The following is a 116,448-nucleotide window of genomic DNA, read 5'->3' as shown; positions in this document are numbered from 1 at the left end:
ACGCGGGCCAATCGAGGCACCGGAGCGACTCTCCTCCGCCCCTTCCTTTGACTTGCAATCCATTCATCCCCTAGCCCCTCTTTCCCTCTCCCTTCGGGTGGCATGTGAGTCATCACAGGATCTCTCGAGGACAGATGCATACAGCTCAGTCCTTTAAGCTCCATCCAACACCCACCTCTCCAAACCGAATTCAGTGGGTTTTCTAAGGCAGGGCGGGGAGGGGGGCGGGGGAGGGTGGAAGAGGAAGGGAAGTTGGAAGCCTGGGGCAGGTTTTTGGCTCCTTTTAGCAGTGAAGGCATCCCAGTTAGGGGGTGTGCAGGGTGAGACAGGACTTGGGGTGGATTGCAGCTGGCTGGTCCCACGGACTGACATCTAGTTTGCTGAGGAGGATCATATAGACAACATGGCTGGAAGGAGTTGTTTGCTGGGTGTTTTCTGGAGCATCTGTGGCAGGTTGGGAATAGGGCACAGGGGCAGAACTAGCGTGTTCCTCTATTCCCCTGGGAAGTCCCACACAGTGTCTCCCCATTGCCTGGCCATCTGCAGGACCTAATGGCTTCTTCCCTTTGTACATCCCTTTCCCAGCTTCTCTCAGCCTTCCTCTCTAGGACTGGACAGTCCCTGAGGTTTCTGGGACTATTGGGTCCCATGAGGCTTATTGAGCCAACCTTAAAAGAGCAGTTCAGTGAGAGAATGCTTCTCTGACACATAGGAAGCCCAGGGATATATTCCCATTACTAAACCAAACCAAACCAGAATTGAGCAGGGGCCTGTGGGCTCAGTCGTATAAAAACGAAGAAGAGGAGGAGGAGGAGGGAAGGAGAGAAAGGGCTGGAGTGATGGCTCATTGGTTAAGAGCACCTGCTGGTCTCGCAGAGGACTGGGGTTCGGTTCTGAGCACCCACATAATGGCTCATAACTGTTCACTGGGATCCTTTTCTGACCTCCGTGGGTACCAGGCTTCCATATGGTGCAATACACTCACATGAAGCACACATACAAAGTAAAAATATCTAAAAAAACAAAACAAAATAGAGCGGGTAATATTATGTGCAGTGCAATACAATTTTATTTGGGAAAAAAAGTAGTAGAGGAGAAAGACTAGAAAGGTGCTTGCCTAATTAACAATTATTCTTTTCTTTTTCTTTTTCTTTTTTTTTTTTTTTTTTTTTCAGAGCTGGGAACTGAACCCAGGGCCTTGAGCTTGCTAGGCAAGTGCTCTACCACTGAGCTAAATCCCCAACCAACAATTATTCTTTTACATTATGGGTTTAAGAATATGTTTATTGGGCTGTAGAGATGGCTCAGTGGTTAAGAGCACTGGCTGCTCTTCCAGAAGTCCTGAGTTCAGTTCCCAGCAACCACATGGTGGCTCACAACCATCTATAATGGGATCTGATGCCCTCTTCTGGTGTGTCTGAAGACAGCTACAGTGTACTTATATAATAAATAAATAAATCTTTTTGAGAGAGAGAGAGAGAGAGAGAGAGAGAGAGAGAGAGAGAGAGAACAAGCAAAACCAAAGGGAATGTTTTAGGGAGAAAATGTTTACATTGTACTTTTAAAAATTAAATAACTAAAACTTTTTTAAAAAGGGGGTTTGTTTCCCTGTGTTTCTTTCTTGGCTCCCCTTCCCCAGGAGTTTTCTACAACCAGAGTTCATGACTTTTAATAGAAAAAAAATTAAGCATTAGGAAGCCATCTGTGGGGGTGGTAGTGAGGATTAACTGTAAAAAGACATTCTCTGTGGTGATGAGACTGCTCTAAGACTGGATTGTGACAGTTCAGTAAACTTACTGAAAGCTCTTCAATCGCACACTTAAAACTGGTAAGTGACGTGCTTGAAGTTTGGTGAATGCATGTGCACTGTGCATAAAGTTTAATTTTTAATTTTTACTCTATTTTTCATAAATACCTCCTGAATTTTTTTCTTTAACTATGTGCACGTATGTGCATGCGTGTGAGAGCGTGTGCACGGGTTTCCTTGGAGGATAGGGGTGTTGGCCCCTCTGAAGCTGCAGGCGGTTGTGAGCCACCGAACGTGAGTGTTGAGCACTGGTAACAACCCAGCGGAAAGCCAGTTGCCTTTGAAAGGCTCCGCTGCAATTCGCAAGCACTTCGGACTCCCCAAACAAAAGTCCTTCACTCATAGAATCTGGAACATGTTCCTTCACCCTCAAGCAACAGGACCCTGGCACATGTATGAACACACGTAGCCAGTTTACCTGCACCCTTGTGTTTAATCTTCCCAGAAGCCCTCAGGGTGGGTAGAGTTACTATAGCTATTTTTTTTTTTTTTGAGACGGGGGTCTCATGCAACTCAAGCTCGCCTCAAACTCTCGATTTTCCTTCCTCTCCACGTCTTGGGATTCAAGCATATGCTATCACACCTGGTTTTCCACTTTAAAACCATTTAACGCCTGGAGGTGTCAGTACACTTCTTTAATCTCAGCACTCAGGAGGCAGAGGCAGGGGAATCTCAATGAGTTCGAGGCCAGCCTGGCCTACAGAGCATCGGGACAGCCATAGCTACACAGAGAAACCCTGTCTCACCAGGAAAAAAAAATCATCCCCACAACCATTTAAAATTTTTATATGAAATGTGTTTTATTTTGCCTGCTTGTATGTATGTGCGCTATATACATGCAGGGCTGCTGGAGACCAGAAGAGGGCGCTAGTCCCCTAGAACTGGAATTACGGACCGTGGTGCGCTGCAATGTTTGTGCTGGGAATACAGTCAAGTTCCTCTGGAAGGACAGCAAATGCTCTTAGCCCCTGAGTCATCTCTCCAGCTGTATCCCCCCCTTTTAAAATAATGCCAGGGATCGAACCCAGGCCCTTTACAAAGACTAGGCTCTACTACTGAGCGGCACCTTCAGGCTCACTCCCTTTAGAATGGGTTTAAAGCTATGGAGATCTCAGGTACTTTCCAGAAACCCCAAACCCAGGGAATAAAGATCGGACTCCTAGTTATTGGAATCCAGAAGCGGGCTTAAGCACTGGTTTAGTTGGTGGACTCCATCCCCTCTGTGGAAAACAAAAAGACAGTGGTCTTAGCACTGGGCACGAGCACACGTGGAAGGTGGAGGCAGGAGAATTAGACCCCGAGGCCGGCCTCTGATACATACTGTGTTTGAGGGCACTTATATTAGACTTTTAAACATCTCTTTCCTGATCTGTGAAAGTGGACCCCATACCTTCCTGGGTGGGCTGTTGAGAATGGCATGGAGTGGCTGTGCGGAGAGCTGGCTTTGGACAAGGTCAAAGGTGAACCACAGCCCTCTTTTCCCGGCCTTCTTGTTTCTGGCTTTCAGCCACACTCACTCACTGATCTGGTTTTAGCCACACTTGATCGTTCACTGACCCGGCGTTTACCTGCCATCCCGGAAGTGATCTTTGCCTCCTAGATGTCTACAGCATCTGGGTTCCCCATCCATGCTTCCTGCTTTGTAGAATCAACCTCGGGGAGAGGTTAGGTTGAAGGACAGATAGCAGCCCGCAAGTCTCTTTCCGTGTTCCGAGGATCCTGCAGGAATAAGGACCCCATGTCAGAGCCTCCTGGGTCCCCTGCAATGTTTCACCCACCCCCTTGTCAGACCCCGGTGGCGCACGCCTGTAGTCCCAGCTACTCGGGAGGCTGAGACAGGAGGATCGCTTGAATCCGGGAGTTCTGGGCTGTAGTGCGCTATGCCGATCGGGTGTCCGCACTAAGTTCGGCATCAATATGGTGACCTCCCGGGAGCGGGGGACCACCAGGTTGCCTAAGGAGGGGTGAAACATTGCAGGGAACCCAGGAGGCTCTGACAAGCCCGGACTCACTGGGCTTGCTGGGATTAGCAAGTCATTAATTTAATCAATTTACTTATTTTGATACCTTTAGACCTTAGGTTTGATTTGGGAACCTAGCAGCACATCAGGCTGGAAGACCACCGATCTCAACGGCAGACTGCCTGGCAAATGTCTTTTGGGGTTGGGGGGTTTGCTTTCATTTTTAAGACAGAATCTCTGGGGTTGGGGATTTAGCTCAGTGGTAGAGCGCTGGCCTAGCAAGCGCAAGGCCCTGGGTTCGGTCCTCAGCTCCGAAAAAAAAGAAAGAAAGAAAAAAAAAAAAAAGACAGAGTCATAGACTGGCCTCCAGCTTTCAGCTCTCTTGCCTCAGTCCCTGCAATGCTCGGGTTGCAATAAAGTTGGCAAATCGCTTTTGTTTTACGTTTATCTCAAGGAATTTTTAAAATTTTAAATCCTTTCTATGTGTGCGTGCATGCTCGGGCACATGAAGAGGTGGACAGCCAGATGGCAGGCCTCAGTTCTCTCCTTTCCACCTGTGGGTCCTGAGGTCATCAGACGTGGTGGTTGGGGGTCCCTTTACCCAATAGGCCATCTCACTGGAACTGGGTTGTTTTGTTTTTCGAGACAGGGTTTCTCTGTGTAGCCCCAGCCATCCTGTAACTCACTCTGGACACCAGGGTGGCCTTCAACTCGGATATTTGCTTCCTCTGACTCCTGATCTCACCTGAACTGTTTAAACATTTTTTTTTTTTTTTTTTTTTTTTTTTGCTTTTGTTTTTGGAGACTGTCCTGGAACTTGTAGACCAGGCTGACCTAGAACCTAGAGAGATCCACCTGCTTCTGCCTCTCGAGTGCTGGGATTAAAGGCATGTGCCATCATGCCTAGCTCTTCTGTTTGCTTATTTTGATGTTTGTTAGTTTTTATTTTATTTTAAAATCATTCAATTTTTTTTTTTTTTTTGGTTCTTTTTTTCGGAGCTGGGGACCGAACCCAGGGCCTTGCGCTTCCTAGGTAAGCGCTCTACCACTGAGCTAAATCCCCAGCCCCGTTTGTTTGTTTTTTAAAGACAGGGTCTCTCTACATAGTCCTGGCTATCCTGAAACTTCCTGGGTAGACCAGGCTAGCCTTGAACTCACAGAGATCCACCTGCCTCTGCACCCCCACCCCCACCCCTAAGTGCTGGGATTAAGGACCACTCTTGCCTGGCTTTGTTTTCATCTTTTTAAAACTTTCATGGGAATGGGTTCTCTGTTTTTATTTTAAATAAACTCTTTAAATTATTTTTGTTGTATTTCATGTGCATGGGTGTTTTGCCAGGGCTGCCGGAATTGGGCATCAGATCCTCTGGGATCAGAGTTATAGGTTGCTATGAGCTGCCACACGGGTGCTGAGAATCAAACCCATGTCCTCTGGAAGAGCATTTAATGCTCTAACCATTGGGTAGCCTCTCCAGCCTCAGAGGACTACAGTGTAAGGCTAACCTGGGCAGCTCACCAATGCCCTTTCTTCAGTGAAGAGGTGTGGGAACACAGCTCAGAGGTAAAGCAACTGACTATCAGGTAGGAGACCCTGGGCTCAACCTTAGTAGAGATTTATGAAATGCGGTTGCAAAACGTATGTCAAGATTACTTCTTGGACAGAGCATTCAGTAAGTGTTTTCTTTGATTGTTTTGAGACAATATTCTTTTTTTTTTTTTCTTTTTTGTTCTTTTTTTTCGGAGCTGGGGACCGAACCCAGGGCCTTGCGCTTCCTAGGCAAGCGCTCTACCACTGAGCTAAATCCCCAACCCCTTGAGACAATATTCTTAATGACAACCCAAGGTAGCCTTGATGCTACCATTTTCCTGCCTCAGATCCCCAACTTCTAAGATTACAGTTGTGGGCCACTACACCTGACTTTGGGCCAGGACCACATAGAGAGACCACGCAGCCACCCCTCACACACACAAAATAGTGCATTCATCTCCATGTAGGATGTTCAGTCCGCTGGCTCTAATTTCCCATTATTTTATGATGTCAAAATTCCAAAATGTCAGAGTCTGGCTCTATTCAATCAGGGGAAACTGAGGCTCAGAGAGGGAAAGAGATTTGCCTGAATTTCTACAGTCAGAGGTGAGCTGTGTCACCTCGCAGGGGACGTGCCATCTTGTTTCCGTCAAGATGGCAGGTTTCTCTAGAGCAGGCCCTTTTACATCCTCTGCCCTCTCCCAGAAGGCTTGGGGCACGCTCGGCCCAGAGAAGGTTGTCTGGAAGGAACTCCAGACATGTGGCACACATCTGACAAGAGCTGATACTTGCAGTGTCTAATCCATGTAGCCCAGACTCCCAAGCAGTTAGGGAGAAACCCCAGATACTCCAGGAACATCTTGGTCCCAGCTCCAGATATGAGGTGCCAGGGGGGTGAGGGCAAACAGGCTTTCTTCTAGGCCAGCTGCTCTTCCGATCTTCTCATTGCTGGAGGAGTAAGAAGGCTCCCGTGGGCTCCTCTGGTCCCTAGAGAGCACTGTATACTGAAGCCTCATCCTAGGGTCCTGGGTGTGCATCAGGCCTCTGATCACTTGTTCTCCTTTAGTCCCGATCTAGTAGCTGGCAGCCAAGCATCTCCATCACAGTGATGTCTGCAGAGGAGGGGGTCGTCAGCCGTTCTTTTCCCTTTTTCCCGTCTGTACGTTTAAAAAAACACATCATTATGTTCCCGAGACCATGGCCAATGGCAGCCACGGCGCCAGGCATGATCTTGATTCTTTTTTTTTTTTTTTTTTTGGTTCTTTTTTTCGCAGCTGGGGACCGAACCCAGGGCCTTGCGCTTCCTAGGTAAGCGCTCTACCACTGAGCTAAATCCCCAGCCCCATGATCTTGATTCTTAAACATACTCCCAGCTTGTCGTAGGACCTACCTACCGAGTGTAGCAACCGTGACCTGCCTGCCCCCAGCCTCCAGAACAGGAAGGTAGGAGGCAGCGGGCCTGGGGAAGTTCACAGGTGCAAGAGTCAGCTAATGCTGTCAGCACAGAGTGACTCAGGAACACACCTCGAGTCAGCCCTTCCCAATTTGTTGCTGTTGTTTATTTTCATCTACAGCTCCCAGACAAGAGCTAGTGGGAGGAGCTGGGACCTTAGACACCATCAACATCTATCCAACCAGCACTCCCCTTCCTCTCAGCTTCATCTCTGAGTCTTATCTTTAGTCCTGACTGGACTCAAACTCATGATACTCCTGCCTCAGCTGGGGACCATGCCCTTTTACAGACGAAGAGACCGAGGCCTAGCGGGCTGTTGTTAACAGCTCTGGTCTGTTACTATTCTTCCGAACATTGGAGAGTCGAGCATGACTTCTGTCGGATGTTGAGCTTCTCTCTGCCTCCAACCCAGAGGTAAGGCCCCTAAAGGATGGGGGGAAAGGAAGGGAAAGGCCTTGAGTTCCATCTTGACGCCTTGTATTTCTATAATCCCAGCACTAGGGAGTAGGAGCCGGAGGATCAGAAGTTCAAGGTCATTCCCGGCTATATAACACGTTCAAGGGCCACATGGGGTAGATGAGACATATCTCAAGCTAATGGGAGGAAGAGACAGGTGAAACACCTGGAATATCCGTGGGCTAGCTAGCCTGGAGTATGGGACTCCATGTCAGAAAGGATTAAGATCCTGCTGCAAAAACAGGATGAAAAGCAAAAACCAGCTCCCAGAAATTGTCCAATGATCACCAAACAGGCACGATGGCACATAGGTACCTGCCGGTATGCATACATGCATGCATAGGCAGGCCCCCCAACCCCACTCCTGCCCATACTGTCTAACTTTTTTTTAATCAAATAGAGAGCCAGATGAACAGATAGTCCCACTCATATCCCATTGCTGTCACAAAAAGAGAAGAAATGAAAAGTGAGAGAAAAGGGGGAGAAAGGAAACTTCCTCACTGTCCTGGGACAGAACATTTTCTGAGGAGAGACAACATATTCATCGACTTGTCCCAAATAGGGAACCTAGGACAGGTTAAAGTACAGATGTCACCAAAGTCCAACATGGCCAGCCAATGATCTTTATTGGGGTTCCTTACAGGGATAGGGGTGAGGGATAGAGGGGTTCTTACAGGAGCTGTACCACCAGAGCCCAGAGCCCCAGACAGCTCTTCTTGTCCGAGTCTTCCCTGCAACTGGGGCTTTGCTTTCTCTGACAGGGAGGCACCTATGGAGTCTGGTCAGTTTCTGGGAGTTTTTTAAGCTCCCAGGTAAGATAGAATGTTTTGATCTCCTAGGAAACTGCTACGCAATACTAACCTTCCCAAGAAAGAAACCAAGGGGGAGAGGAGGAGGGAGGAAGGGAGGGAAAGAGGGAGGAAAGGAGGGTTGGAAGGGGGGAGGGAGGGTAGGCTTACGGAAGGTCACACAGGAGACCTATGCCAAACCTTGGCTTCCTAGGGACAATTTTCATTATAGAGTTTTCGTGTAGCGCTCGGTCATGAATAACATGGAGTCTACATACGGTGTTATTCTTTAAACGTTCCTGTCTTTCCCCTTTGAATAGGGTCTCGTATAGGCCACGCTGGCGATATGAAGGCAAGAGAATGACCTAGAATTTCTAATCCCCCTGCTCCCACCTCCCATGCTGAGGATCAAACCTAGGGCTTTGTGCATGTCAGGCAAACACGTCACCAACTGAGCCACATCCTGGCCCCTGACTTAAACTTTCTTCCAGCGCTGGAGTTTATTGTAAATAGTCCTGGGGCAAGACTGGCCTTAAGCAACCTGAGATGGAGGTATGCCATAAATTTCAAAGCCTGGGACTGTGCTGGACACCGTCGTATCTGCCAACACATCTAATTTTGTACTCTCTGAGTGTTGGGACTGAAAGAGACCTCAGAAAACAGAAGTCCTGTTTCCCGGTTAAGGAGACCAAGACCCTGAGGGGAAGTGAGTTCTGACATCTTATCTCTGTGTGATTCTAAGGATCTAGGCGCCCTTACCTCCTGACCTGTCCTTTGATCTTCTCTCTAGTTTCCACAGTGTTTAGCACCGTGCGGGCCTTGGGACTTTCAGTGTGCTCAGTGAAGTCTTGCTGGACGGAATGTGTACAAGTCGCCTTTGTGTGCAAGCCGCTTTTAGCTTTGGGTTGTCTTTGATAAATGTCTCATACGTGACCATTGGTTGGGCCAGGCAGCCCCGTTCTTCCTCAGCCTGTATTACTTTCTGCCTATGGCTGTATTGACTGCAGTCACTCAGAATACAATTATTCCTTGGAGAGGCACAGGGGCCACTTAAAGATGGCCCCTCTGAGGACCAGAAGCAGAGGCTAGAGCTCTTTGTCCTCTGGAATCCTGCTGAGGAAGCTAAAGATTTTCCACTGGGTGAGAGGTTAAAGGTGAGGGCACATCAAGCTGGGGTACCCTGTTTATTTCCAGGTATTGTTGACTTCCAGGGCACAGACCTGGGATATCCGAAGGGTTTGAAGGAGGTGGGTGCTGCTAGCCTCTTAACCGGGGAATAAGCTGACTTTATTTCCTGCCCCAAGTCATGGCCAGAACATCTTCATGATTCCAAACAGGAGAGTAGCAACTGCAGTATCCTCAGCTGTGACATTTAACTGCTCCCCACCCCTCTCCCAGCCCAGGTCCAAAGTCCTTTTGTGTCACCACCTGTCAGGCCCTATGGTAAGTGTGTGGCTCTCCACTGAGGCATATATTTCTACCAAAAAGCTAAAATCACAGGACTGGAAGTTCCCCAGCCAGCTGCTGGAATCCATTTGCAGGTTAACTCTACCTGGAGCAACTGACTGAGCAGGTAACAGAGATGCTCAGTTCCTGTGTCCATGGTAAACAGTCCTAGCAGGAGGTCCCGCCTACCCTAGGGGACTCGTGACACCAGACTGACATATTCTCTATAAGAACTGGGAGAGAAGCGTTCTGTCTCCCCAGAAAGGAGCATGTGCAGAAGGGTTGACAAATTACTCAGTGTTGACCTACTTGAGAAGGGGAGATCTGGAAACTACTCTTCAGTATGGTAAATCTTTTTTTTTTTTAAAGTTACTATTATTGTTATCTTTTAGACGGGCTCTGATCATTCAGACCAAGCTGGCCTCTAACTCACAGAGCTCGACTTGCCTCTGCCTCCAGAATGCTGGAACTGAAGCTGCATGCAACCATAACTAGTTTACAGTCTTCTTTTAAGACAGTTTCATGGGGGTTGGGGATTTAGCTCAGTGGTAGAGCACTTGCCTAGCAAGCACAAGACCCGAAAAAAAGAAAAAAAAAAAAAAAGACAGTTTCATAGAGCACAGACGGCCTTGACCATGTCCGAGAGACAGAGACTGACTTTGAACTTCTGACCTTCCTGTTATTACCTCTCAAGTGCTAGCACCATCATGAGATAATTCACATAATATATACATGAAACACACACACATATATACACATATATATTATAAATATATATATATATATGTATATATATATAATCATGGCATCGAAGATTGAACCTAGGGCTTTGGACTGACATTTTTGGACTGTCACTGAGTTGACCCCTTGACCTACCATTCAGAAAATCCTTGTGGGGTCTTTGGCCAGATGGGAGCCAGAGGTGATGATCTCAGAGAGCTCCAAAGGAGAGTTTTGGCCTTGAGAATCCTCCTTCCTCCTAGTCCTCCCTGTGAGTAGCGAATTGAGATCTGGCTTTGACTCCCAGGATTGCTTTTATGAACCTTTGCCAGCTACTTAACCTCTTTCGGTCTTTGTTCTTTCACGTGTAGAACGAGGTGTGACTGACTAAGGTGCTCCTGGAGAGAGTTATTAGCTGACGTCTGTCATACCATGTCCAAAACCTGTCCTGAATACCTAGGATTGTGTGAGGCGAGAGACTAGATGCTCGAAAGGCAAAGGGATGTGCCATCTTTCATCTCCCCTTTCTCCAAATAGCCCATGGTCAACTTAGGGAAGCAAAACATAAGCATCTGGGAAATTCCAAGCCCACTGCCGCATGGTATCTTTTTTTTTTTTTCCTATTTTTCTGAGCTGGGGACCGAACCCAGGGCCTTGAGCTTCCTAGGCAAGCGCTCTACCACTGAGCTAAATCCCCAACCCTCCCGCATGGTATCTTAAGGGAGCCAGAGCGCTGGCTCAGTGACTTAGAACAATTCCGGCTCTTGCAGAGGACCCAGGCTAAACTCCCAGCTCCCACATGGTGGATCACAGCCATCCAAGCTCTAGTTCCAAGAGGACCTAGACCTCCAAGGGTTACCAGACACACACACGGTACTCTCACCTACTTGCAAGTAAAACACCCACATACGAAAATACAATAAAATAAATCTAAAAAAGTTTAAAAAGAGGTATCTTAAAATTAGGTAATAGAGGCAGGTGGTGGTGGTGGTGATGGTGGTCCACCCCTTTAATATCAGTACTAGACAGGCAGAAGCAGATGGATCTCTGAGTTTGAGTCCAACCTGGTCTACAAAGTGAGTTCCAGGACAACCAGGGCTGCTCAGAGAAACCCTGTCTCAGAAAAACCAAACCAACCAAACAATAAACATTGTGTAACAGTAAAAACAGAATGGTCATGAGAGTAAACACTCGTAATTCCAGCACTTTGGAGGCTGAGGCAGGAGGATTATGAGGTCTTGGCCAGCTGATATACATAGTGAAGAGACAGAGAGAGAGAGAGAGAAGAGGAGAGGAGAGGAGAGGAGAGGAGAGGAGAGGAGAGGAGAGGAGAGGCAAGGAGAGGAGAGGAGTCAAGTTGACACAATGCTAGCCAGCACAATGGGTTTGTGTTACAGGAAGAAGGACAGGAGGACCCCTAACTCAGAGTGATGTGGGATGTCTGTGTTGTGTCCTTTCTGCCCAGAGTCTACTATCTAGTCAGAGGATGCTACCTTGGCTTGTCCTTATAACACTCCATCATCTCCTTAACAGAGTTCATCAAGCTTTCCAAGTACATTCTAGGAGATGCGCAGATTCTGAGTTCAAGACCCTTAGGGCTTAGAGGGTGTAGCTCAGTGCTTAGGACTTATGCTTGGTATGTGTAAGGCCCTAGTGGAATACCCAGCACCCTCCCCACAAAGAGCTGATATTAGGGCAGGAGAGAGATACTGAACCAACAATGCTATAAAGGGACAAATGTTGGGCTGGAGAGATGGCTCAGCGGTTAAGACCACTGACTGGTCTTCCAGAGGTCCTGAGTTCAATTCTCAGCAACCACATGGTGGCTCACAACCATCTGCAATGGGATCCGATGCCCTCTTCTGGGGTGTCTGAAGACAGTTACAGTGTACTCATATAGAATAAATAGATCTTAAAAAGAGAGAGAGAAATGTTTACAAGTTATTATTGGGGTCAGTGAAAGTATATATAACAAGGGGTCTCGTTTAATTAAAAGACAAAGAAAGGCCTCTTTCAGGAAGTAATATTAAATTGGACTCTGGGAGATGAGTTAGAAGTAAAGAGAAGGGAATGGAGCATTCTGGAAATGGGGCACAGGAAAAGGAGAGAAAGGTACAAGACTGGACTTCCAAAGGCTAAACTTAGGAGGGGAAGCTTAGATCATGTCATGCTCAAACTCTGGGCTGGTGTTCTCCCAAGATCCAGGAGAGGACTGGCTGCAGCAAAATCTATTAAAAATGATGGTTTCTGGGATTCTTTCCCACTCTGAACAGTAAGCGTTGCGGGTGGGCTCCAGGAGTGAACAATTCCGAACAAGCTGCTCTGGTGACTTGCTCTACACACTTCTGGACCACTGACAGGTGCTAGTGACAAAATCAGAATTGTTTTCCAAACTGTTCTTCAGTAGACTTGCATTCTAAACGATCATTCCGACTTTTGGAGGAGACCCAGAGGGAATCAGGGATGGTATTAGCTGCCGGGATCCAGCTGCTGTATTTAAGGAAGGTGTGATCTGGCTAGGACGGAGGTGTGAGGATACAGATGACGGCATGGACAGAGTCATGAGGTACTTTATAGGAGAAACCTTTACTGTTCATTTCAGCACCATTTACACATGTCCTTTTTTTTCATTTTTTAATTATTTTTTTACATGTGACTGTTTCAAATTTCAGGGGCCATAGAAGAAGTCAATAAAGAAAGTAAACATTGCTGGGCATGGTGGTATATGCCTTTAATCCCAGCACTTGGGAGGCCAACCTGGTCTACAATTGAAGTCCAGGACAGCCAGGGCTGGTTACACAGAGAAACTCTCTCCTGAAAGACAAAACAAAACAAAACAAAACAAAACAAAACAACAAAGCAAACAAACAAAGAGAAGAAGAAGAAAAGAAAAAAGAAAGAAAACATTTGGTTTATGTCTCCTAGGTTTTTTTATGCATACAGTGTCAGGCACATGAATTTTTGCATCTAGTACTGGAACAAATCAATATTCTGTTTTGTTTGTTTTGAGACAGGTTTCTTTGTGTAGCCCTGGCTGTCCTGGAACTCATTCTGTAGTTCAGGCTAGCCTTGAAGTCAGAGATCTGCCTGCCTCTGCCTCCCTCCCAAGTGGGATTAAAGGTGTGCACCACCACCGCCTGGCGTAAATCAATGTCCCTGTTGGGTATGGCTTTGGTTTTTTTTTTTTTTTTCTCATATGCTTTTTTTATTTTTGAAATAGGAGCTCATGACACTCAGGCTGACACTGGACTCTAACTCACTGGTGTGGAGGATGACCTTGCACACACTCTCTCTCTCTCTCTCTCTCTCTCTCTCTCTCTCTCTCTCTCTCTCCTCCTCCTCCTCCTCCTTCTCTCTCTCTCTCTCTCTCTCTCTCTCTCTCTCTCTCCTCCTCCTTCTTCTTCCTCTCTCTCTCTCTCTCTCTCTCTCTCTCTCTCTCTCTCTCTCTCTGAGACAATTTCTTTCTATGTAGCTCTGGCTTTCCTGGAACTTATTAAGTAGTTCATGCAGGCCTTGAACTCACAAAGATCTGCCTGCCTCTGCCTCCCAAGTGCAGAGACTACAGGCGTTCACCATCATCTTCTGCTTTAAAACAAGAGCGTGAAGTGAATATGTCATTATGTTGTTTTGTTTTGGATGCTAGGTATCGAACACAGGCCTCAGATGCTACCCACCTGGTCTACTTCCAAGCTATGCTCCAGGCTGTAGACCCGTATAATTATAACTTTTACAATATTGTAGCCATTTTCAGGGATTTTAAAAACAGTCACTTGTCTTTAAGGCTCACTACATGACAACACTATTACCAACATTTTCTAAATTATTGCAGAAACACATTCAGATAAGCAGATTAATTGGCTGGCTATAAATAAATATACACACATTTCTGTATAATTTTCTCTCTATATATTTCTATATAATTTTGTGTCTGCATGATAACTTACTGAATAGAGGTCCCCTAGTTTATTCGCAGATACCTACACAATGGATATTTAGGTTGTTTCCAACATCTCATATTATAAGCAATCTCCTTCTATGCTCATTTTGGAGCACAATATTTTCTTAGAATACATTTTCCCTAGGAGAATTGCTAGGTCATTGACAAAACTATGTAGGGTTAATAACACAGTTATGTTCAGTTCCACTGACATGGTGGTATGTGTGGTATCAAAGTTGGAGACCAGCGGTCTTTTAGGTTCTTGGTCGGTTCCTTTGAAGGCCAGGGACAGTGACAACCTACGCTGGCTTTCTCCAAGGAATTTCTTCATTAAGATGCAGCATTTTGCCTGATTAGGCACGATGGGTTAGAGATTGTCCAAGCTAATCTTTCAGCTTCGACGCTCCTGCAGAGGCTTCCACTTCCGAGGCAGCCCCTAGGATTCCACACCCCACCTCCACCCCATGCCCTCCTCCTAACAAGGGAAGGGCGTGTTAGGGAACAGCTCAGGCGGGCAAAGATTGCACCATCCACCGTTTGAAAAGGAAGTCGAAAAAGCACAGAGAACAAAATCGTAAATCCCACACATCCAGCCCCTGCAGCAGCCGGGATCCGGCTTCTACTCATTTCATTACTTGGCGAAGAGATCGAGACCCCTTCCCTGCCACTTCCACCCCAGCCTAACCTTGGGCTGGGTTTTGGCCCTTTAAGAAGCTGTCACGGTGGCGCTATTGGTCCCGCCCATCTGAGGGGAGGGCCGATTGGGAGGGGAGGGTTCTCGGCTGAAGCCCGAAAAAGGGGGGGTCTGAGCCTATTTTTAGCTCGGGGTCGGGTCACGTGACGGGAGTGACGTCTCCGAATGTTGTTGTTGGTGGCGGCGGCGAGCGGAGCCGGAGGAGCCGCCGCAAAGATGGAGGAGCCGTCGAGGAGGCGCTGCCGCTGCTGTTGCCGCCGCTGCTGCCGCCGCCGCCCGCGAAGCCGGAGCTCGAGCCTCAGCGGGTGAGCGCGCCGCACCCGCCAGGACCCCACCTCCCGCAGCCCCGGGACGCCCCGCAGTGTCTCGTCCTCCCGCCGTCGCTGCCCGCGGGCTCCCCACGACCCTGTCCTTCCTCCCGGCGCGCGCGCCGAGCCAGCCTGCACCCCCAGGGAGCGTCGCGGGGCCCGGGGAGTGTTGCCTCTGGCTCGCCGCGCGCGCCCCTCCTCATCCCTCCCTTGCAGGGCTCCTTCTCTGCAGGTAAGGGAGGGGCCGATCTTCCCGCACCCCGCGCCCCCAAATGGCCCGCAGACCAGTCGGGGATGTCTGATTTGTCTCCTCCCCAGCGGCTCCTAATCCGTTGCAACCGCGACTTGAGCCTTGCTACCCGGATTCTGGGCAGACCCTCTCTCTCTTCACTAGACACCCTTTCTTGTTACTCTGAGGTGAGGGGCACAGCCCACCCACAGTGCTTCTCCAAGTGGCGAAGAACATACCCTTGATTTTATGTCCTTGACGTCCCTGCAGGTGGAAAAGGACTGCGGGGCCCACCTTACTTGTCTGTGCTATTCACCCCCTCGCCTGTGAGGCGTTACTGCGTTTATTACCACCCTCTTCTGTCTGACACCCTGGAGCTCGAAAGAGCTGGGAGATGAATTGGTGATCTTTCTTGGCTAGGGCAGATCTCCCCACCCCACCCCTGCGCCCAGTTTTCATCTTGGGTTTGTTTCTCATGGGGCAGAGGTTCTAATAGTGCCTTGTTAACTTGGGGGTAGTCGGCTTCCCCCTCCCCACTCATCCCTGGGGCCCTCAGGAAGAAGAGAACTGGCTGGATGATAAGTAATTAATCTAAGAGCTGGGGGCGGGGAGTCGAGTGTGTTTCATTTCGGGGAGAAGGTGACCACTGGATGTCCCTGCGTTTGGCCTTCTGAGATGAGCTTTGTCCCTGAAGAGGAAGGGTAGCAACTGCAGTTGCTTTTGGTGTGTGTGTGTGTGTGTGTGTGTGTGTGTGTGTGTGTGTACGTGGATTCTCACTCTGGTAGTGACCACTATGCTTCTGGGTCCTGAAATTAGCTTTGGATCTTGGGGATGGAATGGAGAGGAGTTTAGGGTTCAATGGGAAGGAAGATAGAGTCAGATCCTAGGAACAAAAGGAGACGGGGAATGGGAGATTGATTTGGGCCAGAAGACCTCAGGCTAATCCTGTCATTGGGACCTGTTGGCCCTCCACTTGGGTTCTAAGGTTGCAGGCAGGGAGAATCCCCAGTCTCTTAAACCCTACACAGTGGGACCCAGGAGCCCAGGCTAGCTGTGGAGATGCGATGCGCTAAGGGTGAGCCCTGTTACCGGCTCCTGCCAGCTCGTTCCAGTCTTCCCTTTTCTTTCCCTCCCTAAACAAAGCTCGAGGAGAACTTGCTTTGCCTCCTCCTCCTTAAGTCTTTCCTTTTCTCTCTTGCCTCTTAGACTTGGATCTGGACTAGATCTTGTTAGAGACAGAGAGCCTGAATTAAAGGAGCAGGCTGCACCTCCTGACACACTAGGGGCAGGAGAGACAAGTCCCGGGTGCACGTGTAGCAAATGTTCCCCGTCTTCCTCAGTGTATCCTCCAAGGATCGTGGAATCTGGAGGTGGAGGGGTAACCGTGTCACACGCACCACCTACCCCCAAGTAGCTGCAGAGCTAAAAGCTCTGCTTTCTATTTCTTGGGGCTGGTATCTTAGCTGTGCGCTTAGGCACGGGGCTTGGGAAGGGGGGTCATTGTTGTTTTGTATGGGAGAGGAGGGGGGGACAGCCTTAGGAACTGGGGGGGTAAGGCAGTCGGTGCTGAAGTACCAGCTGCTCTTCAATAATTAATTCTTCCTACTCACGTCCCTCTGAGGAGGGGTGTCTGGAACACAGCATCGGGCTCAGCCAGCCTGCTAGAGGACTCACTCCTGTTGGGGGGGGGGTGAGAGAAAGACTCAGTGAGGGGGGGCGGCAGTTCTTGGCACTTTGGAGCACTGTCGCTTGCTCATGAATGAAAACGCGGTGCAGCCAGTGAGGGGGCCTATTGTAGCTGACTTTGGCTAATTAAACTTTCTCTCCCTTTCTTTTCCCCTACCCACCTCACCCCAGCCCCAACCTCAGCCCTTTCTTGAATGAGAGCCCTGTCTGGTAGTGCTGGGGAGGCGGGGGGGCTGAGGGGAGATCATCACTGTCTGAAGTTTTAGGGCAAACAGACCCAGTCTAATGCCCTCTGTCTCCACCTCCTCCCCTCCCCCCCTCCTTTTTTTTTTTTTTTTCTAGAAATAGCAGCCTCCTCCATCTGGTTTGTACAGATGTCTGGACCTGCGTCTGAGCAGACAAACAGAAATGGGCTGGTTGCAAAAATGAATTTGTCAGCCTGGTGCCTCCCCCCCCACTCCCCTGTTGTCTTCCCCCTTTCCCTAGTTTGGGGGCCTGTGTGGCTTCCATCCTCCTGGACTTCTGTTGGCTCAGCTGGAGGGTAGGCACAAGGCAGTGGAGGCTCCGGGAAGAGGCTGGGAACAGTTGTCTGCTGTGGCTGAAGCCGGGAGGGGTCGAGATGAGAAACTGCTGGTGTCTTTCGATGGGATGTCTGGGCTTTGGGCTTTGAGCTTTGCCAGGCGACGAGCGAAGCCCATCTTGGGTGCATAGGATTTGGTACAAACTGCTAGGCCTTGTTCTCTGATTTGGGGAGTAGCCCTTGACCTAAGAGTGGCCCTGGACTAGGGGCTCAAGACTTGGGCCTGCCTCTCTCAGGCTCCCTTGGCATGTCGGGAGTGGGAGGCTTGGTGATTCTGGAGGGGAATTTGGAGGGAGCTGTTGGAGGGACAAGATCTCTGTAGGAAGGCATAGTGATGTGGCCCTCGGGTCATGGTATGGCTCTGGTCACCTTTTCCTGTCTCCTTTTCCTCCCACCTTCTGCTAGAGTTTTTATTGCTGATGAGTGGTGAAGGACTGTGCTGCTGCCCTAGGGTTTCTGCCTTGCCTTCTTTAATAGAGCTTGTAGGTGGGGGCTCTGCCCTTCCCTCCTCCCTTCCTTGTCAGGATGCCTTGGATGGAGGTAGAAAGTAGGTTCAGACCCTGGAGTAGCCGACCCTGGAAGGATAGAGTTGACTATTGGGGGGAGGGGAACAGGACTTTGGGGGTGCTGAAGTTGGCACACTGAGTTGTCACCCACGTGGTGGCTAGCGTAGCAGCTGTACAGCTCTGGTCCCCAGCTACCCACCCATGTAACAATAGCAGGCCACTTCTCTGTTGAAGAGGCGTGCAGACGCCTCAGACTGCCTGCTCTTTCCTTGCCTGGCCCTAGACAAGAAGTTAGGTCTGTTTTGATGAGGCTGGGGAGGCTCTACTGTTTTTCAGGAAGCCCTGCTGGTGGGTCTCGTTCACTTGGAAGATCTGTGAACTGGGTCTTGGGGCTTGGTAGAAGCCATTATTTGCAGGTGGATGGTGTCTCTGGGTCCCACTCTGTGGGGGAGCAATAGCGCATGACTACATCCTGAGCCCACGGTGTGAGTTTGAGGAGATGTTTCTTCTTCTCCCCAGGGGAGGAGATCCAAAGAAATACTAGGTGAGGGTAAATGGGGGTTAAGGGGTGAGCTTCATCAATTTTGGGTCCCTTGGGATCTGGTCGTCTTGAGTGGCCCACTGTGGAGGTTTTCTTCATTAAGTAGATGGGTTGGGCTACTTAGACTTGCTGGCAGTCGTGGGAATTTCTGAACCTGTGTTCCTCAACCCACGGGAAAGGGTGTGAGCGGGACTGGGCGCCAGCTCTGGTGTGGGCATGGGCTGAGCTGGCCTGCCCACGCGGGCTCTGCCAGGACACCAACAGCCCCACCTGCTGCATTCCTGAACTTGGTCCCAGAGCTGTACAGGTTCTTTTGGTTTTAGTCTCGGTCTTTCAGTTCTGAACCCTGATCTGAAATATACCCTTCTATAGCCCCAGAGTCGAGAGCAGCAGGCTCGGGACTCCTGGGTCTTTGTGTGCGTCCCGTGGCCCTCCCAAGGAAGACTTGGGAGGCTTCTAGGCTCCAACTGGACCCCACCCCTGGGAATCTTTGATAAGAATGGAGGGTTTGCAAAAGTTTAATACTGCCAGGAGGTAGGGCTCCCTGGGAGAAAGTTTGGTATCAGAGTAAAGGGTGTTAGGTAATACCTGATACATGACGGGCTGCTTGAGTCCGGGGAGTAGAGTTAGGCCTTTAATGCTGGCAGTTCTGGTCACTCCCTGACTCTTGCTCTCATAGGGCTCTGGAGAGCCTGGCTTCTTTTGGAAGCAAATGAATGAGATCATGTCTGGGTGGATCGAGGGCGGTTTAGGGTCCAGGTGGGTGCTGCCTAGTATCTATGGCTTGAAGACTAACTGTAGGGCTAGGGTGGGGACTCTGGCAAAGCCCCGGCCCTTTACTCCATTCTCCGTTACTCCGTTGACTTTGTTTAGTGTTGGGCCTTTTGGTGCCTTTGTGTAAATGGGGACAAGGTGTTCCTTATTTTGGTAGACTCAGTATGTATCAGGCCATTGCTTGACCAGCAGTGCACAGTCTGGGTTTCACCGTTCTTTCCACAGGGCACAATCTGAACAACACACAAAGCCTTGGGCCAGGGCCCAGAAACCCCAGCACACTTATAGAGAGTGCTGGATCTGTTTGACTTTCCTAATCCACGAAACACACTCCTGTGCCCTGACTCACTGTGGTGCTGGGGAGACAAGAAAGCATGTTTCCAGAGATGGGTGGCGAAGGCTCGAAACTTAGGGAGAAGATCCTGGGCCTGCGAGCCCCAGGGTTATGGGGCTGAGTATTAGTTCCTCCCTGAACTTTAATAATTTTATTATTTTTTTAATGACATTTACTTGTGTGTGTGTGTGTGTGTGTGTGTGTGTGTGTGTGTGTACATGTATGTATATGAGTGTATATGAGTGTGTATATAACATAATGAATATGTGGAGGCCAAAGGACTACTTTTGTGAGTCGTTTCTTTCCTTCTATGATGTGGGTGGGATTTAACTCTGGTCATCAGGCTTGGCAGCAAGCACCTGCTGAGCCCTCTCATTGGCCCTGGTGGGTTTTTGGAGGCGTGATTTTGTGTATGGATAGCGTTAAGCTTATATAGCCACGGTCAGCCTTGAACCCCTGATCCTCCCAAGTTCTGTGATTAAATACACGTGCAGGCAAGGTACTCGGTAGCTTTCTCTGAACTTCTGCCAGGGACCCCAGGTCAGCTCAGCCTTTCCCATTGCCACAAATGTGGCCAGCCTGTAGGTGCACCTGGCACTGGGCACTGACGTCTGCAGAGACCACGATAGCCATTTCCTGTCCCTTGGGCACCAATTAGAAAGAGAAAAAAATGAGTCTGGTCCAATGCTGTTTCCTATGTGCCCTGGGCAGGTGGCCCTCCCTCTCCTCCCTGGTACAAGATAGTCGCTCCAAGGTCTCCCCTGGCTCTCAGAGTCCTGAGTTAGGGACCGCTAACCCTGCTCCGTCTCTCCCCAGGGATGCCGTTTTGAGTGCCTGACTGCCTCGCCCCGAAGGATGGCCTTGGATGGGCATTAGAGGCCCTGCGGCCCCGGGCTCCTGTCCCGTCCGTCTGTCTGTTATCGTCTGTCTCTCTTGACATCACAGCAGCTCCACCCCCTCCTGTCCCAGCCCCCAACGTCAGCTTCCTGCAGGCCCAGAGCCGGCATGAACTCTCCCAACGAGTCGGGTAAGAGCTGGGAGGTTGGAGAGGAGCCTCTTGGGGCAGTTTTGAATGCAGTGGGCTGTGTGGGTTTCCTGCCCAGGCCAGCTGATTGCCAGTGTCTGAGACGTCAGGGAATGGAGGGGTCAGGAGTGGAGAAAGTCACATTACAAAAAACAAAACAATACAAAACCCAACAAACAAAAACAAGAGGCCAACCGTGAGACAGACCTGGGAATCCATGGCTCTGGGAGGACCTGGGTCTCTCTCTGCCCCATGCCTGCCTTTGACATGAGAGCACTGGATACCTGGGATGGTGCTGTGAATCTCCCTGGGTAGCCCGGGGCAGTATTGGTAGCATTTTCCTAGATACAGCTCATGCTTCTTCGATGGTGAAGGTTTTTTCCTTGCTGGAGTACTGTGTTTCTGTATGTACCTTGTTCCTGGTGGAGGTTTAAAGGGCCCTAGGCCTTAGGCTCTATGGTGTGGGGATAGGAGTGGGGTTATGTTTTTGCTGAGTGTAAGTAGATGACCCTCTTTCTCTTGGTGGATTCCTTTGTTGGGGTCTTTGACTCTCAGTTCCCGTTCCTCTCTGCTGGGACCCTGCTCTGTGCTGCCAGAGATAGTCTGTGGGTGGGACTCAGGGTAGCTCTGTTTGGGTGTGTCCTGACACGTGCCTATGAGGATGTGTCCAAATGACTTGAGCTGGACCCTCAGGAGTTCCCCAGAAGGTCACGGGTCAGCATGTTCGGAGTAATAACTGCCTCTTGTCCCTAGCTGTCACCTTTCAGACAGTCTGAGATGGTCGGTGCCTGTCCTGCGGTGTCCCATCCAACTCTAACCCTTCCCAGCACAGCCTGTCCCTGTATCTTTTTCTGCAAGCATGGATAGATGGGTATTTTCCCTTTTAGAGAGAGAGAGAAGATGAGGGCATTGGATAAAAACTGAGCTGCAAGAAGCAGGGAGGAATTCAGCCTCCCTACTGGGGAATCCTATTCCCCAGCTACCTTCCCACTGGATCTTCCCGCCCTTGCCTTCATTCAAACCCCTAAGGGTTGATTGCACCAGGTGGGCTCTAGAGCTCTGGCTTCCGGTCTTATCCTCGTAGGTCATAAAAGGGACAGGAAGAGGCTTGATGACTATCCGTCATCCCTCAGTTCTGCTCCTTGCTCAGATGGGTAGACAGTGGCATTTGCTTGCTTTCTTGTAGCCATCTTTAGTCCCTGCTTCACATAGGGGTTGGGAGTTGACCCTTGATCAAGGGCACAGAGGCCACCCGGGGACACCCGTTGGTGGCTGTAGGGTTTCATTCTCTTGCAGCGAAAGGTGAGTTATTAGGGCTGTGTTCTAGTCACTGATGCTCCAGGTCCTCCTCACAACCATCCTGTCAGAGCTGGCAGGAGTGTGCTATAGCTGGAGATCCCCACCAGCTTGGCAGCTTCTGAGCTCTGGTAGGATAGGTCTTCTTGGTGACCTGCCTCCTGACTGGCTTTCCAGCTGCCCCCAGTAGGGGGAGATGCTGTCTTTCTGTGTATGGGAGGGAGAAAGAGGGGCACGGGATAAAGAACTATATTTTAAGACTGTTGAGAGGCTTAAAAACAGGGCTCTTTGCTTGTGCCAAGAGGTGAACTGCTGGGGCTAGTCCTTTGGTTTTTCCAACAGCTCCAGGGCTGGCTATTCTAGTGGGGTCCAGCTGCTCTGTGGCACAGAGACAACCTGTCTGCATTCGGCTTTTGCTCTTGAAGGGGGCTCAGCATCTGTTCTCCAAGTTCAGCTGGCATCTGGGTTGGGGCTTCCAATGCCCAGAGCCTGGAAGAAGCTGGGAACTATATGTCTTGGAATTCCACAAAAATAAAGTGACTTTGTTTTCAGAGACCGTAGGTGTCCACAGCGAAGTGGACAAGAGAAGCCCCCAAGAGAGAAAGATTTGGGGCCCCAGGATAGGCAACAGACAGGAGCGGGTGATGCCACCGATCTCTCCCTACATCCTGGCCCACTGGTCCTCTCTCCTTGGGGCATACAGGCTCAGGGCAGGCTCAGCAGGGCACTTTCTCTGTCCCTTGGTTCCTGCCAGCATAAGAACTTTTTGATTTGACACATCCTTGCCTGGCTTCACCAGTGAGGCTGGCCCATGGAGGAGCAGGACAGGAAATGGTCCATCGCTACTGTTCCAGCCGGAAAGTCAGCGTGCAAGTCCCTGCTGAGGGGCAGCAGGTGAAGACTGAGTGATTAGCTTCCGGGCCCACCACCTTGGCCAGTGGACACTCACTTTACATAGCTCCGGGCTGGGCCGCATGCCAGAACTTGACCCTGTCTACCTCTCTGGCCATTTGAGGAACCCTGCTTCCCAGAAGAAGCCAGTCTGTTTCCTTTTACCTTTTTCTTTAGGCAGAGGAGGACGCAAAGGGTAAGGCATTCTTTATTTTTCTGGAGTCAGTCCTGTCTGTACATTCCCTTCTGTGGGGCTGAAGACTTACAGAATTTGTAGCAGCTCTGGCTTGGAAGAGCCTCCCTGGGACCTAGGACCTCAACTGCCCTAGTTGTACCCTGTTCTCAGGGCCATTGCTTAGAGAGGGACAAGAATGTGGCTTGCCACATGATTCTGTCTAGATGTTTGTTGGTGGGGCCCTGGGGGAGGCATCTAGGTTCCTTATGCCCTGCGTGGGAGGAAGATGAGCTGGATGATAACACCTGTCTGCCCAGCACCTCCTAGCGCCCTCTATACTTTCTCTCCTTCCCTTTCCCAGGAGGGAGGGCAACTGCCCCCTCCCTTTGGGGTGACCAGAGAAACTGGGGCATGGGTGTGGGGTGGAGCCAGGAACCTTGGCGTCCTGTCTCCCTGCCTCAGGCTCTGCTGCTGAGCCCCTGGGAAGGCAGGCAGCCAGCCAAAGGAGGAGAAAGTGGGTCAGTGCTGGTTGGCATGGGCAGGGGTCTGGGGAGAAGACCCTTGGTCTCCTCTCCCTATAGGTGCCTTGGCAGATTGGAGTCTCCTTTCTCTTCCTCTGCTCGGCTTCCAGAGGGATTGAAGGCTTAGGACTGACTGGTGAGGAGAGGGGAAGTAGAAGATGACAAAGTGTGTGTCCACATTCTTCCTACAGTTGCTTTTAAATGAGGAGATTCAGCCAGTACCTAACTGTGGACCTGGCTGGGCCATACTGGCGGGTTCCAGCATGACTGGGCTCAAAGGAAGAACTACAGGGTACCAGGGTTGATGGTTCCCAGGCATCTCCCAGCCCAGGGGCTCTGGACCAGCTTTGGGCAGAAGACTTCTCTTCCCTTTTGGTCAGAGCCGCAGGCCAGTCTTTGGGCCCAGGAAATAAGATCAGGCAGAGCTGAAGGAGGCAGCAATGGGCTCTCCCTTCTGCTCCAGGATTGGAAGGGCAGAGCGTGGCCTTAGAGGTAGGGAGTAGAGGTGCTGCTGGGAGAACAGAGCTGGTTATGTAGCCCAAGCTGGGCTTGAACTTGCTGATGCTGGCTTAGGATGTGTCTCGTGGACTACACGCTTCGTGAGCACTCTGGGAGATTTGTGGGGTGGGTCTTGGGAGCGGTGGATGGATAGGAATGGAAAAGTAGGCAGGAGAGAGGGGTGCTGTAGCAGGAAAGCTTGAGGTTAAACATTAGGAAGACCTCGTTACATCATCTGCATCTCTGAAGAGGAGGGATGCTTGTCGTTCCTCCCCCTAGACCTGTCCCCGCACATTTCCTCAGAGGTTTCTGGAAATTGCGTTGAAGATGGGAGACCTCTTGCTAAAGTGTAGAAGTCATACCAGTGCTGGCTGTTCTCACTGAGCCTTTGAGTGCCCCTGTCCTCAAAGAGTTGTGAAGAATCCTCTTTACCAAGCTTAATAGTTTAAACCTATAGTCCCAGCAGTGGAAAGGTTGAATCAGGAGGCTCATTGTGAGTTCAAGGCTAGCCTTGGCTACAGAGTGGGACCCTGTCTCAAACTACAACAAAAGGGAGACCTCCTTTGACATCAGGCTAATCTAGGGTCCCAGGGGCTTTGCTTTCAATTTGTCATAGCTGCTGTCCTTCCCTGAGCAGGGCTCCCTTGTCTCTCTCCTGTGCCTGGGGCAGGTAAGAGTGTGCCAGGACAGGGCTAGCCAGCCCTTCTGGTTGTTCTCAGCGTGGGTGGGTGGAGCTCCGTCTGGGAGGGGCTGCTACCCCCGGCTTTCTGGGCTCCCTTGTGTCTGCCTCTGACTGTCCTTGGTAGAGCCTCTGGTCTTTCCTTCTCCTCTTGAGAGACCTCGTTGATCTGGATGCAGCTGGGGGAGGGGCAGTAGATAGGTGATGTTTTCCAGCACCAAGCCCCCGGATTGCACAGGTCTCCTGCCTTTCCTTCTAGAATCTGTCGTGACTCCTTGCTCTAGACTCCTCCCACTTCAGTTCCTAGTCTACCACTGGGAAACAAACCCCAAACCCCAGGGTCATCTGCATCTCACTAGGCTTGGAAAAGCTTGTTTCTACCACCACCCTGGTGTGTGTTTTCCCACCTGAGGGAGGAGGCAGAAGCTTGGAAGATGGGTTTCTGGAGTCACAGCCTCCATGTCCTTGGTTGGACTGCTTCTCCCAGGCTCCTGACAGGAGGGTGAGGTCATCCAGTCCAGAGAGAGGACAGGTGTCCCTGGCTCCGTGCCTGGAGTGGGGGGCAAGGAGGGGGCAGGAGGGGTCCAAAATAGTAACTGTGACGTCAGGAGAGGGGAGGAGGCTATAGACCCAGGAATAACCAGTCTATTAAAAGGCTCCAGTGAGGTCAGGGGGCCAAGTGGGATCTCTTTATCAGTGGGAGGCACAACTCGGGAAGAAGGGGGAGGTCAACAGTGCGTGGTGCTGGCAGTGGCATCAATTTTGATGGTTCGGTGGCCCCATGGCCCAGGAAGGTGGAGAGCTGGGGCTACTCCACCAGGCCAGGGTGCTAACAGCTTCATGACTAGCTGGAGGGCCTCCAACCCCAAGTCTTTCTACTTGGGCACTGGAGGTCCTGTCCCTGGGACAGATGTATATTCTGCCCATGAGTTATGGTGGTCAGTGCTTCAGACTTCTAGTCCCAACCAATCCCGTGAGCAGCTCTATGACAAGAGTAACTTTCGTCTTCCTGTAACTCAGCTTCCCCATCTTGGCCTCTTTCTGGTGGTCATTGTTAGCATAAAGGCAATGATGTTTGCGGTTTGTGGTGCTCTCAGCTGGGTACATTGCCAGGAAAGCGTTGATTGAGCTGAGAATGGGCTGGTGCTGACCAGTCCCCTGCCTGGGCTGGGCAAAGCCTACCCAGAAAAATCTCTCTGCTCCCTGAAAAGAGGCGGAGTGCCAGAGGTGGTACTAGAATGGGTGGGAGAGCTGCCACCCCACTGCTATTTAGGGTCTCCCTGATAGTAAGACTGTAGGGAGGCATCTCCCGGCTCTGTGGGAAGGCAGAAGTTACACAAACTCCACAGGCTGTAAGGAGGAGGTGTGAGGTTAGACCAGGTGGTTGGGTGTCTGTCACCTCTTCCTAGTCTTTCTGATTCCTTTCCTCTGCACAGAAAGGGGGAAGATAGAAGATCCAGGCTGGCTGCTTGCTGTCCAGTTCATTGTTTGCCCCCAGCAGCAGTGGCCAAAGCTGATCCCAGAAGCATGGGTCCTCTCCTGCACCTTTCTCTAGTTCAGCCACTGGCCACCCAGGTCTGTGGCCTTGGCCCTGAGTGCAGGCCTCCCTTGCCCCCCTCCCCCTTGACTGGCGCTTCCTCCTGGGGTGGAACGCGCCTCCCCCCATGGGGCCTCCGCCAGGCCTGGGCTCCTGGCAGCCAGCCGGCGGCTCCCTGAGCATGCTCCACCTATTTATAGACAGGGCCCTCCCCCAACTGCTATTTCAGTCTCCTGCCAGCTGCCGGCGGCTCATTCGGGGAGGAGGAGCAGGGAGCCAAGCCCAGAGCTGTCACCGGTGGCTCTGGGAGGGAACACTGAGAGAGTCTGCCTGCCCACTGAGCTCCCCTTCCTGTCCCTTGAGCACCCAGCCATAGCCCAACTCCTGGAACCTTTAGACGGACCTCGGTCCATGCTCCCGTAGTGGAGAACAGGCCTGCAGCCTCTTCAGCCTCCCTGCGCCTGCTGCCTCGGGAGCGCCCAGGCCGGATGAGGTGCCTCCTTGCCTTGTGGGTCCCAGCGGCAGTGGCCTGAGGGAGTCCTTGAGCAGCCGGCTGGCCCTGCTGACCACCTTTCCCTCACCGGCTTCCGCCTCGGGCGGCCCCTCCCTGGCATGCTGCTGGTGCCCAAGGCACAGGGGCTTGTGGAGATGCTGCAGACCATCTATGAGACCGAGTCCTGTTTCTCAGCAGATGGCATGTCAGGCCGGGAACCATCCTTGGAAATCTTGCCACGGACTCCTCTGCACAGCATCCCTGTGGCAGGTAAGTGGCTCTGTGTCCCCACCTGCCCTCAGCTCTTGGGCATCCTCGCACCTGGTTTGAGCACCCCACTGTGAGTGTTGCTCCCTCGGGGTTCTGCTTCAGCCTTTGAGGGTTTTGTTGAGCATCCATGGATTGGAAGAACTGAGCGGCTAGAGCAGTTTTCCTTCCCTCCTTGCCCAGGGCCATCCTCTCACGCTGCCTCCTAGCCACTGTCTCTCCAGTGCCTCTGCCTTCAGCAGGGTCAGCCTCAGCTGCTAGGGGCTAGGGCTTCCTAGAGAATTCTGGCCTAGTTGGACCATGGTCAGAGGGGAGGAAGTGGGTCAGTGACCGATCTCCAGGCTGCCTTGCTCTCCCCACCATTGAGCAGAGGAAGAAGTTGTACCTGGAGTACCTACAGGAATCAGAAGCCAAGCTTCTGTGGCTTGGTTTGACCTGGTCAGAGTGTAGTGACTTTGGCAAGTTTCTGGTCTGGAGGCTTCTTAAGAATGGACACTTAGGAAGAGGCTTGTTGGGATAGGGTTGAGCAGAGGCTAGCAGCTGGGGTGTTTGAGGGTTTTGGCTTAGTTCCTAGTCTAGTTCCCTCCTATCTCTTCCTTCCCGGGGCTGTGGCTTCTTCCCACTTTCTGAGGATAAGGAAGTGTTTCTTTGACCACAGGTGGGCTTGAGGACCTCCCTTGTAACCTAAGCATGAGGATTCCTTGCCCTGCCACCTTCTCTGGGGAAACTTTTTTGATCCTTGGTAGGGGGTGGGGTCCCCCCAAAGCTGGCCACTCCTTCGCTCACTCCCAGAAACCTGTTGCCACCAGGCGGGCAAGATGCTTCCTCCAGGGAGGGACTTGCTGGACCCATGCCTGCTTGGCCCCTCCTGGCAGTGGCTGGCTTGGTGAGAGAGAGAGAGAGAGAGAGAGAGAGAGAGAGAGAGAGAGAGAGAGAGAATGAGAATGAATATATATGTGTATGTGTGGATCTGAAGGTTTCAATTAGAAGGTGGGAGCTCTGTTTCTCTCTGGTGGGTACCTGTGATTTGGCTCTCAGCTGTCCAGGGATAAGACTTCAGTAGACTGGGCTGTGTCGGAAGGATGTTTTGGGAAGGTTTGGAAAATCCTTGGAATGTGATTTGCTGTCAGCTTGGACATAGATAGGGATGCCCGTCCATTCAGTGTCCTAGTATAGGGCATAGTCATGGAGACCAGCTCTGCAGTGTGCCTACCAAGTCCCCGGGATGGAGCCCAAGAGGCTGGTGCTTGTTCAGGACTAATGGAACTACAGCTCTGTCCTCAACCCCCAAACCTGGGCCTCTGCATGTTCATGGGAACTCCTGGGAGGTTAAGGGATGTAGAGCATCACCTAGGGTGGCTTCTAGCTGGTCACCCATTCTGCAGTGAGCTACCAGTTGGCCCCAAGTTCCTGCTGATTTCGTCTTCTTTGCTTTGGACACCAGAATCCCTGAAAGTTTGGGACCACATTCTTCTATCCCTGGATATATATACCCCAGCCAATCCCTCTCTCTAGATCTCCACCCCCCAGCCCCCCCTCCAACCTGGCCTTCAGAGTGTGGTGCAGTCCCTGCTGGCAGGAGGGAGGTGTGAGTCACCCCAGCAGCTCGGGGAGAGGGCTAAGAATGTTCCCCTGAGCAGTTCTGATGCTGTGTCTGTGACGCGGCTGGGGACAGATATAGGCCTGGAGCTTGGCTGCTTTTTTTTTTTTTTTTTTTTTGGACTCTGGAATGTAAATAGTCGTTTCAAATAGAAACACTTTAACCTTTGGGTTAAAAAAAAAATCCTCCCTAGATAAACATGGCCGTGAGGGCCCAGAAGCCTGGTGTTTCCCTTCAGTCCCTTTTCCCCTCATGCACCCTCTCCTTCCAATTTCTTGAGCAGTCTCGGGACAAGGCACAGAAGCCTACAGCCAAAAAAGCCCGTTTCCAGGGGTGTGTTCTCGGATGACGTTGCTGGTGTCCCCCACCCAAGGGATTGGAGAAGGGGCCTTCTGAGATGCTAGCTCTCTGTCCCTTAAAGCAGCAAGTGCTGGGAACTCTTATTTGGGGGCAGCTTTTGTTTCCTCTGCTGTGTTGTTGGGTGCTCATTACCCCCCCCCATACACACACACCTAGCGCAGTGGGTGGTACTTAGATGAATGAGTGTTGGATGAGGGGGTGGAGGCCCAGCCCTCTGGCAGGATGCCTGGGTGCTATTTTGGGGCTTGACCTGGTGGCTGGATAGAGACAGCTACAGTGGGCACCTAAGGGTAAGAGAGCTCAAGAGGGGCAGAAACACTCACTTAGCTCTTCTTGATTAAGGAAGGGGAAAGGGACCAATTTTCCTCCCATTGCGTGTGACTGGCTGTGTCTCTGTCTGGCTACCCCGTCACTGCCCAGTGTGCAGTGAGCACCTTCGTATACTAGGCTCGGTCCTAGCTTAAGGCTCCTGGGACCTTTGATTCCACTGTGAGATTCCCGATGACCCTGAGCGGGGCTCCGACTTCCCCTTGTCCATTTCTGCTTGAGCTGAGCCCTTGGATACTGTGAACTGTGAAAAGGAATGGCAGAAGAGGCTTCCCTACCAGCTGAGGGAGGTACGGATCTGGTTTGTGCCAGGAAGGAATGCTCTGGATGTTGGGAAGTCCCATGAGGTTCAGGTTTGCAACCGGGGCTTTCCCTGGCTGTTCCTATTTAGGTTCGTGAGGCCATTCCGAGCATGGCTGTGTGTCAGGAATGTGTAGGTGTGGGGATGCCAGGAAGGTAGGAAGGGCAGGACTTGAGTGGAACTAATATTGTAATCCACGAGGCGACAAGGATACTCGGGACTTTCCTTACTGGTCCCTTTTAGGAAGGATGTTACCCACATCCCATAGTGGAGAAGGGTTAGAGACATGAAAGACTTTACCCAGAGCACAGATTAAGTAGCAGCTAAGCTTTGAACTCAGGTTTGTCTGGGTGGGGCCGTTGTTAACCCATACAAAACCTTTCTCTTAGATTAAAAAAAAAAATAGTCCTTTGTCTGGGTGGGTGTGTCCTCGGACCTAGTGTCTATGGCTTAGTAACCAGAGCATGGGCTAGATTTTAACTGTTTGTCCCTTCAGTTGGGGACCCATCTGCAGTATCCAACATGTACAACCTTATGTCCTTCTAAAGTCTGAGCTCCTAGAGAATAGGGCTCATTCTGGCTCCACTCCTGGGGTGTCCAGGAGTAGCCCCTCCCCCTTACAAATACTTGGAACCTCTTGACCAATTAACTCTCCCTGCGTTGCTTTGACTCAAAGGAAGACGAGCGCCCAAGAACGGAGTAAAACTGCTCTCCCATGCAGACAGCGTCTTCTGCCCCCATGGCCTCCTACCTCATCTTGTTTTTGAGACCCTCAGCTGTCCCTTCCCCTCTGTACAGCTGCCAGACAGGAAGTCAGATTAACCGTGTCCACACACAGCTGTACCAGCTGTCAGACTGTCAACAGGAATGAGTGCAGGCAGTCCGGGGACTTTGCGAGACAGCGGTTCTCCAGCTTTGAATTGCAAGAGAATTGCCAAGGAGATGTGGTCAGAGGCAGGTTCTGAGTGTGCAGGACACCTCGGGAAGCAATGTCTAAACGCCTCCTCTGGCAGTTCTGATGTACAGCCTGTTAGATGTACAGTGTGTTAGCGTCTGGGCTGCCTCTCAGGTTTCGTGGAAGGCCCTGGTGGGAGAAGGGTCTATGCAGAGGGCAGGCGGGCGGCTGTTATCCTAGACAGGCAAATACAATTCCCAGCAGCCTGGCAGTCTGGAGAGAGGATGTTTTGAGATGCCAGGAGCAGGTGTCTAAACTCACTGGGGGATAATGGCATGCAGCCAGGCGGACAGGGTGCCTTGCTGGACACAGAAGCCGGGGCTGTGCATGGAGAATGCAAGCAAGATCTGTCCTGGGGCCCTTGCCACCCCCACTCCAACCCCCACCCCCACCCCCAACCCAACCCCCACCCCCAGGTAGGAGCAGTCACCGCAGGTTTTGCATGGTTACTGTGCCTTTTAATTGTCTGCAGCAGCTTTCAAGCCCAGATATTCTCAGGATGGTGGGGAGATGGGAATTTTCTCTTCTAGATAGCAACCTAAGGTCAGCGCTGACTCCAGGGACATCTTGTGGCCCCTACATGGATTCTGCATCCCTGTAAGGTCTTTCAGAGTCTCAGCCTGCCTCCAGCTCTTCCCCCCTGCCCCACTTGCCCCCCTCTCCCTTCTACCTTTGGGCTCTGGTATGCTGGTACCACTCAGGTGCCTTATTTAGGTTGTTTGACCCTCAGGGCTCCTTGTTGCATCTCTCTCTCTATTCGGTGCCAGCCTCTAGGCTTTCCCCTTTTGCTTTGTAGGGAGCGGGGCAGAGAGAGCCAGGAGAGTCTAGATTAAGCACTGGCTCCTCTGCCTCCTTTTCAGGTGACCTTGGACAAGCCTACTCCCTCTGTGGCCTCACTTTCTCCTCCTGCAGCTGGGGGCGTTGAGTTGCCGAGCTCCTGGGCCTTTTCCTTACTGACATTCTGAGGGTCTCTGAGGTCAGTCTCATGTTGCTTCTGTCTTGCTGGAGGAAGGGCTGAGGGTCGCCCAGCACCTTGCCCCAGGAGGATAGAGAGGGCAGAGGTGTCACCTAGAGTGGGGGACAGTAAGGTCAGGGATGGGAAAGTATTAGACTACTTAGAGCTGGGGGCCTGGAAAGCAGGGACCAAAGCTTGTGCTTATTTGTTTCAGGTGATTTGGGGGGGATGGAAGGGACCCCACTGCTGAGATTTGAGCACAGGCCGTGAAGCCAGGGAGATGGCCTTCAAGCTCTAGAGTCGAGAGGACGCCGCTCCCAGAACTTTTTCTCTTTCAGTGGCACCTAGCTGCTGGTCATGGTACAGTGTGTAGGAAAGGCTCTGATGGTTCAGGTTCACAGAGTGACCTTCAGACAACATGAATGACAGTTAAGGCCTCACTGTGGCAGGAGTCTGAGCCTAGCATCCACAGAGCTTAAGTGATCTGTGAAGTTGGCCTTACATAATTCTAAACATTTTAGTTTGTGTGCTTTTACTTTTGGTTAAACAAACAAGCACATTTTTTTTTTTTTGCTTCTTTTTTCTTTTTTTCGGAGCTGGGGACCGAACCCAGGGCCTTGCGCTTCCTAGGCAAGCACTCTACCACTGAGCTAAATCCCCAGCCCCAACAAGCACATTTTTATTTATTTATTTTAACTCCTTTATCTTTGTGATCGGTTTGCCTGTTTTATATGTCTGTGTACCATGTACCATGTGCGTAGTGCCTGGGTGCCCCAGGAGGCCAGGGGAGAGCATTGGATCTCCCAGGTGTGTGTGTGTGTGTGTGTGTGTGTGTGTGTGTGTGTGTGTGTGTGTGTGTGTGTGAGAGAGAGAGAGAGAGAGAGAGAGAGAGAGAGAGAGGTATGTAGTCCAAGCTGACCTTGAATTTACCAAACTTAAACTTGGGAATTATCTTGCCTCAGCTTTCCCGATGTTAGCATATGCCATCCTATTTGGCTGGTTTTTTGTTTGTTTGTTTGTCTGTTTTGTTTTACCACTTTATTTCCTAGACAGGGTCTGACTATGTAGTTCTGTCTAGCCTGGGACTTGCTATGTGGACAAGGCTGGCTTTGAACTCAGCAGAGGTGTTTTTGATCTTTTGAGACAGGATCTGGCTGTAAGCTCAGATTGACCTCAGTCCTACTCTGAGAACTAGGATTATAGGCATGTACCACCACACCTGGCTATTTTGTGAACTTTAGAAACATGGTTATTGTTACTATTATTACTATTGTTGTTGTTGTTATGGTGCTGGTGATCATACACAGAGCCTCACCCATTAGGCAAGCATTTTGCCACTGTGGTATATTCTGAGCCCTTGGAAACATTCTGAGTAGTAGTCTATAGATTTTGTTAGGTTGCCAAAACCAGAACACACACACACACACACACACACACACACACACACACACACTCACTCTCCAGGAGTCATTAATAGGAGCCCTGACAAGCTCCTCTGCTGTCTCCCCAGGCCCCGTGCCAAGCTCCCAGCATGAATTCTCTCAGGCTTGGCAACCTGGGAGGTAGGTGCTCTGCTTCCATTTTGCAGATGCTTGCATGAAGCATGGGGAGGTGCCTGGAGCCTTGACTAACAAGTGGTGCTGCCTTGAGCCTGTGCCATCCCTCCCAAAGCCCTCACTCATAACCATTACCTGATTGTGTCCGCTTGCTCGACGAGTCGTGCAAATTGCTAGGTGAGAGTCATGCCGAGCCTGCACATGTGGAAATGCCGTCTGAATTGCAGTAGAACCTGTTGAGCCTCAATCGGCCTCTCTAGTCACGTAAGAGCACAGAAATAGATCATGGGAAACCGTCCTCGGTGGGGAGGGGTCATCGGCGTCACGGGTAGAGGAGTAAGCGTGTTCCCCGCCTCCTTCCAAATTCTCTCAAAGCCAAGACAGGGACAAGAGCCTTTTTTCCATCCTCCTAAGGGACAGACAAGGTAATTAGACATTTAAAGAAGCTGCTGATTGCTGGCCAGGCAGGTCTAGGCTACCTGGGGTACTGGTGCGGTGCGCCGTCTTCTTGGGTGGGCTTTCCTCCACCTGTGCTGTCTGGAATGCCATCCCACAGTGGAGCCAGGCTGAGATGCTTTTGCCCGTGCCGGGAGCCAGGCCACCTGGGTTCAGCTCCCTGCTCTGCTGCTCCCTAGCCTGTGGGGTCCTCTGTGTAGCCCTCTCTCTGTGAGCATGGTTTCCAAAGCCGGTCACTGAGGGCTGTAACAGATATTCTCAAAGGACCCTTTCACCATGTGGTCCCTCCAGGCAAAACAGCTCCACACAGTCTCATATTGTCAGCATAGGCCTTGTTTTAGTCCTGAGTGTTATGTGATTTAATGCTCCCTTGTCTTAGATTCCTTCCCACCTTAGTGGCTCCTGGAGAAGCATCTTTCACAGATAGACACTAAGCACTCGGGTCTTCCAGGTGGGTTTAAACCCTGAACCGCTCCAGGGTTCCCTGGTAGAGTAAAAGGCATTCGCTGCTGGTCAGGGTTGGTTTTCCCTGACTTCTGACTTGTATTGTCTCCAAGAGAGGGAGGCGTGTGGCTTGCAGACTATTCAGAACAGGAGCAAGGCTTGTCCCTCCCTGTTCTAGGGTAGCTAGAGTTAGATCTGTTTACTTTGAACACTGGTTCCCAAAGGTACTGTCAAAACCTGTTCCTTGTGCACCCATAGCTCCTTATCTGCCTAGAGACCACATCCCTTTGTCTGGAATCTGCTGTTTTAACTGAATTTTATGATTTTTGTTGTTTGTTGAAAGGCTTTTATTCTGTAGCCCAGGCTAGGCTGGAGCTTACTGGGGTTTTGCTCTGTACTCCAGGCTGGCCTAGAACCTACTGTAGTCTTCCTGCCTCAGCTAGCTTGCTTGCTTTTCTCTTTCTTTCTTTCTTTCTTTCTTTCTTTCTTTCTTTCTTTCTTTCTTTCTCCTTCCTTCCTTTCTTTCTTTCTTTCTTTCTTTCTTTCTTTCTTTCTTTCTTTCTTTCTTTCTTTCTTTCTTTTTGAGACATCTCTATGTAGCCCTGGCTATCCTAGAACTCACTCTGTAGACCAGGCTGGCCTTAATCTCACAGAGATCTGCCTGCCTCTGCCTCCCGAGTGCTGAGATTAAAGTATCATTTTGTTTTTGAGGCAGGATCTCACTGAGCTACTCATTCTGATTTTTTAACTTACAGTCCTCTGGCCTCGGCCTCCTGAGTATCTAGGATTATAGTGTACAACCTCCAGTTCACCCCCTTATTCTTAGGCTAAGTCCAAACTGGCAGTGGGCATGGTTTCTCCATTAGTCCCTCCTTCTGAGGGGCCTGGGCATCTCTTGTGTTATAGAATCTCCTGGGCTGATGGGTTCCTGGAGAAAGAGGCCCACTGGGTGAGAGTGCCAGGAAGGTGTCAGCTCTGCCCAGTTATACCCACGAGATAGGCAGATCTGTTCCTTCTGAGTCAGAGCTTTGTATGGGCAGGGCCAGGCTGATGGCTGGGTATATAGCACAGCCCACCTGGATGCTTGGGCTGAGGCTTCTGCATGGAGGCAGCATGGGTCAGTTTGCTCCAAAGCCTGCCACTCCCTGGAGGGAGCAAGGGTCTGAGTCCTGAGGGAAGGTGGCCAGTGCCTGACCCTAAACCTTGGTACTCTCTCCACAGAGGAGAGAGTCCCTGGCATTGGCTCTGTCTGTTCTATGCAGGTCAGCAGGAGGCCTGTGTGGGGATGGAACAGGTGAAATAAGGACCCAGGGCCTTGCTGTCCTATGTGGTCTTGTCCCTTCGGGGACTCAGTCATCTCATTGAATGGAATATGCCCTTCTGCCCACCCTTTCCGCTTTCCCAAGCTCCACCAGGAGGCAGCCAAGAGCCTCTTCCTGCCCTGACACACCCATTTCCCTTTCCAAATGCTTCCTTTGGATGGCAGCTGCTGTTACCTGCTCTGTTCCTGCCAAGCTGGCAGAGGGCACAGATTCTAGAGGGGATGCCAGGCCAGTCAGGCTCTAGGTTTCGTGCCAGGCAGACTGCATTTTGGGGACCCCATTTCCTTTCTCCCCTGGCTTCCATCCTGAAAGGAGCCAGGTTGCTACCTGGCAGAGCCTGGCAAGATGAATGCTGGCCCAAATTAACACTCTCCGGATTCCTGCCTGCATGGCAACAAGGCTCTCCTGCCACCTGCATGCCAACAGGGCTGCGGTGCCCACAGCAGCACCCATAGCCAGCATCACAGCAGTGCTAGCAGTGGGAGGGTCTTCCTCACACAAGAGCCCCTCGTTTTTCTGTAGGGCTCCTTTCAGAAGATAGCCTTGCCCATCACCCTTCCAGTTTGGGGCAGAGTTGTCTGCTGGGATCCAGGATCTTTGAGACTCTTTCCGGGAGCAATGGGCTAGCCTGTAGCTCCAGCAGCCATAGTACTGCGGAGAGCCCTAGGTAGGAGCCAGCCCACTTTTTGCTGGAGTGATCAGTTTCAGGACGAAGCCAGCTCTGGCTGGGAACCGTTCACCCTCCAGACAGCTTTGGGCTTTGCTGAATGCTCGAGGGGCTGGGGAGGCTAGAGGCAGGCCACCATCTCCGGACTACTACCCTGCTTTTCCCCGTGGTGTAGAGCACCCTTCATGTGGTGCTGGGGCTGGGCGTGGACTAGAGGGAAAGTGAGACTGTGCTCCTGGGAATGGGGGTGGGGGCATTGTGTATGTCTGTGTGTTTGACTCCACCCTTTGGGTCACATCTGGCCACTCCTGCAGATGTGGCTGTGGCCTGGTGGCCACAGAGTCGTCAGTGTGGCTGACAGAGAAACCACAGAGGAATGTGCTCAGCTTGTGCTGGGGGAGGAGTGGGTACCGAGAGACATCTTGCTCCGGGCTCTCTCCACACACGCCTCAAGGGGGTCTCCCAGGCACATCAGGCATAAAGGTGGGATGACTTGCCCCTGGCCTGGTGACACCCTTCAGTGCTGTGTTCTCTGAGAACTCATTTAAGGGGAGGGGGCCATCTGTGTCTCTTCTTGTCCCTACCATTCCCTTCCCCTCCCACTCTCGATGTAGGGTCAGGTGTAGGGGATTGGGGTGGGAAGAACCCTGAGCACTGGCAACCATCAGGATATTAGGGTTCTGTCTTCTCACTTGGCCAGGGATGCAGTGGGCCACTTTGCTGGGGGACCATCTTCCCATCCCTGTGTAGCTTCCCCCGGCTAGAGTTAGGGACCGTAGGATTTTCTTTGGAGAAGTGGAGAAGAAAGATGAGTTGGTACTGCCTTTCTCACTTCCCTCTTCCCAGGCAGTGGTATCCTGCTTTCCCTTCCTGTTAGCTGCGGGTGCCTTTGTGGGGTGTGGGTTGGGCTTGGGGCTCCCTCCTGGTATAGTGTTTGCCTGGTTGCCCTGGCAACTATTGGGCAGTGATGTGGAATGACATTCAGTGGCCAGAGGACAGTGCACAGAGATCAACAGGTCAAGACCCAACCTTCCCATAAGCCAGTAGGAACCTTTCCCATTCTGCGGCCCAGTGTCCATGCGGACCTCAGAACCACCCTCTACCACGTTTCTCTTTTCAGGGGTTGGAGACTGAGGTCCTTGCCACAGCTCCAGGCCTCCCTATGTCCCCCCCACCCCCCCATTACTCTTCTTCCTGTCTGATTCCCTTTCCTTTCCTGTCTCCTCCTCCCACCTCCTCCCTGTACGCCCATTCTCTCCCCCTCCCCCCAGCACAGCTGCTGTTTGGCTTCCTCTATATATAGCGGCATTTTCAGGGTAATTACAATAAAACTATTGAAAGGAGATAATCCACCAGAGGAAGCGAGGCTGACTCCCAGTCCCATCTTGTCCCTGGCTTGGTGCAGCCCTGCACCCCCTTTCCCCGAACCTCCTGTTCCCATCCCGCCCCTCAGCCCCTCATGCCTGTCCCGCTCCCCCCCCCCTTCCCAGCATGCTGGGATGAGATTGAGAGAGCCACAGAGGACAAGCTGTCAGAAGGTCCCCACAGGTCCAATCTCTGTTTCTCTCTTAGGTGGGGACAAGGCAGGGGTCAGTGAGTGAAAGTGTATTAGATTCATATCGCGATTCTCCAGTCACTTGGCTGTGTCTGGTCAAGTTACTCAAAACTCTGCCTCAATTTCCTTATCTGTGAAATGGGTAATAATAATAATAATTGACTCGAACTCGTGTGCCACTGTGCAGTTTAATGAGTGAGCCATACATATAAAATGTCTAGTGTTGGGCTGGAGAGATGGCTCAGAGGTTAAGAGAACTGACTGTTCTTCCTGAGGTCCTGAGTTCAACTCCCAGGAACCACATGGTGGCTCACAACCATCTGTAATGAGATCTGATGCCCTCTTCTGGTGTGTCTTGAAGACAGCTACAGTGTACTTACATATAATAAATAAATCTTAAAAAAAAAAATGGGGGCTGGGGATTTAGCTCAGTGGTAGAGCGCTTACCTAGGAAGCGCAAGGCCCTGGGTTCGGTCCCCAGCTCCGAAAAAAAGAACCAAAAAAAAAAAAAAAATGTCTAGTGTTAACTGTCAGGGACAGTATCCGGTGTTGAGTCCTGACACTCGTCAGCAACCACTCTTCACACTCTTGCATAGATATGCCAGGCTGGCCCTACCTGCAGCCCCATTGCATAGTTTCCTCAGCTTCGCCTAAAGAAAGTAGAAGGTAGAATCCATAAGTGGAGAGGCTGATGTCATTCAGGGTCCAGTTGACCTCTCTGGTAGTCTCTTGGGTCCTGGGGCGAGGCTGTCATGGCCTAGAGCAGTCTGGGGCTAGACCTGCTGACCCTTGTGTGTTTTGCGCCCACAGTGGAGGTGAAGCCGGTGCTGCCAGCAGCCATGCCCAGCTCCATGGGAGGTGGAGGTGGAGGTAGCCCCAGCCCTGTGGAGCTTCGGGGGGCTCTGGCAGGCCCCATGGACCCCGCGCTTCGGGAGCAGCAACTGCAGCAAGAGCTCCTGGTGCTCAAGCAGCAGCAGCAGCTGCAAAAGCAGCTCCTGTTTGCCGAGTTTCAGAAGCAGCACGACCACCTGACGCGGCAGCATGAAGTCCAGCTGCAGAAGCACCTCAAGGTGAGCAAAGGGGGCTCAGGACCCACACAGAGGCACAACCCTGCCTGGGCCTGGCTCACCACCGCCTCTGCCCTCCTGCACCACCGCAGCAGCAGCAGGAGATGCTGGCGGCTAAGAGGCAGCAGGAGCTGGAGCAGCAGCGGCAGCGCGAGCAGCAGCGGCAAGAGGAGCTAGAGAAACAGCGGCTGGAGCAGCAGCTGCTTATTCTACGAAACAAGGAGAAGAGCAAAGAGAGTAAGGCCAGTGGGCGGTTCCTCGACCCCACCACACCGTGGCCCCAGCTCCAGGCACCCAGCTCAGCTGTGCCCTGTCCCGTAGGTGCCATCGCCAGCACCGAGGTAAAGCTGAGGCTCCAGGAATTCCTGTTGTCCAAGTCAAAGGAGCCCACACCAGGCGGCCTCAACCATTCCCTCCCACAGCACCCCAAATGCTGGTAATGGCTCTGGGGGACAGGGGCGGACAGAAGGGTCCTGCTCAGGAGCTGCCTGGTTATAGGAACAGCTCGGGGAACCCTGCCTTGCGACCACAGTTCTGTATCTATTCTAGAAGGGGAGCTCCCCATCCCATGTCTCTTCCTCCCCTTCTCAGGGTCCATTTTTTTTCTCTCTGTAATGTATAGCCTTAGCTCCATGAGGGGTAGGGGTGAAGGTAGTTCCCTCCTTTCCGTAACTCTACTTTGCTATGCTGGCTGTGGTAGCATATATTTATAGTTATAGGACTCAGGGGATAGAGGCAGAATAGATAGGGGTTCAAGTGCTAGCCTGGGTTACATAGAAAGTCTGAGGCCAGCCTGGGCTATACGAGACCCTGTTTCAATATATATTAAACAAAATCTCCCAAGCCGGGGTTGGAGATTTAGCTCAGTGGTAGAGCGCTTGCCCTGGGTTCGGTCCCCAGCTCCGAAAAAAAGAAAAAAGAAAAAAAAATCTCCCAAGCCAAACGACTAGTTTTCAGGGGGCAGGTCAGGGGGGTAAGTGGTCAGAGGGTTGGTAGTAACCTAGATCTGCTTCCACCCCACCCCCAGGGGAGCCCATCATGCTTCTTTGGACCAGAGTTCCCCTCCCCAGAGCGGCCCTCCTGGGACGCCTCCCTCCTACAAATTGCCTTTGCTTGGGCCCTATGACAGCCGTGATGACTTTCCCCTCCGTAAAACGGGTACGTGAGTCCTGGCTCCCAGGAATGTGGCTTCTAGGGTAGAGGTGGGCATATGCAGAAGACAGTGCTGCTGCTGCTGCTGCTCAAAGCTCCCCTGGACCGGACTGGGCTGGACTTCAGGTCTCTCTGTAGATGAATCTTGAACCCAGCTACTCTCTCTCCAGCCTCGGAACCCAACTTAAAAGTACGTTCAAGGCTAAAACAGAAGGTAGCTGAGAGAAGAAGCAGTCCCCTCCTGCGTCGAAAGGATGGCACTGTTATTAGTACTTTTAAGAAGAGAGCAGTCGAGATCACAGGCACAGGGCCTGGGGGTAAGATCTCCTGTCCTGTCCTAATGGTGAAGGTCTGGGAGGAGGGGTGGCTCAAAGCAGGCCCAGGTGACAGCCACTTCTCCTGTAGTGTCGTCCGTGTGTAACAGTGCGCCTGGCTCTGGCCCCAGCTCTCCCAACAGTTCCCACAGCACCATCGCTGAGAACGGCTTTACTGGCTCAGTCCCCAACATCCCCACTGAGGTACAGAACTCACTGAGGCCCGGGGGTCGGGTAGGGGCACAGAAGTGCTTGCTTTCTTTTGTAAGGAGGAGTTTGGCTCTTTCTGGTCTAGCCAAGTGCTCAGCCAAGATGCCTCTGTGTACATTTGGAGGGTTCTTGCCTGGATGTGTTGCCTTGAAAAGAGATTTGTCCCACAGCTTCTGAAGGGCTCTGATCTCTGTCACTCCCACTTGGAGCTCAGGTCCAGGGAGTGAGAGACCAATCAGAGTCCTTGGCCTTGGTCTACGTTGCCCTTCTTGACTGACTCTCCTTTGCCCATTTTCATATTCTCTCCCAAATGCTCCTCTAGATGCTCCCCCAGCACCGGGCCCTCCCTCTGGACAGTTCCCCAAACCAGTTCAGCCTCTACACGTCTCCTTCTCTGCCTAACATCTCCCTAGGGCTGCAGGCCACTGTCACTGTTACCAACTCGCACCTCACCGTAAGTTCAGGCCATGTATCCTAGCTAGGACATTGACTTTCCCAAGGCCCTAAGGGAGCTGAGACTGTGTGACCCGATCTGGTGGGAGGGCAGAGAGCACCTGAGGGATGCTGGTCAGAGTTGGCAGCACAGGGGCAGTATCAGTCTGTGCCTTATCTGTAATCACCCTCCAACTTCACCAGGCCTCCCCGAAGCTGTCGACACAGCAGGAGGCTGAGAGGCAGGCCCTTCAGTCCCTGCGGCAGGGCAGCACACTGACCGGCAAGTTCATGAGCACATCCTCCATCCCTGGCTGCCTGCTGGGAGTGGCCCTGGAGGGCGACACGAGCCCCCATGGGCACGCTTCCCTGCTGCAGCACGTTTTGCTGCTGGAGCAGGCCCGGCAACAGAGCACGCTCATAGCGGGTGAGTAGGCGAATGGTGCGCCTGGGAAGGGGTGCTTGGCTCTCATGGGGGTCTCAAGTCAGGCCTATCTCTTAGGGAAAAGGAGCCAGGGATACTCTCCAGCCCTGCCACAACCATCAGCCATATCAGTGATTTCTTCCACATTCTGAAAGCATCAGGTACCAATGTTTGGTGTGCCAGGCAGTTGACAGAACTTGTCGCTATTACCGAGTTCATACACATCCCAGAGCAGAGCTGGCCAGAAAGAATCGTGCAGGCCATATTTTGTTTATTTAGCTAAGGTTTTTGATTTGCTTTGTTTTGACTCATTGTGTCACTGTGTAGCCCAGGTTGGCCTCAGACTCATGTCTGTTCCCTTTCCTCAGCCTCCAGAGTGCTGGGATTACAGACACAAAATAGACCCCAGCTACAAACCATACATGTGACCTAGAACTTTCTAGTAGCCACATTTACAATTTTTTATAGAGGGCTTAGAAGGCAGCTCACTGGGTCAAGTGATTGCCACACCAGTTGTGGGGACTTGAGTTCAGATCCCCTGTGTTCACATAAAGCCAGGCACAGCTGCACCAGTTGGTATTCCTAGGACTCCCACAGTGAGGCGGAGGCAGAGACAGGAGAATCCTTGGAAGCTCCCAGGCCCGCTGGCCTGGTACACATGACAGAAAACAGTAAGAAATGCTGGGTTAAACGAGGTAGAAAGCACGGACTGTCATCCTAGGCTGTCCTCTGACTTTCACATGCCCTGCTGCACCCACATACATGAACACATATGTACACACATAGACGTCACACACACTTTCTTTCTCTTTTTTCTTTTGAGACACAGTCTCATTATATAGCCCTGGCAGACCTCAAACTCAGCGCATAGACCAGGCTAGACTCTAACTCAGAGATCTACCTGTAGTTCGCTGGGATTAAATCTAGATGCCACCAAGCCCACAACATTTTTTTTTCTTAAAGAAATGGGTGGAATTAATCTAATAATAAATATTTAACGTCTATCTAAAATATTGTCATTTCTGTGTCTGCGCTTTGGAATTCCATGTATGCTTCATGCTGGTAGCACATGCCAATTTAAGTTGTGCTTCCAGGGCTCCACCACATACGGTCCATGTCAATGATGGTGGACAGCATGAGGCAGTCGGCCCTTAGTACCGGCTAACGTGCTAAGGACCAACGTGCTTAGGGTTTCCTTGGCCTTGAACTCCTCAGCCTGGTAGGATCTGCAAAGTCTATGGGCAGGGATATTTTGTTGCAATGGGAGAGAACTAGTCATTGTCCCCGGTGGGTGACCCAGGACCACCTGTGTCTGGTAAACCAAAGAGATAGAAAGGTGAGGCTTGCTGGTGCCAGTGGGTCTGAGCTCACTGTTAAGGTTATAAGGAGGAGAGAGAATGGGGTTCAGCCTCGGGGACAGGGCGCCCCCCAAATAGTACTTACTCCCCTTCTCTGCTTCCAAAGTGCCACTCCATGGGCAGTCCCCACTGGTGACGGGTGAACGTGTGGCCACCAGCATGAGGACAGTGGGCAAGCTCCCAAGGCACCGACCTCTGAGCCGTACTCAGTCCTCGCCCCTGCCGCAGAGTCCCCAGGCCCTGCAGCAGCTGGTTATGCAGCAGCAGCACCAGCAGTTCCTAGAGAAACAGAAGCAGCAGCAGATGCAGCTGGGCAAGGTACATCCAGAGAGGCTGCGTCCTGGCCTACCCAGGAGTGACCCAGGCTGGCAAGACACATGCGGGCGCCTGGGAAGCAGGGAGCTTCGCGGTTCCCACTTCACCTAGAATCCTGGCTGGGAGAGGGGGAGAAGGGAGTAGACCTACTTGGGCTAAAGGTTGCCACAGCCGACGCCATCCCCAGATGCCATCCCCAGACGGCCTGCTTTCTTCTCTCAGATCCTTACCAAAACTGGGGAGCTGTCAAGGCAGCCCACCACCCACCCTGAAGAGACAGAGGAGGAGCTGACGGAACAGCAGGAGGCCTTGCTGGGGGAGGGGGCCCTGACCATGCCCCGGGAAGGTTCTACAGAGAGCGAGAGCACCCAGGAAGATCTAGAAGAGGAAGAGGATGAGGAGGAGGACGAGGAGGACTGCATTCAGGTCAAGGATGAGGATGGCGAGAGTGGTCCTGATGAGGGCGCAGACTTGGAGGAGTCCAGTGCTGGTTACAAAAAGGTACCTCCCACCTACCGTCTTCCTCATTCTCTGATTTCCACTCTTGATTGTTGGTTCCCAGTGGTGTAGTTGCCAGGCCTTGAGCAGCTTTCTAAAGAAGAGGGACGGAGAGACCAGTAGGGAGAGGGAGGGGCTCCTGTGTGGTCTCTGAGCTGGGCCTGTCTGTCAGTCTCCCTTTGTGACTGCCCTGGTCTTTTAACCGAGTGACTGTGCTTGTGCGTGCCTGGGTGCACTTGGTCTGTGTGTATCTGCGTTTGTGCCTGCGTGGCTGGTTGTGCGTTGGTCTCTGCGTGCATGTGTACACACACGCCCCCACTGTTACTACAGTGTGCCTTGAGCCTAGTGCGCTCCATTCATTGCGGACACAGCCCCAAGCCCTCAGGCCTGACTCATCCCGCCCCCACCCACCCCCGCCCCTCGAAGCCTCTTACCTCAATGCTACTATTTGGGGTGACTCATCACATCCCCCATCTTCCCTGTAGGAGATAGCAAGCCTGGAGCGTCTCCTGTCCCTGGAGGGAGCAGGTGGGAGGAAGTGGTGGAAGGAGGAAACTTGGGGGCCCTCTGGAGGCTGAAAGGGCCCTGTACTCAGCCCCACTCAGACTGAGCCTTACACAGGCCTCTTCCTACTCCTTTGCAGTTGTTCGCAGATGCCCAGCAGTTACAGCCCCTCCAGGTATACCAGGCACCCCTCAGCCTGGCCACTGTGCCTCATCAGGCCCTGGGCCGCACCCAGTCCTCACCTGCTGCTCCTGGGAGCATGAAGAGCCCCACAGACCACCCCACTGTGGTGAAGCACCTCTTCACCACAGGCAAGCCTAACACTGCTCATCCAATCATTCCCCGTGCACCTACTTGGGCTAACGGTTACCACAGCCACCCCCACGCCCAGACGGCGTGCTTTCTTCTCCCAGATCCTTACCAACACTGCACGGAGGGAAGAGGGGTCTTCATCTCTCCCTGTGTACCTCAGCTATTCATGGGAGGGAGCAGCAGCAGATTCTCTCCCAGCCGGAGGGTGGGCAGCCTGTTCCTGCTCCCTGGGGCAGCACTGCCTTCTCTGTACTCCCCACTCCCCACCTAGGACATTTGCTTTTGCACGTCTTCCCACAAGTCCTGGAGCCTTGGGTAGAATCCATTGTTTCAGTTTTTGCTCTTCCAGCCTCCTACCCGCCTTTCCCCACATAAGGTTGACAGTAGGTTTCAGTAGAATGTGGAAGGCTTTTGCCCAAAAAGTTGCACATGCTGGGTTCTGACCGGGCAGACTTGCTAAGGATGACTTTATCTCGCCAGTAGGGAACAGTCCACGTGCCAGCATGTTGGGGAAAGAGGGAACATACCCTAGGGACGGTAGAGGGGATGCAGAGGACAGAGATTGGGACCAGTGGCAGCCAGGCTGTGTTTAAAGAGAGGAATTGAGGAGAGGAAAGAGGGTGGGTATGTAGCTAGGAGAGCCAGGGTGTGGGTTAGGGTTCAGAACAGTCCTGGCTGACACAAGCGTCTGTGGCTCAGGTGTGGTCTATGACACGTTCATGCTGAAGCATCAGTGTATGTGCGGAAACACACATGTGCACCCAGAGCACGCCGGCCGCATCCAGAGCATCTGGTCCCGGCTGCAGGAAACTGGTCTGCTCAGCAAGTGTGAGGTGAGGGACCCCCTACCTTCAGCCTTACCTCCATCTATCTGAGCAGTCCCCTCCCAGCAAAGCCCCTCCCACACCCCAGCCCTCCCATCACTTCTGAGACTTCCTCAGTTCCATCCCTTGTTTTCTGCTTCTCTTGGTCCCCAGCTAACCTGGGGAAGAGTCCTGGAGTAGGAGAAGAGGGTCTTGCCAGGGCCAGGGCATAGTTACTCCAAATCCCTTAGTTCTCCTGCAAGTTGGTTCTGTGAGCATTGGACTGTAGTTGTCAAGAGAGTTGAGCCTTGTCAACATTCTCTGGCCTCTCTTGACCTCCTCTGGCAGCGGATCCGGGGTCGTAAAGCCACACTGGATGAAATCCAGACCGTGCACTCTGAGTACCACACCCTGCTCTATGGGACCAGTCCCCTTAACCGGCAGAAGCTGGACAGTAAGAAGCTGCTTGGTAAGCTACAGGACATGGTCCCACATGTGCCCTCAGTCCCAGCGTGATAGCGCTGTCCTGAAGACCACCAAGCCAGAGTAGGCAGTGGTCCTACTGGGTGCCGTTAGCATAGATACTGATTGACCACCATGCGGTAGGGCATCAGGCATAAGGGTGGACCTGACGGTGGTAGCTGGTTTGTAATTTGCTTCTAGAGGTAGGTCATCTCCCCAGAACAGGAGCTAGAGGCTCTAAGCTGGCATAGACCGTGCAGTCCATGCCAACTGGCAAGTGGGATACCTTTCAGAGCATTTCTTTCTCTCTTCCCCGCAGGCCCCATCAGCCAGAAGATGTACGCCATGCTGCCTTGTGGGGGCATTGGGGTGAGTTGGATATGTGGGAATGGGAGTGGGCAAGTGGCTTTCCCGGCTTGGCCCCTTCCTCCCCCATCCCCGTGGCTGCTGGCTTGCTCTCTGGTGCCCACTCCCATTCCTACCCCCCCCCCCCGCAGAGGGCACACTGAAGCCCGATCTCCTGCCCCTGCAGGTGGACAGTGACACTGTGTGGAATGAGATGCACTCCTCTAGTGCCGTGCGAATGGCAGTGGGCTGCCTGGTGGAGCTGGCCTTCAAGGTGGCTGCAGGAGAGCTCAAGGTAAGGATACACCACGGCCTCCAGACTCCTTGGCTGGGTCCGGATGTTTTCAGGAGCAGATGTTTGGGGGCAGCATTGACTTCCTTTCAGCGAGACACTGTCCCTTGCAACTTTTATGTCTTGAGTGCTAAGATGGGGAGAAACTGCAGGGTCAGCCATGGTTGTGAGGGTCACGGGAGACCAAGTAGGCACTAATGCCAGAGACTCCTGTGTTTATCTGCAGGAAGAGACAGCTGTTTACCGGGTGTGTGTGTGTGTGTGTGTGTGTGTGTGTGTGTGTGTGTGTGTACGTGTGTGTACGCAGCTGGTGTTCATAGAAGTGTATTTCTTTTCCCATCACTGGCTTGTGCTTCTCCCCTGAGTCTGTCTATCCTGTCCCTGGCCACATGGCTTTCCTGACTGTTGTCCTTCCGCTTGTACTTCAGAATGGATTTGCCATCATCCGACCCCCAGGACATCATGCTGAGGAGTCCACAGCCATGTGAGTACCACTCTGCCCTGACTCTGGCCCTCTGCCATCGGCCCTTCCCGACTATTACTTGAAGCAAACCTCACATCACTCAAGTTGAACTCCCTGCTCTCTTTTCCTCCCCACACCCCTCAGGGGATTCTGCTTCTTCAACTCCGTAGCCATCACAGCTAAACTCCTGCAGCAGAAGCTGAGCGTGGGCAAGGTCCTCATCGTGGACTGGGTAGGAAAGTGGGCTGGGATGCCTGGGCAGGGAAGGGCAGAGCTGTGGCAGTGATGGCCTTCAGAAGTGCCTTGCCTCCGGGCAGCCCACTGCACTTCTGGGTGGCACTAGGACCTAGTCCTTGGCCTCATAGATTGATAACCTTATATCCTTCCTGCTTTATCATCAGGAGGGTCCTTTATTTCAGTAGGGTGGCTCCTCTCTGTGAGACCCCAGTTTCTAGCCTTATTTACCCTGTATTCCCACTAGCAGCCTCCAACAGCCAGGCGATTTCTTACCATGAGCTGTGGGGATGGAGATGCTGCCAGTATTACCAGAATCCATTTTCCTCCCTGCCCTTCCCGTAGGGGTCACTGTATGCCAGGAACCTGACACTGAGCTGCTTCTAGCCACCTCTAGTACTGCAAAGTAGTCATCCATTTCTCTTAGTGAAGACACTGGGTTACTTGACTGGGATATCACACTTCCTCCACCCTGAGGCTGTGGGTGCTCCCCCACCTTCTGCCATCATGGTGGGGAAAGTGCACACACCGGTTAGTGGGCTCCAAGGATCACTACGCAGTTGATCGGCGAGGGTAGAAGTTTTGAGACTCAATTTTTGGATTAGAAACCGATGTATTCGGATGTGACGCACCATTATAACCGAGTCACTCAGGAGTCCAAGGCTAGCCTGCACTGTCTAGTGAGAGCCTGTCTCCAGAATAAAGCAAATTCATGTCAATGTTGGATCCTGCTTTAGAATTTATTTGCCTGTGTTAAATTTCTTACCAGCCTGAGTTTCCCTTGCACTTCAGTGGAATGGGTTCTCCAGGGAGATAAACCATATCCATCCCATGGCTGTAGGGCCTGGACTCAGTGTCACAGCCCCGGAGCCACTGGTGGGCTCGTCTTCAGACCTAATGGTAGGGTGGGTGGGGAACAGCTGGCATGCTAAGCTTTGGATTCGAGCTTAGACTGTTGCCCAAAGCACCGTCCTCTTTCCCCTCAACAGGACATTCACCACGGCAATGGCACCCAGCAAGCATTTTACGATGACCCCTCCGTGCTCTACATCTCTTTGCATCGCTACGACAATGGGAACTTCTTTCCAGGCTCCGGGGCTCCTGAAGAGGTACGGTTCCTAGGCCTCCTTTCGAGTCCTTCTGGGACATAACAGGCTAGGACCTGGCAAGAAACCACAGAAATCTGTTCGTGGTGCTGGTCCCCGTGGCCTCGGAGGGCTCCCAGTGGGAGGGCCACACAGGTTTGACTGCCAACTGGGCAAAGCAGAGGTCAAGGGAGTGAAACCTTGGAGGCAAGGGTGGGGGCAGTGTTTGGGGTCGCCAGGCAGTGATAGCAACCTCTCCTACCTTATCGCCAGGTTGGTGGAGGGCCAGGTGTGGGGTACAACGTAAATGTGGCGTGGACAGGAGGTGTGGATCCCCCCATTGGAGATGTGGAATACCTGACAGCCTTCAGGTGGGGACTGAGAAGGGCCAAAGGACGGGTGGGGCCCTGAGCTGGCAGGGGCAGCAGACACTCAGTTGGGGTGGTGGAGGGGTATGGCCTCCATGGAGAACAGAGCGTGGCGAGGCTCAGCCTAGCCTCTGCTGGCATCAGCTTGGGCCATCCTTTTACAGGACAGTAGTGATGCCCATTGCCCACGAGTTCTCACCCGACGTCGTTCTAGTCTCCGCTGGGTTTGATGCTGTTGAAGGACATCTGTCTCCACTGGGTGGCTATTCTGTCACCGCCAGATGTGAGCCTACTGGGGATCTGGGAGGGTGTGGAACACTGAGGTACACAGGACAGGGAAAAAGTTGGCACTACTGGGAGCAAGACTTGGAGCCATCTTGCAAGGTCTGCCCACCCCTCTGCCAGCCCTGCGTGTGGGCCCCAGGCAGAAGTGGAGCAGCAACAAAGTGTCTTCCACTGGAGCTCTCTGGCCTTGACCTTCCTGAGACACTCTTAAAGGATCCAGACACATTCCACATTAGCCTGTTCTCCATTAAGCTCACTGACATATCACCTCCATTGTAGGCGTGTTGCTCAACAATACTGTCAGCTTTTGTGCTGTTTGTCTCATTTCTTGATGTTTGCTTGTTTCTTCTTTCTTTCTCTTTGATACAATTTACTATTCATCCTTCTTTCTTTACTCCTGTGCAAAGGTTTTGGCCACTTGACCAGGCAGCTCATGACACTGGCAGGGGGCCGGGTGGTGCTGGCCCTGGAGGGAGGTCATGACTTGACCGCCATCTGTGATGCTTCTGAGGCCTGTGTCTCGGCTCTGCTCAGCGTGGAGGTGAGTGGGAGACAGAGAGGTGGGACAACGGGTGGAGACTGATGGGTCAGCAGGGACATCCACTTCCCTGGATCAAGGGTTTGCGTAGGTCTGAGAGTAGTTGGCCAACACAGGAATGTTGGGCTGAGTGGGGCTGGTCGGAGAGCTAAGCATCGCTCCTCATCCACTCTAAGCCTGCTCTTCTTTCTCTGCCAGCTGCAGCCCTTGGATGAAGCAGTCTTGCAGCAAAAGCCCAGCGTCAATGCAGTTGCCACACTAGAGAAAGTCATCGAGATCCAGAGTGCGTGGGGAGGGGCAGAGGGGCTCATACCTCAACCTGCCCAGGGGGCAGAGCTTATGGGAGCAGGCTATGTCTGCTCTCCCTGAACCCGCCTGTCCCTCTTGCGTAGGCAAACACTGGAGCTGTGTACAGAGGTTTGCCACTGGTCTGGGCTGCTCGCTGCGGGAGGCTCAGACGGGTGAGAAAGAGGAGGCCGAGACTGTGAGCGCCATGGCCCTGCTTTCCATGGGGGCTGAGCAGGCCCAGGCTGCTGCCACTCAAGAGCACAGCCCCCGGTAAGCATCTCCCCTCCCACCCCTCTCCCCTGGCTGAAGGGAATGCTCTCTACTCAGTGCTCTCCCTGTGCTCTCCCTGTCCCCACAGGCCAGCCGAGGAGCCCATGGAGCAGGAGCCTGCCCTGTGACACCCAGGCCCCCCTCCCTCTGGGCTTCATCATTGTGATTTTGTTTATTTTTTCTATTAAAAACGAAAAGTCACACATTCAACAGCGTGTGCTGCGTGGGTCTCTCAGCCTTGCCGTCTCCAAACTGCTTCAGCCTCCTCCCACTCCGTGGGCTGAGGGTCAGCTTTGGAAATCCAGTTCTGCGGGGCGTTGGGTGCAGCTCCCACTTTGCCCACGTCGTATCCCATACCCAGTTCCCCGTACTCTTTTTTTTTTTCTTTTTTTCGGAGCTGGGGACCGAACCCAGGGCCTTGCACTTGCTAGGCAAGCGCTCTACCACTGAGCTAAATCCCCAACCCTCCCTTACTCTTTACTTCCTGCTGTGGACAGCGCTCCAGGTAGAGCTTCCAACTCTGGAGCTGCCTGAGATGGGAACAGTAAGTTGGTGCCTGGGCTTCGGCTGGCTTTTGGGGGAATGCCTTAATTTGAACTCTGCCCCTCTCCGCCCTCAGGATGATCTGCTACTATTTAAGATGCAGAGTAGAGGGAAGGTAGGTGTCCACCCCATACTTCCCCTTCCTCTCTGTCCCCCTTGCCATCCTGCAGGCCCCTCTCCTCTCTGGCCTAAGCACTAAAGACTTGTGCCCAGGATGTGGGTCTTAGACCTGTGGCCTGGTTTCTTGTCTCTTACTCCTGGGTACCCAGGAGCTCAGAGGGTACAGAGTGGTATACAGCTGGGTGAGGAGGGGCCAAGAGGACCTGCATATGCAGGCAGGTTCTCCATTTTATTGTGTTAAACTCCCCGCCTTGTGCTGGACCAGCATAAGGAGGGGAGAATGTGGACCCTGCGTAGGGGCTTCAGGTTCCTGTAAGCTCCTTTGATGTTCTGGACCAGATTTTCTCCGTTCATCAGCCTGCTGCAAACAGAAGGATCAAGATTCAGTTCCCTTCTGGAGCCTTTTTGCTTTGAAACCTGGTGATCATGAAAGAGAATGGACAGGGTAGACATAGTTCTAGAGTGGGCAGGGCCAGAACCCTGTCTAAAAGCCACCCTTGTCCCTGTCCCCCAGAGGTGGAGGGTGTCAGTTCTCAGCAGGAGGTCGTTAGGAGCTGTCCACCTTTTCCAAAAGCCTTGTGTCCAGAGGCTGAAGCACACAGACTTCCAGTGAATGTGGTCTAGCCTGTAGGAAACCAAAGATGGGAGATGGCTCCTAGGGGGCCAATTCTTCCTCCCCTGTACCACATCCCCTGGGCTCAGCTATCTGTTTACAAACTGTCCGGATGGAGGCCTGAGCAGGGTTGAGGGAGCTGGGGATTCCCATCACTATTAGTTTGCTCTGTGTTTGTGTGCTGTCTAGATCCTTGCATTGAGCCAGCCGCTGCAGGCCTCCCACTCTCCCTGTGGGCTGGTCTTATCGTATGTAAACCCACTCCTGCTTTGTCTCCTTGGACCTGGATTTCAGTTAAGTATTTTGTATCCCAATACACTGTTTTGTCCTTGTGTAAATAAACTTGTTTGTGGCAGTGCCTTCTGGGAATAGTGTCTGTTCTGTGGGGTCCCAAATGGGAGGAAAAGTTCTCCTTTCCTAGTCAAAATGCTGCCTTTTCTTCAGCCTTGGACTAGAGAAGCTGGAGGCCAGGGCAGATCTCTATCCTCTGGGGAAGTTGGGTTCTACTGAACTGTCACTACCATATCTCAAGAGATGTCTGCTATGGCCTTGGCAGGGAGTGGGGAGGTCCCAGCTGAGTTTCCAGCCCCCTTTTATTTTTGTCTTTGTGGAGACAGGAATGGGGTGGAGGCTCCATTGGTACTTATGAGAACAAGGTCAGTGGAGATGTGAGCACAGGCAAGACAGGAATTCAGAGGTTTCAAGGGCTTTATTGGGGCCTTCCTGAGCAGCTTGTCAGTGTCAGGAACCCAGCTCCCCATCCCACCAGGCCTCCCGTTGTTCTTGCTTTGTGGGGACCTGGGGAAAGGCTTAGCCTCCTGGAAACAGAGGTCCTTTTTTAAAAGGGGGGTAAGACTGCAAAGCATGAGGCAGAAATGGAGTTCAAGGTGAGCGGGCCTGCTCCTGTGGTGGTCAAGGAGTGTTGTCTTTGGGGAGAGGGAGGCAAAACTCATCAAGAAGAGCGAATGGGTGGGGCTTCCTGGGCACTCAATGTATGCACCATCCAGGGCACGAGGGCCACGACCAGGCATGGCCAGAGTGTAAATTTGAGGAAGTTGAAGATGTAGAAGAGGCTTATCTGAGGTGGATGGCCCAGCCATTCCAGGAAGACCAGCAGCCCCATGGCTAGCACAAAGCAAGCTATTTTCTGGCCATTTCCTAGGTGTACTCGCCGAATCTGGGCATAACAGGGAGTGTGGAGGGCGATGCCCAGACCTAGGGCAGATCCTGAGTCACGGCTCAGTGAGGCAAAGGGCCGACTGTCAACGAGCACCCACTCGGGCCGATCACACCACTTGGAAGCCAGGTTGATGGACCTGTGGGGAAGAAAAGTCTGTGCCAGGAGAGGCCCTGGCTCGTCGCCATCTCACAAGGAGGCCTGCTCCTATGCACCACGACCCCGAATCTCTGTCTAGAAACAGTTAATGTGTCCTTTTATAGTCAAACAGAGATCCACCATCTAGATACAGGTGACACAGGACAGGGCCTGGCTGCCCAGATTCCAAAGCAGGACTTACCAGGAAAGATCTAGGCCCAGTGTAAAGAGCGTCCAATACATGAGGCTGGCACCCAGCATGAGGGTCAGAGCAGTCAACCCATAAAAGCTAAGTTCCCGCTCCATGGGCACCCGGGGACTCAACAGCCAGCCAAGGATAACACCTGAGGGAACAGGGCAAAAACAATTTCAAGATGTTTGGGGAAATGACCCCCCCCTCAGCTGCAATTCATCTCATGGGGGAACATACTAAGACAGAGGTGGGGACCTGGGGTTGGCTCTACAGGAACTTGGAATGCTGGGAGGTTCCTAGACTGATCCTCCCATTGCCAAAGACACCCTCTTGGGTCACCCTTTTGCCCCAGTTGCTCACCAGCTAGAAGGCCAGCCAACACTTGGTGAGGGAAATGTGCTAAGAGGAAGACCCGAGACAGGCCGACTGCCAATAGGAAGGTGCAGTAGGCCAGGCCAGGAATCACCCTCACCCAGGGGCTAGAAAGAAGAGAGACAAACAGCTCAAGGGATGTCCAACACGCCTTCGCTTTCTTCAGCATCCACACAAACGCTTAAGAGTCTGAGCCAACACCCCCGGGTCACAACTCCAGTTCCCAAATTAACATGCTGTGGAGACCTTGGAATCCAGAATGCTCCTACAAGTGGGCAATATTCGGGTCCTACCTGCGGGTCTGAGAGGCCACCTGAGATGAAATGGCTATCATTACGGGCCACAAAGCTGCGCCTGTGATCATGCAGTGACCAGAGGGGCTGCCTGCCGGGAGATCCAGAAGTTCATGGTGAGAAAAAAAAAAGAGAGAGAGAGAGCGAGCGGAAAGCCAGGAGCCCGTGGTGATCCCCTCAAGACATCTGAGACGTAAAGGCAGCTTTCCTCAGTGCTAGCTGATCACTCATTCCCTCTTGCCCGACACCTTTCTCTAAAGGCCACAGCTCTGGAGCTTCTGCCTTGTCATGTCTCTGGCTTTATGAGATGGACAGCTGGCAAGAGGCATGTCACTCAACCCGACCTCCCCAGAGTCTGTTCGTGGACCAGTCACTGAGAGGCTGGGCCCGTCTGGACCACCCTAGGGGGAGTATATGGAAATGTTTACCTGGACCTTAACCACACCAGGGATGGGAGGAAGTTGGAACTTTTCCCACCTGGACCAGTCTCACAAGAAGAAGGGAACTGGTGAATCTGGACTGGAGTCTGGGCGGAGTACCCGGATTCATGCACCCACCAGAAGGGCCTGTCTCCAAACAGAAACCTGGAAGAGACAAGATACAAGACCATATAACATTTGGGGATTTAGCTCAGTGGTAGAGCGCTTGCCTAGCAAGCACAAGGCCCTGGGTTTGGTCCCCAGCTCTGAAAAAGAAGAAAAAAAAAAGAAAAGAAAAGAAAAAAAAACATATGGGGATATAGAGGGGATGGACCGAGTCTGGGGGGTCTGCTTGGTGCCCTCAGAAGGGCACTCTGATTCTAGCTATTACTTTACTGTGATTTTTTTTTAAAACTTTGGAATGCAAAGAAGCACATGTTTTTCCTTTTAAAGTGATGTGGAGGCCAAAGATTGGAGAGGGAGACCTAGACAGACAGACAGTCACCGACACTGACTGGGTAGAGGTATACAAGTGCTTTGAGACATGGGTCCCACTCTTATCCCTCCCATTACCCAGCTGGCTGTTTTCAGGCCCCGGTTCCCTGACTTCTCTACCTATCCCTGTCCCAGTTCTGTTTCCCGGTCCCAGCCTGAATTAGCCACTCCTGAATTCTACAGGGTGAGTTTCGAGTGTGAAACTGAGAGGAGGGCATGCACAGAGGAGCCTGAGAAAGAATAAGGGGGGGAAAAATCCAACTCCCCTGGCCTAGCAGGTGCTTGTCTAGCCTCTGGAAAAACTCCACAAAGAAGAGGCTGCTGTGACCAGAAAGAGTCAAGATGGGAGAGCAGGAAGCAAAGTGCTGACCACAAAGCTATAAAGTGAATACGGGCTCAGGCATGCTAGTGTACACCTGTCATCCCAGCGCTGGGAAGACAGGCAGGAGGACCACCATTCTGGGTTGGAGTGTGAGACTTTCTCTTAGTGAAGGAGGAAGAGAACAATTTGAGGCTTTGTTACTTGGATATTAAGCACGGGCTTATCCAGACTCCGAGGGAGGAGACAGCACATAGGATAGGGGCCGTTAGGCCTGGAGGAAATGATTAGACAACTGCCTTTAGGTTTACAAGCCCTTGAGAAGGGCGGGAGGGAGAGGGACTTCTAGCCTACTCTGTGTCACTTTATGAACCTTGCTTCCTACTTCAAGGCTGGGGTCTGGGCAACGGCAATGTGGAGTAACTCCCCTCCATACAGAAAAACAAACAAACACTGTGACACAGATAAACACCAAGGGCTGCAGGAGGCCCAGTAATGTGGGATCCCTGGCTTCTTAGAATGAGAAAGCTATACTAACTACTGGGAAGAGAAGGGAAATGTTCCTTGCAGGGAGGGCAAGGATTCCCTTTAGTGTCTTTTAGACTTCACTAGGCACATTGTAACCAGGGGGCTTTGCTCAAAGGCATATCCGATCTGGAGCCTGAGATTCTGTATTCTAGTAAGTCTTCAAGCATTGCCTAGGCTTCTGAGTCCAAACCAGGGACCACATCTTAATTAAACTGGTGCCTAGCTTAATGTCAAACAAATGGATGGATGGATGGATGGATGGATGGATGGATGGATGGGTGGATGGATGAAATGTTCAGCTAAGAAAGATTTTTGGCTATCTAAATTTCTCAATAATTGCTTAAATACAGATTTCCAACTACAACTAAATTTGGAGTTATGAAATAAGTAGGTCTGAGGAAATAAGTAGGAAACTGTATTTGCAGTTGAACACGCCCCTTAAGTCATTTCTCTGATTGGGACAGTTGAAGTGTGAGGTCTGTGGCCAAGATACAAAGAAACTCAAGGTGAAGATTCAGGCCTAAAGGTTTAAGAGTAGGTAGCATTGCCTTTGAGGTACCTACTTGAGGGAGATTAGGGCCCCAAAGGGATAGGGGACCAGGATGCCCGAAGGGTTCTCTGTCTCACCACTTGAAGACGAGGTTGAGCCACTCAGTAATGAAGGCGATCCAGAACAGGGAGATGCCCAGGCGGCGGGAGGCGTAGTAGACCGCGGGGAAGTAGAACTGAAAGAGGTTCTTGGGATCGGCCAGAAAGGTGACCCAGAGCCACATATTCTCTAGCCCGGGAAGCTGGTTTTGTAGTGCTTCAGCCATCATGATGCCGGCGCTCAGAGTGGACTCCATGGCGAGTCAGGAATCCTCCAGGCTGGAGCTGGTTATAGGGAGCAAGTCGAGGAACCTTAGGAGAAATGAAGCGGCTACCTGCTAGTCTTCTAAAGCCCACCCTTTCTAATCCCCAGCCCTGCCCTCCCCGCCAAGGGTCTAAGCCAAGTCCCACCCCCGCCCTGCCCCGCCCCACCCCGCCCCCGCAGTCCTTGACACGCGCGAGCTGGGACCGTAGCTTTTACTGTTTCCTCCGGCTTTCTTGGCCTTCCTCTCTACTGGACAGCGGAGGGGACAAACCTTTGCGAAGGCGTTTCCTCAGGGCCCCCACGTGGCCGCTGTTGCTAGCACGTGGGCTGCCGGCGTAGTGCAGAAACCTGCTGCTGTTCCGGGTCAGGGAACCGATGAATCTAGGAACTGTGTGGCCCGGTTCCTTGTTCTGCTGCTGCGAAGACATATCTAATTTCCAGGGCCAGGGTATTTTCTGGATCTGATCGCTGTTTTCTAACATCACTACCTAATTTCTCTCAAATCTAGACCATTTGGAGAGAAGGGAGTCAAAGCCAGCCTCGAGTTGCACACACTCTTAGTCGACATCTACCTATGTTTTGTTCAGGATTCTCCCATCCTACTTCATCTACCTCTTCCTTCAAGAATCCAATGGTTAACATGTGTGTGTTATGTGCGAGAAACTTGCCCTGCTCTCACCCCTGCCAACCTCCTGCCATTCAAAACCATTGCTGGGCAGATAAATCAAGAGACAGTGTTTCCATGAAGAGGAATGACACACCACACCTACAGTTTTCAAAATAATTCAGAGGGACACAGTCCTAGGGGCGATCTGCTTAGAGTAAAGGAAGGAGCTTGTTGATACAGCACTTTGATATTTATTTATTTATTTATTTATTAATTAATTAATTATTTATTTATTTAGCGTGCGCGTTGCTGGGTCGGAGTGGGGAGGAGTGTTCCAGACAGGATTTGCTCTCAAACTCAAGAGAGCCTTTGCCTCCTGAATTTAAGGCTAAAAAAGCATGTACTACCATGTCCCGACTTTTTGTTTGTTTGTTTGGTTGGTTGGTTGGTTGGTTTTGTTTTTCAAGACAGGGTTTCTATGTGTGGCTCTGGTGGTCTTGGAACTCGCTTTTTTTTTTTTTTTTTTTTTTTTTTTGGTTCTTTTTTTTCCGGAGCTGGGGACCGAACCCAGGGCCTTGTGCTTCCTAGGTAAGCGCTCTACCACTGAGCTAAATCCCCAGCCCCGGAACTCGCTTTATAGACCAGGCTGAACGACAACTCTCATATCCAGAGATCAGCCTGCCTCTGTCTCCCACGGGCTGAGACTAAGGGCATGAGACCACACCCTTGGATTTCTTAGCACCTCAAGTAACTTTGTTCTTGAAATCTGAAGAGCGGATGAAAATGAAGATATAAAATTAAGAAAGTGTTTTTCAATTGAAATTTTATACGAATATTTTTTGTTTGTTTTTTTGAGACATATCCCTGGCTGTCCTGTAACTCACTGTGTATGTAGACCAGGCTGACCTTAAGTTCACAGAGATCCACCTGCCCTGCTCTCTCTGCTGGGATTAAGCTTGAGTTTATTTTTGAAGTAGATCTGGCCCAGGCTAGCCTTGAACTCCCAATTCCTTAGGAGTGCAGAGAAGTATGGGCAACCACTACCCACTTATATGTCATTGTTGTTTAGTTTTACTTGTTTGTTTTTTTTGTGTTTTTTTTTTTTGTTTTTTTTTTTGTTCTTTTTTTCCGGAGCTGGGGACCGAACCCAGGGCCTTGCGCTTCCTAGGCAAGCGCTCTACCACTGAGCTAAATCCCCAACCCCTTTACTTGTTTTTTGAGACAGGGTTTTTCTGTAAGACAGAGCTCTGGCTGTCTTGGACTTAACTTCGTAGATCAGGCTGGCCTGGAGCTCAAAAGATCTGCCAGCCTCTCCCTCCTCCATGCTGGAATTAAAGGTATGTAACACCACACCCTGCCACAATGCCTACTTCTTTTTTTTTTATTTTTTTATTTTTATTTTATTAACTTGAGTATTTCTTATTTACATTTCGAATGTTATTCCCTTTCCCGGTTTCCGGGCAAACATCCCCCAATCCCTCCCCCTCCCCTTCTTCATGGGTGTTCCTCTCCCAACCCTCCCCCCATTGCCGCCCTCCCCCCAACAATCACGTTCACTGGGGATTCAGTCTTAGCAGGACCAAGGGCTTCCCTTTCCACTGGTGATCTTACTAGGATATTCATTGCTACCTATGAGGTCAGAGTCCAGGGTCAGTCCATGTATAGTCTTTAGGTAGTGGCTTAGTCCCTGGAAGCTCTAGTTGCTTGGCATTGTTGTTCATAAGGGGTCTCGAGCCCCTTCAAGCTCTTCCAGTCCTTTCTCTGATTCCTTCAACGGGGGTCCTATTCTCAGTTCAGTGGTTTGCTGCTGGCATTCGCCTCTGTGTTTGCTGTATTCTGGCTGTGTCTCTCAGGAGAGATCTACATCCGGCTCCTGTCCGCCTGCACTTCTTTGCTTCATCCATCTTGTCTAATTGGGTGGCTGTATATGTATGGGCCACATGTGGGGCAGGCTCTGAATGGGTGTTCCTTCTGTCTCTGTTTTAATCTTTGCCTCTCTATTCCCTGCCAAGGGTATTCTTGTTCCCCCTTTTAAAGAAGGAGTGAAGCATTCACATTTTGATCATCCGTCTTGAGTTTCATGTGTTCTAGGCATCTAGGGTAATTCAAGCATTTGGGCTAATAGCCACTTATCAATGAGTGCATACCATGTGTGTTTTTCTGTGATTGGGTTACCTCACTCAGGATGATATTTTCCAGTTCCAACCATTTGTCTATGAATTTCATAAAGGCATTGTTTTTGATAGCTGAGTAATATTCCATTGTGTAGATGTACCACATTTTCTGTATCCATTCCTCTGTTGAAGGGCATCTGGTTCTTTCCAGCTTCTGGCTATTATAAATAAGGCTGCTATGAACATAGTGGAGCACGTGTCTTTTTTATATGTTGGGGCATCTTGTGGGTATATGCCCAAGAGAGGTATAGCTGGATTCTCAGGCAGTTCAATGTCCAATTTTCTGAGGAACCTCCAGACTGATTTCCAGAATGGTTTTACCAGTCTACAATCCCACCAACAATGGAGGAGTGTTCCTCTTTCTCCACATCCTCGCCAGCATTTGTTGTCACCTGAGTTTTTGATCTTAGCCATTCTCACCATGCTTATCACCCTGTACAAAGCTTAAGTCCAAGTGGATCAAGGACCTCCACATCAAACCAGATACACTCAAACTAATAGAAGAAAAATTAGGGCAGCATCTCGAACACATGGGCACTGGAAAAAAATTCCTGAACAAAACACCAACGGCTTATGCTCTAAGATCAAGAATCGACAAATGGGATCTCATAAAACTGCAAAGCTTCTGTAAGGCAAAGGACACAGCAACCAACACCTTGGGAAAAGATCTTTACCAATCCTACAACTGATAGAGGACTTATATCCAAAATATACAAAGAACTCAAGAAGTTAGACCGCAGGGAGACAAATAACCCTATTTAAAAATGGGGTTCAGAACTAAACAAAGAATTCACAGCTGAGGAATGCCGAATGGCTGAGAAACACCTAAAGAAATGTTCAACATCTTTAGTCATAAGGGAAATGCAAATCAAAACAATGCCTACTTCTTAAGAACTCAGGTCTGCTCTGGCTCTAGTCTCTACCTTCACAACTTCACCAGTCTATAATCAGCATCCTGATTTACAATTGTTTGAGTCCATCTTTTGACCTCCATAGTCACCGAGCTCACATGTGACCCGCATACATCTATGCAAGCAAGATAACTTGTAAAAATTAAATAAAACTCATAAACGTTTTTAAAAAGTTTAAATGTGTATAGTTCTGAGTAATGTCATGATATCCGAACTAAGGATCATCCCTTTGTCTAAAATCTGTGCTGCATTTGCTATTTAATCCATTAGTTGTTTACACTTTTATTTACTTATTATTTATTTAATTTTTTTTTTTAAGTTTCTCTGAGTTCCAGTCCTGGTTGGGAACTCACTTTGTTGACCGGACTAGCCTGGAACTCACGGAGATCCCCCTGCCTCTGCCTCCAAGTGGTGGGATTAAAAGTGTGCGACAATGCTGCCAACTTGATTAAACATTTTTTTTTAAGATTTATTTATTATTTATGTGAGCACACTGTGGCTGTCTTCTGCGGCACCAGAAGAGGGCATTGGATCCCATTACAGATGGTTGAGCCACCATGTGGTTGCTGGGAATTGAACTCAGGCTCACTGGAAATGCAGTCAGTGCTCTTAACTGCTGAACCTTCTCTCCAGCCCCCAAGTAGACATTCTTTGATGAGATCAGCTCCTTTAGTATTGTAGTACTTATGTTCAAGTATTTCTTATTTTATGTAACCCAACGAGCGATGTGGTAAATCAGAGATGTCATCAGGGAGCTTCCTTTGAGTGAAAGGTTCTGAAAGACACTTTGAAATGGAGACCATTCTCACGAAACTTTTATTATGATATATCATTAAGATCATTCTATGTTAGCTAGGTTGTGGTGGCACAGGACTTTGGTACCAGTGCTCGGGAAGCCAAGGCAGGTGGATCTCTGTGAGTTTAAAGCCAGCATGGTCTACAGAGTGAGTTCCAGGACAGCTGAGATCACGCAGAGAAACTCTGTCTCCAAAAAACAAAACAAAGCAAAACAAAATCATTCTATTTTAATTAGAAGGTATTAAGTTCTGGGCTGGTGAGATGGCTCAGAGGTTAAGAGCACTGGCTGCTCTTCCAGAGGTCCTGAGTTCAATTCCCAGCAACCACATGGTGGCTCACAACCATCTGCAATGAGATCTGATGCCCTCTTCAGGAAAGCGGAGGTATATGCAACAGAGCACTCATACATTAAATAAAATTAAAAAAAAAAAAAAAAGGTGTTAAGTTCTTACTGGACCTATCGTCACAAACTCTGCCTATGTATAGAAGAAAACATTCTGTGTAGAGATTCATATTTTCAGAGTTTCAGACATGCACTTGAGGAAAAGGGGAAACAAATTACAATTACATATAAAAAGTGGAGTCAGGGGGGTGGAGAGATGGCTTAGTGGTTAAGAGCACTGACCGCTCTTCCAGAGGTCCTGAGTTCAAATCCCAGCACCCACATGGTGGCTCACAACCATCTGTAATGAGATCTGGTGTATCTGAAGACAGCTACAGTGTACTTATATATAATAAATGGATAAATCTAAAAAAAAAAGTGGATTCAGGGATGAGAATATATAGGTTAGTAGTGGTCCAAGTTCCCAGGTTCAATCCCAGCACTTCCTCCTTCTCCCCTGGAGGAGTGCAATTAGATATATATGATTTGTTATGGGGTCCAGAAGGACACAGCATTCGTCGAGAAAGACAAAAGCATGGAGAAGAATGTTTATTCCTATTATAATGGTTGTACCAACGCTTCCAACACAAGGAAGCTTTTGCCTGCTGGAGCACAAGGAAACACTTTTGAACTTTGTTCAGGCTCACTTAGTGCCAGAGCTGGCCCTTTGCCTCTCTCTAAACTAGAGAAAGGTCAATCTGTTTCTCTGATTTTTATATTGTGGGAGGGGGCAGGTAAAGGGTGGCAGCTGGTGCTGGGTTTAAAAGTGCATCTGCACAGTTCCCCCCATGAGGTTAGTAAATATTGTAATATCAAATGGATATTATTGGGAGGGGGACTTAGTCATCATTAGTATTCCCTGCTCTTGACATCCCTTCTCTCGTATGTTTGTATGTATGTATGTATGTATGTATGTATGTATGTATGTATGTTTCTCCTGGTGCTGAGACTTGAACCCAGGCCTTGAGGATATGAACTCTATAGCTGAGCTACATCCCAGAGCTGTTCTTACTTTTACTTGGCTTTCTGATCACAGGGTTACTATTATTTATTTAGATACTCTAGGTCATGCATGTAGGCATTATCTCATTTAAGCCTCCTTACTGCCTTAGGAGGCAAATGTTATTATCTGATATAGGTCAGTAAATAGCACCTTTGTTAGACTCAAAACCGTGGCTTTGCCAGTTGTGAGATCCTGACAATTTTTTTTTTTTTTTGGTCTTTTTTTCGGAGCTGGGGACCGAACCCAGGGCCTTGTGCTTCCTAGGCAAGTGCTCTACCACTGAGCTAAATCCCCAGCCCCAGATCCTGACAATTTTAAGAGTTTTCTTTAGCTGTAAAATGAGGATATTGATTCCTTCCTTGAGGGGCTGCCAGATGTTGAATAAGTGGTATTTACATCCCACTGAAGAAACATAAGTTTGATAATTTGCTTAAGGTTATATTATTTGGTAAACAGCCTCAGGTTCTAGTTTGCCTAACCTTACAGCTAAAGCTTTTTGTACGAGTACTTTATAATTGGTTATAATCATTTTGAGTGAGTCCTGCTAAGTCCTGTGAGCTTCTGGTTGTTCATATGCAAATGAGGATAATATTTTATAGAGTTCATTCATTAAACGTTTTTGCGTAAGGTGTGGGCTTAAGCGAGACTCCAGGTGCTTTCTCTTTCTCCATTTCGTCCATTTCTTCTTTACATGCATTTATTTCCTTAGCTTCCAAAAGAGCCGTGCAAGTACTTAGCCAAGCAGACCAGCGGCCGCACATTTTTACTGTACTCTAGATTCCCCTTTATTTCCTCTTCACCTAGGCTCCCGCCCCACCCAGCGCCAGACCACGCCCCTGCGCGTGACGTCAGTACGCCTCGTGCGTCGCGGCGCGGCGCTTGCTGGGGGCCCGGCTTTCGCCCGCTGCTGCCGCCGCCGCCGCCGGCCGCGGCTGCTCTCCCAAGATGGCGGCTCCTCCGGGCGAGTACTTCAGCGTTGGGAGCCAGGTGTCGTGCCGGACGTGCCAGGAGCAGCGGCTGCAGGGCGAGGTGGTAGCCTTCGACTACCAGTCCAAAATGCTGGCTCTAAGTATCCTTCTCTGCGTGGACCCCGAGGCCGGGCCGGCGTGTAGGTGCGGTGGTGGGGGGGCGGGGGACGGCGGCGGCAGCTAGGGCCCTCTCCCGGCCTAGGGGCGACCGGCTACCGCGGTGCCCCGGGCGCATGCGCACGGCTCTGAACTCCCCTCCCCCTCCCGCGGGCCTTTCGGTCCATTTTGGGGACCCTTGTCTCCCACCCCTTGTGGGAGCTAGGCCCCGACTGAGGGTTGGTAGGTGGAGCAGGGCTTGACACGCGCCTGGCTTTTCGGGAGGGGACGATGTGTTAAGGGGACTCCGTGATTAAGGGAGGGGGATAGTGGTAAGGAGAGGGCTGGAGATTGGAGCCCGGATGGAGTGGGGAGCGGTAACATGCTATGGGGAGGGGTGTGTAGGGTCAGGAACTGCTAGTAGGGTAAGGGTATAGATTGCTGATGAGATTTGATTCAAGAAAGGGCGGTGGTGGGATGGTGGTCTAATGGGCCTTGCCAGTTTGGGGATGGGAAGTGCAGGACAGAGTTTGTATTTGAACTGGTGGCTAATTTTGCTGGAGTCATGTATGCTTGGTGTCACTGTGCTGACTTTAAGGTTCTCAGTCATTTGAAAATCGCTGCTTAGGGGGTGTTGGAAGCCTGGTCTAAAGAGGACTTGCCACGTTTTGCAGGGGCTTATATATGATAGTGTGTGGGCTTCTGTTCAGTTCAACACATTCCGTAATAACGTCCTTCTCCTTGAAAGTACCAGTGTTAAACTGCATGGAAGAGGTGGCCCTGTTCCCTTGGGGTGGGAATGATTGCTGAATTACTCCACCAACTCACTGTTGGAAAACAAAACACTTCCTGGTTGGAATAAATGAACCTCTGCCTCCCCCTTTATTTGAGCTACAGGTGGGTTTACTCGAATTATTTTTAGAAGGTAGCCTCTGTCGGAGTTTCTTATTGTGAGTTGTTGGTTTCCAGCTCAGAAAGATCTCTTGGTGAATGCCATACAATAAGAACAATTTCTTTTTGTATGTGTTATTTTAAAAACAAGAGATCATACTTGGCCTAAAGGCTCTTCCTTTGGTGACTTAGTTGGAAGAGTCTTTTTTTTTTTTTTTTTTTTTTGAAACTTTTTTTTTTTTTTTTTTTTTAGAGCTGGGGACCGAACCCAGGGCCTTGCGCTCGCTAGGCAAGCGCTCTACCGCTGAGCTAAATCCCCAACCCCTTTTTGAAACATTTTATTTATTCATCTTATATATGACGAGTACATTGTCACTGTCTTCAGACACACCAGAAGAGGGCATCGGATCTCGTTACAGATGGTTGTGAGCCACCATGTGGTTGCTGGGATTTGAACTCATGACTTCTGGAAGAGCAGTCAGTTCTCTTAACCGCTGAGCCAACTCTCCAGCCCTGGAAGAATCTTAAAAGGAAGACTCACTCTTTTTATTTGACATACAGCAGGGTCTTAGTAAATGGTTGGAAAATGAATGAATGGGTGGATGAATGAATAAGGTCTCATCTTAGGTAGTTTCCTTCCCAATGGTGTACTTTTTGCCTCTGAAAAATGGGAAATTTCAAGTGTGAAAAAGAAATTGGAAAGAAAGAAAGGAAAAGCATGAAATCTGAATAAGTGAGAAGCACTGTCTAGATTTAGGGAGATTCTAGTATGACCCCAAACTTCAAAACACTGGTGCCTCTTTATAGTTCCTAAGTTTAAGACAAGCAGTGCATCTGACATCAAGACTGTATTTCTTCCCCTAAAACCCATTTAGAAAGTGACAGGAACCCTTTTGAAGGTTTCAATTTCTGGCTGTATATGGCTTTAAAAAATTTGAGATCCTTTGCTTTGAGCAGGAGCAAGTTGATGGGGGTTTATTGAGAGCTAAGATTCCTATGAGGCTCGCTCGGGGATGCCTTTCCTATACACTGGTATAGTTTTCTTCTTTGTGTGTATGTTGGTGTGTGTGTGTGTGTATGTGTGTGTGTGTGTGTGTGTGTGTGTGTGTGTATGTATGTAGTTTTTGGAGATAGAGTTTCTCTGTGTAGCCCTGGTTGTCCTTTAACTCCCTCAGTGGTTCAGCTGGCCTCAAACTCACAGACATCTGATTGCCTGTGCCTCCCCCAAGTGCTGGGATTAAAGGTGCAGGACACCACCGGCCTCCTGCCTGGATCGTTGTGTATACTACTTGTGCAGTGTGCCTTTGTCCTATTTTCCTTAACTTTATTTTCTCACCAGAATGTCCCTCTTCCAGTGGAAAGCCCAACCATGCAGACATCTTGCTTATAAACTTACAGTATGTTTCAGAAGTGGAAATAATTAACGATCGAACAGAAACCCCTCCTCCCCTAGCTTCACTCAATGTTAGTAAGGTAAGAACTCAAGGACATTCTCGATGTCTGAAATGTTGGGAAGGAGGGATGCTCTCCAGCTTTTGAGGATGTATGCATTGTTCTGTGCTTTTTTTTTTTTTTAAACCTACTTACGACCCTGGTGTTCTGTTTCATTTCTTGGGGTGGGGACTACTCTCTCTTCTTCCTTTTTGAGACAGATTCTTGTGTATTTTATGTAACCTTGAACTTCAGATTTTCCTGACTCTGCCATCCAAGTGCTGGGATTACAGGCATGTATGCAGTTTCTGTGATGATAGGATCGAACACAGGTCCTTATCCTGCGTGCCAGGGAAGCACTTTGCCAACTTATTCCCAGCCTTCGGTTTTCATGATACAGGGTCTTAAGTAGCCTAGGCTGGCCTTGAACTTTGTTATGTAAACTTTATAATAATTACTTTGAACTCAGATCTCCCTGACTACACCTGAGGGTCGTTATAACTGGTTTAGTATCTATTCTCAAGTATATTTGTGTAGCTTTCCCTCCCTTTGTTTCTGAATATATTTGTTGCACCTTAAATACCTTTGAACCTGTCGTGGTGGTATACACCTTTTTTTTTTTTTTCCTTTTTTCTTTTTTTCGGAGCTGGGGACCGAACCCAGGGCCTTGCGTTTGCTAGGCGAACGCTCTACCGCTGAGCTAAATCCCCAACCCCTACACCCAGCCTTTTTTAACATGGGTCCTAGGAGTCGAAATCTTGGCCTCCTGTTTGTGTGGCAAGCACTTCAACTGATTCACCTCCCAGGTGTCTTTCCCCTTCAACCCCTTTTAAAACCTAGACTCAGTATTAATTTTTGGTGGTGGTGGGGTTAGTAAGGGGTGTTGCCTGTTGACCTAGAGTTGTTTGATGTTGATATTTATATATAATGGGTGAAAATTCAGAGTGTTTCATAGGTTAGGAGATTCATGACATAAATCCTTTGAAAGCCATAGCCTAGATGTGGTGGCTCAGACCTTTAGTCCCAGCATTCAGGAGGCAGTCAGGTAGATCTCTTTTTGAGTTCAAGGTCAGTTTGGTTTATACAGTAAGATTCAGGGCAGCCAAGGCTGCATGGAGAAATTTTGTATCAAATATTTGGGATATTTTAATCTTTTTAATCTTGCATGTCCAAGTTGATTTATGGGAACTCCAAGTCACATCTTTGACTCTTCAGTTCAATAGTCAAACAAAATGTTGATCAGTAGTGATATCCCCTTATCCAGCCTTGCCTGAGTTTGTCCTGTATGTCTTGTCAAACTTAATCCATAGCATACTTGTTAGGTTCACATATTTTGTTTTATACAATACTGCTGGTTTTTTATTTTAGTAGTGGTGCCTTGTGTATGTTAGGCAAGCACTCTAGCATTAAAAGCACTTTTTGGTTCACTTTTGAGTATATTGCAGAGTAGGTGTTTAATGGGCAACTTGTTGGATGTGTGTTAGGCCTGGAGTTTAGTAGCAGCTGTCTGGGATTAGCTTGGCATGAAGTTTTACCCTGTAGAGGAGTCTTGTAATAATGTATGTTCTCTTGCCTCTCTAGGGAGTGTGGTGTTTGCTATAGTTGAGCAAAGCAAGGAAACACTTAGGGAGCTGCAGCAGCAGATAGAGGCCAGGGAATGGAGTTACAAGAGATCTTGAGTTCCCTTGTTAGATTCCAGGGAAGTGCCACATGGTGTTCTTTACTTCCCTCCCTCCCTCCCTTCCTCCCTTCCTTCCTTCCTTCCTTTCTTTCTTTTTTTTTTTTTTTTAAGTTACAGCTAAGGATAGATGGAAGGGTCTTAGGTTTCATCTCAAGGGTACTTATAGTCTGTCTGTCCCAGATTTTGAAGCTTATAGATGTTTAAAGCCCTGGCTTAATCAGGTGTCTCCTACTAAGATATTGGAGCTCTTTGGGTGGCCTCTGTTACAGTTCATGAAATTTTAAGAGATTCGAATGAAGTGATTTATTCCCAGGGTGTAGAACTGTAGGTCGTTATCCTCTGTACGAAAAGTCTCTCCCCTGGACCTTACTCAGTAGCAATGATTATCAGAAGGAGGATGATTTTCTCAAAGGATACTGAGAAACCCAGAGAGATTCATGTCCTGTGTCCAAGCACCACTTTGTAGAATGGTTGGATGGTGTGTGTGTGTGCTGCTATGTGGGTGCCAAGAAGCAAGTGTTGCAGCACGTAAACACATGTGCCATTGCAGTAGAATTCTTTTGAATTCTCAAATCAGAGCAGCTCTTGCTTAGGTTAGTTTGTGGATTACCTTTGTTTTGTTTTGTTTTGTTTTAAGATTTATTTATTATATATAAGTACACTGTAGCTGTCCTCAGACACACCAGAAGAGGGCATCAGATCTCATTACAGATGGTTGTAAGCCATGTGGTTGCCCGGAATTGAACTCAGGAAGAGCAGTCAGTGCTCTTAACCACTGAGCCATCTCTCCAACTCCCTACCTTTGCTTTTAGTGTTGGCTTGTTTTTATTTTATTTTGATTTTTTGAAGCAAGTTTTCATGGATCCCAAGCTGGCCTCAAACTAACTCAGGATGACCTTGAACTTCTGAGCCAAAGTGCTGAGATTGTAGGCATGCTGGTTAGTCTTAATTATTTACTAACATTGTTATAAGCTGGTTGATTACCCACTTTTATTTTAAAAAAAAGCAGTGAGAAGCACTAATTTGAGGAACAGCAGAACTCTATGTTTATTGTTCCTGTGCAGCTCATTTGCTTATTCTGAAAAAGATTTTCTGAGAAGTCAGGAACCAAAAGTTAGGCTAAGGGGTTTGGTTGTCTCAGGATTAATTTCATTTTTTGTTTGTAGAGGTGTTTATGGATAAGCTGTCTACTTTCCTTTCAAACGGACCTTTCAGGATACTTTACCATTCCTCCTTGGAGACTGATTCAGATGGACTGCCTGCTGAGCTCTTACTGGAAATAATCAGAGTGGCTATTACACATGGCTTGAGTGACATGAAAAGCTCTTAGACTGAGCATGGAGCTCCATGGTAGAGTGTTTACCAACCATGCACAGGGCACTGCATTTGCTTATTTTTTTTTTAAATTTATTTATTTATTATATATAAGTACACTGTAGCTGTCTTCAGATACACCAGAAGAGGGCATCAGATCTCTTTACAGATGGTTGTGAGCCACCATGTGGTTGCTGGGAATTGAACTCATGACCTCTGGAAGAGCAGTCGGGTGCTCTTAACTGCTGAGCCATCTCTCCAGCCCTTGCTTATTTTTAAAACAGGGTCTCACTATATTGTCTGGCTTTTCTGGAGCTTGCTAAGTAGATCAAGCTGGCCTTGAGTTTGTAGAAATCCTCCTATCTCTGCCACCAAGTGCTGAGTGTCTACCACCCACCATACCTGCCAGTGCACTAGTTTTGATCCCCACTATTGCCCCTTCCCCAAATTTGTCCTTTTTCTCTCTTGGTTTTTTGGGACAAGGGTTTCTCTCTTATAGCCCTGGATGTCCTAAGCTCACTTTGGATATCAGTCTAGCCTTGAATTCAGATCCTCTTGCCTCTTCCTCCCGTTTGCTGGGATTAAAGACGTGTGTGCCACCACTGCCCAGCTTGTCTCGTTATTAAGAACACAGGCTTAGGGGTTGGGGGTTTAGCTCAGTGGTAGAGCACTTGCCTAGCAAGCACAAGGCCCTGGGTTCGGTCCCCAGCTCCGAAAAAAAGAAAAAAAGAAAAAAGAAAAAAGAACACAGGCTTAGAGTTTCCCAGTGTTAAAGGGTTGTTTAAGCATGTGGGAGGGAGGTAATATTCTCTGAAATGCCTGGAAGAAAGTTGGTGTACAGTATAGGGTGACAAGAGATTTGTAGTCTGGGGACCAAGTGCTATTTTGCATTTAACAACTTCAGTAGGAGATACATGTATGCTGGTTCATCTTCCTGACGTAGTAAGTGCTCTCTGCCTAAGTAAGCCTGTTGATACAAACCAGATAGCAGGAAATGGAAGAGGTGAACTTTTAAAGGAAACAATAATAGCTCACCCAGAGAATGTATAAACTAGTGACTTCTGGAAATGAGCCAGTTTGCTTTAGATTAGCAGGTCCCTAGACAAAGAAGTCTTATGTCTAACCCTAGCAGTAGTGTGGAAGAGGAAGCTTTGAGGTGACAGTGGAACTGTAGAAAGGAGAAGCTCGAATGTCTTTGGGGACCAGAGGATTGGATGGAGTTTGAATTTAGGGCCCAGAGAGTGCCAAGCAAGTGCTGAGTAGCTGAGTGAGTCCTCCTTGAATAATTTTATCTTCCCTATGGTGACGCACCCTGTTACAGTGTTCACGTTTCCTGATAGAGCCTTTCAAGGAAAAGAACAAGAACATGTACAAGCCAATCATCATTTGCACTGTAGTTCCCCCCCCCGCCCCCTCTGAGTCAGGGTCTTATGTAGATCCAGACTGGTCTCCAACTCACTATATGGTTGAGGAAGACTCTAAAACTTCTGATCCTCTTGCTCTGGTCTACCTTCCAAGTGCTAGGATTTCAGGTATGTACCAAGATGCCTGATTTAGGAGTCCTGGAGAATCAAATCTAGAGCTTTGAGCATGCTTACATTCCTAGTCTCCTCACCCTCCACCCTTGGTACCGTTTCCTGCTAGCCTAAGACGATCTGCCTCAGCCTCTTGAGTGAAGAACTCACAGGTATGCATCACAGTACCAGGTTTTGGTCTCCTAAATCAGTTATTCCTTGGATTGATTTTTGGGACCAAGGAAAGGGAATGGTGTAGCAAAGGGAAGACAGAGCAGTGATTTTATTGTCCTTCAGCTAGACAGGGTGTTTGCTGGTCCAAGGTTAAAGAGTATCAAGTTTGTACTGGCTACTACAAGTAGTGTATGAATGATGGAGACATTTTTCTTTGGTAACTAGAACTAACAGGAATTTCTAGGACAATGTTATCACTTGGCATAACTCATCAAACATCTGTCAACACACATTTTGTCAGGTGTCCAACCTTTTGACATTGGGATATGACATCAACTCCATATGTGTTGGGCCCAATTCATAGCTGTCCTGGAAGACATATAGCCCATGGGCTGCAGACTGAACATGTCTGGAAAATGTGCCTTAGATGTGATACAAATCTCTTATCATCTTGGTGTGTTAGAGGGAAAATGGAAATCCATGGGTGATAGAAAAGTTAAGGATTTACCTCTCTTCCCAAGCCCTTGACTGGTTTGTCACCTTTTTCAGATCTATTGGGATCTATTTTCCATGACTAGTAATCAGGGGCTAAATAGAACCCGAGCCATGCAGCCTGGCCTTGTCCTCGGCAGTGATGGTGAAGGAATACACATGGACTTGAGAGGGGTCAGTGCCGGTGACGAAGCTGAGAATGCAGAAGTCCAGTTGTTGGTTGGTTTTCTTTTTTGGTTTGGTTTGGGGTTTTTTGAGACAGTTTTTCTTTCTAGCCCTGTAGACTTGCTTTGCGCACCAGTCTGGTATCAAACTCAGATCCACCTGCCTCCGCTCTGCCCAGATTTCTTTTTAAAAAAGGAAACTGTTTTTACTCTTTAAGTGTGGTATCACAGTGAGGGGCATACTGTCTTAATTGTCATTTGAAGTTTACTAGCTACACAGCTAAGAATTAACATAACCTTATAATTTTCTGGTGATTGATGGTTAAACTTCCAAGTTTGAGTACATTACTGGGTAGTTGATAGTTACTAGATTATGGTCTATTTGTGAGCCTAACCCATTAGCAAGCAGTTCCCTTTATTGTATCTTTTTTTTAAATATAAGATTTATTTTGATTTTACATTCATTGGTGTTTTGTCTGCATGTGTGTCTGTGTGAGGTGGCAGAAGCTCTGGAACCGGAGTCACAGTAGTGAGTTGTCATCTAGGTGCTAGGAATTGGACTGGGCTCCTCTGGAAGCACAGCCAGTGCTTTTAATCACTATGTCACCCCCACCCCCACTACATCTTGACAGTGATGTATTAAAGGATGGTGTTGGTACCAAGTAGGGTCAGAAGTATCCCTGATCACCCTCCAGTTATGAGCATATATTTTTATTCCACCGTATTAGGGATCAAATCCACGGCCTTACATATACTATGCAAGCCCTCCCCCTCATCTCGTTGGTGTGTGTATTTGGTACATGGGGGAAGGTATATAAATGAAGGATGAAAAAAAAAAGCCACTGGTTTTGAGCAATAAATTGTTTTCCCTGCTTTGATTGCTGGGTATTAAACTAGGGTCTTCATATATGCCTAGAACATGCTTTCCCCTGACCAAGGAAAAGTTTTCTGTTGGCTGTAACTTTTCTGGCTCCTAGAGGCCATAATCTTCTCTTAGAGTATTTAGTCTGCCAATAGGGATAGGTACCAGGTTCTGGGCAGACACTGTCATGGATGTGTCTTAAGATGCAGTTGGGGAAGTGGAGAGGAAGAGCTCCTCTGTGCTGAATGCAAGGGTTATGTTCAGTGAATAGTGTCAGACTGGTAGTGATTGGCTGTTATTTAAGAAGGACTGGTTTGGACTGGTTCTTTGAGGATCAGTTTCCCTATCATTGAGACTTGAGGGTCAACCTGACAGATCTCTGGTAGAAGAGCCATCACAGCTTGGTGGTTAAGAGCAGTGACTGATCTTCCAGAGGTTCTGAGTTCAATTCCCACCAACCACATGGTGGCTCACAGCCATCTGCAATGCAAGCTGAGCAATCTGATGCCCTCCTTTGGGCACTGTCCCTTGTAGGTACAGATCTGTGGTTATAACAGCATAGGAAAGGAGGCAACAATTGGATTCCTATAGAGGGTTAGGCAGTCACTCTTTTAGGCTTTGTGAAGCATCCTGTAATAGACAAAACTAGTCAGTGTTGCCTTCAGAGATAAGATATAGCCAAAAAGCTATGAAGAGAGTGACAGTGTATTCATACACACACACACACACACACACACACACACACACACACACACACCTTTAAAAAAAAAAAGCCATCCAGGCACAAAGCTTGTGACTCAGCTCCGCCCACAGTACAAATCAGACAGCTGACTCCAGGGCCCTCAGGCCACTAATTACCAAGGTACTGTCTCAGTGTTGTGTGTGTGATGGAGAACCACTGCCTGTAGGAAAAGACAAATTGTGAGCCAATGTAATTGACAGAGTTGGGCCATAACATTTTGTATCACCTCTTTGACCCAGAGGTGAGAGTTGAACGTATATCCATAAGTGGTGGGTCCAGTGGAGGTATGACTTTCAGTGTTAAGAGGAAGGTCAGGGTTGGGGATTTAGCTCAGTGGTAGGCCCTGGGTTCGGTCCCCAGCTCCGGAAAAAAAGGAAAAAAAAAAAAAAAAAGAGGAAGGTCAGTTGGCTTAGTTTTCTGGCTAAGAACAACTAACACTGGAAGCTCTAGGCTGGCTTAGGGAAATGCTGGCCATTGTCCTGGAGATAAACAGTGAAGGATCCTGTGGTAGAATGTGGAACAAGAGTCTCTTATAAAGCCCAAGCCATCCTCCAACTTGTTGTCTTGCTTCCTCAGTCACCTAGTGCTGGGATCAGATGTGTGCACCATTCTCTGGAAGGACTTGTGACCATGTCATTTAGCTGCTGGGAATTGTTAGCTCAATGATTGGTTCTGTCCACCTTCTCTCATCTTCTCCTTCCTTTCTAGTTACTGGGAAATGTCAGGATGAATAAGACACTTATCTTTCCCCAAGGAATCTCAAATTTGTTGGGAGTATTAAGGGATGGTAGCATTTTCGAGAGGTATTCTTGGAATTGGATCCAGACCTTTGTGCATGCTAAGTGCACTGTCCCTTGTAGGTACAGATCTGTGGTTATAACAGCATAGGAAAGGAGGCAACAATTAGATTCCTATAGAGGGTCAGGCAGTCACTCTTTTAGGCTTTGTGAACCATCCTGTAATAGACAAAACTAGTCAGTGTTGCCTTCATAGACTAGATGTAGCCAAAAAACTATGATTGTGCTCCAGTAAAATTTATCTCATGCAGGTCGTTGCCTGAATTTGGCCCCTGTTGTGGTCCATCGACCCTTGGCATACCAAGCCTGAGTGAAGGCTTCCCATATGTGACCTTGGAGAATAAATGGCATTGCTCAGCTTATCTTTTCTGTCACTGAGCTAAATTAGAAGCATTAGGGGTGAAATGGTTAAAAGCCTTGGGAAAAAGCATAAAACACTTTTGTGATGCTGGAGGAGATGTGGGACTTCACACAGGCGAATGCTATACTGCTGAGCTGTCTGCAGCCCAGCACCGTTTCCTTTGACAGGAGCCAGTGTATTCTTACAGTGTGCGTCATATCCTTGTTTACTTTCATTTTGTGCACATTTCTGTGGGTACAACAAGCTATGTCAGTGTGAAGATCGGATGACAACTTCGATAAACAGGTTCTGCTCTCATTTCCACCATGGAGCCCTGGAAACCAGGACATCAGGTTTGGTGGTGATTGCCTTTACTTGCTGAAGTATGTTGCCAGTTTCCTGACTTGCTGGTGGTGTATGTTATTGAGATGTTCCACTATGTAGCTGAGACTGGCCTTGAACTGAAGATTCTTCGACATCCTTCTTGGGGTCACTGAGATTACATGTTTAAGTCACCTCACTGGGCTGCTTTTGTGGTTACATTATTTACTGTGAATTCCACAGTGCTGGCTTGCATGCGTGTGGACAACTTAGGGAGTCAGTTCTCTCCTACCACGTGGGACCCAGAGACAGAACTCTTTCTTTCTTTCTTTCTTTCCTTCTTTCTTTCTTTCTTTCTTTCTTTCCTTCTTTCTTTATTTATTTATTTATTTATATAGAGAGAGGCAGGTTTGCCACTAAATGCCTTTAGGAGCTGAGACACCTCCCTAGCCTAGTTTGTTTTTTAACTCAGATATTTTTGGTCATCTTCTGTTTACTGTACAGTATTTTGGGATTTTTAGAGGATATATTAGTGAACAATAATAGGAACAAAATTTTATTGACGTCCTGCATTGATGTACATCTGTGATTCCAGCTACTCTGGAGGTTAAGGCAGGAAGACTTAAAGTTCAAGGTCAGCATAGGCAGTTGTGTGCCACACCCGCACACACCTCTTTGGAGCCAACACTGGCCTTGAACTCTTGGTCCTCCTGTCTCTCCTGAGTACTGGGATTGTATAGGCTTGAATCAACATGCTTAGCCATTCTTTAGCAGTTCTTTTAGCAAATACAAGATGGGTTTGTAATAGAGTGATGACTGCATGGTGGTTAGTGTTTTGAGATGATTTTGCTGGATAGCCCAGGCTGGCTTAGGCTGCTTCCACCTTCTAAGGGCCAAGATAGCTGTGCAATACCAAATCTGGTTTGGACATAGGAACTTAGCCACTAATAGTGATCCTTTTTTACTATCTATATTTTTTTATAATATTGTATATCTCAAACATATAATGAAATTTATATGAAAAGGGGGAAGAAGCAGTGAGCTCATTGGCTATAGGAAGGATTGGATTATATTGTTTTTTTGTTTTAAACAACCTGTAAACTGCCTTCTCTGTGCCCATAATGTTAAAACAATATCTAATATCTTCGAGTGAGGCTGTAGCTCACCTGGGGCTAGCTCAACTTCCTCACAGAGCTTTAATTGGCTCTATTGTGAGATAGCTCTGTTTGAGCATCTGTTGTCTGAGAGAAGTTGTTGAGGTTAATTTCAGCTTGCATTTCCACTTGGGTTTCTCTCTGACAGAGACAGGGTAAGTTTGACAACAAAAAAACATTGGTTTCAGAACCTTAAGACTGGGAAATCATTGTCAGTAGTAGCTGAAGTAGATTCTGTAGCTGCCAATGATGTTGACAGAACCTGTGGCTTTGTTGACACGTGTTTGTGTTTTAAACCAATTAAAGATAAGGTTTTGCCTGTTGTATATATTGACTGGGCTCTGGTTCCATGATATAATAGCAGTATATGGACTTTTTACACTAGCAAGTTGAATTTGTAGTGTTTTTCATTACAGTGAGGCATTAATGTATCTTAGTGTTAAGTGCAGGAGGCTTCCTTGGATTTACCTTTTTAGTCTTAGTGCCTCAAGAAATGGTGGCTGTGTGTGTGTGGTGGGGGATGTACCTATTTTTATCAGCTGAAAGAAATGACTTTCTAGTGAAGAATTTGTGCTCTTTGAAATGCTGTAGGAGATTATATACATTTTGCTTATTTAAAAGAAAACAGGTTGGGGTTGGGGATTTGGCTCAGTGGTAGAGCGCTTGCCTAGCAAGCGCAAGGCCCTGGGTTCGGTCCCCAGCTCCGAAAAAAAGAAAAAAAAAAACAAAAAAGAAAACAGGTTATTGAGTACGCTGCAAAGGGAACAGGCTGAGCAGAGGTAAGTATTAGCAGTTTTCCTCCGTGTTTTCAACACGGTCCTGTTTGAAGTCATGCCAATCCTGGATTGCAAAATAGAGGAGCTGGGCAGGCAGCTGTCTCTTAACCACTGAGCCATCTCTCCGGCTGCCCCGCAGCTGTCTCTTACAACATACTCCGCCCCCCCCCCCCCTTAAGTTGACTGTTATGTTTATAAGGGCTTTTATTGGCATCCTCTTGGTCTCTGTTTTACTGATTAAATTTGTTCTTTGACATCTTCATTTATGCATACAGTACTATTACTGTTCTATTACCCTCACTCCAACCTCTTCTAGCTCCTTCCCATCCCTGTTAACATACACGTGCTTGAACATGAGTGTGTGCCTTTGTTCCCTACATTCCTGTGGGTTTTTTTGGGGGGGGGGGGCTGGGGACCGAACCCAGGACCTTGCGCTTCCTAGGCAAGCGCTCTACCACTGAGCCAAATCCCCAACCCCCATTCCTGTGGTTTTAACCAAGGGTTTTAACCTCCGATTTTAACCAAGACATCTCTCTGGTATGGCTATGGTTTGGAACTATTGATGGTACTGTCCTTTTCTAGAATCCATTAATTAAACCAGGCCATTGCACTCAAGTTCCCTGTCTCAGAGTATTTTATTACTACTGTGAGCATGATGCTTGCATATTATTAGGCGCAAAGATCAGAGCACAGCTTTGGGGACATTCCCTTCCCTCAGGGGTTCCAGGGATCAGCTTTTAGAGCAAGCACTGTTACTTTCTCAGCCATCTTGCTGGAGCCCAGATAGCTTATGTATTCAAATTTATAGCCATTTTCAACAGTAATTTAGACTTAATTTTTTTTAAAAAAATGCATTTTAAGAATTTATTTTCAGGGTGTGTGAATGCTCTTTGTGGAGGTGAAAGGATTTGGTTTTCTGTTCCCACCGTGTTAGTCCTACAGATTGTAACTCTAGTCAGCCTTAGACGTGACTCTCTTGTTTGGTTTGGTTTTGAGACTGGATTTTACTCTGTAGCCAAGCTGGCCTGGAATGCCGAGCACTCCAGCTTTAGCCTTCCAAGTGCTGGGATTGCAAGCCTGGTTAGATTTTACTTTTTTCTTTGTTTTCCTTTTTCTGTTTTAAAATTAGGCTAGATTTTACTTTTCTTGTTAAAAATAATTTTAAGTATGTTTACGTATTTGTATCAATGTATTGGGGCATCCACGTACCACAGTACTTATTTGGTAGTTGGAGGACAACATAAAGGAGTCTCTCCCTTCCACACAGATCATCAGGCTTGGTGACAAGTACTTTTACCCATCCAGCCGTCTGTCTCATTAGCCCTAGAGCTAACTCTTGTTAGTGAAACTGGAAAATAGAGTCTAGTGGTCAAGAACACTTGCTGTGGGGCTAGGAGCTTGAGTCTGCATTTTTGGCTCTACTGTGCCCCTTTGAGCATTATTCTAGGACACAGCTTCCCATGGAGTACTGTATTTTTTTAGTTTCCAGCTGTCCCGAGATTTTAAGGAGGTATCTATCCCTTCCTTTCCATCCGCCCGCCCCCAGCCTGGGCTCAGGTGATAACACTTAAGCCTTCCTTCCAAGAAGCTGGGTGGTGGGTCTACAGGTGCAGGTGCTGTACCTGGCTCAGAGCAGTGCTTTACTGGAACTTTCAGGTTGAGCTTTCAGCTAGGAAGCTGAGGCATGGGGTATTGATATTTAGAAGATATCTTTTGAGAGCTTGTTTATCGCTAGCTAAGAGTGAGGATTTCCCAGCAGCTGAAGTAACACAAGTCTGTAATCCCAACACTTGGAAGCAGAAGCAAGCCGAAGTATTGCAAGTTCTAGGCCATCCTGAACTACATGTACTGAAACCCTGCATCAAAAGGGCATCCAGGGGTGCTGGAGAAAAGATGGCTCAGCTGTTAAAAACATTGGCTGTTCTTCCAGAGGACCCAGGTTCAATTCCTAGCACCTACATGGCAGCTCACACCTGTCTCTAACTTCAGTCTCAAATGATCTGACCTCTTCTGGCCTCTGAGTACTAGGCATGATTCTTGGGCACAACATACACATGCGTGCATGACACCCAGACACATAAAGTCGGTTACATTAAAGGAGGAGAGGAGAGTCCTATGATCATGCCTCCCATCTGAAAGATCCAGAAGTGAGGGTTTTTTAGCTACTCTGGTCTGCCCCTTCTCCCTACCAGGCTTGCAGGCAGCACCAGCCATTTCAGATGGCCGCTGCATTATTGCCTAACCTGTGCAAGGGCAGCTGCTTACAAGACCCAAATACAGAGGGGGAAGAGAAGCTGCACAGTGAGTCAGTAGGTCACAGCAGCAGGTTTCTCCCTGGACTCTGCTTCTCTTGTCAGCTGTCTCAGTGTGCTAAATGCTTGCAGTAAGAATCCCTCTGGAGTCCCCACAGCACCTGTGCTTTCTTGGATCATAAGAAAAGACAGCTCAGCTAGCAGACAGTATGAAGTACATAGTGCTTGGATTTTCTTGTGAGCCTTCCTTTTCCCCTTCATATCACAGTATGCAAAGGGCTCTGTGAATGTCCTGGTATTCATTAAACCACATGACTAGGAGCTATTTAATATATATTTTAATCTATATGGTGTGGGGGGGGGTACACACATGCATGCATGTGAAAGTCAGGACAGGAGAGTTTGTGGGAGTTGGTTCTCCTTCCACCCTATGAGTTCTGATTATTGAACTCAGGTCAGTGGAGTTGCAGCAAGTACTTGTACGCACTGAGCCTATAAGGTGGCCTCAGAAGAAAACTCTGGTTTGTAGAAGTTACTTTGTTTTCAGTGGGAATAATACACAGTGGGGGTGTGTGGGCAGATTCAGGTTGGCAGGTCTAACACTTCAGTTAAGTAAACTGCTGGCTGAAGGCACAGGACCTGCAGTAAGTGGAGGGCTCTGCAGCATAATTGCAGGTATTGCATTATAAGTAGTTGACTCCATTGTCCAGGAGGTGAAGCATAGCTCAGGGAACGAGCTGTGGCCCTCAGGGGCTCTGGGAGGTGCCACTGCCCTCTGGTTTAGCCTCCTTTCCTTGGAGACTTCATTTTCTGAGACATTGTTTGGAAATCGAGACTCAAGGAAACCCCTCATGGTTGGTTACCAGGGTTTTTTTGGTTCCTGAAAAGGCGTTGATTGTTGCTTAAAATACACACCAGCAGTTCTCTTTCCATAGAAACTCTGTTTCCAAGCTCCAGGCTTTCTCACTTCAGTTGGAATTGACTTGCTCAAAGTACATTGATGGCTCTGTGAAGTTGTAGTCTGCTGGGCGGAACAGCAGCCAAGCCTGAAAGATAATCATGACACTGCTGTCACATTTGTATCTGTTCATATCTGGAGGCCAGGTGATCTCTGGCTTTAAATCACAGGAGAGGTTTGTCATGTTTCTGCTTTTACCTGGAGAGTCTAAAAATGACACCATGTGCGAGCTAGCCCCTCTGACCACACAAGTATTTACTATTAACTGTTTGTATTTGGTGTGCTGCAGCTTTATGAGGTTATATATATGAACTGTGTTGATGGAACTGAAAAATCTTTACATCATTTTCTTGCTTTTCAGATGTATTATTTGCCTGTTTGCTTTTGTTGTTGTTGGTGGTGGTTTGTTTTTTGGTTTGGTTTGTTGTGATTTTTTGAAATGGTTTCTCTAGTCCTGGCCAACTTGGAACTTGCTCTGTAGGTCAGGCTGGTCTCAAACTTACAGAGCTACACCTGCCTCTGCCTCCTGAGTGCTAGGAGTAAAGGCGTGCACCACCATACCCTCAAGCTGTGCCTGTTTTTCTTAAACTGCCTTGCATAACACATTTGTTTTGTCTCATACTGAAAGTTTTTCTAGCAAGTAATAGTGTAAGGTAGGAAAAAACAGATTGACAGGGAACCCACCCTAGCCAGAAGGAGTCTTACAGACTATCAGATTTTACTAGAATTTCCTTTGATCAATTCGTGATTGACCCACCAGGGGGTAGGGAAGCAGCAGGCACAGGGTAGAATGCTTTTCTGTAAGCAGAGTAGGGCAGGACTGTGCTCAGCTCAGAAGACAGTAGATTAGGGTTCCTTAGTCTTGGGCTATTAGATGAGCATGCTGGACAGGCTGAGCATTGATTGCTAAGAGCTGTATCTCAACTCTTGGTGTGTTATAAAGTGCACAGTGGTTTCTAAACCTGAGCTTAGTGCAGTAGTGGGTGACCTGTACTCTCTCTTCTTTAAGTGGAAGTGTGTGGTTATGTTTCTCTCTGACCATCACTTCCCAGAGCCATCATCCCTGACCCTGTCATACTGCCCATCTCCATGTTCGTTTTCTTGTTCCTTCTTACTGAAGTTGTCTTGTGTTTTCGTGATCTCTTTGGGATGAATCTCTAAAGTAGCACAGTACATGCTTGGCACATAGGAAGCCCTCGGGAAGAATAGAAAAGAGGGGTGAGGGATGCTTGCCAGGAATTGCAAACAGTAACTAGATGCTGTGTTTGGGGGTTGTTCCATTGGATCGCTAATCATGCTGACTCTAGACCAATCCTTGCTGACCTGCTTCCTTAGATTGAGGTTCTGAGTTGGAAAGAACGAAGGGGAACACTTTTCTGAATCTTTTTTTTCCCTTTCCCTCACCCTAGCTTGCCAGCAAAGCACGGACGGAGAAGGAGGAGAAGCTGAGCCAGGCCTATGCAATCAGCGCTGGCGTCTCCCTGGAGGGCCAGCAGCTCTTCCAGACCATTCACAAGACGTGAGTTGGGGGAGCATAGGGGTTCCTATTCCTAGAGCTGATTTTGTCTGTCTGTCGGATGAAAGACTTCTGGGTGGTTGTCTTGCTGAGAGTGTACGAGGGCAGCTGGGGCAGTTGTTGGCTGAGAGGTGGCACTTGGAGCTCCCTTTGCACAGAATACTGTGATCCTAAATCAGTCATTGCAGTCTTTGTTTGTGAAAGCTTGTTTGGAATCACATTGTCCTGTGTGGGTCTCTGGTAATAGTAATCCCTGATTCAGAGCTCAGGATTAGCTTCCTATTGTTATTACTGCCATCCTTACCTCTAAGATTGCTTGTGGTTTTATTAAGGGAAGTTATATCACTTTCCCTAGTTTGCTCTGGGACAAATACAGGGAGTTAGGAAGAACAGAAGGCAACCTTCTTACCTCCTTCTAAAACACATGTTGTCACAGCAGAAGTCATTTGACTCTCTACTAGCTTCCCTAAGTGCTGAAAAGCTGGAACATTTGACACCCTCCTCAACCCCTCCTCCCCCCATGGGCTGCCTTCTGTTACCCTGTTTAACCACCCAGGGTCTGATGCACAGATGGCAGCTGGCTGTAGAGCTGTCTGGGGCCGGGTGTGTCTGAGCATTCCCAGGTATGTGAAGGAATTCTCTTAGTAGCATCAGCTGCCCTGGGATTCCCCATGTGTGAACTCAGATGGATCTTCCTGGTCTGGCAGGTGTCTGTGTATCTGGTAATTGAGTGGGGCTAGTGGGGCACAGCTTGCACGGTTAAGGGTAGAGGCTGGATGGAGCAAAGTACAGATGACTATTTCTAGAAGTGCTATTTTTACCCTAGGTCAAGGGTGGGCAGATTATGCCAGCAAGACAGATCTGCCCCCTTGTGTATGTGTCATCTGTTGGCAGATTTCTGTAGCTACTTATGATCTGACACTGTCTAGAAAGCAGTTGGCAGCCTCTGCTCTAGACCACTAAGTCAGTTCTAGTGATTTAGGTCTGGTTGTTCATTTGTAACTTGGTTTGAGCTTCTGAGACTGCCACCAACTGTTTTATGATTTTCCAGGCCCCTGATGCTTCAGACTAACAGTTCTGGGCTCTCCCTAGGATAATGTGCATTAGTGACTGCTCTCCTGTCCAGAGATGCCCAGAGAATGTTTGTTGTCTCCTCTCTCTGGCTCAGTATTGAGCTGAGAGCTTGGGAGAGGGGTGTGTGTGTGTGTGTGTGTGTGTGTGTGTGCGCGCGCGCGCGCGCGCGCCCGCTAGTCTAGTGGTAGTCTTCTCCTTCTCTTTCCTTTCCTTTTCTAGACAGGGTTTCTCTGTGTAGCCCTTGCTGTCCTGGAACTTGGTCTGTAGACCAGGCTCACTTGAAATTCAGATCCAACTGCCTCTGCCTCCCAGGGGCTGGGATTAAAGACATGGGCCACAATGCCTGGCCCTGAAGTTCTTCCTAACAGGAGGAATGGGCTGTCCACAGGATATCACACTCATCTATATTCTTCTCCTTCCAGCATTAAAGACTGTAAATGGCAAGAAAAAAACATTGTAGTCATGGAAGAAGTTGTTATCACACCCCCATATCAAGTGGAAAATTGTAAAGGCAAAGAGGGGAGCGCACTGAGCCATGTACGCAAAATAGTAAGTAAAGGAGCCACCTGCGGAGCAAGGGTGGGTTCTTGGCTTGGTCCCTCTTGTACAACAGGCAGGACCCTGTGCTCCTGCAGGCTCCTTGTCTCCTAGCAGTGCGGCCTGATGCCCCTGCTCATCGGGCTCTCTAGCCGTGTCCTGGATGATGTGAGATAGAAACCTTGGTGCTGTGGGGTAGGGTGAGCAGTCAGCCCCGTGTCTTACACCACATGACTGCAGAATTGTAGCACATGTAATGGTAGATGCCCTTAACTGTGGGTTAAGAACTGTAGGTTTGGCTTTGGAGTGTAACAGTTGTAGTAAAACAACTTTTAATCTGGTTGAGAGGCCACTGTTACATCTCCTTGGGTTTGGGCTTTTTTTTTTTTTCATAGGTGTGTTTTGCATATGTTTATGCAAAATACATACCATCCATCCATGCATATGAGACTGTATATCATGTATATGTCTGGTGCCTATGGAGGTCAGAAGAGGGCATTGGGATTTTATGAAATCGGAGCTATAGCTGGCTGTGAGCTACCATGTGGGTGCTGGGAATCGAATCCAGGTCCTCTCTAAGAACAAGCGCTCCTAAGAGCCGAGCCACCTCTCAGGCCTACACTGTTGTGGACTTAGGAAGTATAATAGAACTAATTTTCCTACCCACTAGCTTTTTCTTTATTTATGTCAGATAGGAAGAAGGGGCTTGAAGAGATGGCTCAGCAGTTAAGAGCACTTGCTGCTCTTCCAGACGACCTGAATTCTGTTCTCCACATTTATGTAAGGCAGCTCACAACTCTGTGTTCTATATTCCAGTGGGCCCAAGGCCTGTGATACCTGCACTCTCTTACTTGTGCACATATACAACTACGTATAATTTAAAATAAAATAAAATAATGCAATACATTGTTATAAAGGCGGGAGGGATTTTGGTGGTAATAATTATCCCATTTTGTTATGTATTAGTTTATAGCTGTACTGTTAAGCCAGTCTTAGCTTAGCTTCCACACATGTGGCTGAAACAAGAGGTTTCTCTTGCCTGTCTTGCAGTTGGGGTGGGGTGCAGGGAGCATTGGATAACAGCAAGCCAAACTGCCAGGCCTGGGAAGCTTGGCTTAGATTGTACAGGAGACCTCGCCCTGTCTCCATTTCTGACTTGGCTGCTTGGTCTCTTGCAGGTTGAAAAACATTTTAGAGACGTGGAAAGCCAAAAGATACTGCAGCGTTCACAAGCCCAACAACCACAGAAGGAGGCTGCCCTGTCATCCTGAGTCCACAAACATGGAGGACTCTTCCAGCATCCAGCCACAGAGATGGTGGTGGTGGCTTCAGCGGAGGCAGGCCGGGGGAGGGAAGGGATCCTGTATTTCTTGCTGACTCTTATTAGGGTCAGTGTTTCAAAAAAAAAAAAAAACAAAAAAAAAAAAAAAAACAAAAAAAAAAAACCTAGACTTGAACAAACACCCAACAAAAAAGAGCAAGAGAATAATTTAAACGTTGAATCATTACTTGACTAGCAGACCGGCCCACCATGTCCTTTCACAGCCCTCTGGAGCAGTCATCTTGTTAGTTTTATTTTTGCAAATTCCTTTTCACTCTGCCCTTCACCTGCGTCTCTCCTTCCCTAGTCTGTTTCTGCCATTCTGATTTTCTAAGTGGACATACTTGCCTTCTGAGTGATTGAAAGAAACTTTTACATCTTTTCTTCCAAAATAAAAGTAACAAGTGACTGTGACTCTGAAGCCGAGGCCAGAGCAGAAGACAGAGGTCTCACTTTGAATTTTCTTTTTTTTTCTTTAACTTTTTTTTTCTTTTTTTGCACAGGGCATGGCTTGAATTAGTTTTATTTTTCTTAACTTTAAATATATATATGGAAATATATATTAAAATGTTCTCTAAGTATTTTCTGCTTCTTGCAGGTCTCTTTTTACTAGATCATGGCCACTCTTCCCACCTCATCCCTCTGAAAACAAACATGTGTTGTCCTTTCTACCACCCAGAGCCCGACGATTAACTTGACTTAGTTCACAGCGAGGATCTCCTGCAGCCCTGCAGAGCCAGTGTGCAGACGGGATTTGGCCTTGAGGGTCCTGATGGCTTTCTGGTCTTTAACTGTATGTACCTGTCTCACATTCGGTCCCAACCTCAGGACTCCCTCTGCCTTTGTCTCCATGGTACTAGACGAACTCTGAGCACTCTCCACCCGGGAGTCAGCCGCCCCTCCCCCGTGCCTCTGCAGGAAGAACTCGCTTGCATGGCACATCTCAGCTCCTCCTCCTTCGGGCTGATTTTCTCTTCTAAGAAACCTGGACTCCATCTACCCCAGTCTTTCTTAAGTATGTCCAGAGCCTCTAGCCCAGGAACAAGCTTGAATAACCTCTAGTTTCTCTTCTGCCATCCTCCTGCTCTTCTGCCCCTCCTACCCCTGAAATCTTACAAGCTACTGACAGTTTGTATGTGCTCAGCCAATGGGCAGAAAACCTGGAAAGAATTTCTGGACTTTAGCCCACCAGTTTGCCTGGTTTGACTAACCTGCTGAGAGCCGAAACTGGTACTTGTCGCCCCTGCACCTCCAGGGTAGTCTCAGGGGGCAAAGTGCCACCACCTGAATATCAGGCACTGAGTGGGACGTGGGTGATGCTCATGTGACCGGCTAGAGCTTTGGGAGTAGGGTGGGGCTATATTTTTTTTTATTTTATTTTATTTTTTTTGGCCATGATCTCTTTTCCCTTCCTTTTTTTTTTAATTAAAATAAATGGATCAAAATTAAATAATTCAAGCCCTGCCTTCAAAATGGAAAAAAACTTTTTTTTTTTTTAGTATTGTTTAGCAAAAACAATAAAACCCAAATTTTTTTAACCATCACTCATGTCTCAGGTTTGTGCGTACTTTATCACCCCAAATGAGGGGTCAGAAATGTAGAGCATGGTGTGTCTACTGAGCTCTGCCTTTATCATTAGATCGCCTGCTTTTCTTTTTACCCACTCTTCTTACCCTGGAGAAGTCATCCGGAGGCTCCAGGTAAGGTGTGTTATAAAGAGCAGCTAGGGCCAGAGCGATTGGTCTACAGCCTGCTGACCTCAGTTTGAATCCTGGAATGTGTGCGCATAAGGGAGGAAACCCAATTCCACAAAGTTGTCTTTTGGCCTCCACATACAGACTGCGGTATGCATGGTCATGAATACACACAAGCTTTAAAGGGGGAGGGATCCAGGGCTTCTGGTGGGGGGGCATCATTGTAAGGATTTAGTTAGAGGCAGGAAAGTAGTTGGATAGTGTTGTGTGGACCTGTGATTTCAGTGCTCCTGTGGCTGAGAAAGGATTGAGAGTTGAAGGCCACTCAAGTTGTATGTATAAGAGTTGCAGGCTAGGGGGCTGGAGAGATGGTTCAGTGGTTAAGAGCACCGACTGCTCTTCCTGAGGTCCTGAGTTCAAATCCCAGCAACCACATGGTGGCTCACGACCATCTGTAATAAGATCTGATGCCCTCTTCTGGTGTGTCTGAAGGCAGCTACAGTGTACTCATATACAATAAAATAAAAAAATCTTAAAAAAAAATATTCAAAGAGTTGTAGGCTACCCTGAATTCTGTAGGGATCCTGTCTCAAAATAAAAAAAAACTGATTGAAAAAAAGGAGTAGAGGGTTGGGGATTTAGCTCAGTGGTAGAGCGCTTGCCTAGGAAGCGCAAGGCCCTGGGTTCGGTCCCCAGCTCCAAACCCCCCCCCCCCCAAAAAAAAGGGTGGTGGTGGTGGTAAAACAAAGCCCAACTATTTTTATTAAAAATGTGTGGGGGTGGGGAGGCGTTCATATTAAGTACTGTAACCAGCCTGCATGGATGCTAGGAATCAGTATGCTTTTAATCCCTGAGCCAATGCTCCAAATTTATGTGAATGTGTGAGTTCATGAACACCACCCATATGTGCATGTCTAAGCAGGCCAGAAAAGGGTATGAGATTCAAAGGAATCGGAGCTAATATGATTTCAAGCTACTGTGTATGGGTACTAAGGACCAGACCAGCTCCTCTGAGAAAAGTGAGCACTCTTGCTAAGTCACCCTTGCAGCCCTGTGGAAAGGGCATGTGAGGTGAGGCTGATAAATGATCTGTTGGCCAGTACGTTCAGGCAGGGTGTGGGGCTCAGATCCTCCCTCTTGTGAATTTTTCCTTTTTCTTTGAAGTCCTTGTGAAAAGAATTTGATTATTATCTGAAAAATAAAGTGGGTGCCATCCCCTCCTCCCCCGAGAATTCCATCCAGGCCTTTGATTTGTCCACAGTGTCTCAGCTGCCTGCACCTTGGCTAGTTTCATGGACCCATACTGTACTATGAAGTTCCAAACTGACTCGCTTCGTTTGATAAGCAAGCTTGGGTAGGTAGGGTGCAGAGTAGTTGCCTTGTAGGTTGAAAGGGCCCTGAAGTATTCGAGTATATGGTGCAGAGGGCTGTGTCTGTGAGGAAGTGTGTACAGGCAGCTTTACTATGTCTCCTTAGCTTTGGGGCATTAATTTCCTCCCCACATGGACCCTGACACCAGCATTTGATTATCCCCCACTGCACACTGCCCTTTTTTTAATTTTATAGCTGTCTTCAGATACACCAGAAGAGGGCATCAGATCCCATTACAGATGGTTGTGAGCCACCATGTGGTTGCTGGGATTTGAACTCAGGACCTCTGGAGGAGCAGTCAGTGCTCTTAACCACTGAGCCATCTCTCCAGCCCCACTGCTCTTTAGTTTCTAGTATGGTATAGCCTTACACAGGGGTGATGGCCGAATCTGTGCTGTTTGAGTCTGGGCATAGGATTTGTTTGTTGTAAAGTTTAGAAACTTACTCCACCACCTTGATACTTTATTAATATTCATTTTTTTCACCGTCACTGTCTTCAGACACACCAGAAGAGGGCATCAGATTCCCTTACAGATGGTTGTGAGCCACCATGTGGTTGTTGGGAATTGAACTCGGGACCTCTGGAAGAGCAGTCGATGCCCTTGACACTTTATATTTTCATAGTTTTGTTTGTTTTAAAGATTTATTTATTAATATGTAAGTACACTCTCTTCATCCACACCAGAAGAGGGCATCAGATCTCATTACAGATGGTTGTAAGCCACCATGTGGTTGCTGGGATTTGAACTCAGGGCATCTGAAAGAGCAGTCAGTGCTCTTAACCGCTGAGCCATCTTTCCAGCCCCTGTTTGTTTGTTTTGGGACACAATTTCTCTGTATAGCCCTGGCTTGCCTGGAACTTGTTCTGTAGGCTGGCTTTGAACCCAGAGATTCTCCTGCTTCCCTCTCTTGAGTACTGGGATTAAAGGTATGTGCCACCACGACCTTACTTAAGACTGTGTATGTCTGCCTAATGAGACCTGAAGGTGGTAACAGGTCTCTTGGAGCTGGAGGGGAGTTAGAGGTGTTTGTAAGCCACCCTATGTGGGTACTGAGAACTGATTTGGCTCCTCTGAAAGAGGAGCAAGTGCTCTTAACCACTCAGCCATCTTTCCAGTCCCCCATGGACACTTAAATTTTTTTCCATTTTGTGTGTTGGGGTTAGGGGGCATGTAGAGATATGAAGATTGCTTGCAGGATTTGGTTCTCTCCACAATTTGGGTCATGGGGCTAGAACTCAGGTCATCAGACTTGGTCACTTTTCTTGGTTACCTTTACATTCTGAGCCATATTGCTGGCTACTCCTTAACACTCTGAGTTATGGATGTGTATCTGCCACTCTACAGCTGTGGAGGTTGGGGAACAGGTGTGTTCCAGGGGTGACGTTCAGATTGTCAGGCTCGGTAGCAGCAGTCTACCTGCTGATCCCTCTGACCAGCCCTCCCTAACACTGCTGAAGCTAAGAAGGTATGTTTCAGAGTCTATTCTTGGGGCTGGCAAAGTTTGTGTTCCCTACTGTACTGGCATTCTAGTTGCATACACTGGTCCATTGTCTTCCTTGATGCACAGTTTCTTTGGTAAGGAAGAAACGACATGGTGGATGCTGCGAAGGTGCACTCCAGCACAAGGGAGGCAGAGGCAGGAGGATACCTGAGTCTGAGGCCAGCCAAGGCCTGTTTTTAAGAAAAAAAGTTATGGGGGCTGGAGAGATGGCTCAGCGGTTAAGAGCACCCGACTATTCTTCCAGAGGTCCTGAGTTCAATTCCCAGCAACCACATGGTGGCTCACAATCATCTGTAATGGGATCTGATGCCCTCTTCTGGTGTGTCTGAAGACAGCTACAGTGTACTTACATATAATAAATGAATAAATCTTTAAAAAAAAAAAAGAAAAGAAAAAAAGTTATATGAATACCAGGTTCCGTTTTAACTACCAAGGGTGGCACTGCAGTGCTGGATGCGGGTTGGACGGGATGAATGAATGTTAGGTCTGGAGGGTGGTTACATCCATGTAATGGGCTTCCCTTTCCGTCTGCATCAGGGTTCCCCTTAAAGAACCTTGAAATCGCCAGGCACCGGTGGTACGTACCTTTAATGCCAGCGGAGGCAGAGGCCAGCCTGGTCGACCATGAGTTCCAGGACAGCCAGGGCTACACAGAGGAACCTTGTCTTGAAACACAAAACAAAAACAAGCTTGAAATTGCAGTGCGCTGCCTGAACTTTAGGGATTTTATATAATGATCAATCAGTAAGGCACCTTCCAGGTGAAGTGAGGATCCATACTGCTGCATTGCGTTTTAACCAATATCACAAAAGACTCAGGTGGCGGCTTATACAGGAACTTAAGGCGAGTGTTTTTTACCAGTCACCTCAGTGTACTAAAACCTACTGTGTTCTTGACCTTAAAGACTCAAGTCACTTTCTAGAGTCTTACATAACCTTCCTGCCTGTTGACATTTTTGAAGATACTGCCAACTTCACTGTCAAAAGAAACTTGCCAGTGGCCCTCCTTCCCTGCCACAGAGCCCATCACTGACTCGGTTGCTCTGCACTTTTGGACACCTTACAGCTGTTTGAGAAGTCTGCAGCTTGTTTATGAGCCGTGCCTAAGAGGCAGCTGCAAACCGGGTGGTGGTGGTGGCACGCCCTTTTAATCCAAGGCAGAGGCAGGATCTTGAGGCCAGCCTGGTCTACAGAGTGAGTTCCAAGGCAGCCAAGGGCTACACAAAGAAAACCTGTCTTGGGGGCAAAAAAAAAGTGACCCATATATTTTAAACAGGACCTTCTAGGGCTTGCTAGTCTCAGGCTCACAGGTCTCCTGCCTCCGCCTCCCTCGTGGAATTGTAGGAGTGTACCAGCACATACTTGTTTAAGATCACCTTTCATGCCAGTGCTCTGGTCAGCCTGGAACTCACTAGCCCGTGTTCTCCACCTTCCTAACTCCGTGACCCTTTAATTCAGTTCCTCGTGCTGTGATGACCCCCCACAAAATTCCTTCATTGCTACCTCATAACTGTAATTTTGCTAGTTATCAATTGTAAGCATCTGTTTTCTGATAGTCTTAGGTGACCCCTGTGAAAGGGTCATTTAATTCCCCCTCAACGGTATATATAAAGGGGCAGACACATGACTTCTACTAGCCAGTTCCCCACCTGCATTTGGCCTTTGGAAGGCTGAGGTGCTTGCACCTGTCTGGCCTGGGCAACTTGACATGCACTGGATCTTCAGGGTATGCTGAGCAGTGTGGAGGCATTGCTCTGCCTAGCTAAGACAGCTACCTTTAGATGTCTGTGGGGCTCCACTGTGTCAGGGTGGGGCTAGAAGGAGGTGGACTGATGCTGTGCCGATTTCCCAAGACATGCACTCTCCGTTTATCTTCTTCCCCTGGCCTAGTACTATGCTAGCACCTGCCCTAAACTGGAGAATAGGTCAATCTATAGAAAAAGAGGTCAGAGTGGAGTGTTTCAGAAAACCTTCTGGATTTCCAGAATTTTCCCCTCACACACACTGATGGCTGAGGGAAACTGTTGAAATTGATCGCTAAGGTTATGACAGAAGGGTGGGCCACTGCCAGGTAGGCTTGTGGAGTCTCTTAGGGACATAAATAATCCCAGCATTTGGGAGGTAGAGGCAGGTGGATCTTTTTGAGGCCAACCTGCTCTACAGAGTAAATTCTAGGCAAGCCAAGGTTACACAGTGAAACTTTGTCTCAAAATAAGTAAATAAAATCCACACATGTGATTAAAGACATGGTGCATGTCTTTAATTTTAGGAGGTAGAGGCAGGTGAATCTCTTGAGTTCCAGGCCAGTCTGTTTACAAAGGAAGTACCAGGACAGCCAGGACTACACAGAGAAACCCTGTCTCGAAAAACATAAAGAGAAATAAAGTTCTGTTCTCTCTAACCCCTCAGAGCTAGGCATCAGCACTGTGTGAATCAGTGGTAGCTGAAGAGACTGGAAAGTATTAACTTGGGAAGCGACTCTAGTTTGAGGACTTAATGGCAAGGGCAATGAGTCCTGTGGCTGCCACTGATAAAGGTAGACAAGATAACTTTTAACCTGGACCCCTTCTCATTCCCCTTGTCTGTTACCCATGCCCAATTTGTATCCACACAATCCCATCCTCTAGTTCTTTGATGTAACTAGTCTTAGTTTTTAAAAAAGGAGGAGAAATGTGAGATGGGCATGGTGACTTTTAATTCTAGCACCCAGGAGGCAGCGTGTCTTAGGGTTTCTATTCCTGCACAAACATCATGACCAAGAACCAAGTTGGGGAGGAAAGGGTTTATTCAGCTTACACTTCCACATTGCTGTTCATCACCAAAAGAAGTCAGGACTGGAACTGAAGCAGGTCGGGAAGCAGGAGCTGATGCAGAGGCCTTGGAGGGATGTTACTTACTGGCTTGCTTCCCCTGGCTTGCTCAGCTGACTCTCTTATAGAACCTAAGACTACCAGCCCAGGGATGGCACCACCCACAATGAGCTGGGTCCTCCCCACTTGATTCCTAGTTGAGAAAATGCCTTACAGCTGGGTCTCATGAAGGCATTTCCACAAACTGAGGCTTATTTTTCTGTTGTAACTCCAACTTGTGTCAAGTTGACACACAAAACTAGACAGTACACAGAGGCAGGCAGATCTGTCTGTAATTTTAATTTTTTTTAAAGATTTATTCATTTATTATATTTAAGTACACTGTAGCTGTCTTCAGATATACCAGAAGAGGGCATCAGATCTCTTTACAGATGGTTGCGAGCCACCATGTGGTTGCTGAGAATTGAACTCAGGACCTCTGGAAGAGCAGTCAAGGTTCTTAACCATTGAGCCATCTCTCCAGCCCCCAACTTTAATTTTTTTTTTTGGTTTTTTTTTTTTTTCAGAGCTGGGGACCGAACCCAGGGCCTTGCGCTTCCTAGGTAAGCGCTCTACCACTGAGCTAAATCCCCAGCCCCCCAACTTTAATTTTTAATAATGGTTCTTAAATGCTTTAACCTCCCTTTTAGCCCACCACCCAACAGAGGTAGTAGGGAGAAAAAAAGATATGAGGGAAGTGGGCCTGTTTAAAAAGTTTCTTTGGAGCAACTCCTGTCTGTGTTGTCTGAAAATCGACAGTTCACAGGTCCACAGCAGCTTTTTGAGCCATTCACAAACACTTAACGGATACACCAGCATTCCGGTTCGGTACAGTTGGGAGAGCAAACAGAAATCAACAGCGGTGGCACTACCTAGCAGAGACAGCCAGGTCTCAGCATCGGCATAAGTCATCAGGAGGGGATGCCAAGAGAAGTTCTCAGCTGCGCCTTTCTCAGGGAAATGAAGATCATCGAAGACTGGAGACCCAAAAGCATTGCACAGCTAGCTCTACAATCAAGCAAAGCTCAGCCTCCGTCTGTCTGTGGAGTCTTTTTATACTCCCTCCAAACATCTTGCGTCCTCATGTCTTGCCTCAGCATGCGTGTCTGTCTCAGCTGACATCACTCTGCCAATCAGTCTGAGTTTGAGGAAGCAACAAAAAAGCTGCAGCATCCCACCAGATTTTTTTTTTTTTTGGTTCTTTTTTTCGGAGCTGGGGACCGAACCCAGGGCCTTGTGCTTCCTAGGCAAGCGCTCTACCACTGAGCTAAATCCCCAACCCCCCACCAGATGTTTTTATGGTATCTTTTTCTCTATGGAGTCCTGAAAAACACAACTCAACTACACAATGTAAGGCGGACCAATACATGCATATTGTTAGCAAAGAGCCCTTCATCAGTCGTCTATTCACGTGCTTGCTTTAGCAGAACACCCTTTCACCCCTGTCTGCTTCAGTGGAACGTTCCTTCCTGAGGCTGCCTTAGTCTGTCACCTGTATCCACTTCAGCTAAATGTTCCTTCCCATGTTTGCCCCAGCAAAACACCACCCACCTGACTTTTCAAAGAACTGTTAAGTTTCCACTTCACAGATCTCTAAGTTGGAGGCTGGCCTGGTCTACATAGCAAGTTCTAGGCCAGCCCAGGCCACATAGTAAAATCTTGTCTTCAAAAACAAAAGGAAGAGCTGCAGTGGCAGGGAGATCTATGGAGATCTCTGAGCTGCAGGCCAGCTGGTCTACAGAGGGAGTTCCAGGACAGTTAGTTAGGGCTACATAGAGAAACCTTGACTTGAAAAACCGAACGAACAAAAAGGAAGAAAAGAAAAGTTTATATTGTGCATCTTTCACTCACCAGCTAATTGGAAGATTTTTGTCCTCATGGTCAGAAATGCTTGTTGGATATGAGTCCCTTCCAGGGAATTGAAACCAGGTTTAAAATAAATGGCCAATTTGCATCAGAGTGCTTACAGGATCGTATTAAATATTAGAGGGTGAGACAATCTATTAAAGGTTGTGTGGTGTATGTGCTCCAAAACAGAGATGGGGACATCTTCGTGGTGGCAGCTACACTCTGCCCACACCTCTTGTTTCTTTGATATTTGCTGAGCCCTGACTGTGGCTGACAAGACATAGTGACAACGCCATATGTTCATTTATCTGTCTGTGCAGCACCTAAGTCCTGAATGTATATCTGGGGGGTTGGGGATTTAGCTCAGTGGTAGAGCGCTTGCCTAGGAAGCGCAAGGCCCTGGGTTCGGTCCCCAGCTCCGAAAAAAAAAAAAGAAAAGAATGTATATCTGGCCCTGAGGCTATAAATAAACAGAAACTACATACTTACTGTCTTTGCACTCATGGAATTCATAATGTGTGTGTGTGTGTGTGTGTGTGTGTGTGTGTGTGTGTGTGTGTGTATTGATAACAAATACATAATTGCCTTTGTGGTGAGCTGATTAAAAGGAAAGGCAGCTGTTAGTCATGTTCAGGCATGTTCATAGTCTACCCTTAAGGTGGATGGAGGCAGGAGGATCATGAGTTGGAGGGTATTCTGAGCAACATAGGAAATTATATGAACACTCACGGCAGCTTCTCCTCCCAAAAGATGTTTGGAGAATAAGGAAGGTGGAGGCGGCTGAAGTTAAGCTGATTGCTGTTTGGGATCGAGTGGGAAGATGGCAACCGGGAAAAAGTCTGATTATGATGTCTTAAATGCGTAGATCTTTCTCTTCTCCCAGGAGACAAAAGGCATCAAGACCAAACAGATGACTTAGAGCCAAGAGGACTCCTTACTTTACAAGTTCAGCTAAAGACAGGGAATCCTCTCTGGGTCCTGTGTGCATGTATTACACTCTTTCATTGGACCCTTCTTATCTGCCGATACCACCTTTGTTAAAATCAAGTCTCCCAGCAATGATGAGGTGGAATGTCATTATCCCCATTTCACACTTGAGTCTCCATTTAGATGACAGAGTTGGTTTTCAGGTTGGAGTCCAGGCCTGGTCACATCCAGAATTGGTTGCTTCCATACATCAAGCTGTATTCCAGGATTTCTGATATTTCAACCTTACGCTCTTTGCTCCTGTTCCATTTTGAATGTACGAAGAACACTCACTGGTTTCTGTTTCAGAAGTCCTGAGTTCAATCCCAAGCAACTTGAGTGATTCACAACCATCTATGACAGGGTCTGATGCCCTTTTTTGTCATGCAGGCATACATGTAAATAGAGCATTCGTATACATAAATAAACAAATCTTTTATGTTTTGTTTGTAATGCATAAGCGTGCATGCCAGAAGAGGGCATCAGATCACTTTATGGAAGGTTATAAACCACCCTGTGGTTGCTGGGAATTGAACTCAGGAGCTCTGGAAGAACAGCAGTGCCCTTAGCCATCTCACCAGCCCCTAAACAAATCTTTTTTTAAAGGCAAAGAAAGTGCAAAGAGAAGCTCGGAGTTCTCTCCGTAGGGAGAGTTTAGAAAGGCTGACTCCTCCACATTTTTTTTTCTCGCCCGGAACTAGAGAGCGAGAGCTTTGTTTCCGGACGAAAAGAAAAACAGTAAGGGACCGGAAGTTGCCTGTATCATCCTCCGTGCTGGTCTCCCAGACCCGGCTGAGGCCGTACCGGACTGCCCTTTCCCAAGATGGCTTCGAAGATTGGTTCGAGACGCTGGATGCTGCAGCTAATCATGCAGCTGGGTTCCGTGCTGCTCACGCGCTGCCCCTTTTGGGGCTGCTTCAGCCAACTCATGTTGTACGCTGAAAGGGCCGAGGCGCGCCGGTGAGCGCGCCCACGAAGCCGTCGAATGCGGTGGGGGGCGGTACGGCCTGTCCTGGGAACTGGGGTGCGGTGATGTTGGGAGAAGTTGGGGGCCAGAAGTCGGAGCACTTAGATCGGGAGGAATTGGTGCTCAGACAGATTGGAAGATGCTCTGGTTCGGCTGTACGACCAGAACTGATGTGGCGGCCCCAGCAGTGAGGAGGGTCTCTGGTTTCTGGGGAGCAGTGAAGATTGCGGGAATTTACAGAGGTCCCCAGACCCTTACTCTCCATTCATTCTGTCCTCCTTGTTCCCTACACTCGATTCACAGGAAGCCGGACATCCCAGTGCCTTATCTATATTTCGACATGGGGGCAGCTGTGTTGTGTGCTAGCTTCATGTCCTTCGGAGTGAAGCGGCGTTGGTTTGCGTTGGGCGCCGCACTCCAGCTAGCCATTAGCACCTATGCCGCTTACATCGGGGGCTATGTCCACTACGGGGACTGGCTAAAGGTGAGCACGTGAACTCTAGAAGAGATTTAGCTTTGGGGAAGGAGCTGGTGCATGTGGTGGGCACGTGTGGTACTCTCAAACGTGAAGCCAGGGGGAAATTGGAGTACTGTTTGAGGCGGTTTTGTGATTATTACAGAACACAGACGTGTCAGACCCACAGAGACCACACAGACCCTTGTAGAGTGTGAAAATGGAGGTCCAGAGATGGAAAATGGACTTACCAAAATCATGCCACAATGTATCGAAGGGACCCATAACCCAGAGTTGTCTGATTCCCCAAATCCTTTAAACCATTAATTTATTAGTCTTAGACAGGTAAAGCAAAAGAGATCTTGAGGATATCTGGTCTACTCATCAGGTTTTATGAAATGTAGTGAATACTAGTGTAGAATTTGTGCCTGCAAATGCAGAAGTTATTCGTTTTGTTTTGTTTCTAGACAGAGTTTCTCTGTATAACCCTGGCTGTTCTGGAACTGCTCTGTAGACCACAATGGCTCAAACTCATACACAGAGATCAGTCTGCCTCTGCCTCCCAAGTGCTGGTATTAAAGGCATGCACTGTCACCGCCGCTGCCACCACCACCAGCAACGCCGGGCTGGCTGTTCTTGTTTTAGTTGGTATAGAGTCAATACTACACAAAAGGAGGAACTCTGGGATTAGGTTTCAAACTAGGAGTGGAGGAGGTGGCAACCTGTGGCATCTTTTTTTTTGGGCCTTGGGCTTCCTAGGCAAGCGCTCTACCACTGAGCTATATCCCCAACCCCAACCTGTGGCATCTTGAGTCCTGCCGCTTTCTGTAGGGCCATGGACAGTTTCCTTATCCCCTCTCAACCCTCAGTTTCTGCCTTGTAAAGAAAGTTCTCTCTCTCTCTGTAGACTACACTTGGAATAGTAAGAGGGTTCAGTGGGACGTGTAGAAGTGGGCGGTTCTATGTTCTTGACAACCAAGAGACATGCTTGCAGTTCTTGACTGGGATTCCTTTTTCCCTGGTCTTAGGTCCGTATGTATTCCCGCACAGTTGCCATCATTGGTGGCTTTCTGGTGCTGGCCAGCGGGGCTGGAGAGCTGTACCGCAGAAAGCCCCGAAGCCGTTCTCTGCAGTCCACTGGCCAGGTGTTCCTGGGCATCTACCTCATTTGTGTGGTACGTTGGGGTTCTCTTGATTGGAGGCACTGTTTCGGAGTGACATGAGCTTAAGCCTGGCAGAATCCAGGCCGTTGGGCAGAGCAAGGCTTTGTGAGTAATTTCTGACGGCTCCTAGATTGCCACAGACAGCTTCTGGTTCCTTCTGAAGGGCTCTCTCATGTCAACATTATTGCTACCGCTTAGACAAGACGTCAAACTGATCAATCAGTCCCAATCCTGAGAATCCAGCAAAGAAGATGTGATTTTTTTTTTCCCCTTGCCTCAGCCTCTAGAGGACTGAGAGAGGGGACAGGGGAGAGGCATGGTGCAGGTCAGCTCTATTGTAGCTCTGCCACCTAGAGCTGATGGGAGCTATGGAGGATGGTCAGGTAGTTCTCCCTGGTGCCTTGGAAGGCCAATGCAGATGAGGACAGAGATAGGCTTCATCCTCTTGACCTCGTCTTAGGAACCAGGAATTACACCCTATGTGCAGAGTTCTCTGTGGGCTTCCGTAGTGTGTATATTTGAAAGTCTGAGTCTCCATCTGATTATGGAGACACATTTCATTCTTCCAAAGCTTCCAGGGGAGTAGAGATCAGCTTTACCTCTCGGGGCCCTATAATCTGAGCGGGAGACAGGCCCTACTTTCAGAGATTTCCCCATCCTGAGAAAGGACTTCGAAGCTGGGCTACAGGGGCTGGCTTGTGGGAGCCGCCTCAGGGAGGCACTCATCCGTTGCCCAGTCTTAAAGGATGCTGTGTTTCTAGGCCTACTCGCTACAGCACAGCAAGGAGGACCGGCTGGCGTACCTGAACCATCTTCCAGGAGGGGAGCTGATGGTCCAGCTCTTCTTCGTGCTTTATGGGGTCCTGGCCCTGGCCTTCTTGTCAGGTTACTATGTGACCCTGGCCGCCCAGATCCTGGCTGTGTTGTTACCTCCTGTCATGCTTCTCATTGATGGCAATGTCTCCTATTGGCACAACACACGGCGTGTCGAGTTCTGGAACCAGATGAAGCTCCTTGGCGAGAGTGTGGGGATCTTCGGGGCTGCCGTCATCTTGGCTACCGATGGCTGAGTTCCACAGAGAGAGCCTGATTCGGGCACAGGGGGCCACCACTGAAGGCCATGTCACCTTCCTCCTTGCTGGCCCAGTTGCTGATTATTTATGCTTCTTGGTTTGTTTGTTTACTTTCTTGTTTTTTGATTTTAATAGTTACATTTTCCCCCCGCCCCTAAGTTTGTGGCTCAGACCTTGGGAAGGTGGGAGCCCGCATCCTAAAGCCTCATAGGGTTGTTGTTTTTTTCTTACCTGTTTTAGGGGAGAACTGAGGCCAGCTGCCCCTCCCCCACATGGCCAGGGAAGGAAGAATCCCTGAGAAAGGAGTAAGGCAGAGCTGGGGCGCAGGTAGGAGTCAGGGACAGAGGAAGATTTGGAAGTAAGCGGATGTGAAAATTCCTTTTGGAACCTGACAGATGCAGCTAAAGTGAACAGTGCTTTTCAGACTAGTGTGTGTGTCTTCACACGTGTGTGTCTTCACACGTGTGTGTCTTCACACATATGGAAGGAGCCCTACAAGGAGGGACAGAGCGGCTGGTGCTACAGACGTCACGTGGGCTCTTTGGGGGTCTGCTGGGGCAGAAACCATCCCAGCTCTCTGACTCTCGCTCTAGAGTTCAGAGCAGGCCCTGGTGTGCTCTGGGATATGCATAGTGGAGCTGGCCTGTCAGGCAGCCTGCTGCTGCATCTATTCCCAGCTTCTTGGTTGGCTGGGCGGGTGGAGCAAGCTCCCATACACCAGACCACACTGTCCTCCAAAAATAAATATTTTTTTTTTTTTTTGGTTCTTTTTTCGGAGCTGGGGACCGAACCCAGGGCCTTGCGCTTCCTAGGCAAGCGCTCTACCACTGAGCTAAATCCCCAGCCCCGCAAAAATAAATATTTTATACAGACATTTTGTCTTTGCTTCTGTTTTCCCCATTGGCACTTTGCCATTGGCTGGGGTTGATTTGGGGATTCTTGAAAGATCATCTTGGATTAAACCGCACTCTGGTCCTCCTATGATTCCTCCGCCACCCCAATTCTAAGAGTTCCCACAGTTCTTCAACTCTCTTTAAAACAAGACAAAGCCACATACTTCCTGGGTGTGGTGTCTCATGTCAGTAACCCCAGCACTTGGGAAGCAGAGGGAGGCACATCTCTGAGTTTGAGGCCAGCCTGGTCTACAGAGTGAGTTCCAGGATAGCCAGGGCTACACAGAGAAACCCTGTCTTAACTTCTCTCCCAAATAGTAAGTAGTAATAATAATAAAAAAAAAAATCGCAAATTGTAAAACATCAGCTAGAGTTGGCTTAGTAGAGCACAGGCCTAGCACACCCTGGGCCCTAGACTCCATTGATAGCATTGAAGAAAGATCCATCACATCCTGAATCCTTACTGTAAATTAGGGGTTTTTCGTTTGTTTTGGGTTTTGAGACAGGGTTTCTCTGTGTGGCTGTTATGGAATTCTGTAGACCAGGCTAGCCTGGAACTCACAGAGATCCCTCTGCCTGTTTCCAAGTGCTGAGATTAATGGTGAATGCTACCACACCCAGCATTCATTTTGTTTTCGAGGCAGCATCTCACTCTGTAATCTAGCCTGCTCTCAGGCTCCTGTTTCCCCGCCCCAACTTCCCGTATGCCAAGGTTACAGGGGTGTCTCTGTGTCCAACTTAGTGTATGTTTTTGGTTTCTCCCTCTGTCCCTTTTATAGCTCATTTTCCCCTCTGCCTGCTTGGGGCTAGGTCTTTTGAAGAAGTCTTTGGCTAGGGCAGCTATAAGCAGAGAACTAGTGTAGTATTACACATGAGGAAGTGGGAGATTTGGAGAAGGTAAGCAACCTCTCCTCAAACCACAGAGCAAACCCAGCTGGAGCGACCTGGCTAGTCAGGTCTGTTGAACGTCCAAACCCAGATGTGTACCCTTGATACACGTAATCCCTAGGGAAGCCAGGCTGCTCTTGGGCCTGTCACTGTCCCTGGTGTGCCATGGTGATCTTATAAAGGCACCCGGTATAGCAGAAAGCGTTGATGGAGGACTGGAGATGTAGCTTGGTTGATAGCCCTGAGTTCACTTCCCTTCCAGCGGGAATAGATCTGACATGGAGGCACATGCTGTAATCTCAGCACTTCGGGAAGCGAAGGCAGGAAGGCAAATGCAAGGCCATCAGTGACATGGTGAATTTCATCCTGCGCGCGTGCACAGGATGAGCTGGAGAGATGTGGTTGAGAGCACTTGTTCAAACATGAGGACTAGAGTTCAAATTCCAGCACTCCCATCAGGTGGCTCATAAATGCCTGTAATTCCAGAGATCTCCAACAGATCTAACATTCCTTTAGCTTTCCTACGTGCCTTCGGATGCACTCACACACAAATAATGCGTTTTAAAAAGTGTGTGGGCATTTTGCACCATGTTCATGCCTGATACCCACTGGGGCTAGGGAAGGGCACCAGATCCCAGGGAAGGGCATCAGATCCCAGGGAACTGGAGTTATGGGCAATTGTGAGCCACCATATGGATGCTGGGACTAAGATCAGGATCCTATGGAGGAGCAGTTAGTACGTTTAACCACTGGGCCATTTGTCCAGCTCCCATAATAAAACCAAGGAAAATGTTTAGGGCTCAGTGACTAAGAGCATTGGCTGTCCCTGCAAGAATCATAGTTTGGTTCCCAGCACCCATGCCACGTGGCTCACGATCAACTGTAATTCTAGCTCCAGGTGGTCTAATGTTTTTTTGCGGGTACCCATGCACATGTGTGCATGCGTGCACGCTCGCGGGCACAAACACACACACACACACACACACATGTAAAAAACCATTTGAAAAAAACACTCAAAAAGCATTGCATGAAAAATCTGGCTTCCTGCCCGGCTGAGGTCTATCAGTCTCATTAAGATGACATATAATCCTACAGTGGGAGAATGGCAAAGTCTGGGCTGATAAGCCAAGGCCTGTTAGTATGCCATTGATGTTATCTGGGATTTTCATCCTAATGGGCGGTGTGTGTGTGTGTGTGTGTGTGTGTGCGCGTGCGCGCGCGCGCCACATGCTCCCGTGCTTCCTACAGTGACAGGCAACCATATGGTTTATGGAGGGTGATTCCTGACCTAGGAGTAGAAGCAACCTTTTGGGGTTGCTGATCCCCAAGTGAGGAGACAATAGGAGTGTTAACTCTCAGGGCCTTCCAGCTCCATCCGGGAATACTCTGGTCCCTGGTCCTTGAGCACTTGTTCCCAGAGGATTACTATCTTTAAAAAGAAATCTTGGGGGCTGGAGAGATGGCTTAGCAGTTCACTGCTCTGCCAGAGGTCCTGAGTACAATTCCCAGCAACCACATGGTGGCTCACAATGTAATGGGATCTGGTGCCCTCTTCTGGTGTGTCTGAAGAGAGCAAAGTGTGTTTGTATACATAAAATAAATAAATCTAAAAGAAAATCTTAAAACATCAACTGGAGGTATAGCTCAGTAGTAGAGCACTAGCCTAGAATGTTCCAGGCCCTAGGTGCTATCTCCACTGTGGAAAAATGATCTCCCTATACCCTGAAGTCCTTCCTGTAATTAAACTTTTCTTAGTTTGTCTTTTGAGACAAGTGTGACTGAATCAGACAAGCATTTTTTGGTTTAATCAAGGCCTCTTGAAGAATTTCGAGACCCAAATGAGTGGCAGATCAGGCAGGCTTAGACTCTATGTAAGACAACAGAGCCTAAAGACAGCCCAGAGGCCATTGACACTGGCCTCCCCTTAAGGTTACCTTGAGTAGAGCCCTGGAAGGCTCTCCTAGTCCCATTCCCCAGGCTGAACATTGAAGGCCATCTGGTTTGACTTTGGAGCAGAGTCTTTAGCTGGCTTCACTCTTTCTGTGGTCGCTCTACTCCGGTGTCCCTCAGCAGACATGGTGCAGCTTCCTCCCCTAGCTGCCTGGGGTCACCCCCAGCAGGTATGGCTTTTGGTCCATCCTGGCTGTCCCAGGATTTACAGGGCCGGTGATGGTGGGTCAGCTGCCTGGGTCAGAAGCTGGCTTGCAGAAGGAGTCTGGCAGCCCTTTGGCATGATTGACCAGTTCATAGGAGTCCCGGATGTCGGCTAGGCCAAACCAGAAGAAGATCCACTGCTTGTTGGAGAAGCTACCATCACTGTGCTTGAAGTACCTGGGTGCAGAGGCAGAGGGGTCAGCTTTGGAACAAGGTTGGTGCTCTCTGCTCACTCCGGTTTTTCAGGATAGTAGCCTACTCACAGGATGCCCCACTAGGACCAAAGGTCTGTCATTTTATCTTAGGCATAGCAGCTGGAGTGGCTCGTGAAGCCTATATTGTCATTTCCCCAAAACAGCAGTCCAGGTTCAGTTAGGGAATTTGCCAGGATCTCACAGCGAGGAAGGTGAGATCAGGGACATCCCTGCTTACCCCCACCCCATAACTTCCCTCTGCCTGGAGCAGAGGGGCTGCTCCTTTGTCCCTTTCCAGTGAGTGGGGGCTGCTGAATGAAAGGGCTGGGTGTTCCCTAGAGACACAGCCCTAGAGCTAGGAGCTTGCCACCCAAGCCTGAGAAGAAGAGCTTGGGTTGAGGCTTATCAGAATCCTAATTGGATGCCACTTGCTTCAGAGAAAACAAAAATCTGGGATAGAAGAATGTCACTAGGTGACCTTGACTCTAGAGGGGTGTTTGTTTGTTTGTTTTGACAGGGGTTGTAGCCCTGGTGGTCCACGATTAGCTTTGTAGACCAGGCAGGCCTTGAACTCACAGAGATCCACCTGGCTCCGCCTCTCAAGCACTGGGTTAAAGGTGTGTGTCACCACAGCCCCAGAGAGACTTTTCTCTGATAGTAAAAGGAGGGAATGCCCAGCTATGCTGTTGGTGAAGCCCGGGGCACGGCTGGCTGGGCTTACCAAGGATTGATGGGGTTGGTGACCCGTGAGCGCCAGAACAACGTTTGCAGGTCCCTCCGAAGGCATTCCCACAGCATCTGTCCGGAACCTTGGCCCTGGCGGCTGGAGCTCACTACAAATTTGTCCAGATACGGGGTGCCCCCTAGTACAGGCTCCACTGTCAGAATGGCTGCCGCGTTGTACCTGACGCAGCGGGAGAGAGGCAGATTAAAACCTCTCCTTGGCCTAAAGTTGCCCGCCCCCCAACCTCTACGGTCCGCTCAGGACCCTCTGGGGCCCCGGAGGCTCACCCCTCAGAGACATAGATCGAGTGTAACCGTGGGCGCAGTGACTCCAGATAGTCTTCTCGGAGTTTCTTGCCGAAGCTAGCGTTGACTAGGTTCACTAGGCGGCCCTGGTCCAGGCTGTCCAGGCTGCGCACACGCAGCATCCGCTCAGCATTTTTAAACAGGGTGCCACAGCCTGGGGAGATTAGAGAGAACGCTTAGATTGGGCCAGAGTCAGGTCCACCGCTAGGTGTGCTTTCTGCCATCTCCCTAGTTCTCAAGTTCCTTACTCGAGTCCCCGCTGTCTGAGTTCTCTTGCCTGCCTCAGGTATCGACAGCATCGGGAAGCCATTGGTGGGGCCTCTCTCTACAGCTTTCAGCCGAGGTGGGGGCGGGAGTGGGGTGGGCGGGGCACTCCTGCTGGCCCTCAGCCAAGTCTTGCCGTCGCTCACCCTTGGGACTCAGCCCAGCCCACCTTCTCACAGATCTCACCCTTGTTACTGAAGAGTTCGGTGAGCAGCGTGCTAGCGGCTGTGATGACTGCGGAGGAGTAGTGCGGCAGGCGGCTGAGCACGTCCACGATGAGCCGAATCTGCTGCCGCTCTTTGGTGCTCAGCCACTCAGCGTTGGTAACAAGGTCAAGGTCGGCGGGCAGGTTCACATTGCTCAGGATCTAAGTCCCAGGAAGAAGATGAGCCTCCAGCAGATACACACCCATATGGAACTGGGCCCAGTCCTATGGACCTCTCTGTGACCACTTAACTTCTATCTCCTCTGCTGGGCGCCGAGGAACAACCCCCCTCTATGATCTTCTGTTAGCTCTTCCTACTCTATTGGCTTGAGAGTAACTGTAGCCTGCTGTGGAGTCATGCAGGGGGACACAGGGCAGGGGGACTCGGTCTTGCCTAGTGTCATAAGGCAACACAGGAGAGGGGCACACCTTCTGACTGGTATCCCGCAGGCCGCCTGAATTATTGAGGAAGATGATTTTGGTGGGCTGCAGAGCCTTGGCCAGAGACGCAGTCACCTCCAGCGAGTCTAGAAGCACCGAACGGCGCGCAGCCGTTTCCCCAATGGGACACAGGATTGGAATGCTGTTGGACTCCAGGCACCACTGCAACAGGTCTGTCTCCACCGCGACGATGCCACCGTAGCTGTGGGCCAGATGTGGTGCTCGAGTGGGCCCAGGGCAGGGCCAGCATAGTGGTCTGCTCTGAGGATGCCAGGGTGGGCTGGGCTGACACTAACCTGGCATGGGGAGCTGGTTCCGCAGCACTCAGCACTGATCCGCCGCCAAAAAAGGGCACAGCAGTAGCCGCGTTGTGCCGTAGTTCATTCACCAGCACCTTGCAGCTCTGAGCAAGCTGTGCCTTAGCTTCCCAGAAGGAGAGACAGCCGGAAGGGGCCGTCGGGGCCGGCAGTCCCAGGACCACCAGCGGCTTCATGTCCATGCGTTGCAGAAAGGCTAGGGCGAAAGCCAGGCGGGATACCGCCTGCGGGCACCCGAACACCTCCTCATCTACCTGTACAAGAGTGGACGTTCTGGGTCACGACACTGGCTCTAAGCCGCATGTTCCTACTCGGGCCTTAGGACTCTCAGTGACCACCTTTTACTCAGGGGCCATTGGGCCCCACTTTTGGCCAACTGCTCCGCCCTTTGCCCGTTGGGTCTTAGCCACCCCCTTATCTAGCACTAATGTTCCTCCCTCGGCTCCTCCCAGCGGCCTTGGACTCTGGGACACCTTGGGGGGAGGGGTAGTGCGACAGTTCAGCCGACTGAACCCCTAACTGCGTTCACGGTGAGAGGCCTTTCTCAGACATCACTTCTGCAGTACTGAGCTTCCCAGCTTTCTCGTTAGCGCCAGGCGCGCTTTTCGTAGCCTCAAGGCTTCCTCCATCCATCCCCAGCACTAACGCAGCACCCCTGCGCTCCAGGTTCGCAGGCACACCCTACGAACGTGCAGAGACCTACGACGTGTTATTGAGCAGCTACCGTCTCCTTGCAGTGACACGACGACACCCGGATAGACTTACCTCCACGACGGCGAAGGGCTTGTCCACCGAATGATAGCAGGTCTGGAATTGTGTGAGCCAGTGCCGTGCCTCCCCCGGGCTGGCACCACACTGATTCAGGAAGGCCTGGATGTCCCGCTGCACCAGTGATTTGCCGGCAGGAGGCGCAGGAGATTCGAGGGGGGTTGGAAGAGGTGTCCACGGCGGCTCCTCGACGGCAGGAGACTGGACACGACCCTTAGTGCCCTCGTTGTCCTCTACGTGAGCCCTGGCAGTGCTGAGCCGGCGTCCCGGGCTGGCGCTCCTCGCCCCGCGCCGCCTCGCGCTGCCACTCAGTCTCCGTGAGCCCCCAGGTCCACCCGGGCTGCGCAGCCTTCTGGCCGCCGCAGCAGATCGCAGGGCTGTGGCCACCCACGCCGTCGCCATGACGACAACTAAACCCACTGGTCTCCCCCACCCACAGGTGACGGTCGGTCTGGAGCGCACAACACTAGGGGTTCTTAACTTGCCGTTGAGCTGGGCTGGATCAGACTCGGGGCGGGGCGGGATAGGAGGCCCGGAGTGGCTTCTGGGTGCGTTTGGGGTGTGGCAAGTCATAGACCAGAGGGTGGCGCCTCTAGACTTCTCTGTCCCTTGTGTGTGGGGGTACTGGAGCCATTAGCGAGGGTCACGAAGGTCAGATTTAGAGTGGTGGAGCTCTTTAATCTGCTACCAAAATGCTGGTTCTAGAAAGCGCTCAGACATCCCAGATGTTTGTGCGAATTTGCCAGGGTCATGCAAGTGACTTGAGTTGGAAAGAGTCCGGGAAGGTTGAACACGGGGTGTGGTCCTCACTGCAGCATATGGATGCAAACGAAGTCCTGTTGTCAAGCAGGACCTGGTGTGACATACTTGTACTCTCAGCTCCTGGGAGGTTGGGGCAGGAGGATTGCCAGGAGTTCCAGGAGAACATAGGCTACATAGCGGTGGGGCTGGAGAGGGGCTTGCCTCAAAATATAAAACCTGGTACTCCTAAGGCAGAGGCAGTATTCACGAGTTCAGGGCCAGTCTGGTCTACATTGAGAGTTCCAGGACAGCTAGGGGTCTACATGTTATAGAGAGACACGATCCTGCTCAAAAAACCCCGAAACACAGCAACAACAGACCTAAAATAAACAAAAACACAAAACAAAACAAAATGAACCAGGCGTGATAGCCACATACTTGTAACCCCACGTTCTTGAAGAGGATTCGGGAGGATCAGAATCAAGGTCACCCTTGCCTTTATAAGCAATTCAAGGCTAGCCTAGGCTAAGGAAACCCTGCTTTTGTTTATTTATTCATTTATTTTTCTTTTAAGGAACAGGGTTTCTCTGTGCAACCCTGGCTGTCCTGGAACTCACTCTGTAGACCAGGCTGGCCACCGACTCAGAGACCTGCCTGCCTTTGCCTCCAAGTGCTGGGATTGAAGGCCTATGCCACTACCTCCCAGCCTAAACCCTGTTTGTTTGTTTTTTGTTGTTGTTGTTTTGTTTGTTTGTTTTTTGTTTTTTCCCGGAGCTGGGGACCGAACCCAGGGCCTTGCACTTGCTAGGCAAGCGCTCTACCATTGAGCTAAATCCCCAACCCCCTAAACCCTGTTTTTCAAAAAAGAAAATCTTGTCTGAATTCAGGTTTACCAGGGTTTGTCAACCGCAGCCGCTGAAGCCACCCTGAGGAACACTGTCACAGCCTCAAATACTCCTCTGTCCTTATTAACGCTCTAGGCTGTTTAAAGCTACAATCTATCCCTACGAGGCTTGTGACTTGAAGGCTTCTGTTACTTGCCAGAGACAGAAAAAAAAAATGAGTAAGAATAAGACAGGAGCTGGAGAGATGGCTCAGCGGTTAAGAGCACTGACTGCTCTTCCAGAGGTCCTGAGTTCAAATCCCAGCAACCACATGGTGGCTCACAGCCATCTGTAATGGGATCCGATGCCTTCTTCTGGTGTGTCTGAAGACAGCGACAGCGTACTTATATATAATAAATAAATAAATCTTTAAAAAAAAAGAATAAGACAAGAACAAAACAAACCTATTGCATTCCTGGAGGAGCATGGTCTGCTGGCTTGAAAACTTGGAAAGTTAGTTTGTGACCGGTGCTAACAGTCCTTTAGCACCAGGTGACATCTTCCTAGGCAGAATGTCCTACGCACATTGTGAAACCCCTTTCCGTCATCCTCAGGATGACCCCAGGGGAGGTGTTATATCACCCCATTTACAGACCAGGGGACCTTGGGACCCAGAACTAGTTAAGAGCCAAGGATCCTTAGTTCATCAGCAGGGACACGCAGGCCAGCAGTGTGCCTGTGAAAGTTCCCCCGTATGCTTCCAGTTAATCCTGTCATGCCCTGGGTACACTCCATCCAGTCTAGTCCCCTGTTGTTATGGAGGAGAAAACGGGACTCTCTCGTTGTAAAGGGAAGGTGACTTAGTCAAGGTCACACAGCTCAGACACTGGCCATCATATCATCCCTAATGTTTTCATTGTCTTGACATTCGAGTGCCTGTTTTGAAAAGGTATTTCGCTCTTGAATACCAGGCTGGTTGGCTTGGAACTCGCCTCAGCATCTTGAGTTCTGGGAGTACAGGCATGTGTCACCACACTCCCCCACCCCACCCCAGGCCAGGCTTCCCAAGGTTCCACCTAAAAGAGGCCCAATGGCCAACTGAGTATTCTGGACTATTTCCAGCATGCTGGACTTGCGGGTGCATTTTTGTGGTGTATGTGAGAGATTCTGGGTTCTACCCATGAAAAAAAAAAATTCCGGAGGCTGTTGGGTAAGTGTGCTGACCCTTTCCTGGAAACTGTCCCTTCAACACACCCACACATACTGGCCCAGGAGTCTCGAGTGGGAGGAGAGCTTGACCTTTGGGTCTTCCTCGTTGGTGTTTCTCCAACTTAGAAAACTAGACAGGCGGTGCTGTAAGGCTGGGAAGTGGCTGTGTGTGGCATGGGCATGTACACACACACACACACACACACACACACACACACACACACACACACAAAGGCATGAATGCACACATTCATGAATTCATGATGTGGACCCTCCAGAGCCATTTTTCTCTTCTCCCTGTACCACCAGACCACTGTGCCCCTGCCAGCCTGGCTCCTGCCACCACATATACTTCTTGAAGTCCCCAAAGGAGGTGGGCCTATCCATTGAGCTGTAACTCTCATCCTAAAACTCCTCCCTGACTTGAGGGTCCCCAACCTTCAATGAGCTTCCCCTCCCTATTGACTTTCTGCATCTGAGTGTTTATTCGCCTCTCTCCCCTCCAGGTCTCTCCTTTCCAAACATCTCTTCCTCCTCCTGATCTCGGTCCCTTCCAGACCGGAGTTCCCTGGGGACAAGGCTTCTGCCTCCCTCCTCCGACTAGGGGATTCCACCGATTCAATTCAGGAAGTGTCCTCAGCATTAACCCCAGTGCCCCTGACAGATACTGGCTGGGCTCCCACCTGGAGGGCTGTGGCCCCGGGCAGCCAATGGGACCCAGGTATACCCTAGTGAATGATTAACACCAAGAGGGTGAATATGGGGCCACTGTGTCCCCACTGCTTCTTACTTAGGGAAGGCCAGCCTCTACATGAATGTAATGTATGGGAACAGCGACCTGACTTTCCAACCGTGCAAAGGCCTCCCGCAGCGGACTCCTCAGTCTGCTCATTCCCTGTCTTCTTTTATTTTGGTTGTTTGTGAGACACAGTCTCAAGTGTCATTCCCCCTCTCTCCACTCTAACCTGGGATCTCGCTGTCTCCACCCCTCCCCCACTGCCGGGATTTTAGGCATGCACCTCCATCTGGCTTTTTAGGGGTTCCAAACTCAGATCCCCCTAATTCTGCAACAAACATCTTGCACTGAGCCATCTCTAAAGCACTTCTGTATTTTTTTTTTAAATCTCTCTAACTGCGACCAACTTGTTCACATTTTCCACAGGTTGCTTTTTCAAGTCTGTTTAGGGAGTTCTTTTTTTTTTTTAATTTATTTTATGTATATGACTATACTGTAGCTCCCTTCAGATACACCAGAAGAGGGCGTTGGATCTCTTTACAGGTGGTTGTGAGCCACCAAGTGGTTGCTGGGAATTGAACTCAGGACCTCTGGAAGAGCAGTCAGTGCTCTTAACCGCTGAGTCATCTCGTCTCTCCAGCCCACTCTTCTGTATCTTAATAAAAAATTCTTTTAAAAAAAATGTGCATTGGTGTTTTCCCAGCATGTGTATCTGTGTGAGGGTGTCAGATGCCCTGGGACTGGAGTTACAAACAGATGTGGACTTCCAGGTGGGTGCTGGGAAACAAACCCGGGCCCTCTGGAAGAGCAGCCCATGCTCTTAACCACTGAGCCAACACCAGCACCCTCTGTGTCTTTCCATAGATATTCTGAATATTCGTGAATAGAATAAAAACAAGCCTCAAGTTTGCTTCAGAATAACTCTTCTGAGGAGAAAGAGTATGCAAGAGTATGGATTTTTTTGAGACAAGGACTTGATGTGTATCCCAGGTTGTCTTGAGGTTTTTGGTACTCTTGCTGAAGCTTCACAAGTGTTGGGTTTAACGGTAAAAGATTCATGAAATTCTAAACAAAAATACCTGATACAGGTCCAGTGAAAAATAAAATGGGTTTATGGACTTAAGAGTTTCAGTTCCAGGGGACTGGAGAGATGGGACAGCCTCTAAAAGCACTTATTGTACAGGGCTTCTACATGTACAAGGCACACACATAAACGTCCTCAATGCCACGCATGAAAATGATGTCTCCATTTCAGCTCCAAGTGTTCTACCACTGTATTCCAGCAGGGGGTGCTAAAGGCTTTGTCTTTTCCCTACCACGCTGGGATTTTTGTGGAAAGATCATTACAAGTGACACTGACCTTCAGTTTTGAGGCTTTTTGATGACTAGAAGGGGGTGGGAAGAAGAAGGGGAGAAAAAGGAGGATGGGGTGGGGCGAGAAGAGGAAGGAGGGAATGGGGGAGAGAATCTAGGGATCAGGGGAACGTAGGAAAAATCTGTTGTCTGGAAAATAGTAGGGGACTTCCCCAGGCACCATTTAACCATTTCCTTCTTTGTTTTTTTTTTCTTTCTTTTTTCTCTTTGCTTCTTTTATTTGAGGAGTCTCATGTAACCCAGGCCAGCCTCAAACTCACAGTGTAGCCCTGGGTGCCTTTGAAATACAAGTCTTCCTTTACATTCCTCTATGTGGAATGTGTTTGTGCATGCACGCCGGTGATCGCCATAGCACACACATGCAGGTCGGAGCACAGCTTGCCTGGAGTCAGCTCGCTCTCCTACCATGCTGATCAATCCTGAGGGGGCCAACCCAGGTCTTTAGCTTGGCGGCAAATGCCTTTACTCACTGAGCCATCTTACTGGTCCTTGAACTTCTGACCTCCTGCCTTCACCTCCCAAGGGCTAAGAGTATAAGTGTGTGTCGGGCGGTGGTGGTGCAAGCATTTAATTCCAGTAGTTGTGAGGCAGAGGTAAGCAGCTGTCTCTGAGTTCAAGGCCAGCCTGGTCTATAGAGTGAGTTCCAGGACAGCCAGCAGGGCCACACAGAGAAACCCTGTCTTGAACCCCACCCCTACTCCTCACCCCCCCAAAAAGATTGTAAGTGTATTACACCTGGCTTAGTTATATGGTATTATGTGTATATGTACAACTGGCATTATGTATATGTATACGAATTGACCACAGTATTTCAGGTATGCTGAGTAAGCACAATATCGATTCAGTCCCCCATGCGTTAATGGTTTTCACACTGACTCCTTTAAAAAAAAGACTTATTTATTTATTCTATGTAAGTAGTCTGTAGCTGTTTTCAGACCCACCAGAAGAGGGCATCAGATCCCATTACAGATGGTTGTGAGCCACCATGTGGTTGCTGGGGTTTGAGCTCATGACCTCTGGAAGAGCAGTCAGTGCTCTTAACCACTGAGCCATCTCTCCAGCCCCCAACACTGACTCCTTGAAGCAGGCATTATCATTAAAGCTCCTGTGAGGGCTGGATTCAGACACATGCAGGGGAGGTGTTTTCTAGAAGGTGGTTGGAAATGGGGCCTGTCGAGAGAGAGAGAGAGAGAGAGAGAGAGAGAGAGAGAGAGAGAGAGAGAGAGGAGAGGTCCTATCTGGAGAGGTCTCTGGGATTTGACAGTTGAAGTTCACTTCACAGTGACACATCAACATGAAGCTCACTTCATGTGACAGAGGGGACACAGTTAATGTGTCCCTAGAGTGGGTATCAGCTGCCAAGAGAGACTGTAGAAACATGAGCCCACAGCGGACCAAGAGTTAGAAGTATGTCAGAAGTGGGAGTCCTGAAGGGATCACTCAGGATCCACAGTTGGGACATCTCAAGAAGAGAGGAGGAGGTTGAGCTCCAGGCGTGTGTGTGTGTGTGTGTGTGTGTGTGTGTGTGTGTGTGTGTGTGTGTGAATACCTCAGTGACTGAGAAGAGGCCTTGAATTCATCAACTAGTGACTTCCACGGGGAGGTGGGGAAGCCAGGATAGGGGAAGGGCCTCAAACACCTTAGCCTTGGAACTCCTAAAGAAGCTGTAAGCTATGGCCAAAGTTAAGAAGTGTGGGGTGTGTTTGGTTATGTGTGTGTTACACATATGAGTTTGGGCACGCTAGTGCTGTTGCATTTGTGTGGCGTCAGAGGATCGCCTTAGATGTTGGTCCTCACTTTCTACCTTATTTTTGAGAGACAATGAATGTCTCTTGTTCACCACAGTAAGCTTGTGTGGGAAAATTCACGTATGTCTTTTGCGTTAGAATGTTACAAATGGTCAACTACTGGGTGTTTCAAAAGTTTCTGTGGAAAATGAACGGGCGAAGCGAGGGCCTGCGGAGTGCCAGGATTTATGAATATGTCCTTAAAAATGAATAGTCAGTGTCTACTACGTGAGAACGCGCTAAAATTTCTTAGTATGTAGTTACAAGTGATGGTCACTAGAGGGAGACGCCGACTCGTGGCTCGGTCCGAGGAGTAGGCGCTTACTCGATTAGGAGCGCAGCGCCAACCCGTGGAGGGAAAGATCTGTACCAGGGACCAGGCCCGGGCAAGGGGGCCTAACTGGACGCCCGGACCCTGTTGTGTTGAAGCTTTCCGCTCCGCCTGGACTACATGAGACTCTGTTTCCTTACAAGGTCATTCTCCAGGGTCGTGAACAACTGAATCAGGGGAGGCTAAGAGTGCCTGGTTGACAGCAGCAGCTGGCTGTTGAGATTCCCCTCTTCCTACACTAATGCTTCTGTGCACCAGGCCGTTAGCCTTTCTTCTCGCTGTGGTTTCTCCTGTGACTTTTGAGCTTGTCAAAGTCTCTTCCCAAAACAGCTGGAGTTTTTTTTTCTTTTCGTTTTTCCATGGTTTGACTTCTTTTTCCATTTAACCGTTAAAGTAGATTTCATTACATTTATTAATTTCCTGTGTGCGTATACACATGCGAATGCGTGCATGCCACGGAACTTGTGCGGCCAAAGGACTCTTGTTTGTGGGCTCTGTCCTTCCTCCATGTGGATCCTGGGAATCAAACTCAGGTCCTCAGGCTTATTTTTTTTTTCTTTTTTCTTTTTTTCGGAGCTGGGGACCGAACCCAGGGCCTTGCGCTTCCTAGGCAAGCGCTCTACCACTGAGCTAAATCCCCAACCCCGGTCCTCAGGCTTATTACCCAGTGTGTTTACCAGCTGAGCCATCATCTTGCCCCATGTCTGACTCTCTAATCTATCTGGGCTCTATGCTGGGGTTTAACCTACCTGAGTTGGTGGGGCTGGCAGTTTTGGCCAGTGTCCGCTCATCACCATCCAGGCCTCATCTCTCCCGACTCCTGACTCTTGGGGTGTAGAGTTCCCACTCCTTACCCACAGTCTTTCCTGTGACTGTTTTAGGTGATGGGCAGGTCATTGCGTGGATGATCCAATAAGATCGCATCAGCCTTGAAGTACGAAGGATTCAAAGTCGACTTCTTGGAGCCAGTGTCATGGCTCAGTGGGTAAAGACACCATCGCCAAGCCTGACGACCTGAGATTGCTCTCCTGGACCTATTTAGTGGAAGGTGAAAGGACTCCTACAAGTTATGAGCACGCTCTCTCTCTCTCTCTCTCTCTCTCTCTCTCTCTCTCACACACACACACACACACACACACACACACGCACACACACACATATGCCATACACACACACTCACACGCGCACACACACATGTGCACACACACATACGCCACACACACACACACACACACACACACACACACACACACACACACCACACACTCACACACGCACTACTATAAGAACTTCAATAGCATGGGATAGAGGAGGGTGATCCGGTCTCCCTTTTCCTTGCCCCACAATTCAAGATGTTACTCTGTCTCAGATCCACTTTCTCCATTTAAACTACAGGTATCTGTGTGTAAGGTTTGGAGTGTGGTGGGGTGCGGTAGTGGGATGCGGTGTGAAAGGGAGAGTGGAGTTAGAGGGGGGCAGATATGGGCGGGGGGATGGGGATGGAGAGATGGCTCAGAAGTTAAGAGAGCTTGCTGCTCACTGCTCTTGCAGAGGACCTGAGTTTGGTTCCCAGAACCCACATGGTGGTGTCTCACAATCATCTGAAACTCCAGTTCCAGGGGATCCGATGCCTCTTCTGATCTCATCAGAGACGAGGCAGGCATGTGGCACGAGGACATTCATGCAGGCAAAACACCCATCCACAGAGAAATAAAATTGAAACTCCAGGTGGTGGGTGCTACTCAGGACTAAATCCAGGCTTCAGGAGGCTGAGGCAGGGGAATCAGAAGTTGAGGGCTAGCTGGACGACTTAGAGAGATGCAGTCGCAAAGTAAATTCATGAATAAAAACCAAAAACATAAAAACATTAAATTGAGTTGTTGGCTTGTGTGGGCCCCGGGGGCACACACTGTCTTGTGACAGGCCTGGGAGCAGGGATGGGCACAACAGGGTCACCTATGTTGATGGGAACTGCTGAGCGCAGGGAGGGGAGAGAGGGAGTGGGGAGAGGGGAGGGGGGAGGGGTAGTCTGTGTTGATCTCTCATAAACCTGAGTCTGGTCAGTGTTAGGCTGGAACTCCTGCTCACCCCCAACTCCTCACAAGCTGGGGGTTGCTGCCCTCCTCCCAACCCCTCCCACCTCTCAGAGAAACTCTCCCACCTTTCAGAGAAAACTCCCGTCTAACACATCATCACTCCTCATCTCCCCATTTCCGGCAACCCACCCAAGGGTGCTCACCCAGGGACTCAGTTTTTGACAATGTACGGACACAATCCGAGCTCTCGGCTGACACAGGCTCTATAAAACCCCTTTGCTTTTAGACGGCTGGCTTCACTTACCTCCACCTGTGAGATCAGTAAACCCACCGGAGAACTGCCTCCTAATAAATCTGCCTTTATCTACTTTTTTTTTTTTTCTTTTTTTTCGGAGTTGGGGACCGAACCCAGGGCCTTGCGCTTGCTAGGCAAGCGCTCTACCACTGAGCTAAATCCCCAACCCCTGCCTTTATCTACTTTTAATTCGGTTTAATCTGGCTTCTATCTGAGTCACCTAGGGAGAGAAAAAGGGTTTCCGTTAGCACAAGGCAGGAGCAGCTGTCCTTGTGAGTGACCTGCTCAACCCCGGGGGATAGAGACTTGGATGCATTCCTCAGTCTGGGCCAAGCCCTCTCTGGTTTGGCCTCAGCCTGCATCCCTCCACCCCCACCCCCAGTGTCCCCAAGGGTGTTCATTGTGACAGAAACCTGCAGATACTTTGGGAACAGGGACAAGCATGGGAACTGGACCCAAATAAACCAGTCTGGGTAGGGGAGGGGAGAGGAGGGGAGCGAAGGGCTGGAGAGAGCTGGAGACAGGCTCAGGATGAAGCCTGGGTCTCAGGGGATCAGGCATTCATTACAGCTGGAGTAATTAAAGGAGGAGTGGGGTGGTGTAGCTCCTCTCGGGGGACCCCAGGGTACGATTGAGAGATAAAGGTGAGAGGCCATGAGCACTTTACCATCCAGGAATATTGTCAATTGGAGATCTGGCTCTGGGCCAGATCACCCATTTCTGTGCTGACCACCAGAGGCACTGACAAAGGCTGCGGACGGTGTTGACATCTGGACTGGTGGCCTGGCTTTGCAGGGCTGGGTTACACTACTCTGGCTAGTATTGCCTTCTCTATGTTGCGGGATCTTAGGCCGGGTGCTTCACCTCTTTGAGCTCCATTCTGCGTGGGCTTGGGAGGATTGGTGCTGGGATTAAATGCAGGACACATTGAAATGAGCTGAGTTTGCAGGGAACACACGAAGAGCTGTCGATCAAAAACCAGTTGGGGTGACGTAAATTCAATACTTATGGATGGATGTGTGCTGCTTTTTTTTGTTTGTTTGTTTGTTTGTTTTTTGTTTTTTGTTTTTTGTTTTTTTTTGGCCAACTTCACAGAAAACCAGACATATATTTTTTTTTTTTTTGGTTCTTTTTTTCGGAGCTGGGGCCTGAACCCAGGGCCTTGCGCTTCCTAGGCAAGCGCTCTACCACTGAGCTAAATCCCCAACCCCCAACATATTTTTTAAGAGGGAAATCTGAGGGGCTGGAGAGATGGTTCAGTGGTTAAGAGCACTGGCTATTCTTCCAAAGGACCCAGGTTCGATTCCTAGCACCCACTTGGCAGCTCACAACTGTCTGTAATCCCAGTTCCAGGGGGTCCAATAGCCTCACTCTCACACAGACAGGTGTGCGGGCAAAACACCAAAGTATTACAAAATGAAAATAAATAAATCATAAAAAGATGGAATCTTAATCGAGAAAATTCCTCTATAAGATTGGCCTACAGGTAGATCAATGGGGGACTTTCTTGGTTAATGATTGATGCGGGACCTGGGAAGGTGGTCCTGGATAATTCAAACTGAGTAAGCTATGAGGAGCAGCGCCCCTCCATGGTCTCTGCATCAGCTCCTGCCTCCAGGTTCCTGCCCTGACTGACCTGACTTCCTTCAGTGACGGACTGGGATGCTAAATGCAAACAAAATAAACTCTTGCCTCCCCAACTTGGTCATGGTGCACTCTCTCAGCAAGAGAAACACTAAACTAAGACACTACGGGGAGGGGGGGGCGGGAGAAAGTTCGCAGCCACTGGGCTTGAGTCCGTGCCGAGCAGAGGGATGCTGAAGGAGGACATACAGGCTGCCCTCACCACGGACCACAACTGCATCTCATTGCAGACATCATTAAAGTCTCAGGTAAAAGATTCTTTTTAAAGGCGAGACCTGGGGCTGGAGAGATGGCTCAGAGGTTAAGAGCACTGACTGCTCTTCCAGAGGTCCTGAGTTCAATTCCCAGCAACCACATGGTGGCTCACAACCATCTGTAAAGAGATCCGATGCCCTCTTCTGGTGTATCTGAAGACAGCTACAGTGCACTTATATATAATAAATGAATAAATCTTAAAAAAAAATAAATAAAGGCGAGACCTCATGTAGGCCAGGTTGGCCAACCAAGGCTGACTCTGAACTACCAATCCTCCTGGCCAAACCTCCTGAATGTAGCTGTACAGCCTCCACTCTGCTTAAAGTGTTTGAAACTTTAATATAAAAATAGTTAAAGGTCAGGCATGGTGGCGCACACCTTTAATCTCAGCACTCGGGAGGTAGAGGTAGAGGCAGAGGCAGAGGCAGAGGCAGGCAGATCTCTGAGTTCAAGGCCAGCCTGGTCTATAGAGCAAGTTCCCAGGACAGCCAGGGCTACACAGAGAAACTCTGTCTGTCTTAGTTAGGGTTTTACTTCTGTGAAAAGACACCATGACCAATGCAAGTCTTATAAAAGACAGCATTTAATTGGGGCTGTCTTACAGGTTCAGAGGTTCAGTCCATTATCATCAAGGCAGGAGCATGGCAGCATCCAGGCAGTCATGGCGCAGGAGGGGCTGAGGTCTACATTTTCATCTGAAGGAAGCCAGGAACAGACTGAGCATCCTCAGGCAGCTACGAGGAGGGTCCCCAAACCCACCCCCACAGTGACACACTTCCTCCAACAAGGCCACACCTTCTAATAGTAGGACTACTCCCTGGACCAAGCATATGCAAACCATCACACTGTCTCAGAAAAAAAATCACATACTGAAATTATGAGGGCCAAAGACTGTAGAACTCAATTTGGAGTGGAAACCGAGGAGTGTCACATTGGAGCATACATACACTTTCACCATGGAAATATGCTATGTTCTACCACCAAAACTGCAAGTTCACGGGAGTTAGAAGGAGAAAAGCAATTATGTTTGTATCCTCGTCTTGTGGTCACATAAAATGTATGTAATATATATGTAAGTGTAAATGAGTGTACGTGTGGGTCCAGTGTGACTTACGCAAGGGGAGCTAGAATCTAGGGGCAAACAATGACTGGACGCAGGGAACGCTCAGCTCCCAGACGCTGGGAGCATGCCTGGTTGGCCTGCTTTCATGCAGTTT

General features: G+C 49.3%; 5 protein-coding genes and 1 non-coding gene across 40 annotated transcripts; 3 read left to right on the top strand and 3 right to left on the bottom strand.

Moving 5' to 3' along the window:
- Nucleotides 1-13,892: 13,892 nt before the first annotated feature.
- Nucleotides 13,893-14,024, bottom strand: LOC148003115 (small nucleolar RNA SNORA33). Its single transcript, XR_015632488.1, has one exon. It is a non-coding gene; the product is annotated as a small nucleolar RNA SNORA33 (small nucleolar RNA).
- A 933-nt stretch (nt 14,025-14,957) lies between these two features.
- Nucleotides 14,958-49,861, top strand: Hdac5 (histone deacetylase 5). Of its 33 annotated transcripts, none has more exons than XM_087574719.1 (30): nt 14,958-15,095; nt 20,565-20,775; nt 27,061-27,132; nt 31,533-31,648; nt 33,138-33,189; nt 33,361-33,447; nt 38,438-38,697; nt 38,787-38,931; nt 39,016-39,130; nt 39,722-39,852; nt 40,017-40,163; nt 40,252-40,364; nt 40,693-40,824; nt 41,007-41,229; nt 42,691-42,902; nt 43,122-43,400; nt 44,041-44,212; nt 44,913-45,046; nt 45,365-45,485; nt 45,798-45,847; nt 46,011-46,118; nt 46,544-46,599; nt 46,723-46,810; nt 47,802-47,921; nt 48,171-48,268; nt 48,430-48,548; nt 48,958-49,091; nt 49,287-49,371; nt 49,481-49,646; nt 49,735-49,856. In XM_087574719.1, exons 7-30 carry the CDS (start codon nt 38,467-38,469, stop codon nt 49,772-49,774), a joined length of 3,219 nt encoding a protein of 1,072 aa, XP_087430845.1. In that variant the 5' UTR covers nt 14,958-15,095; nt 20,565-20,775; nt 27,061-27,132; nt 31,533-31,648; nt 33,138-33,189; nt 33,361-33,447; nt 38,438-38,466; the 3' UTR covers nt 49,775-49,856. The 33 variants fall into 33 exon arrangements, with proteins under 33 accessions (XP_087430845.1, XP_087430846.1, XP_087430847.1 ...); XM_087574720.1 differs by having other exon boundaries at nt 33,345-33,447; XM_087574721.1 differs by having other exon boundaries at nt 27,058-27,132.
- A 1,751-nt stretch (nt 49,862-51,612) lies between these two features.
- On the bottom strand, nt 51,613-55,873 carry G6pc3 (glucose 6 phosphatase catalytic subunit 3). Of its 2 annotated transcripts, none has more exons than XM_087572302.1 (6): nt 55,420-55,808; nt 53,573-53,679; nt 53,096-53,186; nt 52,791-52,909; nt 52,440-52,581; nt 51,613-52,238 (listed from the first exon to the last, which is right to left on the bottom strand). In XM_087572302.1, exons 3-6 carry the CDS (start codon nt 53,164-53,166, stop codon nt 51,875-51,877), a joined length of 696 nt encoding a protein of 231 aa, XP_087428428.1. In that variant the 5' UTR covers nt 53,167-53,186; nt 53,573-53,679; nt 55,420-55,808; the 3' UTR covers nt 51,613-51,874. The 2 variants fall into 2 exon arrangements, with proteins under 2 accessions (XP_087428428.1, NP_788266.2); NM_176077.3 differs by having other exon boundaries at nt 51,617-52,238; nt 55,484-55,873.
- A 6,571-nt stretch (nt 55,874-62,444) lies between these two features.
- Lsm12 (LSM12 homolog) lies at nt 62,445-84,504 on the top strand. 2 transcript variants are annotated; one of them, XR_015630426.1, is made up of 5 exons: nt 62,445-62,653; nt 64,879-65,012; nt 79,921-80,030; nt 81,524-82,418; nt 82,817-83,127. XR_015630426.1 is itself a non-coding variant. In NM_001105843.1 (5 exon segments), coding segments are annotated over 5 exon segments (588 nt in total). In that variant the 5' UTR covers nt 62,478-62,529; the 3' UTR covers nt 82,910-84,504.
- Nucleotides 84,505-93,968: 9,464 nt separating this feature from the next.
- On the top strand, nt 93,969-97,720 carry Tmem101 (transmembrane protein 101). Its single transcript, NM_001191650.1, is given in 4 exon segments — nt 93,969-94,149; nt 94,460-94,640; nt 95,639-95,785; nt 96,535-97,720. Coding segments are annotated over 4 exon segments (774 nt in total). The 5' UTR covers nt 93,969-94,012; the 3' UTR covers nt 96,844-97,720.
- Nucleotides 97,721-100,351: 2,631 nt separating this feature from the next.
- Nags (N-acetylglutamate synthase) lies at nt 100,352-104,475 on the bottom strand. The gene is given in 7 exon segments (NM_001107053.1): nt 100,352-100,958; nt 101,697-101,879; nt 101,987-102,158; nt 102,455-102,635; nt 102,903-103,116; nt 103,211-103,485; nt 103,997-104,475. Coding segments are annotated over 7 exon segments (1,584 nt in total). The 5' UTR covers nt 104,402-104,475; the 3' UTR covers nt 100,352-100,804.
- Between the last annotated feature and the right edge of the window lie 11,973 nt (nt 104,476-116,448).

Source organism: Rattus norvegicus, chromosome 10 (genome assembly GCF_021556685.1).
Source record: "Rattus norvegicus strain SHRSP/BbbUtx chromosome 10, alternate assembly SHRSP_T2T, whole genome shotgun sequence".
NCBI classification, from domain to species: Eukaryota; Metazoa; Chordata; class Mammalia; order Rodentia; family Muridae; genus Rattus; species Rattus norvegicus.
Note: the sequence above shows the minus strand (reverse complement) of the source record. Positions and strands in the feature narration are given on the sequence as shown.

Coding starts and splice junctions, on each gene's coding strand:
- Hdac5 (XM_087574701.1), top strand. CDS start 26,360: ATGGGTCCTCTCCTGCACCTTTCTCTAGTTCAGCCACTGGCCACCCAG. Junction 45,486..45,797: donor GGACAGTAAGAAGCTGCTTG/GTAAGCTACAGG, acceptor TCTTCCCCGCAG/GCCCCATCAGCCAGAAGATG. Junction 46,600..46,722: donor GCTGAGGAGTCCACAGCCAT/GTGAGTACCACT, acceptor CACACCCCTCAG/GGGATTCTGCTTCTTCAACT.
- G6pc3 (NM_176077.3), bottom strand. CDS start 55,701: ATGGAGTCCACTCTGAGCGCCGGCATCATGATGGCTGAAGCACTACAA. Junction 52,582..52,790: donor GTTGGCTGGCCTTCTAGCTG/GTGAGCAACTGG, acceptor CTGTTCCCTCAG/GTGTTATCCTTGGCTGGCTG. Junction 52,239..52,439: donor CTGGGCCTAGATCTTTCCTG/GTAAGTCCTGCT, acceptor TCTTCCCCACAG/GTCCATCAACCTGGCTTCCA.